This window comes from Dendrobates tinctorius, unplaced genomic scaffold (assembly GCF_039654945.1).
Source record: "Dendrobates tinctorius isolate UK_male_01 unplaced genomic scaffold, ASM3965494v1 ptg000134l, whole genome shotgun sequence".
Taxonomy (NCBI): domain Eukaryota; kingdom Metazoa; phylum Chordata; class Amphibia; order Anura; family Dendrobatidae; genus Dendrobates; species Dendrobates tinctorius.
Window position 1 is genome coordinate 22,108,542 of NW_027361802.1, and position 144,179 is coordinate 22,252,720.

Sequence of the window (144,179 nt, forward strand, 5' to 3'; positions counted from 1 at the left end):
AACAAAAGTCGTCTGCAAAACAATTTTGAACAATTGCTTTTGCTACTGACATGGATGCACAAGTATGTAGTGTCTAGGACGTCATAATGTAGACCATAAACTGTTGTTTCTTAACCCCTTACTGCCAGCTGACAGAATAGTACATCAGCTTGCAGTATCCCCCGTCAAAAAAAAAAAAATACTAGAGTAGGGACTGTCCCACAAGGGTTGCCGTGACGTGGCGGGATGGCTTGTACATTATTTTGATCAAAATGATGTTTACTAAATACCTTTTATTATTATTATTACCTTTATGCATTATTTGCAGTCTATTATTTACTTTTTAGTTCAGGATATTTGTGTTTTTTGCTTTCTGTTTTTTTCTGGTTAATGGTCATGTGTTAATATGCACTTACATTGTGCATACACATTAACTTACTTTTCTCAGTTCAGATTTGTTTTTTATTCATTTCATTGTGCATTCAGTGCATATATGGGTGTGACCGCCCTCTTTCTGAGCTGGGAAAACCATCCTGTCTGGCCTAAGCTTTTACTAGTGGTTCAGCCGCTCGATCCTTGTTCACATTCACGTCACTTGGCAAGTGAAAAGGTTTTAAATACTAGAGTAGGGACTGTCCCACAAGGGTTGCCGTGACGTGGCGGGATGGCTTTTTTTATTTTGATCAAAATGATGTTTTTGCTTTCAGTATCCCCCGTCAGCTGCATTCCCATGCAATCCTATGGGATTTTGCAGTTGTTGTGCCAATGCTGCAGATTTTTCCGCTGCAGAATTGCATAGCGGTAAAATCCACAGCATGTCCATTAATTCTGCGGAATCGCGGCGATTCCACCGCCATAGGATTGCATTGAAACGCTCACTTTACGCATGTGGCTATGCCCACCATGCGTAAAGTGAGCGCTTCATGTGCAGATAGTACTCATGGTCTGGAGGAAAGGAGACTCTCCTCCATGCCCTGGGTACCATATTCTTGTAAAAAATAGAATTAAAATAAAAAATAGGGATATACTTACCCTCTGTCGGCCCCCGGAGACCTCAGTGGTGCACGCGGCGCTGCCAGCAACCTCCTTTCCCAGGGATGCATTGTGAGAACCACCCCAGATAACGTCACGGTCGCATGACTGCTACATCATCAGAGGTCATTCATGCAATGCATCCCTGGGAACGGAAGTTGCTGGGAGTGCCGCTGAGAACCGGGAGGACACTGGGGTAAGTATATCTCTATTTTTTATTTTTGTTATTATTTTTAACATTCTATCTTTTACTATTGATGCTGCATAAGCAGCATCAATAGTAAAAATTTGGTCACACTTGTCAAGCACTATGCTTGACAAGTGTGACCAACCTGTCAATGACTTTTCCAAGCGATGCTTTAAATCGCTTGGAAAAGCGCTAGCATTTGGCAAGCTAAAAATGCATGCAAAACGCTTATGTTTTGCAGGAAAATGCATGCGAATTCCACATGCGTTTTACCCGCGGCGGGAAGTTGCGGAAATGCTGCAGACAATTCCGCAGCATTTCTGCAACGTGGGCACATATCCTTAGTCTGCCATTCTGATTTATTTTTTAATTAAAATAAGCTTTTGTAGGTGGGTGCTACTTTTTGACTAGAGCTCTCAGTATCAAGTTTCTCTGAGATGAGTGTATCTCACAATATCAAATGGTCCATGGCACTGAATGACTGCCAGTCTGTAAACCTTTACCAATCCATGCACACTGAGTGATCGGTAATAGTGCTCACAGGAAAGCATTGCTCTCAGCAGTGCGAGTCCCGTTTACACAGGGTGATGTGCTGCAGAGAACAATGATATTTTGTGCTGCACAAAAAAATTATTTCACCCAATGAACGAGACTTTTGTTTGTTCATCAGGTGCTCGGCAGCTTGTTTACGCAGAAAGATTATAGTATTATTGTACGGTAATCTTTCAGTGTAAATGCAGCTTCATTTATTCTAGTAATATTTACATACCACTTTTCCCCTTAAGGCCGGGGTCACACTGGCGAGGAATACGGCCGAGTGAGAGGCGCTAAAAGCCCGCATTAGACACGGACCAATGATTCTCTATGGGGTCCCTCGCACCAGCCGTATATTTCTCATCTGTATTCTACGGTCCGTGACAATCGCAGCATGCTGCGATTGTCAGCGTATTACGGCCGTAGTACGCCAATGCAAGTCTATGGGGGCGCAAAAAATACGGATTACACACGGACCACACATGTGACTTGCGAGAAATACGCACCCGGTGTCTTTTACCAAAGCCGGCAATTCAGTGCGCTATACAGTAAACTCACACTGACAGGTTTAATAAAGAAAGAAAGAATAGATATAGACACATAGAATACATATATATATAAATATATATATATGCATTCTATGTGTCTATATCTATTCTTTGGTTTCTGTTAGAAACCCTGTCATAGGGCTCCATTATATGTCCATTTTGCAAGGCTGCGAGAAAATCTCGCCATACGGATGCCATACAGATTACATACGGATGCTTACATGCGCAAAATACGCGACCACACCTTGATTACGGATGACATACGGAGCACTATTTAGGGGCCATTCATCCGTATTACGCATGTAAAATACTGACCGTATTTTGCGTTGGTTAGTGTGACCCCGGCCTAAGGCTACTTTCAGACTTCAGATTTTTAAATCCGGCGGGCTGCGGCGAAAAGTTGTCAAACCTGATCCGGTAGAAGCCGCAGCCCGCCGGAACATCTGTTGAGGCCGGAGACGGTGCAGGAGAGGGAGAGGGCGAGAGAGACTTCGGGCATGCGCAGTGGAAAAAAGCGGTCAGGCGCTGTCAAAAAACGTTGCAGGGAACGTTTTTTGCAGACGCCGGACAGGCATTTTTTGCCGTTTCCGGCAAAAGCCGGACACGCCGCATGGCCATCAGGCGCAATGCGGCGATAATGCTAGTCTATGGGGGAAAAGTCGGATCCGGTGGCAACCGCCGCCGGATCCGGCTTTTACATTTTTCGCCGCATCGCGCCTGATGCTTCCAAACTGAAGTCTGAAAGTAGCTTAAGGCTACGTTCACACGTAGCGGAACTCTCGCGGAAATTACCGCGAGAATTCCGAATTCCATTCCGCTGGAAAATCGCATTTTAAATTCCCGTGATTTTCCCAGGGAAAATTTAGCGTTTTGCAAGCGTAATTAGCTTGCAGAATGCTAGCGTTTTCCAAGAGATCTGTAGCATCGCTTGGAGAACTGATTGACAGGTTGGTCACACTCGTCAAACATAGTGTGACCGCTACGTCATCACAGGTCATTGTCGCAAGGCATCACTGGGAACGGGACTTGCCGGGAGCGTGGCTGACAGGCGGGAAGGCTGCAGGGGCCGCCAGAAGGTGAGAATATCCCGATTTTTTGTTTGAATTCTTTTTTTAACAGGGATATGGTACCCAGGGCCTGGAGGCGAGTCTCCTCTCCTCCAACCCTGGGTACCATCCGCACATTTTCCGGTTACTTTGCGCATGGTGGGCTTAGCCACATGTGGAACGTAAGCAGAACAATGCATTCCTATATGTGCGGAATCCCAGCGATTCCGCAAAAAAGAATGAGCATGCTGCATATTTTTCCGCGATGCGCATCAGCACAGCATGTGCGGAATGCCATTGACTACAATGGGTTATGGATTTTTTGTGTTTACACAGCGTTTTCGAGGTGAAAAAACACAGCAAAAACTCTAAATATCCGCAATGTGTGCACACAGCCTGAAGCTATGGACAGATGGAGTATTTTTTTCTCTGGTGCAGACCCTTTCCTAAAATTGTCACAAAAATTGCCTAAAATTTTTTTTTAAAACTCTTGCTAATCACACCAAATCAATAAGTCTGCAGTCTCTCTGTGTGACTGAAGACTTATGAATCCCCCCAGAGCACGCTCCTTACGCTGCGGGGATTCGCCAGTTTCTCAGCTGGGACTGGTGGGTATGTATGCATTATACATACTTTCAGCCAGAGCCCATCCAGTGAGCTTGGCCTTGCTCTATACACTGGTATGGAGCAAGGCCACTCACTCTAGTCACCCACGCTCACTGGATGGCTGCGTCACTAGTCAAGGAGCGGCATTGCTCCATACAAGAGTATGGGAGCGAAACCGTGCCCACTGGACGGGTTCTGGGTTGGAGTATGTATTGAAGAATCTTCGCAGCATACAGTGTGTGTGCTGCGTGCGCTGCAGTCACATAGTGACTACACACTTGTTGATTTGGACCGGACAACCCCTTTAATCCTCTTTACTGTATATATGTAGTTTTTTTGAGTGATTTTTTTTTCAACTTCAGGTTTTGAAAAACTCCTGATGGAAAAAAGCCGGATTACTTACCGGTAATGCTCTTTTAATGAGTCCACGACAGCACCCACTGGAGGTATCGGATCCGCCCATTTGGAACAGGAAACCCTACAGGAAAGATAAAAGGGGCGGTCCGCCTTTCCTCCTCAGTTTTTCGTTTCAGAGTACCAGAAGGACCGCCAAGGATTAGGCAATGTTCTCTTATTTTAACATCTTTCTTATCCATTATTTGGTTAATATACTTTAACTATTGATATCCTTAGGGGGGGAAGTGAACGGGTGCTGTCGTGGACTCATTAAAAGAGCATTACCGGTAAGTAATCCGGCTTTTTACTCTTCGCCACGACAGCACCCACTGGAGAGATTCCAGAGACCATCACCTGGGTGGGACCACCGTGCCAAGGATAGTCCTGCCAAAGCTTAAGTCAGAGGTTGATGAAAGATCAAGTCTGTAGTGGTTATAGAAGGTAGAAGGGGATGACCAAACTGCCGCCTTACATATAGTTTCAATCGGAACATCTCCCTTTTCCGCCCAAGAGGTTGCCATTGCCCTGGTGGAATGCGCCCTGATGTTCCCTGGAGGATCTTCGTTTTTTGCGGAGTAGGCTAAACGAATGGCCTCTCTGATCCCCCGGGAAATGGTGCTCTTCGTGACTCCATACCCCTTCTTACAGCCCTGAAATGAAACAAATAGGGCCCTACTCTGCCTCCAACTGTTGGACCTCTCAATACATTTTAGGACAGTTCTTTTGACGTCCAGAGTATGGAACTTCTGCTCTTCCGGAGTAGAGGGATTTTTATAGAAGGTTGGGAGGAGTATCTCCTGAGATCTATGGTATTTTGTTGCCATTTTTGGCAGGTAGGCAGGGTCTGGTTTTAATACCAATCTGTCTTGGTATTCTTGGAAAAAAGGTGGATCTATTGACAAGGCCTGGATATCACCCACTCTTCTAGCTGAGGTCAGTGATACTAAGAGGGCCATTTTTAGTGCTAAGTATTTGAAGGGTATTGTGTCGATCGGCTCAAAGGGGTCTACCGTTAGGGCGTCTAAGACCAGATTTAGATCCCATGTAGGGACGGAGGGTATGTGGATTGGAGCTATTCGTTCACATGCTGTAATGAAACGAGTTATCCACTTGTTGCCTGCTATATTATGGCCATATAGTGCTCCTAATGCCGATATTTGTACTCTCAGTGTATTTACTGCTAAGCCTAAGTCTTTCCCCTTCTGCAGAAATTCCAAGATTGGGATTATCGGAACTTCTGCTGTATGAGGTACTGTATGGAATTGAAGAAATTTTTTCCATATTCTAGTGTAAATTTGGGTTGTGGACTGTTTTCTACTTTGTAGTAGTGTAGTAATTAAGGACTCCGAGAATCCTCTTGTCCTCAATAACTGCCTCTCAAATTCCACGCCGTCAAGTGCAAGCTGAGCACTTGAGGGTGGAAAAAGGGGCCTTGGGAGAGTAGATTGGCAGTCGGAAGGATCCAAGGATCTGTTATTGACATAATCTGCAGCCACGAAAACCACGGTCTTTTTGGCCAGAACGGTGCTATTAAGATTATTCTTGCTTTGTCGTCTCTGATCTTCCGAATTACTTGAGGTAGGAGGATCAATGGAGGGAACGCATACGCCAGGTTGAAATTCCATGGAGCTAGAAAGGCGTCCAGTATGTCTGGGTGATCTGACGGAGATAGGGAGGCAAATGTTTTTATCTGCCTGTTCTCCTTTGTGGCGAAAAGGTCCACCTCGGGTTGTCCCCATGAGGCTACTATGTCCCTAAAGACCTTCCGATTGAGGCACCACTCTCCTTGTCGTAGAGTGTGTCGACTTAGGAAGTCTGCCTTTTGATTGCTCTCGCCTCTGATATGAAGGGCCGAGAGGGACAAAAAATAGTTTTCTGCTAAGTTTAAAATTCTTGCCGCTGAAGACATCAGAGTCTCTGATCGAGTTCCTCCTTGTCTGTTTACATATGCCACTGTGGTGGTGTTGTCCGACAGGATCCTTACATGCTTCTGTTGGAGCTGCAGAAGGAAGTTGTATAGAGCATAGAACACTGCAGTCAGTTCTTTTAAATTAGATGAGTAATCGCATTCCTCTTTATTCCACCTTCCCTGACGAAACCCATTCTCCATGTGGGCTCCCCAGCCCTGGGGACTGGCATCGGTGGTTACGATACAGGATGGAACTATAACCCATGGAACTCCTGAACATAAATGGTTATCGTCTAACCACCACTCTAGGGAAGTCAAGACTTCTTGTGACAGGGTTATTTTGCTCTGCAAATGACCACTATGTCGCTTATCCTCTTGGAGGATCTGGTGTTGTAGCGTACGGACATGGTACTGGGCCCACCGGACTGCCGGGGTGCAAGAATTTAGTGATCCTAATAGTGACATTGCTTCTCTCAAGGATACACGTGGTTTATCTATAGCTGCTTGTATTTTTTGTTTTGTGAGGGTGATTTTTACCTGAGGTAGTAGACATCTCTGGGTCAAGGAATCTAGTTGAAATCCTAGAAATGCGGATCGAGTCTGGACTTTTGGATATTGATGATCCAGCCAAGGCTCTGAAAAGAGGAGATTGCGTCAGTTACGCATTCAGTACATTGTTTGACTGAATTCCCAATTATTAGGAAGTCGTCTAGATATGGCACAATTAGTGTGTCTTTTTGGCGAAGGTAGGCCATCACTTCTGCCATCACCTTGGTAAATATTCTTGGTGCCGTGGAAAGCCCAAAGGGCATTGCCGCGTATTGGAAATGACGAATCCTTCCCTCGACTTCCACTGCGACTCTTAGGTATTTCTGGAATCTGTTGTGTATAGGGAGATGATAATAAGCATCTTTTAAATCAATCCCTGCCATTACGCAATTTGGGAAAAGAAGCTTTATAGTGGATCTAATTGATTCCATTTTGAAATTATAATTTTTTATAAATGAATTTAGCTTCTTTAAATTAATAATGGTTCTAAACGTACCGTCTGGTTTAGGCACCAAAAACAGGGGAGAGTAAAAGCCTCTACCCTGTTGTTCCTCAGGGAAGTCAACTAAAACTTTTTTAGCTAGTAGGACTCGAATCTCGTCTTCGAGAGCCTTTTGCTGAAGTGAGGAATTAAGGCGAGTTATAACAAAGAACTCATAGGGGATCCGAAGGAATTCAATCTTTATTCCTTCCTTGATTATGTTCAAAATCCATGGGTTTAACGTAATTTGTTCCCACTTGGTAAAAAAAAATTTTAATCTACCCCCAACTGGTGGGTCTAAACTCTTAATTTTTATCTCTCCTATATGTTGGCCCTCTGAAGATGGTACCCTTCTGCTTTTCGTCTTTCGTGGCCCATCTGTTCGTTCTGTCCGATTGCCTTCTTCTCCCGAATGGCCGTCTTTTAAAGGTTTTCCTATAAAACGGAATGGAAGAATCACTGAAGGCCTTTTTCCTTTCTTTTGCCTTGGCGAGAATTTCGTCTAAGGCTTTTCCAAAGAGGAACTCACCCTCGCATGGGGTTGCACTAATTTTGGATTTTGATTGTGCATCCCCTTTCCAGCTCTTTATCCACAGCGCGCGTCTGGCGTTATTCACCAGGGCTGCCGACCTCGCTGCCAGTCTTAGGGTGTCCGCTGAAGCGTCTGCCATAAAGGCAGCTGCACCTCTTATCAGCGGGATGGCTGCACGCAGTTTCTCCCTTGACACTCTTTGCTCAATCTGCTGGTCTAATTGATCTAGCCATACCAGCATTGATCTAGCAGTACATGTGCTGGCTATTGCGGGTTTGAATACCCCGGTGGTGGATTCCCAGGACCTTTTGAGCGAAGATTCAGCCTTTCGGTCTAATGGGTCTGCTAACAATCCTGCGTCCTCGACCGGGATCGAGGTCTGTTTGGAAGTGGAGGATATGACGGCATCCACCTTTGGTACTTTAGTCCACTTTAATAGATCTTCATCAGTGAACGGGTATTTCCGTTTTGAAGCTGATGGGAGAAAACCCCTCTGGTCGTGTTTCTCCCACTCTCTTTTGATGAGGTCCTTAATTGCCGGTATCACCGGAAATGATCTCCTCTTTTTCTCTGCCAATCCCGCAAACATAATGTCCTGCGCGGGTTGGGCTCCCCTTTCTTCTTCACAACCCATAGTATTTCTAACCGCTTTTACAAGGTTATCTATGCTGTCCAGTGGAAAACATGCGCGTCCTTCCATCTCCGAGGATGACGATGAGGACGTGGATGCGGAGCCTGAGTTTAACTCCTGTTCTTCCTCTGACTCTGAAGTAACAATGACCTGTTTCTTATGACTGGACTCTGCGGGAGTGCTGGCGCGGTTGATGGCTTGTATTTCCTCCCTAATTATGGCTCGGATATCTTTGGAAGATATCGTCGACCCCTGCCTGGTCTCTTTCATGCATTGTTTGCAGAGTTTTTTGGGGTAGGAGTCAGGGAGAGGATCTGAACATAATGCGCATTCTTTATGTTTAGTTTTTTCTTTTTTCTTTGACTGAAGTGAGAGGTCAAAGGTAAAGAGAGAGGGGGGGGAGGGAGGAGGTTAGCTTAATAGGTAGAGTATATACTTTGCACACTCACCCAGTGAAGCTTAATACCGGGTCGGATGGCTGAGACGGTCTGGATTGGGTTTCTGCTGCCTCGCTCCTGCGGGCAGTCTCTGTCCTGGCGCTGCGGTCCCTGGTGGAGTTGCCCCCAGCTGAATCCCCTGCTGGGGTTTGCGACTCTGCGGGGGACGACATGGTTCCAACGATGCAGCGCTGCAGCGCTGTTTTATCTTTCTTCTTGTCGTGCCCCCGGAAGTCGCCCTGTCACAGGGTGCATGCGCCGCGTCATCGCCATCCTACCCTGGAAGTTCAACCATTACTTCCGGGGTATAGGAGCGTCGGGTGCCGGCCGGCTTCCGCGCCACCGCTACTCACACGCGCGGCTCGCGCGCTCATGGCCTCACCTCCACGCTATATCCCCACCGATTGGGGGGGAGGGGGATCCCCCGGATGCCGGACCGGCCCGGCCCGCTCCCTGGTAAGACCGGGCGGCCCTCCCCGGACCCGGTCATTACCACTATGCCACCAGACGAGGGGGGAGCCGTCAAACGGAATCTCCCCCGACGCTGCTTCCGGACCGCAGCCCCTGCCGTTCCCGAGGAGACCGCACAGGCGGATGCATGGCCCGGGTAAGATCCTGCAGGATCCTGCTCAATTTGGAACAGGAAACCAAAACTGAGGAGGAAAGGCGGACCGCCCCTTTTATCTTTCCTGTAGGGTTTCCTGTTCCAAATGGGCGGATCCGATACCTCCAGTGGGTGCTGTCGTGGCGAAGAGTAAAAAAAGATAATGCATGTCACTGCTTTGAAGTATACCCTGATGGAATTGCCTCCAAACTTGGCACTGACCAATCAAAAGGCTGCAACAAACACTTTAGGAGGAAAAAAAGGTCTCAAAATGCTTCAAAACCTCTTTAAATCCACTTCAGGAAAAGAAAAACACTTCTAAAAATTCTACTTAGTAAACTCGTTATTTTTGAACATTTCTGCGCCTTGCCTTGGATGTGCAAATCAAGGCTTGTGCCATACACTAGAGCTACAATATGAAGACGATAAAACTGTAAATAAGTCTCCACTAAATTGCACTATACTGTAAAATGATTTCTCAAAGTTTGAAAGTGGCGATGAGTTAAATTTTAGTGATAAAATTTATGACATTGCTAGATGCTAGCCATATTCACGAAGGTTGAGATTCACGAAGGTTGAGCTATTTTATGATCTATTCTATCTGCAATGCCACCTAACCTGCAGCTTTAAAAATAGAGGATAACTTCATTTACAGGGGATTCCTGCTTAGCAAGTTTAGCCTGTGATACATTTAAACATAACTATATTGTGTCTGTTAAGCAATGACCCTTTGTCTTTTGGCTTAATACACAAGGTAAGTGCTTTATGGTGGCTGGAATATATGGGAATTATGTAACATAGTAATCTTAACAGCTTCAGGATGGCCTATTTCGGCCCTTTAGAACAAAACATTTTTTTTTCCTCCAAGAGCCATAACTTGTTTTAGTTTTCCTTCAATGTAACCATATAAAGACCTTGTGTTTGTCAGTGGCACTACAGGGATACATGTAACTTTTATTCACTTTTTATGAAAACTAATAGCAAAAAAACCCCTGCAATTCTGCTATTTTTTTATATTAGAAATTTTATGTAGCGGATTATGCTGCACTAATAAAGTGTTAAATAATACCAATATATAGTTTTATTTATGTTTGATTACTTTTTTGCAATAAATAAGCTGAAATTTTTTTTTAGAAAAATTATTATTTTTCATGCATTGTAGTTCTTGTTAATGATACATACAACTTTTTAAAGTGAACCTGTCACCAGAAAAAACACTATTAACCTTCTGATATGGGGTTATAACAACACAAGGAGAGAGAACTATGATCAATAATCTCCAAAATGGTTTATCAGAAATGTAAACATCTTTATTTAATATAACAAGGATACATGAATATGGAGGGAGGAACAAACAAAATATGCACATACGAGCAAAAGGGCCACATGCTGAAAGGGTGTGCAGTATATTAAGTCTAATCATAAGCATGGTATAACCCTTATTCTATTGCACCATCCCAAATAGCCTAATAAAAGGTAAAAACAAGCATCCTATATATGCGTATATGTAGATGTTCATCGTTCATCAACAAATATTGTACCTGATCAGATGGCTGGGAAAGTATCACAGTGCGCCCTCCCCGACACGCGTTTCGGCTGGCAGAGCCTGTGTCAAGGGGTAGTGAAAAGAAAAAAGGTGCGAGTTTAAAAAGGCGCCTCCCGCCAACGGGAGCCTAGCATCCACTGTGTGTGATGTGTGCGATGCTACGGTGACCAAGACGCCTGACGTCATCCACTATATGTGACGCATGCATCGTCATTGTAACCAGGACGCTCGGCGGTGTCGGCATCACGTATCAAGTGGCATCATGGTCACCGCACACATCGACAACAGAGAAGATACCGAAGGCCGACGTATGAGCAGGGACCGTGGCGCGCATGCGAGCCAGTGTCAGCATATAGGAGGTAAGAGGACTACAGGGATATAATCAGCACAGGAATTCATAATACATATATCAACCCAAGGACAATGGGGTACCCTAGTAAGTGGCAAAATGAATATAAATGATGGCATGTTGGCTGGGAAGGTCCACGGTTATTGGGCCCTTCCCAGCCAAAAAATACTGACCACCAGCTGCCCCGGAAGTGGAGTATCACATGAGATGCGCCAATTCTTACGCTTCGGCGTTGTGCTTCCCATTTGCTCTGGTGCATTGACAATCGGGGTAATAGGTCTTAGGGATGTTGTCAGCCGATACTTATCCATAAACACACGCGACTTCAAGCTCTGATACTAGTAATGGAGAGGTGTCTATTAGTCTACTGGCACATCCATTACTAACCCAGTAAACAAAATAACACACACACACACAAAATATACTTTAAATAAACTCTTCCCAACACTTTCCCCGTTTGCCATGTTGAGCGAATAAACATCACATTATTTTTTTGAAACCGGAGTGCTGCACATCTATCTATCCATCCCAACACCTGTAACCCAAAATGGTACCAATAACACCTACTGCTTGCCCCACAAAAAACAAGCCCAAACACAGCTGCATGGACAGAAAAATAAAAAAGGTTCTCAAAATCTGGTGACACAAAGGTATGGCTGAGGTATGGTTGATGTATAGCTGCGGTATGGCTGCGATATAGCTGAGATATAGCTGCGGTATGGCTGAGATATGGCTGTGGTATGGCTGAGATATAGCTTCGGTATAGCTGAGATATGGCTGAGGTATAGCTGAAATTTGGCTGTGGTATGGCTGAGATATATCTTCGGTATAGCTGAGATATGGCTGTGGTATGGCTGACTTATTGCTGCATTATTGCTGCGGTTTAGCTGAGATAAAGCTTCGGTATGGCTGAGATAAAGCTGCGGTATAGCTGAGGTATGGCTGCAATATACCTGAGATATGACTGAGATATAACTGTGGTATGGCTGAGGTATAGCTGCGGTATGGCTGAGATATAGCTGAGGTATGGCTGCGTTATTGCTGAGATATAGCTGCGGTATGGCTGAGATATAACTGAGGTATGGCTGAGATATACAGTAGCTGCGGTATGGCTGAGATATAGCTGCGGTATGGCTGAGATATAGCTGCGGTATGGCTGAGATATAGTGGCGGTATGGCTGAGATATAGCTGAGGTATGGCTGAGATATACCTGCGGTATGGCTGAGATATAGTGGCGGTATGGCTGAGATATAGCTGCGGTATGGCTGAAATATACCTGAGGTATGGCTGAGATATACCTGAGGTATGGCTGAGATATACCTGAGGTATGGCTGAGATATAGCTGCAATATGGCTGAGATATAGCTGCGGTATGGCTGAGATAAAGCTGAGATATACCTGAGGTATGGCTGAGATATAGCTGTGGAATGGATGAGATATACCTGAGGTATGGCTGAGATATAACTGTGGAATGGATGAGATATACCTGAGGTATGGCTGAGATGTACCTGAGGTATGTCTGATATATACCTGAGGTATGGCTGAGATATAGCTGCGGTATGGCTGAGATATAGCTGCGGTATGGCTGAGATATAGCTGCGGTATGGCTGAGATATACCTGAGGTATGGCTGAGATATACCTGAGGTATGGCTGAGATATAGCTGAGGTATGGCTGAGATATAGCTGAGGTATGGCTGAGATATAGCTGCGGTATGGCTGAGATATAGCTGCGGTATGGCTAAGATATAGCTGCGGTATGGCTGAGATATACCTGAGGTATGGCTGAGATATAGCTGCGGTATGGCTGAATATACCTGAGGTATGGCTGAGATATAGCTGCGGTATGGCTGAGATATAGCGGCGGTATGGCTGAGATATAGCTGCGGTATGGCTGAGATATACCTGAGGTATGGCTGAGATATAGCTGCGGTATGGCTGAGATATACCTGAGGTATGGCTGAGATATACCTGAGGTATGGCTGAGATATACCTGAGGTATGGCTGAGATATAGCTGCGGTATGGCTGAGATATACCTGAGGTATGGCTGAGATATACTTGAGGTATGGCTGAGATATAGCTGCTGTATGGCTGAGATATAGCTGCGGTATGGCTGAGATATACCTGCGGTATGGCTGAGATATAGCTGCGGTATGGCTGAGATATAGCTGCGGTATGGCTGAGATATAGCGGCGGTATGGCTGAGATATAGCTGCGGTATGGCTGAGATATACCTGCGGTATGGCTGAGATATAGCTGCGGTATGGCTGAGATATAGCGGCGGTATGGCTGAGATATAGCGGCGGTATGGCTGAGATATAGCGGCGGTATGGCTGAGATATAGCGGCGGTATGGCTGAGATATAGCGGCGGTATGGCTGAGATATAGCGGCGGTATGGCTGAGATATACCTGCGGTATGGCTGAGATATACCTGCGGTATGGCTGAGATATAGCTGCGGTATGGCTGAGATATAGCTGCGGTATGGCTGAGATATAGCGGCGGTATGGCTGAGATATAGCTGCGGTATGGCTGAGATATACCTGCGGTATGGCTGAGATATAGCGGCGGTATGGCTGAGATATAGCGGCGGTATGGCTGAGATATAGCGGCGGTATGGCTGAGATATAGCGGCGGTATGGCTGAGATATACCGGCGGTATGGCTGAGATATACCGGCGGTATGGCTGAGATATACCGGCGGTATGGCTGAGATATAGTGGCGGTATGGCTGAGATATACCTGCGGTATGGCTGAGATATAGCGGCGGTATGGCTGAGATATAGCTGCGGTATGGCTGAGATATAGCTGCGGTATGGCTGAGATATAGCTGCGGTATGGCTGAGATATACCTGCGGTATGGCTGAGATATACCGGCGGTATGGCTGAGATATAGCGGCGGTATGGCTGAGATATAGCGGCGGTATGGCTGAGATATACCGGCGGTATGGCTGAGATATACCGGCGGTATGGCTGAGATATAGCGGCGGTATGGCTGAGATATAGCGGCGGTATGGCTGAGATATAGCGGCGGTATGGCTGAGATATAGCTGCGGTATGGCTGAGATATAGCTGCGGTATGGCTGAGATATAGCGGTGGTATGGCTGAGATATAGCGGCGGTATGGCTGAGATATAGCGGCGGTATGGCTGAGATATACCTGCGGTATGGCTGAGATATAGTGGCGGTATGGCTGAGATATACCTGTGGTATGGCTGAGATATACCTGCGGTATGGCTGAGATATAGTGGCGGTATGGCTGAGATATACCTGCGGTATGGCTGAGATATAGTGGCGGTATGGCTGAGATATAGTGGCGGTATGGCTGAGATATACCTGCGGTATGGCTGAGATATACCTGCGGTATGGCTGAGATATACCTGAGGTATGGCTGAGATATAGTGGCGGTATGGCTGAGATATAGCGGCGGTATGGCTGAGATATAGTGGCGGTATGGCTGAGATATACCTGCGGTATGGCTGAGATATAGCTTCTGTATGGCTGAGATATAGTGGCGGTATGGCTGAGATATACCTGCGGTATGGCTGAGATATAGCTTCTGTATGGCTGAGATATAGTGGCGGTATGGCTGAGATATACCTGCGGTATGGCTGAGATATAGCTTCTGTATGGCTGAGATATAGTGGCGGTATGGCTGAGATATAGCGGCGGTATGGCTGAGATATAGTGGCGGTATGGCTGAGATATACCTGCGGTATGGCTGAGATATAGCTTCTGTATGGCTGAGATATAGTGGCGGTATGGCTGAGATATACCTGCGGTATGGCTGAGATATAGCTTCTGTATGGCTGAGATAAAGCTGCGGTATAGCTGAGGTATGGCTGCAATATACCTGAGATATGACTGAGATATAACTGTGGTATGGCTGAGGTATAGCTGCGGTATGGCTGAGATATAGCTGAGGTATGGCTGCGTTATTGCTGAGATATAGCTGCGGTATGGCTGAGATATAACTGAGGTATGGCTGAGATATACAGTAGCTGCGGTATGGCTGAGATATAGCTGCGGTATGGCTGAGATATAGCTGCGGTATGGCTGAGATATAGCGGCGGTATGGCTGAGATATAGTGGCGGTATGGCTGAGATATAGCTGAGGTATGGCTGAGATATACCTGCGGTATGGCTGAGATATAGTGGCGGTATGGCTGAGATATAGCTGCGGTATGGCTGAAATATACCTGAGGTATGGCTGAGATATACCTGAGGTATGGCTGAGATATACCTGAGGTATGGCTGAGATATAGCTGCAATATGGCTGAGATATAGCTGCGGTATGGCTGAGATAAAGCTGAGATATACCTGAGGTATGGCTGAGATATAGCTGTGGAATGGATGAGATATACCTGAGGTATGGCTGAGATATAACTGTGGAATGGATGAGATATACCTGAGGTATGGCTGAGATGTACCTGAGGTATGTCTGATATATACCTGAGGTATGGCTGAGATATAGCTGCGGTATGGCTGAGATATAGCTGCGGTATGGCTGAGATATAGCTGCGGTATGGCTGAGATATACCTGAGGTATGGCTGAGATATACCTGAGGTATGGCTGAGATATAGCTGAGGTATGGCTGAGATATAGCTGAGGTATGGCTGAGATATAGCTGCGGTATGGCTGAGATATAGCTGCGGTATGGCTAAGATATAGCTGCGGTATGGCTGAGATATACCTGAGGTATGGCTGAGATATAGCTGCGGTATGGCTGAATATACCTGAGGTATGGCTGAGATATAGCTGCGGTATGGCTGAGATATAGCGGCGGTATGGCTGAGATATAGCTGCGGTATGGCTGAGATATACCTGAGGTATGGCTGAGATATAGCTGCGGTATGGCTGAGATATACCTGAGGTATGGCTGAGATATACCTGAGGTATGGCTGAGATATAGCTGCGGTATGGCTGAGATATAGCTGCGGTATGGCTGAGATATACCTGAGGTATGGCTGAGATATACTTGAGGTATGGCTGAGATATAGCTGCTGTATGGCTGAGATATAGCTGCGGTATGGCTGAGATATACCTGCGGTATGGCTGAGATATAGCTGCGGTATGGCTGAGATATAGCTGCGGTATGGCTGAGATATAGCGGCGGTATGGCTGAGATATAGCTGCGGTATGGCTGAGATATACCTGCGGTATGGCTGAGATATAGCTGCGGTATGGCTGAGATATAGCGGCGGTATGGCTGAGATATAGCGGCGGTATGGCTGAGATATAGCGGCGGTATGGCTGAGATATACCTGCGGTATGGCTGAGATATAGCTGCGGTATGGCTGAGATATAGCTGCGGTATGGCTGAGATATAGCTGCGGTATGGCTGAGATATAGCGGCGGTATGGCTGAGATATAGCTGCGGTATGGCTGAGATATACCTGCGGTATGGCTGAGATATAGCTGCGGTATGGCTGAGATATACCTGCGGTATGGCTGAGATATAGCGGCGGTATGGCTGAGATATAGCGGCGGTATGGCTGAGATATACCGGCGGTATGGCTGAGATATACCGGCGGTATGGCTGAGATATACCGGCGGTATGGCTGAGATATAGTGGCGGTATGGCTGAGATATACCTGCGGTATGGCTGAGATATAGCGGCGGTATGGCTGAGATATAGCTGCGGTATGGCTGAGATATAGCTGCGGTATGGCTGAGATATAGCTGCGGTATGGCTGAGATATAGTGGCGGTATGGCTGAGATATAGCGGCGGTATGGCTGAGATATAGCGGCGGTATGGCTGAGATATAGCGGCGGTATGGCTGAGATATACCGGCGGTATGGCTGAGATATAGCGGCGGTATGGCTGAGATATAGCGGCGGTATGGCTGAGATATAGCGGTGGTATGGCTGAGATATAGCGGTGGTATGGCTGAGATATAGCGGCGGTATGGCTGAGATATAGCGGCGGTATGGCTGAGATATACCTGCGGTATGGCTGAGATATAGTGGCGGTATGGCTGAGATATACCTGTGGTATGGCTGAGATATACCTGCGGTATGGCTGAGATATAGTGGCGGTATGGCTGAGATATACCTGCGGTATGGCTGAGATATAGTGGCGGTATGGCTGAGATATAGTGGCGGTATGGCTGAGATATACCTGCGGTATGGCTGAGATATACCTGCGGTATGGCTCAGATATACCTGAGGTATGGCTGAGATATAGTGGCGGTATGGCTGAGATATAGCGGCGGTATGGCTGAGATATAGTGGCGGTATGGCTGAGATATACCTGCGGTATGGCTGAGATATAGCTTCTGTATGGCTGAGATATAGTGGCGGTATGGCTGAGATATACCTGCGGTATGGCTGAGATATAGCTTCTGTATGGCTGAGATATAGTGGCGGTATGGCTGAGATATACCTGCGGTATGGCTGAGATATAGCTTCTGTATGGCTGAGATATAGTGGCGGTATGGCTGAGATATAGCGGCGGTATGGCTGAGATATAGTGGCGGTATGGCTGAGATATACCTGCGGTATGGCTGAGATATAGCTTCTGTATGGCTGAGATATAGTGGCGGTATGGCTGAGATATACCTGCGGTATGGCTGAGATATAGCTTCTGTATGGCTGAGATATAGTGGCGGTATGGCTGAGATATAGCGGCGGTATGGCTGAGATATACCTGAGGTATGGCTGAGATATACCTGCGGTATGGCTGAGATATACCTGCGGTATGGCTGAGATATAGTGGCGGTATGGCTGAGATATAGCGGCGGTATGGCTGAGATATACCTGCGGTATGGCTGAGATATACCTGAGGTATGGCTGAGATATAGCGGCGGTATGGCTGAGATATAGTGGCGGTATGGCTGAGATATACCTGCGGTATGGCTGAGATATAGCTTCTGTACGGCTGAGATATAGTGGCGGTATGGCTGAGATATACCTGCGGTATGGCTGAGATATAGCTTCTGTACGGCTGAGATATAGTGGCGGTATGGCTGAGATATACCTGCGGTATGGCTGAGATATAGCTTCTGTATGGCTGAGATATAGTGGCGGTATGGCTGAGATATAGCGGCGGTATGGCTGAGATATAGTGGCGGTATGGCTGAGATATACCTGCGGTATGGCTGAGATATAGCTTCTGTACGGCTGAGATATAGTGGCGGTATGGCTGAGATATACCTGCGGTATGGCTGAGATATAGCTTCTGTACGGCTGAGATATAGTGGCGGTATGGCTGAGATATACCTGCGGTATGGCTGAGATATAGCTTCTGTATGGCTGAGATATACCTGCGGTATGGCTGAGATATACCTGCGGTATGGCTGAGATATACCTGCGGTATGGCTGAGATATAGCGGCGGTATGGCTGAGATATAGTGGCGGTATGGCTGAGATATACCTGCGGTATGGCTGAGATATAGCTTCTGTACGGCTGAGATATAGCTTCTGTATGGCTGAGATATACCTGCGGTATGGCTGAGATATACCTGCGGTATGGCTGAGATATAGCGGCGGTATGGCTGAGATATAGTGGCGGTATGGCTGAGATATACCTGCGGTATGGCTGAGATATAGCTTCTGTACGGCTGAAATATAGTGGCGGTATGGCTGAGATATACCTGCGGTATGGCTGAGATATAGCTTCTGTACGGCTGAGATATAGTGGCGGTATGGCTGAGATATACCTGCGGTATGGCTGAGATATAGCTTCTGTATGGCTGAGATATAGTGGCGGTATGGCTGAGATATACCTGAGGACCAAAGCTGCCATCTCACTATTACTGCGCAACGAACACAGTTAGAAAAATGGACTCCAGGACCAATATTAGCTAAATTAAACAATAGCAATGCCAACTTCAACTTATCCCACACAAAAAGAAGGCCTCATACTGATGAAACACTACTAAGGTTACATTAAGACGGAAGAAAAAGCTGAGGTGTAAACTTTCTGCAGAGAAAGGGTTAAAGATACAACGGCACCACTGGAGTTTCCAGCAGAAATTTTCACAGGTGAACGGACCATGAAGTGCAGCATGACTACTGCTGGGGCTGACACATACAATGGCGCTGTACGAACCTCACCGGGAAATGGAGGCTCTACAGCCTGTGGAAGCCACTTGTCTGCGGGGCCAGGAATGGCCGCGTGGTGGCGCTGCTTAGCCGTATCCTTACAACTCTACCAGGCACACTTCCTAAGGTGACGCCACCAAAGCAACGGCACGGCTTAAGGTGGACAGTCCTAGTGCCAAGTGGGGCTCAAGGTGAGGCGCTGCCAGGAGGTGGCGCTTGGGGGAGGTGCCAGCGCTGAGTGGAGGCAGGAAGAAGAGGCGGGAGAGAGAGGAGAGTGATGAGGAGAGAGGAGCTGTCCTCTTCACCAGTGGTCTGTGGAGACTTCAGCGGGAGGAGGCCACACAGACCGGAGCCACATGGAGGCGCCCGCAGGTGAGGTGGACGGAGCCGGGCAGCGGGGGTCGTGCGGTGGCCATGGAGCACGGCACCGCCATGTCTGAGGTAAATGTCGCCACTTCTGCTGCCCTGTCTGTGTTGAGCGTACAGATGGAAAGTGTGGCCACTCCCACCATGGATGAGCAGGGTGGGCTCCTGGCTAAGTGGTGGTCCTACATGGTGGGCAGCGGTGTGTAATGTCCTGGAAAAAAGAACTCCAGAATCACAGGCTTCTTTACGGATGTTGTAGTATGTTCTTACGTGTTCATGTAGTGTTATGTACTTACCTGCTTAGTATATGTTGTATAGTGCTTACCCTGCTTAGTATATGTTGTATAGTGCTTACCCTGCTTAGTATATGTTGTATAGTGCTTACCCTGCTTAGTATATGTTGTATAGTGCTTACCCTGCTTAGTATATGTTGTATAGTGCTTACCCTGCTTAGTATATGTTGTATAGTGCTTACCCTGCTTAGTATATGTTGTATAGTGCTTACCCTGCTTAGTATATGTTGTATAGTGCTTACCCTGCTTAGTATATGTTGTATAGTGCTTACCCTGCTTAGTATATGTTGTATAGTGCTTACCAGGTTATGTCGTGATTACACGGCGTCTCCTACATAGTCTGTGATAGTTTGGTATCTTGTGTATTCTGATAATTAGCATATATCCTATAGTACTGGCTATAGATTATGTAGTGCTTCTATATAGTTATACGGGGGGGGACTGCAGACTTATAGGGTTCTGAAACTCTGAATTTCCAGCGTGGCAGTGGGGGCTCATAGTTCAGGGGTCATATATCTTACCACGGACCCCACAATGTCAAAAAGGACAACCCGTGTGGCTTCGTCAGGGGAAGTCACGTGTTGCGGCGATACGCGTGGGGTAACGGTCCTGGGCTGGGCACCCACTTGTCTGCTTTTTTATTACAGCTTTCAACCTCCCATGGTGTCTTGGATATTGTCTGGTTTAGCATACTTGAGTATTGCATTGGTGATTTTGCTGTGTGGCTTATCATGGCTTGTATGCTTAAACCAGTTAGCATGGATGGCTATATGGATTGAATGACTTCATTCAGTGATTTTGTAGTATTAGGGCCCTATGGTCCCCATGAGCCTAGTTGTAGGGAGGTTTGCTGATATGTCTATAGTTGAGTCAGACTGGGTATGGGCAATTATACTATGCTATATATGTTTGCATATGTTATATTTAATTGCGATGTACTCGTGGGATGCCTGTCATGTTTTAATGTATAACTCTTTTTGCATCAATAAACATTTTTCACATTTCCATATTCTATTGTTAGTTCAGTGTGCGCTTCTTGCAGTGGTGCTTTTCCTTCCTTTTTGACAGTCTCTTTTCCACTGTTGCGGCACCTGACCTGTATATTATGTTTGATATTGGCACGGTTAGTGCGCCCAACCTTGTTTATTGGACCCCACAATGTGCCGCAGCTTCTATATAATCGATGTGACTTGTCTTAGGGCTCCTGCCACCACGGTGGTGTCTTTCCATGACTTCCAGTCACATCAGTGGAGACAGGTGACCGTTGCATCGCGGCCCTTCACGTTTTGGTTTGAAATTGGTGCAGTTTGCTTATGATCATGTAGTAGGCCAAAAGTAATGGTGCTTTCAATAAGTTTTGACGTGTCACAGTTACGTGAAAGACATTTTGATGGGGGCCCGGGTGCTGAGAAGATTCTGTATTGTATACACTATTTTTCTATTTGCCCCGAAACTTCAGCGATCAGTGGGGGTCTTACCACTTTGTGGTCGAGCATTCTGACGTGTCGCTATAACATGTGCCTGATAACGCTATGGTCATTCATAAGGTAGCCCTGACAGCTACCACAAATCCGTTTTCCAACACACACAAGCAAATCCTGATGGATCTTTATCACTGACACAGTTGGGGATATTTACTATAAGGCCGGGGTCACAATAGCGATTAAAACGGTCGAATACAATGCGATAAAAAATCGCATTGCATTCAAACCCATGTTATTCTATGGGGCAGCTCACATCATGCGATGATTTTTTTTTTTTTTTTTTTTTTTTTATCATCGCATCCGATCCTCGGACCGAAACAATCGCAGCATGCTGCGATTGTCACCGATTTTCGGATCGGATTCCCCAATGCAAGTCTATGGATGCGATAAAAAAACGCATGGAAAACGCACCACACGTGTGACTTGCGATTAAATCGCACAACTTCTCCAGGTCTACAGGATAGGGCATCAGGCATTGGCATTGGCTGTCAATTTGATGCTTAGATGCGATTAAAATTGGTTCCTTGCCGGAAAATGGGATGACAGACGGCTATCTGGCCAAGAATTCTTTGTGCGATTTCATGCCGTTAAAATGGGACCGATTTTTATTTATTTTTTTTTTTTTTTTAATGGTTGTGTGTGACTCCAGCCTAACTGGCGTCTCGTACGCTGAAGCTTGCACTGCTGTACCAAATTTGTACAAACCTCCGGCTCTCAAATGTTTAATAAATCCTTGTAGACCCCTATTCCCACCACCATGTAGAATGAGTATACAGGTTTTGGTATGTAAAAGCACATTGTATGGGTGAATTTAACATATAAAGTAGATATATGGCCATTTTCTATGGAGAATTGGTGTAACTGGTGGTTTGATCTATTTCATCTGTCCGAATACTGCTCTGCCCTGCTTAGCACAATCCTGATTACAGGTTGGTTTTAAGTATACTACATGCATTATCATGTTGCTTCTGTTACACAGATTTACAATGATACCTGGGGTGAAGAAATCAGTCTTGTGTAATCAGTGTTAGAAGTTTTCAGTTAATGAGATGCCCGAATCACGGGACTGTAAGAAGAGTCTTAGCTTCCTACTCTAAGCCAGAGAAACCAAGATGAGACCTGCCCACAGGCCACCCCAAAGCACAAACATGTTCCTCATCATAGACTATTTGTTCTCTGGGGTGGGACTGTACGCAGAGTCTATCCTCCTGCTCTATTCTGGACAACCAAGACCAGACCTGCCCACAGGCCGCCCTGAAGCACAAACATGTCTTTATCATAGAGACAGACTGTGCTTCAGGGAAACCTGTGGGTAGGTTTTTACGTGGTTTCTCTGGCTTAGAGCAGAAAGATAAAGACTCTGGCTACAGTCCCGCCCCGGAGCACGGCCATCTCATTAACTGAAAACAATTAACACTGATTACACAAGAACCACAAGACGGATTTCTTCGCACCGAGTATCATTTTAATCGTTGTAACAGCTGCAGGCTGACAATATCTGTAGATTACTTAGCAAAATCTTGCTGACAGGTTCGCTTTAAAAATTTGTACCTTAAGACCCCTATACACTTTAAACTTCTGTTCTAGAGGTTCGGCAAACAGTCTAATATATATGAGGGAACCAGACAACCAATGATTGGGGGAGATGTTGAGTGTACAAGTCTAATTCCAGACTTCATTGTTCTTCCACAGACGTTTTGCCAATATTCCAGAAGCTTTCTCGTAGAGAACTCGGGATCGCTTGGCCAAACGAATGCTTCTGTATATGGGAAATATGGCTGTTGGCCAAAGCATCTTTTCGTCCCCATCTAATATCTATGGCCAGCTTTAGGTTCTCAGCACAGTAAAAAAAATTTTAACACATTCAGTTGTGGATTTAATTTATCCCTTTAATGACCGCCAATATGTCTTTTTACTGACCTGAGATATAAGAGAATATCATCCCCATACAGGTGACAATCCAACAGCTGTCAACCGTACACTATAGCTGACAACTTGCTGTATCAGCCACTGTCAGTGTTGTCACCGTCCATATCTGTTTAACCCCTTAGTTGCTGCTGTCTAAAGTGACATCAAATAAATGGTTAATAGATTGTGGGGGCTTCCACTTTAAAGGGAATTTGTCACCCTTTTTTTTTTTGGCCTTTCAGCTGCCGGCATAGACATCGGGGGCTTATCTACAGCATTCTGTAATGCTGTAGATAAGCCTCCGATGTAACCTGAAAGAGAAGAAAAACACGTTATATTATACTCACTGAGGTGGGCGGTCCGGTCCGATGGGTGTCGCCATCCCGTCCGGCGCCTCCCTTCTTTATACGTTGCCGTCCTCTTCTCCCGTCCTGTAATGGCTCCGGCGCAAGCGCACTACTCTGCCCTGTTGAGGGGGGGGGAGTGCTGTTTTTAAAATGGTATCATGTTTGGGGTTTTCCAATATACAGCACCCCCCAAAGTCACCAAAAACTTCCTAAAAGGCTAACAAAATAAATAGGCATTTTAAAAATGGTGCTGATGTAAGGCAGACATGTGGGAAGTGTTGTTTATGAGGCTGTGTGCCCACGTAAGCATTTTTGAAGCGTTTGTCTTTGTCAAAACGCTTCACAAACGCTTAAAATAAGCATCCCATTCATTTTAATGCATTTTTCTCTTTTTGTGCCAATTGATACGTTTTTTTTTTCCGGAAAGGAAATGCTTAGCGGTTAAAAACGCAGCATGCTCACTAATTTTGCGGAAAAGTCCGCGTTTTTAGCTTTTTCCTATGAGTCCAGAAGACGTGCGGTTTTTAAGTAAAAACTGCGCGGAAAACGCGCGTTTTATTTCCGTGCATTTTCTGGGGAGGTGTCTGGAAATTTTTTGCATAGGTGGGCAAATAGCCTGAATGTTTTTCTATTGTCTGACTATCTGGAGTAAAGGGATAATCATTGGAAGTTTGAAAATTGCAATTTTTTTTCTACATTTTTGTCAAATTTCTGATATTTTTTTATAAATAAGCACAAAACAAATCAACCTAAATTTGCCATTATCATAAATTATAATGTGCCATGGAAAAAAATTCTCAATCATTGGGGTTTGTTGAAGAGTTCCAGAGTTATCACCACATAAAGCAACATTGGTCAGAATCTTAAAAAATTGGCCCCATCAATAAGGGGTTAAATTTCAAGACCTATTGAGTAAAATTCACTCTGACTAACCCCTAAGGCTGTGTGCACACGCTGCGGATTCATCCGCGCGGATTTTGTACAATCCGCAGGTGAAACCGCAGGTCAAAAGACCTGCAGTTTTACCTGCGGATTGCTCTGCGGTTTTGCCCTGCGGTTTTTCATCTCCTCAATGGAGGAGATGGCAAACCGCAGGAGAATCCGCAGAAAGAATTGACATGTCAATTCTTTCTGCGGATTGAAAACCGCAGATAATCCGCGCGGAAAATTCCGCACCGTCTGCACTGCGGTTTTTGATTCCCATAGGGAATCATTGTACTGTACACCGCAGCAGAAACTGCTGCGGGTCCGCAGCGGCCAAAACCGCTGCGGAACCGCAGCAAAATCCGCAGCGTGTGCACACAGCCTTAGTGTATGTTTCCACGATCCGGTACAGAAGTGCTTTGGAATCCAAACTGCTTCTCTTTCCTGATCGTAGGCATGTACCCCTAAAGTTCCTACAATTTTTGGTGAGTTTTTAACACTGCACATTTTTGCATAGTGTTTTTACTGCTGTAATTTTAGACCCCCACATGTGCCTGTTACATTGCAAAATTGCTGCGGAATCACATCTTGTAATGCAAAATTATGAATTTTGCTTTAGATTGATGACAAAATGTATGGTGAAAATAGCTCTGCAGTGTCTGGATTCCCCTTATCCCAGATACCACATGGTGTGTTACTTTTAGGGTATGTGCACACGCTGCGGAATGCTCTGCGGATTTGGCCGCGCGGATTTTGTAAAATCCGCTGGTAAATCTGCAGGTCAAAAGGCCTGTGGTTTATCATCTCCACAATGGAGGAGATGGCATACCGCAGCGGAATCCACAGAAAGAATTGACATGTCAATTCTTTCTGCGGTTTTGAATTTGAAACCGCAGCAAATATGCATGGAAAAATCCACACCGTCTGCACAGCGTTTTTTTTTGTTTTTTCTATAGGTTAGAATGCTACTGTACACCGCAGCAAAAACTGCTGCGGATCCCGCAGCGGCCAAATCTGCTGCGGATCCGCAGCGTGTGCACACACCCTTAATGTTACTTGTCAGCCAAGCTACATGCTGTTTTTCCTTTTTCCCCTTTAAAAAACCTGGCATTGCAGGATGCATCTCGGGCATCATAATCCATCTTTTATAACTTATAAGGCCAAAATTACACACAGTTTTTAACGTATCATAGGTTGAGATTGTCTGGAATTTAAGGGGATTGAATAATACAAGGATGGACTTATACTTTTCTTTCCTGCTAGATGAAATTCTGTATTTGACTTAAAAAGCTTCATGATAAACTGCATGTGGGCTTCCAGCCCTATAATCTGTTCTCAGGGGGCATTGTCCGAGTGTTCTCCTCCCACCACAAAAAAATAGATATAGACACATAGAATATATATATATATATATATATATATGCATTCTATGTGTCTATATCTATTCTTTGGTTTCTGTTTAGAAACCCTGTCATAGGGCTCCATTATATGTCCATTTTGCAAGCCTGCGAGAAAATCTCACCATACGGATGCTTACATGCGCAAAATACGCGACCACACCTTGCTTACGGATGACATGCGGAGCACTATTTAGGGGTCTGTCATCCGTATTACGCATGTAAAATACTGACCGTATTTTGCGCATGTTAGTTTTGACTCCAGCCTAATACCATCTTTGCCGACACTTGTATTCACCACATGGCACACATTAAATGTTATGTAGTCTGGAAGAGTTGCCTGCCCTAAGGTCTCATTCAGACATCTGTGATTTTTCTAGTGAATTAAAGCCAGGATCTTTGTTCATCTGTGCTTTGGATCGGAGTTTGGTCAGTGTTAGCTTTTTCCATCAGTGTTTCATCAGTGATTTTCACCGATTAATAAAAAAAAATTGTATATAAATTGCAAATCTTCTCCTATTCATTGCAGTGATAATCACAGAATTAATGCGTCTGTCACCTATGTGCTCTCCGTGTTTTTTACTGGACCCATAGACTTGTATGGATGATATGGATTTATGATTCGTATCAAAAACAGAAGTCACCAAGATTTTTTTTGTGGGTCAGTCTTTCTACACAAAACATAGCACCTGTGAACAGATGCATAGACTATAATGGGTACACATTCTTTGCATGAAAAACGCAGAACACATGTTTGAGGCCTAAAGGCTTCTATCTTCTCCTTGGAGGCCTTGGCTTTTCCTTCCAATTGAGGATCTGACCTGCTCCTATTGCAGTGGCAGATTCCTCACTTGGCAAAATCATGACTCCTTTTCATTTGGCAATTAAGGGGTTAATGAAGTTTCTAAAGTACAGTTGGGTTACATTCACACAGAGTTTTGGAGGCTGAAAATTTCAGTCAAGTTTTCACGTGAAATCCACTTTAATGTTGCAGTTTTCCTGAACATTGTTCAAGTGGCTTTTAACTTGACAGTTTAAAAGCTTAATCGTCGTTTTAACTTTTATTTCCTAAATGAATAGTACACATAAAAATAAGCAAACTTGGGACCTGCTTCATTCTCTTGACTGATCATTCAAAATTCTCATTTCACAGGTAAAATCTATTTTCAGTGAAGACAGACTTTTCCTATTGCTTAGATAGTTGGTGCTCAAAGTTCTGTGGAGAACGATAACTGTCGTTTCAGGAGAACTTGTGACTAGGGTTGTTTGAAAAGCTTCAGATAAGTGCCTAACCGAATAAGAGCACTTCCGATAATCAGCTGTTTGTCACCGCAGCTGCATGTGTCGCGGCTATGTGACTGTGCTTGTTTGTTTTTTGTTTGGCTATCCATACATGTGTTGTGACTGTCACACAGCTCCGACACATGCAGCTGCGGCGCTGAACAGCTGATTATTGGGAGTGATCCAGTTTACCGAATAGCTGCATCTGGTAAGCACTATAGCTATTCGGATAATCTCTTATCCAAAGAATGTCCGCCTCTAGCTTTTCCTCCTCCTCCCCCTCATAGAAGTTTATAAGCACCAACTTTTTTTCTTATCTCAGTAATGTGAAAGTCTGTCTTCACTGAATTGAGAGTACTGTAATTATCAGTCAAGGAGGAGAAACAAACAGATTTCTCTGATAAATATATATTACAAAGTTGCTTATTTTAATGTGTTATTGATTTATAAAATCTAAATTAGAATGACTGTTACTATTTAAATCGGGGGATGATTCCTCAAAATATGTCACTCCTTTTTTCAGGGCTGTGGAGTCGGTGCTCATTTTGGTGGAGTCGGTATAAAATACTCCGACTCCTAAAATATATAATAAATTGGGTACAGTAATTCAATGCAGGATGTGCTGAATATTTTTTCATAGGAATTTGGGAAAGTTATGAAATGTCCTATAAATGGCTTATATATTGCTGATCTAAGGCTACATTCACACAGCGTTTTTCCTGTGTTTTTTGAGGATGTTTCTCAGCTGCAAAAGCCGATGAACTTTTTAAAAAAACTGCATCACCTGAAAGGTTTTTGAGCTCATAGCTAATGTCTTCAATAGCAAAAGCAGATTAGAAATCTGCTCTATCTATCCATTTATCCATCTGTCTATCCATATCGTATCTGTACCAAAAAGAATGAAAACCGGGTAGTACACAGACTAAGGCCGGTTTCACATTAGCGCTTTTTCAGCGCGCGCACGGCCGGGGGTAGCTCCGCCCCTGAGCCAGCTCTCTGCCCGGCGTGCCCGCCCCTTGCTTGTAGCGCCGCCTACTAGCGGACAGCGGCGCCTGCGATCGGCGCACCCTATCTTTAGCATAGGGTGCGCAGATCGTGCGCAGGCCGTGCGCTAGTTGCGCTTTGACCTGTGCTGCGCACTTTTGACGGTGCGCCGTGCGCGCCAAAATCAAACTTTTCGGATTTTGGCGCGCACGGCGCACCGTCAAAAGTGCGCAGCGCAGGTCAAAGCGCAACTAGCGCACGGCCTGCGCACGATCTGCGCACCCTATGCTAAAGATAGGGTGCGCCGATCGCAGGCGCCGCTGTCCGCTAGTAGGCGGCGCTACAAGCAAGGGGCGGGCACGCCGGGCAGAGAGCCGGCTCGGGGGCGGAGCTACCCCCGGCCGTGCGCGCGCTGAAAATGCGCTAATGTGAAACCGGCCTAACACTCTCTTTTTTTTTTTTTTTTTTTTTTTTTTCACCAGTCAGGTACACCTCATAGCTGCCCAAAAGGACGCCCAGGACAGGTATTGCTCGTCTTCAGTAACACATCAACATCTATTGATAGTTAGAATAAATAGACTGCATTCATCACCACCACATCTTCTTAAGGTGCAGGCTTTATTTTCAAGTGTAGGGGTGTGCAGTATGAGGTTCTGCGGAACAGTATGAGGTTCTACCCCCTCCCCCCCAGGTTTGATCTTGGCTACACCCATGGTGTGAATGTAGCCTGAGGATCTAGGCTTTATCTTAGCTGAGATAAGTCATAGTGTTTTTTATATATTTACAGTACAGACCATATTTACAGTACAGACCAAAAGTTTGGACACACCTCATTCAAAGAGTTTTCTTTATTTTCATTACTATAAAAATTGTAGATTCACTCTGAAGTCATCAAAACTATGAATTAACACATGTGGAATTATATAATTAACAAAAGTGTGAAACAACTGAAAATACTGTGTCTTATATTCTAGGTTCTTCAAAGTAGCCACCTTTTGCTTGATAACTGCTTTGCACACTCTTGGCACACTCTTGATGAGCTTCAAGAGGTAGTCACCTCTTGAAATGGTTTTCACTGCACAGGTGTGCCCTGTCAGGTTTAATAAGTGGGATTTCTTGCCTTATAAATGGGGTTGGGACCATCAGTTGTGTTGTGCAGAAGTCTGGTGGATACACAGCTGATAGTCCTACTGAATAGACTGTTAGAATTTGTATTATGGCAAGAAAAAAGCAGCTAAGTAAAGAAAAATGAGTGGCCATCATTACTTTAAGAAATAAAGGTCAGTCAGTCTGAAAAATTGGGAAAACTTTGAAAGTGTCCCCAAGTGCAGTGGCAAAAACCATCAAGCGCTACAAAGAAACTGGCTCACATGAGGACCGGCCCAGGAAAGGAAGACCAAGAGTCACCTCTGCTGCGGGATAAGTTCATCAGAGTCACCAGCCTCAGAAATCGCAGGTTAACAGCTCAGATTAGAGACCAGGTCAATGCACAGAGTTCTAGCAGCAGACACATCTCTACAACAACTGTTAAGAGGAGACTTTGTGCAGCAGGCCTTCATGGTATAATAGCTGCTAGGAAACCACTGCTAAGGACAGGCAGCAAGCAGAAGAGACTTATTTGGGCTAAAGAACACAAGGAATGGACATTAGACCAGTGGAAATCTGTGCCTTGGTCTGATGAGTCCAAATTTGAGATCTTTGGTTCCAACCACCGTGTGTTTGTGCGACGCAGAAAAGGTGAACGGATGGACTCTACATGCCTGGTTCCCACCGTGAAGCATGGAGGAGGAGGTGTGGGGGTGCTTTGCTGGTGACACTGTTGGAGATTTATTCAAAATTGAAGGCATACTGAACCAGCATGGCTACCACAGCATCTTGCCGCGGCATGCTATTCCATCCGGTTTGCGTGTAGTTGGACCATCATTTTATTTTTCAACAGGACAATGACCCCAAACACACCTCCAGGCTGTGTAAGGGCTATTTGACCAAGAAGGCGAGTGATGGGATGCTACGCCAGATGACCTGGCCTCCACAGTCACCAGACCTGAACCCTATCGAGATGGTTTGGGGTGAGCTGAACCGCAGAGTGAAGGCAAAAGGGCCAACAAGTGCTAAGCATCTCTGGGAACTCCTTCAAGACTGTTGGAAGACCATTTCTGGTGATTACCTCTTGAAGCTCACCAAGAGTGTGCAAAGAAGTAATCAAAGCAAAAGGTGGCTTCTTTGAAGAACCTACAATATAAGACATATTTTCAGTTGTTTCACACTTATTTGTTAATTATATAATTCCACATGTGCTAATTCATAGTTTTGATGTCTTCAGAATGATTCTACAATTTTTATAGTCATGAAATAAAAGAAAACTCTTTGAATGAGAAGGTGTGTCCAAACTTTTGGTCTGTACTGTATATATGTAATCGATATTACATAGTGTATTACATATTTACAATTCATTAGTTTTTTGTGTTCTAAAGTTGTATTCCAATCTATAATAATAAATGCTCTAAGCAGCTTCAGGTTGTAACAACTTCCGTCCAGTTGTAACCGGTGACGTCACCGCACACCTCTTTCCATGTTAACCCTCAACACACACACACACTCCTCTCACCTTTCACCATCTCCACTCACGTCCACTCACTTTCACTCCACATACGACCCTTTCTCTCACTCTGTCTCTCATACTCACGCCGTCATCGCCGCTGATCCACGATCCCCAACATCTTCCGCCGGCGTCATCCTGGATCCAGACGTCCTCCACGCCGGCGACATGTTCTTGCGGCGACGCCATTTTGGATCGGCGAAATCCCGCGATACTGAAGATGGCGTCGCCGCAAGAACATGTCGCCGGCGTGGAGGACGTCGGGATCCAAAATGGCGTCGGCGAAATCTCACGAGATTTCTCCGCCATTTTGGATCCCGACGGCATCCACGCCGGCGACATGTTCCTGCGGCGACGCTATTTTGGATCGGCGAAATCCCGCGATACTCAAGATGGCGTCGCCGCAAGAACATGTCGCTGGCGTGGAGGACGTCGGGATCCAAAATGGCGTCGGCGAAATCTCACGAGATTTCTCCGCCATTTTGGATCCCGACGGCATCCACGCCGGCGACATGTTCCTGCGGCGACGCTATTTTGGATCGGCGAAATCCCGCGATACTCAAGATGGCGTCGCCGCAAGAACATGTCGCTGGCGTGGACAACGTCTGGATCCAGGATGGCGCCGGCGGAAGAAGATGTCGGGGATCGTGGAGCAGCGGCGATGACGACGTGAGTATGAGAGAAGGGGTCGTATGTGGAGTGAAAGAGTGAGTGGAGATGGTTAAAGGTGAGGAGTGTGTGTGTTGAGGGTTAACATGGCAAGAGGTGTGATGCTATCGCATCCTCCCGATGCGATAGCATCGGGCCATAATCTAGTAAATATATATTGTTCTATCTAAATATCTTGATTATTGGATCATAAAAATTATTAAATGTCTGATGTTCACATTGTACTACAATAAATTTTTCACTTAAATATAAGCAATATGTGTGGGAGTCGGAGTCAGTGTAAGGGAAATTGAGGAGTCGGAGTCGCAGGTTTTGGCTTACCGACTCCACAGCCCTGCCTTTTTTTTTTTTTCCACAAGGTTTTCAAAAGCTCTTCAGAAATTATTCTCTAAATGATGAACCTATGAACAGCCAAGTAGACTTTCTATTCTATTTTGATTTTCAAAGAAATCTGAAGCATTTTTTTTTTATGTGCACTAAGCATACTTGACTTATATTTGACTTGACTTTCTCATATTTTATCTCAGTGCTCAGTGAAGCAAGAGTATGTATGCACCACCACCTCTCTGCTGTGGGACTCAAGTCCTCTTATTACTTTTTTTTTTTTTCTTATTGCTTTTACAAGATTAGAGATATTTGTTTTAAAAATACCCTTTAACCCCTTTCTGCCATCAGACGGAATAGTACGTCCGATGACAGCACCCACGCTTTGATGTGGACTCCAGCGGTGAGCCCGCATCAAAGCCGGGACATGTCAGCTGTTTTGAACAGCTGACATGTGCCCGCAATAGGCGCAGGTGGAATCGCGATCCACCCACACCTATTAACCAGTTAAATGCCGCTGTCAAACGGTCAGCGGCATTTAACAAGAACTCCCAGCCATCCGGCCAGAAATGCGCTCACCGCTGACCCCCATCAGCGGGTTCAGGGGTCATCAGTTCGTAGGAATAACAACCAGAGTTCTCTTGGCGACCTCTATGATTGATGCCGGATTACTATGAGCGCCACCCTATGGTCAGCGCTCATACGAATGCTGTAATTCTGCTAAAATCTACGTAGCAGAGATCAAGTTGTGGCAGCTTCTAGTCTCCCATGGAGGCTATTGAAGCATGCCAAAACTTAAAGAAAAATAGTTTTAAAAATATTAAAAAAAAATCACCCCCTTTCGCCCCATTAAAAAAAAAAACAATAAAAAAAATCAAACATGCACATATTCGGTATTGCCTCGTTCAGAATCTCCCGATCTATCAACAAAAAAAAAAAAAGGTTTAACCTGATTGCTAAGCGGCGTTGCGAGGAAAAAAAAATCGAACTGCCAGAATTAAGTTGTTTTTTTTTTTTTTTTTTTTGTTGCCGCAACATTGCATTAAAATGCAATAATGGGCGACTAAAAGAATGTATCTGCACAAATGTTGTATCATTAGAAACGTCAGCTCTGCGTGCAAAAAATAAGCCCTCACCCAACCAGAGATCACGAAATTTGGAGACGCTACGGGTCTCGGAAAATGGCGCAATTTTTTTTTTTTTTTTTTTTTTTTTTTTTTTTTTTTTTTTTTTTAACCCCTTTCTGCCATCCGATGTACTATCCCGTCCATGTGCCCTGGGCCCCTATGCCCATGGACGGGATAGTACGTCGGCGCGATCAGCGGCGCCCACGTGAGCGCAGCTTATCGCGGCCGGGTGTCAGCTGATTATCACAGCTGACACCCGGCACAATGTGTCAGGGGCGGTCACGGACCGCCCCCGACACGTTAACCCCTTGCACACCGCGATCAAACATGATCGCGGTGTACCGGGGGTTAAAGGGAAGCATCGGCAGGGAGGGGGCTCCCTCCGTGCTTCCCTGAGCCCCCCACGGCAGCGCAATGTGCAGCGCTGCTGCGGGGGGCTCCTTTCCTCCAGGCCCCCGAATCCAAGATGGCGACGGGGGCCTGAGGAAGCTGGCTCAGGAGAGGAAGCGCAGGCATGAGGAAGCCTTCTGCAGTGCCTGTGTCAGATCGCTGATCTGTCACAGTGATCTGTGATGTGACAGATCAGCGATCTGTCACAGGACAGTGATGTCCCACCTGGGACTATTTAATAAAGTAAAAAAAAAAATAAAGTGTTAAAATAATTTAAAAAAAAAATCGCCACATTAGAAGAAAAAAAAAAATATTCCCCCAATAAATCCATTTTTTGGAAATAATAAAAAAAAAATAAAAGTACACATATTAGGTATCGCCGCGTCCGTAATGACCCGCCCTATAAAACTGTCCCATTAGTTAACCCCTTTAGCGAACCCCTTAAAAAATAAAAATCGAAGCAAAAAATAATGATTTATTATACCGCCAAACAAAAAGTGTAATAACGCGCGATCAAAAAGACGCATATAAATATCCATGGTACCGCTGAAAACGTCATCTTGTCCCGCAAAAAACGAGCCGCCACACAGCATCATCAGCGAAAAAATAAAGTTATAGCTCGCAGAATAAAGCGATGCAAAAATAATTATTTTTTATATAAAATAGTTTTCATTGCATAAAACCGACAAAAACATAAACGACCTAAATGAGGTATCGCTGTATCCGTACTGACCCGAAGAATAAAACCGCTTTATCAATTTTACCGCACGCGGAACGGTGTAAACGCACACCCCCAAAAGAAATTCATGAAACGCTGGTTTTTGTTCATTCTGCGTCCCAAAAATAGGAATAAAAAGCGATCAAAAAATGTCACGTGCCTGAAAATGGTACCAATAAAAACGTCAACTCGTCCCGCAAAAAATAAGACCTCACATGACTCGGTGGGTCAAAATACGGAAAAATTATAGCTCTCAATATGTGGTGATGCAAAAACTATTTTTACAATAAAAAGTGTCTTTTAGCATGCGACAGCCGCCAAACATAAAAACCGCCATAAATAGTAAATCAAACCCCCCGTTATCACCCCCTTAGTTAGGGAAAAATAATAAAATTAAAAAAAAAAGTATTTATCTCCATTTTCCATTAGGGCTAGGGTTAGGGCTCAGATTAGGGTTAGGGGTGTGTTGGGGTTAGGGTTGGAGTTATAATTGGGAGGTTTCCACTGTTTGGGCACATCAGGGGCTCTCCAAATGCAACATGGCGTCTGATCTCAATTCCAGCCAATTCTGAGTTGAAAAAGTCAAATGGTGCTCCTTCCCTTCCAAGCTCTGCCATGCGCCCAAACAGTGTTTTACCCCCACATGTAGGGTATCAGCCTACTCAGGACAAATTGCAAAACAATTTTTGGGGTCCAATTTCTCCTGTTACCCTTAGGAAAATAAAAAATTGGGGGCAAAAATATCATTTTTGTGGGAAAAAATTATTTTTTTATTTTCATGCCCTGGCATTATAAACTTCTGTGAAGCCCTTGGGGGTTCAAAGTGCTCATCTCACATCTAGATAAGTTCCTTAGTGGGTCTAGTTTTCAAAATGGGGTCACTTGTGGGGAGTTTCAATAGTTTAGGTACATTAGGGGCTCTCCAAAGGCAACATGACACCCGCAGACCATTCCATCAAAGTCTGCATTCCAAAACGTCACTACTTCCCTTCCGATCCCCGACGTGTGCCCATACAGTAGTTTTCTCCCACATATGGGGTATCAGCATACTCAGGACAAATTGGACAACAACTTTTGGGGTCCAATTTCTCCTGGTACCCTTGGGGAAAATAAAAAAATGGTGACTAAAAGATCATGTTTGTGGAAAAAATACGAATTTTTTATTTTCACGCCCGGGCATTATAAAATTCTGTGAAGCACTGGGGGGGTCAAAGTGCTCACCACACATCTAGATAAGTTCCTTAGGGGGTCTAGTTTCCAAAATGGTGTCATTTGTGGGGGGTTTCCACTGTTTTGGTACATCAGGGGTTTTCCAAACGCGACATGGTGTCCGATCTCAATTCCAGCCAAAAACGTCAAATGGCGCTGCTTCCCTTCCGAGCTCTGCCATGCGCCCAAACAGTGGTTTACCCCCACATGTGGGGTATCAGCGTACTCAGGACAAATTGCACAATAACTTTTAGGGTCCTGTTACCCTTGGAAAAATAAGAATTGGGGGTGAAAAGATCATTTTTGTGGAAAAAATATGATTTTTTAATTGTATGGCTTTATGTTATAAACTTCTGTGAAGCCCATGGGGGTTCAAAGTTCTCACCACATATCTAGATAAGTTCCTTGGGGGGTCTAGTTTCCAAAATGGGGTCACTTGTAGGGGGTTTCCACTGTTTAGGTACATCAGGGACTCTCCAAACGTGACATGGCGTCCAATCTGAATTCCAGCCAATTTTGCATTGAAAAAGTCAAACGGCGCTCCTTCCATTCTGAGCTCTGCCATGCACCGAAACAGTGGTTCTCCCCCACATATCAGGTATCTGCGTACTCAGGACAAATTGCACAATAACTTTTGCAGTCCAATTTCTCCTGTTACCCTTGGTAAAATAAAAAAAATTTAACCTGAAGTATTTTTTTTATGAAAAAAAGTTAATGTTCATTTTTTTTTTAAATATTCAAAAAAGTTCCTGTGACGCACCTAAAGGGTTAATAAACTTCTTGAATGTGGTTTTGAGCACTTTAAGGGGTGCAGTTTTTAGAATGGTGTCACTTTTGGGTATTTTCTATCCTATAAACCCCTCAAAGTGGCTTCAAATGTGATGTGGTCCTAAAAATAAAATGGTGTTGTAAAAATGAGAAACGCTGGTCAACTTTTAACCCTTATAACTTCCTAACAAAAAAAAATTTTGGTTCCAAAATTGTTCTGATGTAAAGTAAACATGTGGGAAATGTTAGTTATCAAGTTTTTTGTGTGCCGTATCTCTGTGATTTAAGGGCATAAAAATTCAAAGTTGGAAAATTGCGAAATTTTCGCCAAATTTCCGTTTTTCTCACAAATAAACGCAAGTTATTTGAATGAAATTTTACCACTAACATGAAGTACAATATGTCACGAGAAAACAATGTCAGAATCACCGGGATCCATGGAAGCGTTCCAGAGTTATGACCTCATAAAGGTACAGTGGTCAGAATTGTAAAAATTGGCCCGGTTCAAGAACGTGCAAACTACCCTTGGGGGTGAAGGGGTTAAACTTCGGAATTTTTTTTTTCCACCACTTAGGTAAAAAAAAAAACCGAGACATTGTTGGTGTCTATGAACTCGTAATGACCTAGATAATCATAATGGCATGTCAGTTTTAGCATTAGTGAACCTAGCAAAAAAGCCAAACAAAAAACGAGAGTGGGCTTGCACTTTTTGCATTTTCACCGCACTTGGAATTTTTTTTTCCCATTTTTGAGTACATGATATGCTAAAACCAATGATGTCGTTTAAAAGTACAACTCATCCCGCAAAACATAAGCCCTCACATGGCCATATTGATGGAAAAATAAAAGTTATGGCTCTGGGAAGAAGGGGAACAAAAACACACAACCGAAAAAAGCTCAGTCATTAACGGGTTAAAGCCTCATGTACAGCTCCATGGCGAAAGCCCTGGCTCTGCACTACATGTGAATACACCCTAAAGATACTTTATCTTGGCAGTATGGACGGCCTGGGAGTGAAGTTTAGTCCTGGCATTTATTATTACGATGTACAATACAAAATAATATTGTGGTACCGTGTTAGCCAGAAAAATCAATGTAAATATTTATGTCCCAAAAAAGTAATCAAGGAGTGATACCTTTTATAGGCTAACCAGAGAAGTTATATTTGCCAGCTTTCAGGGCTCAAAAGGCTATATTACAAGTGAATTACTGAGAAGAGATGGCAACATTTAAGTTGGAATTACACAAGGCCATAAGGTGATGCTTGCTAGAGATAGGCCAAGGAAATCAAATTAAGGTTTTTGTTACGTTCAGACGTATAACCAAACTTTGCTCTCCCTCTGACCCACTAGATTTGCCTTATTACAGATTCTCTAAATTTAACAAATCGTTTCAGATGTCAGAATCCAGGTGGAGTAGCGCTTTATACACTCAAATAACACATCCTAGATCTGAATGAAATATTCTCATTGAATACGTTGTTCTGTACAAAGTTGAATGTGCTGACAACAAAACCACACAAATCATCAATGGAAATCAAATTTATTAACCAATGGAGGCCTGGATTTGGAGTCACTCACAAAATTAAAGTGGAATGTAATGTCCCTTTAAAACAAGTCAAAATGAGGCTCAGTATTGTGTGTGGCCTCCACGTGCCTGTATGACCTCCCTACTGTACAACGCCTGGGCATGCTCCTGATGAGGTGGCGGATTGTCTCCTGAGGGAGACCTGGACTAAAGCCCCCGTTACACACTGCGATATCGCTAGCAATATCGCTGTAAAGTCACTGATTTTGTGACGTTGCGGCGATATTTCTAGCGATATCGCTGCATGTGATACTTAACTCCGACCGGCTCCCCCGCTGCTCATCGTTGGTCACGCGAGAAGGTCCTGGGCCGTTTCTCGTCGGCCACTTCCTGCTGCGTTTCCTGTGGCGCCGACGAGCGAGGCGTGGCCGCAGGCGGGAGGGCGTCAGGATCGCCGCGTCTGACAGGTAAGTAGCGACCCCCGACCCCAGCGATGTCGCTGGTGAGATCTGCCTGTGTGGCAGCTCACTAGCGACCAATTAGCGATGCACCAGCGATCCATATCGTTGTCGGGATCGCTGGTGCATCGCTATGTGTAACGGTACCCTTAAGCATCCGCCAACTCCTGGACAGTCTGTGGTGCAATGTGACGTTGGTGGATGGAGCGAGACATGATGTCCCAGATGTGCTCAGTCTGATTCAGGTCTGGGGAACGGGTGGGCCAGTCCATGGCTTCAATGCCTTCATTTTGCAGGATTTGCTGACACACTACAGCCACATGAGGTCTGGCATTGTCTTGCATTAGGAGGAACCCAGGGCCAACCACACCAGCATATGGTCTCACAAGAGGTCTGTGGTTCTCATCTCGGTACCTAATGGCAGTCAAGCTACCTCTGGCATGCACATGGAGGGCTGTGCATCCCTCCAAAGAAATGCCACCTCACACCATTACTGACCCACTGCCAAACCGTTCATGCTGAAGGATGTTGCAGGCAGCAGATCGCTCTCCACGACGTCTCCAGACTGTCACATCTGCTCAATGTGAACTTGCTTTCATCTGTGAAGAGCACAGGGCACCAGTGGCGAATTTGCCAATCTTGATGTTCTGTGGCAAATGCCAAGCATCCTGCACGATGTTGGGCTGTGGACGTCGGGCACTCAGACCATCCTCATGGAGTCGGTTTCTAACCGTTTGTACAGACACATGCACATTTGTGGTCTGCTGGTTGTCATTTTGCAGGGCTCTGGCAGTGCTCCTCCTGTTCCTCCTTGCACAAAGGTGGAGGTAGCGTTCCTGCTGCTGGGTTTTTGCCCTCCTACGGCCCATTTCACATCTCCTGGTGTACTGGCCTATCACCTGGTAGCGCCTCCAGCCTCTGGTCACTACGCTGACAGACACACCAAACCTTGCCACAGCTCACTTTGATGTGCCAACCTGGATGAGCTGCACTACCTGAGCCACTTGTGTGGGTTGTAGAGTCCGTCTCATGCTACCACGAGTGTGAAAGCACAACCAACATTCAAAAGTGACCAAAACATCAGCCAGAAAGCATATGTACTGAGATACGGTCCCCACCTGCAGATCCACTCCTTTATTGAGTGTCTTGATAATTGCCAATTTCCATCTGTTGTCTATTCCATTTGCACAACAGCATGTGAAATTGATTGTCAATCAGTGTTGCTTCCTAAGTGGACAGTTTGATTTCACAAAAGATTGATTTACTTGGAGTTATATTCTGTTGTTTAAGTGTTCCCTTTATTTTTTTTGAGCAGTTTACAAAGGCAATTGCTGGAAGTGGTAAGGTGTTTGCATGCTTAAAGTAGAGCAGAAAATTAGGTGACCTTTCACAATAGATATCATTTGGCATATGGCCAAGAGGTGACTGCATACTTTAATGTCATCACTGGTTACAAAGCTTACCTGACACTGACTGGAATCGACCATTTAATTCTAATTTAGACCTTCTGTCCTGTAATGGGGAAGTATGAAATTCAAAAAAACATTTGTTTTTTTGTGGTGTTTGGCAGTTTTCAATACACGGCACGCTATAGAAGTGTATTGTATTTCACAAGTCTCCTCTACTTCATACATGCCAATTGTCCCTGTGCAGCAGCACATAGAGGTACAGGATCATTCTATTGTGCAGAGTGCCTTATATTCATTTGAATGCCATTAGAAGGACTGTTTTTACTGCTCTGTTTCTTTAGCGGTCTTCTTTTTCCTGTAACTTGGATTGTGTAGCAGCATGACTGCTTTTCATCTCCGTGTTACCATTATGTTTGCTTTCATTTCCTCTATCTTTCCCCACATCCTCTTTGCTAATAAAGGAAATTCTGTCATCTGACAATTCTGTGCACTGTCTTTATGACTGAAATGACCGCAGATGACTTGCCTGTGAAATGCTTCTTCAGTGATGAAGCTGAAGTTGGTTTCTTATTTGGCAATTTTTTTTTTTTTTTTTTAACATGTTTATAAAAAAAAAAAAATCACAATAAAATACAATGAGGAGCCCTGATGTTACTATGCATAAAAACAGCTATGCAAGTTCTAAGACTAGCCTCACATTTGTGTATGGAGGAGCTGTGGACTTCCTCCCTGAAGCTCCGCCCACGGCCTCACCTTCTCCGGTCAGCCCCACCTACGTCCCCATACTTCTGCATGCGGCCTGCGTATCCTATCTTTAACATTGGGTACGCAGATCGTGCGGATGTATGCAGATGCCGCCGCATGCGTTGTTTTGACGATGCAGCAACCCGCGTCAAACGCATTATATTGGAATTTTATGCGGGCGCAGCATCGTCAAAATGATGCATCTGCATACATCCGCACGACCTGTGTACCCAATGTTAAAGATAGGGTACGCAGGCCACATGCAGAAGTAGGCGGAGCTGACTGGTGGAGGTGCGGCCATGGGCGGAGCTTCACAGAGGAAGTCCGCAGCTCCTCCATACGCAAATGTGAACCTAGCCTAAAACTGGCACAAAAATGGGCATCAAATTGGGCAATGAAAGGCATTATTGAAAGGATTAAATGACTTTGGGCCAGTGATCTCACACCACCAGTGCACAGAGAGTGTTGCTCTGCATCAAATTCATGTCCCTCCTACATGACCCAAATGTGTTCTGGGCATCAGAATGGGTAAATAACTACTTTTCACAGATTTGACTAAGTAGCTGGTGTTTTTCAGGGGTTAAATGACTTTGAGCCAGTGATCTCACACCACAAAAGTGTCTTTCAACCCCTGAAAAACACCAGGGGTAATTTGGCCAATTTGATGCCCAGATCCCTTTTGGGCCAGGCTAAAGTGAGCAGGATTTGATGTGGAGCACTCTGATCTATGTGTCTGCAGTGTGAGATCAGTGGCCCAAAGGGAGTTGACTCCCTTCAGTGTCCATTTTTGTGCCAGTTTTTTAACTTGTAGCTGTTTTTATGCATGGTCACATCAGGGCACCTCGCTGCATTTCTTTTATTATTGTGATTATTTTTTTATTTTTTTGTTAAACCTGTGTGAAAAATACCCTGCTGAATAAGAAGCCAACTTCAGCATCATTCTGCAGTGAGGAATAGCTTAAGGCTAAGTGCACACGCTGCAGATTTTTATCTGTGGAACCGCAGGTAAAATGACCTGCAGTTTTGCCCTGCGGTTTATCACCTCTACAATGGAGGAGATGGTAAACCGCAGCGGAATCCACAGAAAAGAAGTGACATGTCATTTCTTTCTGCGGATTCAAAACCGCAGCTTTTCTGCAGTTAAAAATCCACAGCATGTGCACAGCAAATTGTAAATCCCATAGGATAACATGCTACTGTACACTGTCTGCAGAACTGCTGCGGCCAAAACCGCAGCGGATCCGCAGCAAAAACCGCAGCGTGTACACATGGCCTTACCCCTTTAACCCCCCCCCCCAAGGGTGGTTTGCATGTTAATGACCAGGCCAATTTTTGCAATTGACCACTGTCCCTTTATGAGGCAATAACTCTGGAACGCTTCCATGGATCCCGGTGATTCTGACAGTTTTTTCGTGACATATTGTACTTTATGATTGTGGTAAAATTTCTTTGATATGACTTCCGTTTTTTTTTTCCACAAATAAACGGAAGTTTGGGGAAAATTTTCAAAATTTTGCAATTTTCCAACTTTGAATTTTCATGCCCTTAAATCACAGAGATATGTCACATAAAATATTTAAGTAACATTTCCCACATGTTTACTGTACATCAGCACAATTTTAGAACTAAATTTTTTTTGTTGCTGTAAGGGTTAAAAGTTACAGCGATTTCTTACTTTTTTTACAACTCTTTTTTTAGTTTTTTTTTATGTTTGTCTGCTGTCACACTTTAAAAGATGCTTTTTATTGCAAAAAAAATAGTTTTTGCATCACCACATTTTGAGAGCTATAATTTTTCCATATTTTGACCGAGTCATGTGAGGTCTTGTTTTTTTCGGAACGAGCTGACGTTTTTATTGGTACCATTTTCGGGCACATGACATTTATTGATCACTTTCTATTCCAATTTTTGGGAAACTGAGCAAAAACCAGCAATTCATGAATTTCTTTTGGTGGAGGCGTTTACACCGTTCCGCGTTTGGTAAAATTGATAAAAGTTTCATTCTTCGGTTCAGTATGAGTACAGTGATACCTCATTATGTTTTGGTGCTTTTATATAATTTTTTTCTATAAAATAGTTTTTATGTTTTTGCATCTCTTTATTCTGAGAGCTATAACTTTTTTATTTTTTTCTTATGACGCTGTATGGCGACTCGTTTTTTTGCGGGACAAGATGACGTTTTCAGCGGTACCATATTTATATCCGTCTCTTAGATCGCGTGTTATTATACTTTTTGTTCGTCTGGATGATGATAAAGCATTGTTTTTTGCCTTTTTTTTTTTTTTTTTTATGGTGTTCACTAAAGGGTTAACTAGTGCGACAGTTTTATGGGTCGGGGCGTTAGACGCGGCGATACCAAATATGTGCACTTTCATTGCTTAGATTTTTTTTTTTTTTTTTTGCATTCAAATATTTATTTAATGATAGTATAAATATTGACTTTTTAAAATATTTTTACAATTTAATTTTTTTTGTACTTCATTCTAGCTTTGATCCACTATGGGACACTCATTTTTTGCAGGCTGATCGCTTCTATAGCATGAAGATGAAGCAGCGTCTGCATGCTATAGAAGCGGTCAGCGCTGCAATCGGTGTACACTGACCTGAGAGACTTCCTGACATGCACTGCGCATGACAGGAAGTTTCTCAGCTCTGGTAACCTGGAGTCTCCGATCCAAAGACAGAGGGACTGTCAACCTCCTGGAATGCTTCGATCGTGTTTGATTGCAGTATTCCGGGGTTAAAGTGCTGGGCGCTATCTGTGACCGTGCCTGGCACTTAGTGCTTGGGTGTCAGCTGTGAGAATCAGCTGACACCCGGCCGCGATTGGCCGCACACCACCCGTTTGCACGGCCCATCACTGAGACATATAATTCCGTCCATGGTCAAAGTGGCCCAGGGCACATGGACGGTATAGTAAGTCTCATGGCAGAAAGGAGTTAAAGGGAACGTCAGCAGGATTGTGCACAGTAACCTATAGACGGTGTCAGTTAGGCGCTGTTATACTGATTAAAATACTTTGGTTGATGAAATCCATCTTGTGGTTGTTCTTTAATCTTTTCAGTTTTGTGTTGAAGGGAATCTGTCACCTATTTTTAGCCCTATAAGCTGCAGCCACCGCCATCATGGGCTTATCTACAGCATTCTGTAATGCTGTAGATAAGCCCCCGATGTAACCTGAAAGATGAGGGAAAACGAGTTAGATTATACTTACCGGGCGGTGTGGTCGGGTGCGGTAGGTGTCGTGGTCCGGAGCCTCCCATCTTCATGCGATGACTTCCTTCTTCTTACTTCTGCCGCGGCTCCTGCGCAGACTTACTTTATCTGCCCTGTTGAGGGCAGAGCAGAGTACTGCAGTGCGCCGGGAAAGGTCAGAGAGGTCCGGCGCCTGCACACTGCAGTATTTTACGCTGCCCTCAACAGGGCAGATAAAGGACGCCTGCGCCGGAGCCGCGGCAGAAGTAAGGAGGACGGCATCGCTAGAAGATGGGAGACGCCGGACCACGACACCCATCGGACTGGACCCCTGGGTGAGTGTAATCTAACTTGTTTTTCTTATCTTTCAGGTTACGTCGGGGGCTTATCTACAGCATTACATTATGCTGTAGATAAGCCCCTGATGGCGGTGGCCGCAGCTTATAGGGCTAAAAATAGGTGACAGAGATCCCTTTCAAGAGATTCTCGTGCTCTGATTAACTATTCATAATGCAGACTGCTGCCCCCTAGTTTGCATAATGAATATCTGTGTATACGTAATAAAAACTTATGCAGACAGGTGCCAGCCAGGGCACCTGCTCTGCAGCAAAATCGCATGTTTTTTGTGCCAATAATACATATTATTCAGGTTATTCAGCTAGAGGGGGAAAAAAAATCTGTTTTGAAAATGTCGCCCTGTGCAGTAGCTGCTCTGTGTCTAGCTGTGATCCAATAGCTGCTCCTGCACGTGCGCTGATGGCGCCATCTTACTGGAGAAGAAAAAAAAATTCCTCCTCCAAGATGGCGCTGTCTCTCCGAGCTTTAGCAGTGGGCACGGGAGTAAGCTGCAGCAGCTGGCTCCTGGCTACTGTCACCCGCTGCTCCTCCACCTCCCCATCACAGCCAGAGTAGGTACATCTGGACTATAAGAGCACTCCCCATTTTTGTAGGAAAAAAGTGCACCTCTTATAGTCCGAAAAACACAGTCCATAAAATTTACAGATTTATGGGTACAATATCTTTATTTATTTTTTTTACTTAGTCACTCTATGGGACTTTCACTTTCATGTGCCTGATCGCTGTTATAAACCATTGCAATAGTTTATAACTGTCTTTGCTGCACTGACACAATCCCCTTAGACCATGCTCCGCACATGGTCTAAGTGTCTTGCTACTGTTTGGTGACCCGCATGTCATCAAGGTGTAGTAGGGTAGGCTGGACTGGGGGGGGGTGGTAATCCACAAGTAAGGCAGCTCAAGTCTTTTTGTCTTCCTCTGTCGCAGGCTTGCTACTGAAGTTGAAGTATTGGTGGCGGCTATCCTGCCGACAATTCCAAATGTAGTAGGGTAGGACGGACACAAAGACGATAAAGACAGACATGGAGGCAGATTTTAGGTACAACAGGTCCAAGTTTATTGGGCGTCTTCCTGACAACCTCAGCAATACACCGCAGCACTTCCACAGGTCTCCGTATTCAGGCCAGGGTACCTGCACTTCTCTTCTGTCTTAGTGACGTTTCTTTACGGCTCAACTACTGGGGCTGCCCTAGGTCTTTCCACCGCCAGCACTTCACCGGTCAGAGATGGTCGTCAATTTGGTACCCCCCGGGGCCTCGTCTGTTCTGTTCTGCTGTTCTTCGTGTCGGGGCTACCCCCTGACTTCCCTTCTCCTCAGTCCCCCTAGTTAAGCTCTCCACACAGCACACACTCCGTCACAGACTCCTCTCCTCTTGAGCTCCTCCCGGGACTGGAACTTTCTGGAACCCTCCTGTCCTATTTATAACTTTCCCATACACTAGCCATAAGCTGCTGTCAAGTCCTGAACTCTCACTCTCCCCTGCCATCTTGTGGTCAACCCAAGATACTGCACTCAATCTACACTTTTCCCAGCTGTTTCCCTAGTGTAATTACAAACATACACCTACAGTACACAAATCATCCCTTTTTGCTGACAAGGCCGTCCGTCAGGTCACCTTCCCCACACTGGCAACGATTGGGCCCCCACAATGACGTCGCGAGGGCACAGATCGGAGGGGAGGCGGTGCTCCCTCCTTTTCCCTACCTTCTAAATTCTGTGATCAGAGATGGTTGGCCAGCTATGATAATTGATCACCTGGCGGCAATCGCGTGCGCACAGCTTCTGTGTGCGCAAAATTGCCAGGACATACCCAGTATGGCCAAGGTTGGGAAGTCATTCCAAACCAGGACGTACTGGGAGCATCCTAGGTCGGCAGGGGGGTTATTTACACATTCCCACCTGCTTGTTTTCCATCTATCTAAACCAGTGGTTCCCAAACTCCAGTCCTCGCGGACACCAACAGGTCATGTTTTCAGGATTTCCCTAGTATTTCACAGGTGATGGAAGTGTCATCAAGGCATCAGAAATTCTCTCACATGTGTAACACTATGGAAATCTTGAAAACATGACCTGTTGGGGTCCACGAGGACTGTAGTTTGGGAACCACTGATCTAAACCCTTCTCTGGCCCTGTGAAACCAGAGCTGTCAGAGGGGGGTGGAGATTGAGGGAAAGCAAGCAGGTGAGAAGGCATATATAAATGTTTGGCCCTGCCGTGAAGCACTGAGTGACGGGACATAGTTTGTACAAGCATCCTTTGCTAACAGAGTCCCTTTAATAGCCGCTGTGGACTGAGCCACAAGGTAGACTAGTTGGACTTCTCTTTGCCAGTGACTGACAGGTCACTGGCATTCATTGACCTGACATTCTAGGTCAGCAGGTAGGGAGAAGCCACCAGGTACCTGCTTGTCTGACTAGTCTTCCATGCAGCTTGGTCCCCCGGCAGCTATTAAACTTTAGTTCCCTCTAAAACGCTGCAGAGCTTCACAATTATACATAGTCATGGCCAAAAGTTTTGAGAATGGCACAAATTATATTTTCACATGATCTGTTGGCCTCTGTTTTTTATGTGTGTTTGTCAGATGTTTTTATCACATACAGAAATATAATTGCAATCATATTATGAGTAGCAAAAGGTTATATTGACAGTTAGAATGAGTTAATGCAGCAAGTCAATATTTGCAGTGTTGACCCTTCTTCTTCAGGACCTCAGCAATTCTCCCTGGCATGCTCTCAATCAAGTTCTGGATAAAATCCTGACTGATAGCAGTCCATTCTTGCAAAATCAATGCTTTTATTTTGTCTGAATTTGAAGGTTTTTGTTTGTCCACCCGTCTCTTGATGATTGACCACAAGTTCTCAATGGGATTAAGATCTGGGGAGTTTCCAGGCCATGGTCCCAAAATCTCTGTTTTGTTCCCTGAGCCATTTAGTTATCACCTTTGCTTTATGGCAAGGTGCTCCATCATGTTGAAAAAGGCATTGTTGATCGCCAAACTGCTCTTGGACGGTTGGGAGAAGTTGCTCTTGGAGGACATTCTGGTACCATTCTTTATTCATGGCTGTGTTTTTAGGCAAGACTGAGAGAGAGCCCATTCCCTTAGCTGAGAAGCAACCCCACACATGAATGGTTTCAGGATGCTTGACAGTTGGCATGAGACAAGACTGGTGGTAGCGCTCACCTGGTCTTCTCCGAATAAGCCGTTTTCCAGATGTCCCAAACAATCGAAAAGGGGATTCATCAGAGACCCCAGTCCTCAGCAGTCCACTCCCTGTACCTCTTGCAGAATATCAAGTCTGTCCATGATGTCTTTCCTGGAGAGAAGTGGCTTCTTTGCTGCCCTCCTTGAGACCAGGCCTTGCTCCAAGAGTCTCTGCCTCAGTGTGTGCAGATGCACTCACACCTGCCTGCTGCCATTCCTGAGCAAGCTCTGCACTGCTGGTAGCCCGATCCCGCAGCTGAAACACATTTAAGAGACGGTACTGGCGCTTGCTGGTCTTTCTTGGGCGCCCTGGAGCCTTTTTGGCAACAAGGGAACCTCTCTCCTTGAAGTTCTTGATGATGCGATAGATTGTTGACTGAGGTGCAATCTTTCTAGCTGCGATACTCTTCCCTGTTAGGCCATTTTTGTGCAGTGCAATGATGACTGCACGTGTTTCTTTAGAGAGAGCCATGGTTAACAGAAGAGAAACAATAATGCCACGCACCAGCCTCCTTTTAAAGTGTCCAGTGGTGTCATTCTTACTTAATCATGACAGATTGATCTCCAGCCCTGTCCTCATCAACACCCACACCTGTGTTAATGGAGCAATCACTGAAACGATGTTAGCTGGTCCTTTTAAGGCAGGGCTGCAATGATGTTGAAATGTGTTTTGGGGGATAAAGTTCATTTTCTAGGCAAATATTGATTTCGCAAGTAATTGCTGTTAAGCTGATCACTCTTTATAACATTCTGGAGTATATGTAAATTGCCATTAGAAAAAATGAAGCAGTAGACTTTGTAAAAATTAATATTTGTGTCATTCTCAAAACTTTTGGCCATGACTGTAGCTGAAATCAACCATGGTCTGATGCCTGTTTTCCTATCCACGTGCAGTATGTTGGATTCACCTTAATTAAAAAAAAAAACCTTTCAGATTCAGCATTTGTGTTGATCTGTGAGGTGGATCGCTATTACATTTGAGGTTTTTCAATATCCTGAAAGTAACACACAGGAAACATGTTTCTTTACAATATGACAAATCATTTTAGTCATGGTTGGCTATGGTAAGGACAGCACTCCTTTACTGGTGAGACACTAGTTATTGTTGGATGATCTTATTTCTTTTAGTGGGGCATTCTGTCCCCTAATCATCTTTTTATACGAAGGAAAGGAAGTACCTTGTCACTGAGCTGAATGCATACATGGGGTGCTACTGGTTGTCAAACAGCAATGTTAGATGTTCTATTGTGTATGTAGCGAGTGCTTGGACACATGCCATTTACTTGAAATGTACATGCATTGCTGTGATACAAGGGCTTCTAGTGTTTACTTCCTGCTTTTTGTGCTTCCAATTGAGTAGTTTGTTGCCACATAAAGAGAGTGCTTTTGGGTACTGTGTGGGTGGGGTGGAAATGCAATGTACATGCACCTGTAATATCTATTTCTTTTTGTAGAGGTTGTCCCACAATTGTCAAGGGAAAGAAGCCCCTTCTAGTTTATTAAATTGTGTCGTATAGGCTGGCCCTCCACAATATTAATCACTCTGCTGCATGTGTGCAAAAGCCTAAGTGCACTCAGTAGATATGTCTCCAGTCACCATAGGGACCCATTGGATTAAAAAAATATATATATTTTTTTCCCATTTGTTTTCAATGTGGGGCGCATTGTACTGAGTGGAGGACTATGTGGGGATCTCAACGTGTCCCTCTTAGTACCTCCGCCATCGCGTGGGCCCTGCTGTTCCGTCTCCCAGCCACCTGCTTCCTGATCATGCAGAAAAATGGTGGTCCGTCTTCCAGCTGGCACCTGACAATAGCAGGGAATTTTCATATTGATTCCAGGCTTTTGGTCACTGTGATAGACCCTAACACAGTGATCAAAAGCTGAACAATTAGTAAATCACCCCCCCACCCTCGTGTCATCCCTTTTAGATTATTTTATTTTATAATCTTTGTCTTTCACTCTTTGCAGCTAGGATTGGGTATAGGGATTTTTCAAAAGTAAAAAAAAGCAAAAAACTATATTACTAGTGTTGAGTGCAAGTGCTCACTACTTGAGTTTGCATTGGGTGCTCCGGTATGCACAGAGTATTGCGGATTCTTGAGGCCCCGCATGTTTTGCTGCTGTTAGACGCCCCCCCCCCCCCCCCCCCCCCATAAATGTGGGGAATGCTTGCCATACACGGCAGTCTCGCATGTTTTTTGTCTAACAGCCAGAAAATATGCTGGGCAGGGACACGATCATGTCACTCGAGCACCCACTATATTCGGTACAAACTGGGAGTAGCGAGACGAACTAATGTTATCAAATTCTGTGTAGTTAGTACCTTTTGGGTTCAACATGCTCACTATACCACTGGAGATACAATCCTTGAGGTGTGTAGTTTCCAAAATGGGGTCAATCACTTGGGTGATTTCTGCTGTTTAGGCACCTTACTGGCCCTGCAAATGTGACATGTAGACTGAAAGCTTTTTCGGCCAATTTGTGTTCCAAAGTTCAAACATTGCTCTTTCCTTTCCGATCTCTAACGTGCACCCAAACTGATATTTTTGACTACATGTGGGGTGTCGCTGTGCTCGAAAGATAGTGGATAACTGTGGGGTCCACTTTTTTGTTACTTTTTGCTAAAGTGAAACAATTGGGGCAAGATTTTAGAGAGAGAATTCTTAAATGTATTTTCTCTAATAACCTCCATGACTGCACACAGGAGGAGGATGTCCTCTTATCCTAATAAGGACAGTTAATACGAAAGAGGTTAAATAGCCCCTCCTACCTCTCTTCCCCAGTGTTTTTCCTGTCCCTATAGGGACAAAAAGGTCATCCTGGGGCTCTTCTTCGGCGGCAGAGACCAGAACAATACCTTAAGCCGGGCAGCTGGAGATCGGTCGGCTTGTCCCTCCCTCTCCTGGATGCTGCTCCTGTCTCCCTTGGACTCAGGACTGTGTCGCTCCCCGGTCCGCGCCTTCTGGTAAGGTCCAGGGAGTTCTCGGGTGGGAGGCCTCTCCGTGCCCATCTCCTTCCCCCTACTCCAGCTGTCGGACCGCTGCACTACGGAGAGACCTGCATCCGGCTTCACGGGTGTTATTCTTTGCGGTCCTCGCAGCCGGAAGTGAGATCAGACGCCGGCATGCCGCTATCGTCACTTCCGGTTTTGCGTTCCAGTGTGGAATGCAGCAGGAAAATTGAAACTCGATCCTGTTTGGTCCCACCGAGCTTTCCACCAACCAAGAGGATGAACAAGTAAGGTAGGACAAACGGTAGCAATGGAGCCTGAACCTTTATGCTCTGCATCTGTGGAGCCCAGAGCTATGTCAATCCATTTGAGTATGCAGGCATTGGGTCTTCTCCTGGGTGCAGTTAAGTTAACAGAGACCAATTTTACCTTCTCTCTTTAAGGGGGACAAGGATCCTGCACGCAGGAGCAAATCCAAGACCTCTAGCCGCAAATGTGCATTGTGTGCCAAAAGACTTTCCTCCTCACATAGCAATCCCCTATGTCAGGAGTGTATTAAAAAATTTCTGAAAGAGGAAGGTCCGTCTTTAAGAGAGGACATTCAGAGCATCGTACGTCAGGAGATTCGGGCTTCCCTGGCCGCCTCCCAGACAACATCAGCTCCTAGTGCCCCTCCAACAAAGAAGAGGAAAATTCAGCAACTAGAGAATTCGGACTCCCAGGAGTCTATGCCAGAAGAGTTCCAGGAGGTAAGTTCGGATCCGGAAGCACAAGAAAGGAGACTACTTCTCCATGGTGAACATGGAAGAGCTTAATCATGGCGGTAAGGAGAACCATGGAGGTAGAGGAAGAAAAGCCAGCACTGCCAGTTCAGGAGGAGATGTTCGGAGGACTCTGATCCAAGAACAGGTTATTCTTCCCAATACACAAGAATAACCATGAACTTGTGCTGGAAGAGTGGTAGACTCCAGAGAAGAGGTTAACCACTTCTGCAGAACTAAGATTCCCTGTTGATGATGAAACTGAGTGCTGATCGGCGGTACCTAAGGTGGACGTTCAAGTTGCCCGGGTGGCAAAGAAAACAACACTGCCATTTGAAGACTCTTCTCAGCTAAAGGATCCCCTGGAGCGCAAAATGGAGGGACTCCTAAGAAAATCCAGGGAGATGTCAGCGACCTTAATAAACACCAATGCAGTATCTACTTCGGCCGCTAGGTCAATGTCTCGCTGGTTGGGGCAGCTTGAGGAACACTTGGCATAAGGAACCCCCCAGAGAAGATATCCTCACCTCGCTTCCCCTCCTTCAGAATGCTACGGCCTTTTTAGCAGACGCCTTGGCAGAATCATTCAGAGTGGCAGCTAAATCGGCGGCCTTATCTAACTCAACAAGACGAGCTTTGTGGCTGAGATCTTGGAACAGAGATCTAGCATTGAAAATAAAACTGTTCCATACCCTTTAAAGGGAAATGTATGTTCGGGCTAGCTTTGGACGAACTGTTTGGAAAAAGTTTTGGATAAAAAGAAGTGTCTACCAGAGCCAAAGAATACTAAGCGGGAGACCAGGAAGAGATCCTTTCGAGCCCTCCGAAGCATCCTTACCAATATCGAAGTAAAGGGAAGACAGAAAGATGAATCTACCCCAAAGGAGGTCAGGGCAGAAATCTTTTTCTCTCCCGTGACCAACGTCAGAGTAAACCATGACGATCAAAGAGAAGTAGGGGTTTCGCCTTAATTCCTTCCAGAATGGCAAAAAATATCTACCAACCCATGGATCTTAAAATCCGTCAGGGAGTGAGGATAGAGTTTGTCTCCTACCCTCCTCAGAGAAGATGTGTCACGCAACTCTCTTCACAGACACTTCAAGCCTCCCTGTTTATCAGGCCTAAAGAAACTACTTGCTTCAAGAGCAATTTTCCAGTTCCAGAGGGAGACGAAAACCGGGTCACTACTCCAGACTCTTCCTGACTAACCAGATGGAACCCACTGAATCATAATAAATCTGAAACCCCTGAATCAGTACGTCTCCTACAGGAGATTCAAAATGGAGTCGGTCAGATCAGCCGTTCGCCTAGTAGGGGACGAGTTTGCAATAGTGACAATCGATCTATGGGATGCATATTATCATGTTCCAATTCATCCCCAGCATCGAAAATTCCTCAATTTGCAATAACCAAGGGAAGACGGGTACTTAATTATCAGTTCAATGTGCTTCCATTTGGTCTATCATCAGCACCCCGAATTTTCACAAAGATCATGTCGGAAGCCATGGCCCATATCAGAAGTCGGCAGATTTGTATCATCCTCCCATATCTCGACAACTTTCTGCTAGTGGCACCGTATGTACAGGTATTACAGGGACACATACAGATGACTTTGCAGACTGACTTCACTAGGATTGTTGATAAATTTTCAGAAATCAGATATCATTCTATCCACAAGGAAAGCCTTCATAGGAGTCCTCCTGGACTCCTGGGCCCAGACATGCTTCTTGCCCAGGGACAAACAGAATGAACTGAGAACAAGGATAAACATCCTAAAAAGCAGATGATCAGTATCCCTAAGGTTCGGTATGTCAGTCCTCGGCTCCATGACGTTGTGTATCCAATCGGTAGTCTGGGCTCAGGCACACACCAGAAAGCTGCAGTGTTTTATACTAGAAAAATGGGATGGTCTCCCCAGTTCCTTAGACAGAAAAATATTAATACCAACTCAGGTTTGAGCCTCTCTATCCTGATGGAACAATCTGGAAAAATTGAACAAGTAAGTTCCATGGGTCCAGACCCCAGTAGTCACCATGGAGGTAGATGCCAGCAGAAGAGGTTGGGGGGCAGTGGTCTCTTAGACGTCCTTCAAGGCCTCTGGCCAGTCAGAATAAGCAAGCAATCTTCAAACTTCATAGAACTGAAGCGACTGCCTCATTAGTCCAAGGTACCCACGTAAGAGTCTACGGTTGCACACCTCCGTTATCGGGGAAGTTCAAAATACAGAGAGAGCCTCTCAGCAAGAATATTCTCTTGGGCCGAAGAAAATATTTGTTCACTGTCAGCCCTTCACATAAGAGCAGTAGACAACAAGTGGGCCAACTTTCTCAGCAGGAAAGAAGTCCACCCGGGGGAATGGAGTCTGAACCCAGATATTGACCAAGAAATGGGGTTACCCGGAGTTTGACCTATTTGCAAACCATTGAAATACAAAGGTGACCTGTTACTACAAACTAGATCCAGCTGACAAGTGCCTAGGCATAGACACCTTAGCCCACCAAGCAATTCAAGTTGGCTTATGCCTTCCCTCCCATTCCCCTCTTACCAAGGACTCCTCAAAAGATAAGACACGTATGAACCAAGGTGATTCTAGTGGCCCCCCTCTGGCCAAGGAGGAGCTGGTACGGCACCATATGCAGCTTAAGTATAGATGGACCTCTGCCCCTTCCACCAATCAGGGACCTGCTACACCAGGGACTAGCCTTTCACCTGGACATAGAGAACTTGCATCTGGCAGCCTGGCTTGTGAGTTCTCAATCCTAATGTCCAAAGGTCTATCAGAAAGAGTCATAAACACACTTCAGAAAGTAGGAAGCCGGTGACCAACGCGATATACCAGAAGACCTGGAAGACGTTTGTGTCATGGTATGCACCAGAACAGCCAGATCCCAGACAGGCCAATATCAGTCAGATCCTAGATTTCCTACAAGATGGATTAGAAAAGGGGCTCAGACCTACTACCCTTAAAGTACAAATTGATCCCTTAAGTTCATACTTTGACCAGACCCTAGCAGAACACCGATGGATAAAGAGGTTCATAACAGCGGCCACACAACTCCGGAGAGCAATCACTCAGGTTCCTTCCTGGGACCTTTTTAACGTTGTTTTGAAAGGGTTGATACTACCACTCTTTGAGCCCCTGTCCACACCAAGGATTGATAAACTATCCTGGAAGATGGCATTCCTAGTGGCGATTACAACAGCCAGACGAGTGGGGGAGTTACAGGCTCTTTCAATGGAAGAACCTTACTTGAGGATACTGGAATACCAGCGAATATTCCGTCTGGATCCCTCGTTTTTGCCAAAAGGAATGTCAGATTTCCACAGAAACAAGGACATAATACCTTTTGCCAGAATCCAAAAAACAAGAAAGAGGAAGAATTCAACTCTCGACGTAAGGAGGACGGTCTTACATTATCTTCACACAACCAGAGAATGGAGAAGCGATGATAACCTATTCATCCAACCTCATGGTCGGAACAGAGGGAAGAAGGTATCCAAGGCTACAGTAGCAAACTGGATCAAGAGACCAATTTAATGAAGCGTATCAAATTCAGAATCTCACAGCTCATTCCACCAGAGCAGTGGCAGTTTCTTGGGCAGAAAAAGCCAGCGCATCCCTCAAGCAGATATGCAGAGCCGCTACCTGGTCTTCTGTCCATACCTTTTTATCAGGCATTATAGACTTGACTTAAAGGGGTTGTCCGGGCTTTACACATAATCTCAGTACATATCTGGGCTGCAGAATTATGACAATAAGTAATTTTACTTTCTGTCACTAGTTTGCACGGTTTTCTAGATATTCTGAACAGAACGTCCAAGATGTTGGGGGGGGGGGGGGTGTTATGGCATTGAAATGAGAACTAGTAGTATCCTCCTACTCTACTCCAAACATGCCCTCTATAGCAACAACCCCACCCTCCATAGCTACAGGCCCTCCCCGTCCACATGAAGCAGCCCTCCTCACACAGTAAGAATTCTTCCCCTCCAGCAGCCTCAGTGCAGAGAGCTGCTCCTCCCCCAGACACACACTGAGCAGTTATCTATGGAAAGTGAAACTACTGGGAAGTGAAAATCGTCCTGTATTCTGGGACACTCCATGATTACAATACATAACTCATTATCAGTAATTCCTTCCCTCACTGTCCCAGGCTGCTGGCAGCAGTGAGAACATACTGTGTGATGGGGGTCTGCAGCTTCTAATCTGCACAGGGGATGGCAGTCACTGATGTAATCTGTTGTGTGGCAAAGCCTCTGCTGTGTGAATGAGACAGCCCTGTCACTGATGTCTTCACACAGCAGCAGATTTGGTGCAGTGTATGTGCGAAGCTCCACCAAACTCCCAGCAAGCTCCAGTGACCAGCACCACCCACTGCCCACTCATTGGCTGGCAGTAAACAGCAACCAGCACTCATCTTTATCATTATTCCAGCATTGGAAAGAACACAGCAGTGATCCTGTATTTGTGAAAGCAGCACCATACATACATACATACATACATACATACATACATACATACATACATACATACATACATACATACATACCACTTCACACTGTTACAGCTGCTGATTGGACCGGCTGCTCCCATCAGTATTTGTGTCATTAGAGACACAGTGCTCACACATACACTGCACCAAATCTGCTGCTGTGTGAAGACATCAGTGACACAGAGCTGTCTCATTCACACAGCAGAGGCTTTGTCACACAACAGATTACATCAGTGACTGCCATCCCCTGTGCAGATTAGAAGCTGCAGACCCCAATCAGTCTATTCTCACTGCTGCCAGCAGCCTGGGACAGTGAGGGAAGGAATTACTGATAATGAGTTATGTATTGTAATCATGGAGTATCCCAGAATACAGGACAATTTTCACTCCTCACTAGTTTCTTTCCATAGATAACTGTTCAGTGTGTGTCTGGGGGAGGAGCAGCTCTCTGCTCTCTGCACTGAGGATGCTGGAGGGGAAGAATTCTTACTGTGAGAGGAGGGCTGCTTCATGTGGACGGGGAGGGCCTGTAGCTATGGAGGGTGGGGTTGTTGCTATAGAGGGCATGTTTGGAGTAGAGTAGAAGGTTACAACTAGTTCTCATTTCAATGCCATAACACCCCCCCCCCCCCCCTTGTTCTGTTCAGAATATCTAGAAAACCGTGCAAACTAGTGACAAAGTAAATTACTTATTGTCATATTTCTGCAGCCCAGATATGTACTGCGATTATGTGAAAAGCCCGGACAACACCTTTAACTTCTGTCAGAGACTCGGCGTTTGTGAGAAAAGTTTTCCAAGCAATTGTCCCTCCCTAAAGCATTTAGTCTTTGGTATTCCTCCTGTGTGCTGTTGTGGGGGTTATTGGAGAAAATTAAACTAGACTTACCGGTAATTCAGTTTCTTATAACCTACCACGACAGCACGGTTATTTCCCACCCTTCTATAAATTGGAACTACTTATAATATGATTAAGCATTCATTCTGTTGTGGTCCTTTATAATAACACTAGGGAATAGAGGTAGGAGGGGCTATTTAACCTCTTTTGAATTTCTTGTCCCTATTAGGATAAGAGGACATCCTCCTCCTGTGTGCTGTCATGGTAGGTTATTAGAAACCGAATTACCGGTAAGACTTACTCTATTTTTTTTTTTTCTTCATTTCACTTTGCATTAATTCCTGTGCAGTACGTCAAGGGATAAGAAAAAAATTCCTTACAACAGTTTTTCAGTATTTGAGGGGTGTGTTTTTTTAAAAAGGTATAATTTTGAGGCAGTCTCTGATAAACAGGCCCCTCAAGGTCCATTGAAATCTGATTAGATCTCTGAAGAAACAAGGTTTGTAAATTTGAAAAAATGAGATATTTCTGCTAAACTTTTAATCCCTCTAGTCTAACATCCTAACAAAATATAAGAACGTATGAAAAATGATGCAGATGTAAAGTAGACATATGGGAAATGTAATTTATTATTAATGAGGCTCTCATAGACTTGCATTGAGATCTTGTGACTGTTAACTCTGACTTTTGGTCAGTCAGAAGTTGTGGTCACAATATGGAGGCACAGTACCAAAGCGGCAACGGGAAGAACTAAAAATTGGGGCTGTTAAGGTTAACACTAGGCTAAGGAAACGTAGATTAGTTGCACCACTCAAGGGCTGAAATTAAAAAAAAAAAAAAAAAAAATTGGAATAGTACTTTAAGCAATTGTTTTAGTAAACGCCTACACATGCAGAAATCTGTTTTGTGTAATTGTGAATTCATGATTTTAGACAAGATAGTGTCGTTTTCCTGTAGTAAATTTTTCATCATTCTGTCTAAAGCTATAGTAGTACACTTATAGAAATACCAGGTTACATACAGTATGACCTCCTTATACTTCTGAAGTTGTCTGACTTTCTGCAGAGGTTTTGCTCAATTGCATGTTGTATTGTACAGTGCTTCTTCTATTTTGTGTCCTAATACGTGCGATAGAAGTAGGTGCAGTCATCTTCAAATTACATATTTTTTCCATCTTCCTCTTTCATTGAGTAACTCACACCTGGAGTGTGAACAGCTTGACAACAGGAGCACTTAATTCACAGCTAAAAAATTATTTTCATGCTGTGTAGTCTGGCATTGAAATAGTACGGCTTTTTACATTTCTATTCCACTTATTTTCCTAGAGCAAATTGGGATAATTAAATTGATTTGCTGCTCCACCTACAAAATACAATTACAGTAAACTGGTTTTTAAAAAGTCAGCGCTCCTGGCAATGGATTATAATTATCCATTCCATCCTTTCAGCTATCATAAAAGCAGCTTTAGTGGCATAGTATCTGTGTAACTAACAAAAGTTAGCTGAAAGAAAAAAGAGAAAACTTGCACCAGTCTTTTGAATCCAGAAGACCTTCCCATCATCTCATATTGGTGTCCTCTTCCTTTCACAGCACTATGGGGTACCTGAAAGGGGTAGTCCAAACGCAGAACATTTTTCTCCTAACTCCCTATCTATTTAGTCCTATAATGCTAAGCTATTTTCTAATTCACTCGCATTAAAAATTCCCTACAGTTCCCTAGCTACACTTTGTAACCGCTTGTATTTCTTTCCTATTTCATTTTTGATGACTATTCGTCTGAGTATCACCAGTGTATGCTGGGATACTTAGTGTCATCAGGGGTGCAGAGTTTGGGATCACTGTCACAGCTTCTGCCCCCTCTCTGAATTGAAGTGTCATCTGTGACGCTTCTTTCATGGCTGTCCTATCCCTGCTGTGTCTATCTTGTGCAGTGACTCCCCCAGTGCACTGTCCAGTTTTTTAAATTCTGACCAATGTCACTTTGTGGTGATAACTCTCGAATGCTTGAACAAACCCAAGTAATTTTGAGATTTTTTTCGTGGCACATTATAATTTATGATAATGGTAAATTTAGGTTGATATGTTTTGTATTTATAATAAATATCAGAAACTTGACAAATATATAAAAAAAAAATAAATTGCAATTTTTCAAACTTTGAATGATTATGCCTTTAACCCCTTAATGACCAGGGGTATTTTTGGTTTTGCATTTTCATTTTTACCTCCCCTTCTTTCCAGAGCCATAACTTTATTTCTCCGTCAATATGGCCATATGAGGGCTTGTTTTTTGCGGGACGAGTTGTACTTTTGTACGACATCATTGGTTACTACAAAACGGGAAAAAAAATTCCAAGTGCGGTGGAATTTACAAAAAAACTGCAATCCCACACTTGTTTTTTTGCTTGGCTTTTTTGCTAGATTCACTAAATGCTAAAACTGACCTGCCATTATGATTCTCCAAGTCATTACAAGTTCATAGACACCAAACTTGTCTAGGTTCTTTTTTATCTAAGTGGTGAAAAAAAATTCCAAAGTTTTTTTTTAAAAGAAAACAAATTGCGCCATTTTCCGAGACCCATAGCATCTCCATTTTTCGTGATCTGGGGTTGGGTGAGGGCTTATTTTTTGCGCACCAAGCTGACATTTTTAATGATACCAGTTTTTTGCAAATACCTTCTTTTTATCGCCCGTTATTGCATTTTAATGCACTGTCACGGTGACCAAAACAATCTTAATTCTGGCGTTTTGACTTTTTCTTTTTTCTCGTTACGCCGTTTAGCGATCGGGTTAATCCTTTATTTTTTTTATTTATTTTTTATTGATTGGGCGATTCTGAATGCGGCGATACCAAATGTGTATGTGTGATTTGTTTTATTTTGAATGGTGCGAAAGGGGGGTGATTTTAAACTTTTATATATTTTTTTTTTTTTCATATTTTTTAAAACTTTTTTTTTTTTTTTTAAATTTTGGCATTCTTCAATAGCCTCCATGGGAGGCTAGAAGCATCCCATACTTGATTGGCTCTGCTACATATAGGCGATGAACAAATCGCCTATATGTAGCAGGAATAATGCATTTCTTTGAGTGCTGACCACCGGGTGGCGCTCATAGCAATCAGGCAGCAACCACCTTAGAGGTCTCCAGGAGACCTCTGGTTGTAATGCCAACGCATCGCTGACCCTCGATCAAGTGGCGGGGGTCAGTGATGCGCGCATTTCCAGCCCGGCGGCTGGGAGAGCCGGTTAAATGTTGTCAGCGCTTGATAGTGGCGTTTAGTTTTTAGGCGCAGGTGGATCACTATTCCACCTGTGCCTATTACGGGCACATGTCAGCTGTTCAAAACAGCTGACATGTCCCGGCTTTGATGCGGACTCACCGCCGGAGCCCTCATCAAAGGGGTTATTCCAGATAGTCACACCACACAAAAACATTAATAGATAACATTTCCCACATGTCTGCCTTACATCAGCACCGTTTTTAAAGGGAATCTGTCACCCCATTTTTCGAGTATCAGCTGCCGGCACCGCCATCAGGGGCTTATCTACAGCATTCTGTAATGCTATAGATAAGCCCCTAATGTAACCTGAAAGATAAGAAAAATGAGTTGTATTATACTCACTGGGGGGGGGGGGGTCCGGTCTTGGTCCGATGGGTGTTGCGGTCCGGTGTCTCCCATCTTCTAACGGTGACGTCCTCTTTGCTGCCTGTCGTGGCTCCTGCGCAGGTGCACTGCTCTGCCCTGTTGAGGGCAGAGCAGAAAACTGCAGTGCGCAGGCGTTGGACCTCTCCTGGTGCCTGCGCATTGCAGGACTCTGCTCTGCCCTCAATAGGGCAGAGCAGTGCGCCTGCGCAGGAGCCACAACAGAAAGGAAAGAAGGACGTCACCATTAGAAGATGGGAGGAGCAGGACCGGACCGCGATGTCCATCCGACCAAAACTGGACCCGGACCGCCCCTGGGTGAGTATAATATAACTCATTTTTCTTCTCTTTCAGGTTACATCGGGGGCTTATCTACAGCATTACAGAATGCTGTAGATAAGCCCCTGATGGCGGTGCCGGTAGCTGATACTCGAAAAATGGGGGGGGGGTGGTCGCTGATGCATGTCACACACAGCGAGATCGCTGTGGCGTCACAAAATCAGCAATCTCACTAGCGATCTCGCTGTGTGTGACGGGGCCTTAAGGGTGTGTGCACACGCTGTGGATTCTACTGCGGATCCGCAGCGGTTTTGGCCCTGCGGAACTGCAGCAGTTTCTGCTGCGGTGTACAGTAGCATTATAACCTACATTTTCAATCCGCAGAAAGAAATGACATGTCAATTCTTTCTGTGGATTCCGCTGCGGTTTGCCATCTGCTCTATTGTAGAAATGATAAACCGCAGGGCAAAACCGCAGGGTAATCCGCAGATAGACCGCAAGTCTTCTGACCTTCGGATTTTACTAAATCCACGTGGACAAATCCGCAGAGCATTCCGCAGCGTGTGCACACACCCTTAAGGCACTATTTGGCCATGAACTGCTATGGCAAACATCAGGACCACACAATCATGATCTCGGTGTGTCAATTAGATTAAAGCTGAAGCCTCCACAATCTCCTTTTATTTGATGAAGACAAATTTGACAGCAGCAACTAAGGCTATGTGCATGTGCAGATTATGCTGCGGCTCCGCAGCGGATTTGGCCCTGCGGATCCGCAGCAGAACTGCAGGTCATGTACAGTACCATTCCAGCCTATGGAAAATTGAAACTGCTGTGCAGACGGTGCGGATTTTTCCACGCAGTTTTTGCTGCGGTTTCAAATCCGCAGAAAGAATTGACATGTCTTTCTTTTCTGCGGATTCCGCTGTGGTTTGCCATCTCCTGCATTGTGGAGATGATAAACCGCAGGGCAAAACCGCAGGCTAACCCGCAGGTCTTTTGACCTGCGGATTTACCTGCGGATTTTGCAGAATCCACGCAGAAAAATCCACGGGTGAATCCGCACCGTGTGCACATAGCCTAAGGGGTTAAACAGATATGGACGGTGCCAACACTGATTGTTTGTGATACTGCAAGTTGTCAGCTATAGTGTACAGTTGACAGCTGCTGGATTGTCACCTGTATGGGGATGCTATTCTCTTATATCTCAGGTCAGTAAAAAGACATATTGGCTGTCATTAAGGAGTTAATAGTAATAAGCGGCAACAGAGCCAAGTCACTATATCCAGGTAACAAGTTAGGTAATTGGTCTCTGCAGGCTATGGTAACACCCCCTGAGTCAGGCCCAATAACCATAGACCATCCCAGCCTGATGATAGAAGCCACAGCTGTCTGCTTTAACTGAGCTGATTTTAAAATATAGGAGGTACCCCACACTGTTTTTTGAAATTATTTATTTCATGACTACGAAAAGTAGAAAACTTCCTGCTATTCAGACACAGGGTGCTGACTACAACTGCGATCAGCGAGACCAGATGAGGATAATCAGTTGTATTCAGCACCTGGTGCCTGTGAATAGTGGTAACTATTCTGCTTTTCCCAGCCACCGTCACACATATGTCATCCATGTGCACGTGTGCTGCAAACATTTCCTCCATACTGCCAGGAAAAAAGGACATGTCTGCTGGTGTTTCACATGGCAGACATGACATGTGCGCACCACCATAGAAAACAATGTGTGTCCGTAATTGCGGTACCTTAAAAAAAACAAACAAAAAAAACTGACATATGAAGGGGGGCCAAACACATACGTTCTGTCCGTGTTACACACTCATCTGAATGAACCCAAAGTGTCCCAATCAGTTTGTGGGGCAAACTCCTCCTAAAAATTAGCTTAGTGTGCAGTATTCTTGTATTACACTTATGATAATTTATAATTGCATATTACATTTAGATTCTTTTCTTGTTTATGCTTTATCTGTAACCCAGATGATGCAAAATTCTGTGACTCTGTGTCAATAAATGTCCTGGAGAAGTCCTTTAGCAAAACTGAAGAAATAGACTTGCACTCCTGTTGGTATAAATACAATGTATGGGTGCACATTCACACTGTGGCCATTAGCAGACAAAACTTAGGATATACTATTTGATCAAAATGGTGTCAACTAAATACCCTTTTTATATACATGTACTATTTTTTTCCTTCAGGGCATTTGCTCATTGTTTTAGTACAGTCCTTTTCAGTTGGAAAAAAAAAACCGCTAAGGGTATAATGATCAGCATGTTGTAGGGACTGGGCTGTTTGCTACTGGTCTAATAAAATCATAATTTTCTCTGCTGCATATCTAGCAGATCTCTAATGCTGAGCTCCGTATAACCCTTTTCACACCACTTATTGGCAGCTTTCTGCCTATGCACACAGTGTATACAGAAAACTGCCAATCGGTAAATATCAAGGAGTATGACTTGAAACATTCAATCTGTGAATATGACAACTACATGACAGCAACTACATGATCTCCTGCTGATTAAAATCACTTTTATCAAAACTACAGCAAGCAGCCCAGTAACTGATACATTAGTAGAATCAGGGTCATTGTATCTATATTGTGGTCCTCTGACTAGGTGGCAAAATCCTAATTGCAAGTTCTCTTTTAAAGGGATCAAGACAAATGCAGTTATTTTTGTTCTATCTGCAGCCATAGCCATAATCAAGATTTAAATAGTTTTTTTTATATGTGGTAACCTAAATTGAAGTATGATTGCAGAGAGATTAAGCTTTATTCTTCCTGCAACCACTTGGTTCTACTGATTGGGGCACCAATGCAGTGAACAGTCTATGGGCTGAAATCGCTCTCCTTCCTGCGCTGTGCACATTTTGTAGAGCAGTAGGATTGATTACAGCTCGCTCCCTGAACTGAGCACAGTCTGATCGCAGGCCACAGCACCACACCAATTACAGGAAGTGAGTGGTTGCAGGGAAAATATCATTTAATTTTTTCTCCCTGCAGCCAAACATTTTAATTAGGCTTATACGAATGTTTAAAACAGTATCTACATTTACCACTAGAGCTACAGTGGTTTGACTTGTTCCCTTTAGATTATCAGGTAAGGGCCCCATCACACATAGCGACTCACCAGCGATCCCGACAACGATATCACCTTGTCAGGACCGCTGGTGTGTCGCTACATGATCGCTGGTGAGCTGTCAAACAGGCAGCTTCACCAGCGATCTGGACCAGCGACACACGGGTAACAAGCAACGCACGTCGCTTAGTTACCCGCAGTGTATCTTAGTTACCAGCACGCTGATGCAGGGAACTGGTAAACAAGATATGCATCGGGTTTCTAAGGGGTGCGCGTCACTTAGAAACCCGATGTGTACCTTGGTTACCAGCTCCCTGCATCAGCGCGCTGGTAACTAAGGTACACATCGGGTTTCTAGGCACCGAGCGCCCCTTAGAAACCCGATGTGTACCTTGGTTACCAGCTTCTGATCGCTTGTCTCCAGCCTGTCACATGCAGCAATGCGTGCTGGCCAGCGGGAGACCAGCGACCCCAAAATGTCCAGACGTTTCAACAACGATCAGCGATAACCGGCAGGGGGGCCGGTCGCTGATGGCTGTCACACACAGCGATCTTGCTGGTGAGATCGCTGTTGCGTCACAAAACTTGTGACTCAGCAGCGATCTTGCTAGCGAGATCGCTGTGTGTGACTGGGGCTTAAGTGAGATCAACAAATTGTTGTGCTTGTCTGCGCATAAAACACACAACAAAGCATATTGCAATAGGCTACAATGCGGTATGTGGTCCATTGTGCACACAGATTGTGTAAATGCTCCCTTCCCCGCACCTATACATAGCTTTTGAAGCAGGTCTAATAAGCGTTTCCTGGATAGCAATTCCCTTGGCTTTTAATTATTTTTCATTTCTTTTACATCAGCATGTTAAATGCTACTTTGCTGTATGTGATTTGCATTTTAGACCTATGTCTCCCCACTGCTGTCATGGAACTGTCTTGGGCTTATCTAATGAGAACCTGCTATGGAAACTGAAAATAAGTCTGTTACTAGGCTGATTCTCATCACGAAACAATCACTCACCTCAGGGAGACCAGTCAAAGAAAACACTGCGGCAGCCAGCAAAGGCGCTCAATTAGTGAAATCCTAGGTGCAATGCTCCTTGGGAAATACAAATTTGCAAATAAAGTCCGTGAAGCCTCATTTTAAGAGTCTCAAACACGGGACTAGCCAGATCATCTTCCAGGGAAGGACCCAGCCAAGGAGTGGCTCCTTTCGGAAGCCACCATTACCACCATATTAAGTGGCCCTTTAAGTCAATATCCAGCTCTTTGAGTTGTCATATCTGTAAACTCATAAAGAGCTGGATATTGACTTAAAGGTCCACTTAATATAGTGGTAATGGTGGTTTCTGAAAGGAGCCACCCCTTGGCTTGGGTCCTTCCCTGGAGGAAGATCTGGATTGTCCCGTGTTTGAGACTCTTAAATGAGGCTCCACGGACTTTATTTGCATACTAGGCTGATTCTGAGAGACTGTTTAGTAATACTGTTAATCCTGTATTGATATAATGTACAGATACATTTTCAGTGGATTTTTTCAAGCTACCAGTTTTGGGAAATGTTCCCTTGAAAACTGCTACATTTCAATAACAAAATCATTGCAGCTGGTCAGAAATAAAATGGTAATGCATCTGCTAGGGCTTCCTGTGGAGAGGAACACCTTCACCTTTGTTTTCTGCACTGAAAAAAATATGTGAGACCCTGAGAAAAAACATACTGCCATTAATATCAATAATAGTCTGGATAACCGCCATGTGATGTGGTACAGGAATGATGAAATTTGCCCAACCTACTAGTTTTGAAGTAAGGTTTTTGCATTTCATTTAAGAGCCCATCCTTCTATTGTAAGAAATGAATGGGTGTGCAGAAATGCCTGAGCTAGTTTTTCAGAGAACTGCTTAGCTCTCATAATGACGTTTTATTAGGCAAGAGTAAATTGAAGAAGGATTCGCATGTACATTATTATGAGACAATGAAAATTGCAGTCTCTATTAGTATTGAAATAGAGACCCTAATAAAGCAACCTCTGCTGTTTGTAATAATCAAGTTTGAGTCTAAAGCACTTCAGTTTCCAAGAAGAAAAATATGTGTGTGTGTGTGTGTATGTATGTATGTGTGTATATATATATATATATATATATATATATATATATATATATATATATATATATATATTATGTGTTTGTGTCAAGCCATACTCACTCCGCATAGCCACACACTCCACACGCAAAGCCCCATGTGTGTATATATTCCCCAACGAATGCAGTTCAAACCACTAACACTGACCTACAAAGCCATCCACAACCTGTCCCCTCCCTATATTTCTGAACTAATCTCCCAATATCTTCCCTCACGTAATCTTCTATCCTCCCAAGACCACCTACTTCTCCACACTTATTCGTTATTCACACGACCGCCTCCAAGATTTCTTCCAAATATCGCCCATCCTCTGGAACTCCATGCCTCAACACGTCCGGTTATCTTCCACCCTCGAATCCTTCAAACGGAACCTGAAAACCCATCTTTTCAGGACAGCCTGCAATAACCATTCTGCCGCCTCCCCACCGCCTCATCACCACCAGAGGTGCTGCACCCCCGACCTTCTGTCTCTTCCCCACTATCCCGTAGAATGTAAGTCCGCAAGGACAGGGTCCTCTCTCCTCTGCACCAGTCTGTCATTATAAATTTGTTTAAAGCCCCGTCGCACATAGCGACGCACCAGCGATCCCGACAACGATATGACCTTGTCAGGATCACTGGTGTGTCGCTACATGATCGCTGGTGAGCTGCCAAACAGGCAGCTTCTCCAGCGATCAGCACCAGCGACACGTGAGTAACAAGCGGCGCATGTCGCTTAGTTACCCACTGTGTACCTTAGTTACCAGTGCGCTGGTGCAGGGAGCTGGTAACCAAGGTACACATTGGGTTTCTAAGCGGCTCGCGGCACTTAGAAACCTGATGTGTTCCTTGGTTACCAGCTCCCTGCACCAGCGCGCTGGTAACTAAGGTACATATCGTGTTTCTAAACGCTGCGCGCCGCTTAGGGACCCGATGTGTACCTTAGTTCCAAGTGGCTGATCGCTGGTCTCCCGCTTGTCACACGCAGCGATGCGTGCTGGCCAGCGGGAGACCAGCGATCAAAAAAATGTCCTGGCCATTCCAGGACGATCAGCGATACCCGGCAGGGGGGCCAGTCGCTGGTAAGTGTCACACCGCGATCTCAATGGTGAGATCGCTCTTGCGTCACAAAACCCCCTTCTCATGTACAGCACCATGGAATTAATGGTGAGAGATATATATATATATATATATATATATATATATATATATATATATATATATATATATATATATATACATGCGCACACGTTGTGGATTTGCCTGTGGAATTTTCTGCACGGATTCTTCCTCTCTTGGCAGAAAACGCAGTTGAAAATCCGTGCGGATTTTCATGTCTTTATAAGCTAAATAAAGATATATTAGTAATCACGGTGGCTCAGTGGTTAGCACTGCGGCCTTGCAGCGCTGGGGTCTTGGGTTCAAATCTAATCAAGGGCAACATCTGCAAGGAGTGTACATTCTCCTTGTGTTTGCGTGGGTTTCCTCCAGGTACTCTGGTTTCCTCCCACATTCCAAAGACCTACTGATAGGGAAATTTGTTTGTGAGCCCCGTCTGGGAGAGTGCCAATAATGTCTGTAAAGTACTTTGCAATTTATGGTGCTATATAAATGAGTAAATTATATAAATAAACAAAATTGTGATGTCATTTCCTAGTCCAACCTCTTCTTTTACATACACTGGGTGCAGAATTATTAGGCAAATGAGTATTTTGATCACATCATCCTTTTTATACATGTTGTCCTACTCCAAGCTGTATAGGCTTGAAACCCAACTACCAATTATGTAAATCAGGTGATTTGCATCTCTGTAATGAGGAGGGGTGTGGTGTAATGACATCAACACCCTATATAAGGTGTGTTTAATTATTAGGCAGCTTCCTTTCCTTTGGCAAAATGGGTCCGAAGAAAGATTTGACGGACTCTGAAAAGTCCAAAATTGTGAGATGTCTTGCAGAGGGATGCAGCAGTCTTGAAATTGCCAAACTTTTGAAGCGTGATCACTGAACAATCAAGCGTTTCATGGCAAATAGCCAACAGGGTCGCAAGAAGCGTGTTGATAAAAAAGGCGCAAAATAACTGCCTATAAATTGAGGAAAATCTAGCGTGAAGCTGCCAAGATGCCATTTGCCACCAGTTTTGCCATATTTCAGAGCTGCAAAATTACTGGAGTATCAAAAAGCTCAGGGACGTGGCCAAGCTAAGGAAGGCTGAAAAACGACCACCTTTCAACAAGAAACATAAGATAAAATGTCAAGACTGGGCCAAGAAATATCTTAAGACTGATTTTTCTAAGGTTTTATGGACTGATGAAAGGAGAGCGACTCTTGATTGGCCAGATGGATGGGCCCAAGGCTGGATCATTAAAGGGCAGAGAGCTCCACTCCGACTCAGATGCCAGCAAGGTGGAGGTGGGGTACTGGTATGGGCTGGTATCATCAAAGATGAACTTGTGGGACCTTTTCGGGTTGAGGATGGAGTGAAGCTCAACTCCCAGACCTACTGGCAGTTTCTGGAAGACACCTTCTTCAAGCAGTGGTACAGGAAGAAGTCGGTATCGCTCAAGAAAATCATGATTTTAATGCAGGACAATGCTCCATCACATGCTTCCAAATACTCCACAGCGTGGTTGGCCAGTAAAGGTCTAAAAGAAGAAAAAATAATGACATGGCCCCCTTGTTCACCTGATCTGAACCCCATAGAGAACCTGTGGTCCCTTATAAAATGTGAGAGCTACAGGGAGTGAAAACATTACACCTCTCCGAACAGTGTCTGGGAGGCTGTGGTGGCTGCGGCATGCAATGTTGATCGTAAACAGATCAAGCAACTGACAGAATCTATGGATGGAAGGCTTTTGAGTGTCATCGTAAAGAAAGGTGGCTATATTGGTCACGGATTTTTTTTTTTTTGTTTTTGAATGTCAGAAATGTTTATTTCTAAATTTTGTGCTGCTCTATTGGTTTACCTGGTGAAAATAAACAAGTGAGATGGGTATATATTTGGTTTTTATTACGTTGCCTAATAATTATGCACTCTAATAGTTACCTGCACAAACAGATATCCTCCTAAGATAGCCAAATCTAAAAAAAAAAAACCCACTCCATCTTCCAAAAATATTAAGCTTTGATATCTGAGTCTTTTGGTTTGATTGAGAACATAGTTGTTCAATAATAAAAAGAATCCTCTCAAATACAACTTGCCTAATAATTCTGCACATGGTGTACTCCATTGAAGACCATAATATCATCACATACCATGTTCAAACATAATGTTTACACACAAAACAAATAGAAGTGACAAAAATATATATGTACGTACGTACATATGATAAATATTACCATGCCCGATGTTTAGTAATGAACATAATCTAATAGTACATAGAGTTAAATAAAGACAAAACACACACACAAAATCTGCGTTAGGCCAGGGTCACACTTGCAAGAAACTCGCACAAGTCTCGCTCCTCAGTACCCGACACTGCCGGCGGCACACGGACAGAAGTGTTCAGCTGCATAATAATACATTCAGCCGCACACTCCGGTCCCGAGTGCCGGGTATTAAGGTGCGAGACTCTTGCGAGTTTCTCGCAAGTGTGACCCCGGTCTTAAATGCAATATCTGTTTAAAAAAAAAAAAAAAAATGGAAAAAAAAATTGTGTGGTCTCCTACGCAATTTTCAAAACCAGAACAGGGAAAGCCAGTGACTGGGGGCAGATGTTTATAGCCTGGGAAGGGGGTAATTCCCATGGATCTTCCCAGGCTATTAATATCAGCTCACAGGTACAGTATATATTTAGCCTTTACTGGCTATTAAAATAGGGGAGCCCAAAAACAAATGACTTGGGGTCCCCCTATAATTGATAAACTGAAAAGTCTATGCATACAGCTGCGAGGTGATATTAATAGCCTAGGAAGGGGACATGGATATTACCCCTCATCCGGCTACAAGCACCAGCTCTCAGCTGCTCCAGAAATGGCGCATCTCTAAGATGCGCCAATTCTGGCACTTTGCCTCTCTCTTCCCACTTGCCCTGTAGTGGTGGCAAATGGGGTAATTGTGGGGTTGATGTCACCTTTGTATTGTGAGGTGACATCAAGCCCACGGCATAGTAATGGAGAGGTGTCAATAAGACACCTATCCATTACTGATCCTATAGTTGTCACGTGTTAAATAAAGACACAGCCAGAATAAAGTATTTTAATGAAATAAAACACAACAGTTTGCCATATTTATTATACACCTAATTCCTGCGACGCCCTCGTTCTCCTGCAAAAAAAAATAAATTAAACCAACACAAATACTCCGTGTTCCATTTAATAACAAGTGTCCCTCGACACCTCCCCACAGACAGACGCACACACATTCTCCGCCCACATAGTGTCCGCCCACACACTTTTCCTCCTGCCTTTCTTCAGCTTTTTCACATGCACATCTGCAGCAAATTTACAACTGCGGTTTTGGTGCAGATTTGACAGACTCAATGGAAGTCAATGGGTGCAGAAACGCTGCAGATCCGCAAAAAGAATTGACATGCTGCGGAAAAGAAAACGTTGTGAATCCGCAGCATGTGCACACCAATTCTGGATTTCCATAGATTAACAGTGGTTGTGCACTACATTTCGGATTTGGTGCAATTCCGTGCGTCCAAAACTGCTGCGGATCCGCAACGTGCTCGCGTTTCCTTACAGCGCCAACCTGATAATGTTGGCCCTGATGGGATGATGTGGGATATTAGGGGTAGTAGTCCGGTGGCTCTGGTTGACGGGATGATGTGGGATATTAGGGGGTAGTAGTCCGGTGGCTCTGGCTGACGGGATGATGTGGGATATTAGGGGGTAGTAGTCCGGTGGCTTTGGCTGATGGGATGATGTGGGATATTAGGGGTAGTAGTCCAGTGGCTCTGGCTGACGGGATGATGTGGGATATTAGAGTGAGTGTAGCTGTGGGGAGTGGGTGGGCTCTACACTCAGCTTGATAGATATAATCATTATAGTTTGTTATAACTAACCACAGTTAGTTACTATGCCCGGGCAATGTCGGGCTCTTCAGCTAGTGTTTTATATTTGTAAAACTTAAGGCCCCGTCACACTAAGCGAGATCGCTAGCGAGATCACTGCTGAGTCACTAGAACTGTGACGTTATAGCGATCTTACCAGCGAGATCGCTGTGTGTGACAGTGATCAGCGACCAGCCCCCCTGCCGGGTATCGCTGATCGTGCCCGAAATGTCTGGACATTTCTTTGGTCGCTCATGTCCCGCTGAGTCGCTTGTATCGTCACGTTTGACACCTAGCCTAACGACCTCGTTAGCGACTCAGAAGCAAGACAAGGTGGGGATTAGCGTTCCCGACATCGTTACAAAGGTCGCTATGACACGCTAGATCGTTGCTCCATTGTTGGGTAGATTGGACTGTCTGACATCTCAATAGCGACCACATAGCGATGCGGCAACGATCCCTGTCGTGTCGTATCGCTGTCGGGATCGTTATAGCGTCGCTAGGTGTGACGGTACCTTTAGGTTCCTGGGGTCTGTCATTGCTTGCTTTATACACAGTCATGTATTAATCAGATTTTCCCAATTATAGGGCTAGAATACTTAGAAAGAAATGAAAAAAAATGATATATTCTGGATAGTCTGTCATATTTTCTCAAAGTTCCAGAAGTCGATATAAAAATATAGTCGTATACCTGCAGTTTTCTTTGGGACAGTTCTGAAAGCTTTTCTAGAACGGCTGCTTTCATGTATACCACCAATTACAAGCAACTTGTACTATGTTATTGCATTTACTCAAATGTTTATTTGAAAGTTTGTGCATCCTTTTATGCAGAAACCCTTGGTGCATGACTTTAGTTTATAGGATTTGCCTTCTGTGTCTGAATTTTCATTACACTTTGAAGACCTCAGTGTGTCTACCGGTTGAGCAGCAGAGGGTTGTTGTAGATTGTATTTTTAACCTGGTAGAAAGTTACTAGCAACTAAAATTACACTTTAAGAATAATTGAATAATTAAAAACCTGCCTAATTTCTACAACTTTGAGGCCATGTGCACACGCTGCGGTTTTTGCTGCGGTTCTGCTGCAGTTTTGACCGCAGCAGAACTGCAGCAGTTCTGCAGACAGTGTACAGTAGCATGTTATCCTATGGGATTAACATTCTGCTGTGCACATGCTGCGGATTTTTACCTGTGGAAAAGCTGCGTTTTTTTTTCCGCAGCATGTCAATTGTTTCTGCGGATTCTGCTGCGGTTTGCCACCTATTCCATTGTCCAGGTGGCAAACCGCAGGCCAATCCGCAGGAAAAACCGCAGGTCATTTTACCTGCGGTTTTACCTGCGGTTCCGCAGATATGAATCCGCAGACGAATCTGCAGTGTGTGCACATAGTCTCAGGCTATAGTTCGCCTTCATCGAGCTAGCTTTCAGCTGTTTCTGATGGTATCTGCACTTTCCTGTCCTTCCTTTACTCTTTTGTGTTTAGAGATAGGAGCAGCAAGGAGCCAGATGTATTTGACAGATTTGGGAAGATGTGCACCAGCAGTGTCTTGTGGGGGTGGGGGGAGTGGGAAGTACTTTAGAAGTTTGTACGATCTGAAGCTCCAGATTGACCTGACAAATGTTGAGGTGCCAGCCTCGAGTTTAAAAAGTCCCTTGTGCACCCTGAAGCTAATAATTTCTGAGCACACCTAACATTACTCACCTGTTCCAATTCCCACAGTGCTAGAAATCTGGCCTTTTCTGCCCCAATTTGTCTACAGAACAGCACAGGCAACCTCTAGCTCGGGTTCCACATGTGGCTCGCGGTCCCATTAATTTTGGATCATGACTGTCTGCCAGCTTGGTGCATTAGCTCCAGGTCTAGCAAACTGGTGAAGAGCTCATCTCAAAATGGTGCATTTTAAGTAGCCCAGCACAGAACAACATAGATGGATGCACATAAAGTGCTTCTCGCTAAATTAGAATATCAGTATTGCAGTGCAAAAGGAGCCCCAACCAAGTATTGAGTGCATTTACTGAACATACATTTCAGTAGAGAAAACACAAAAATTGAGCTTGGTTTGAGTTGGTACACATGCAGCATATAAATGCATGTTCACATGGCCAAAAAGCATACAAAAACCATATAAATACTAAGAACTCTGTATGATTTAAATGCACTTTTGCTTTTTACTTATTTAATTATAGCAGGGTTTTTTTTTCATTTTGTCTTTTGTAGGTTTTTGTATGCTTTTTGGCCATGTGAACATGCATTTATATGCTGCATGTGTACCAACTCAAACCAAGCTCAATTTTTGTGTTTTTTCTTTGCATTTTTGCATTCTGTGCAAGCTGGGGTGTGGCCTCCCTCTCCTGAGCTGGAAATTGTATTTAAAGGCTTCCCCTGACTGGTGTCCTAGTGGTTGGGACCTGGTGCGTGTCTGCCCTTATTCACACAGACGTCAACTTTGACACATGATCAGGTTATTAATACTAGACAGTGTAGGACCGCCCCGACCGCAGAGTCACCTTGTCGATGGTGGGACGGCTTTTATGCTATGTTTGATCAAATACAGTATTACTAAGAACTCTGTATGATTTAAATGCACTTTTGCTTTTTACTTAATTAATTATAGCAGGGTTTTTTTCATTTTGCCTTTTGTAGGTTTTTGTATACATTTCAGTAGGCCAACATTTCGGATTTTCGTCTAGGAGAAAACACTGTGTGCACAACTGTAGTGGTGCCGAGGTAGGTTCCCAAACCATATATAATAAAATGAAAACCTGACACTCAACTTAGTTCTTTGTGGAACAATTTATTGTAGTACCAGTACTACAATAAGTTGTTCCACAAAGCACTAAGTCGAGTGCAAGGTTTTCATTTTATTAACATTTTGGATTTTAACACCTTAACCCCGGGCCGTTTTCAGTTTTTGAGTTTTCGTTTTTTGTTCCCTTTCTTCCCAGAGCCACAACTTTGTGAGGACTTGTTTTTGCTGGACAAGTTGTACATTTGAACAACACGATTGGTTTTAACATATTGTGTACTGGAAAATGGGGAAAAAATTCCAAGTGCGGTAACATTGCAAAAAAAAGTGCAATTCCACACTTGGTTTAAAAAAAAAAAAAAAAAAAAAATGTTCACTAAATAAGACTGACCTGCTTTTTTGATTCTCCGGGTCATTACGAGTTCATAGACACCATACATGTCTAGGTTCTTTTTTTTTTTTTTTTTTTTAAGTAGTGAAAAAAATCCAAACTTTGTTATAAAAAAAAAAAAAACCAAAAAACTCCATTTTCCAAGACTTGTAGCGTCTCCATTTTTCGTGATTTGGGGCCGGGTGAGGGCTTATTTTTTTTGTTCACCGAACTGACATTTTTTATACCATTTTGGTGTATATACGATTTTTTGATTGTCCGTTATTGCATTTTATTGCAATGTAGCGGCGACCAAAAATACATAAGTCTGGGCTATTTTTTAATTTCTATCGGAGACTAGAAGCTGCAGTTGTCTGATCGGCTCTGCTACATACAGGCGATGATCAGATCGCCTGTCTGTAGCAGAAATGCTCACTTGCTCTGTGGTCGTCACTCATAACAATCTGGCTATGACAACCATAAAGTTCTGCTGGAGACCTCTGGTTATCATGCCAACCATCGATCACGTGTCTGGGTCACCGAAGGGCAGGATTTCTGGCACGCATGCCGGAAGCGTGAGTTACATGCCGCTGTCAGATTGACAGCAGCATTTAATGGATTAACAGCCGCGTGTGAATCACAATTCAAAACAGCTGACGTGTCCCAGGAAAGATGTGGGCTCCACGCCGGAGCCCACGTCAAAGGGAAGGATTCCGGCATGGGTGTACTATTGTGCCCAATGTCGGAAAGGGATTAAAATCATTTTTCAAGCTGGTGTTAAAAAGTCTTCTAATTTACTGAGATAATGACTTTTGCGTTTTCATTGGCTGTAAGACATAATCCTCAACATTAACAAAAATAAACACTGGAAATAGATCACTCTGTTTGTAATGACTCTATATAATGAGTTTCACTTTTTGTATTGAAGAACTGAAATTAACTTTCCATTACGTCCATCCGGACAGCACCATGGAGCGGGACAGGATCACAGAGGTTAAAAGGCCCCTCCCACCTCCACCCTCCAGTGTTTTTCCTGTCCCAGCAAGGGACGGTTGTATGAGAGGTTGCTCCTAGAGTGAAGATAGCCTGTGGATGTTTATGGCTTTCCATTCCCCCTGGCATGCGGTCCGTGGCTGATTCCTCTCTGGGTAGAGGTCCCTCAGCCATCAATTGCGGTACCAGATGGTCTCGGGGGATCTCAGCTCTCTCTTCCCCCCTGTCAAGCGGACCGTGGCTGACACCTCTTGGAGAAGTTCCTCAGCCAGCCTCTGGTAACGTCAACATAAGGTCTGCGTGCGTTCCACGGCAAAACGTGGAAGTGCAGAACGAGACAGGCAACAGGCTAGTTTCCTGGATCTCGTGGGGCACAGGAGAGGAAATCACTGGCAGTAATACAACATTCCTGACCGGATGCCGCTTCCCTCCATGGTAGGCTCTGGACGTTACCAGCTCCCCCTGTCTTTCTAGCAGGTGTGGAGCCAGCACAGGTGAGTGCACATTGGAATGTTGTGTTGATGGCCTAGGCCTCTGGGCTGATACTAGTGTCATGCCTTTGTGCGAAAAGCCAGGCCTAGAGCCTCGTGCTGAGATGGGGTTTCTCATATAAGCAGCTAGGCCTTGGACCTCTAGGCTATAGTAAGGCCTTATGTCCAAGCTACATCTCATAATGTGACCTCTGTTAGTTGCAGGCCATGTCTGCCCAGAGCCTTATGGCTGAACACATGGTGGAATGCAGCACATGGTCTCCAGGAAGACTGCCCTCCAGCTGCGGCTCATTAATTGTCTCCTTCAGGTGGAGCAGGTCTGACAATTGAGATGTACTATTCAGAGCAGAGGTTTATCTGGATCTCTGATTGCTCTCTTGGAAGTATCTGGGCCTGGTCTCTCGTTTGGCACCTTCAAGCATGGCCGTAGTCTATACATCATATTACATCATAGTGCCTCCGGGCAGCTTATTGCATCTTGGTGCCTCTGTGCATCATGTCGCCGCCGGGCATCATGTCGCATCATTGTGCTTCAGATTGCATCATTGTGCATCATACTGCATCATATGGCTTCATGGTACCTCTGGGCATCATACTGCATCATATGACTTCATAGTGCCTGTGGGCATCGTATTGCATCATATGGCTTCATGGTGCCTTTGGGCATCGATTTGCATCATATGGCCTCATGCTGCCTTTGGGCATCGTATTGCATCATATGGCTTCATGGTGCCTTTGGGCATCGTATTGCATCATATGGCATCATGGTGCCTTTGGGCATCGTATTGCATCATATGGCTTCATGGTGTCTCTGTGCATCATATAGCTTCATAGTGCCTCTAGGCATCATATTGCTCCATAGTGCCCCATAGTGTCTTTGCGCATCATATTGTGTCATAGAACTTCTGTACAATGTAGTGCTTCTGTGCATCATATGGCGTCATGTGGCTTTGCTACCTCTGGGCCTCAAGGTGTCATTTGTGTGTCATAGTACCTCTGTGCTTCATAGTACCTCGGGCGTTGTGGCTTTGTGCCTCTGGCTTAGACCTTCTGACTTGTGCCTTGTTGCAGGCCACACCTTGTATGGTCGGCCTACCACTTCACATTTTGTCTCAGACCCCAACTCCGGTCCTCGTGTTTCGGGACCCAGTTACAGCTTCTCTTGCTTCATTCTTTGCAACTGGGCTTAGCCAGACAGTTATGTGTGAATTGGCCTAGTAACTTAGCCTTTCTTCTGTTTGGAACAGAACTCTCAAGTGAGTTACTGCATTGAGTACTAAATAGTTTCATAGTTAGCTTTTAAAGGGAGACATACGTCTTTGGGTTCATTCTTTAAGTGGACATACTATTCTGGGTGCGGGAAATCCCACGAGGTGGAAGAAAAGAATTCTTCCCAACTCCACATAGAGCAGTCGGACTAGTTTCCTTGATCGACACCCGGTAGACAGATTCTTGTCCCATAAATCCGTTGTATTATGTTTACTAGGGACAACATCACTGCTTTTTGTACCTTGGGGCGAATCAGCAGCTCTGCGTCATGTGGCAGAGGATCCCATACCCATTGCTCTTACAGCAGTCAGGGCTCCTAAGGTAAAGAAGCTGTATCCAGGACTCTTACAGTCGAGAACCCATAGTCCTCCTGTCTCGCAGTAGACAGTACCCTCTGTGATGGGAGGGAACCTACTTCCCTCTAGTTAGTGTGGCTCCTCCCTCTATGGCGGTCAGGGGTATAATTATCTCTAAGAAGATTGCCTTTTAGGATATAATGGATAAATAAGCTGACACATTTACATGGTCCAGGCTAATGACTTGTATCGAGGCAGTTTCAAATAATATATTTTGTCAAAGGGTTCTTACCAACTAACCCCCCCCCCCCCCCACACACACACACACACCATTAAAGGTACTGTCACACACGGTGATCTCGCTAGCGAGATCGCTGATTTTGTGACACATCAGCGATCTCGTCACAAAGGCACTATTCACATCTTTTCATCTAGTACATGTTAAGCATATACAACCCCAATTCCAACAAAGTTGGGATGCCATGCAAGTTGTGAATAAACTATGACTAAGGCCTCTTTCACACATCCGGTTTGTGCCGTCAGGTATGTGTGTATAATTTAGATAGAGAGAGAGATATATATCAAGCCCCGCAGTATGATGTTATAAAGGTTGCCATGACGACTGTCATAATAGATTGCAATGGTGACTGTCATAATAGGTTGCCATGGCGAAGATGTCATAATGGGTATATGGGCACGGGACTATGGGATGGAGGATGTATGATGGGGATATGGGCACGGGACTATGGGATGGAGGATGTGTGATGGGTATATGGACATTGGGCTATGGGATTGCGGATGTGTGATGGGTATATGGGCACGGGACTATGGGATAGAGGATAATCATTATAATTTGTTATAACTAACCACAGTTAGTTACTATGCCGGGCAACGCTGGGGTCTTCATCTAGTTATATTATATTATCCATAATCCCATGGTAGTCTGGATTTAGAATGATACTCAAAATCAAAGTGGAAAATCAATTTACAGACTGATAGAACTTCAGTGGTAATGCCTCAAGAAAAGGAAATGATGATCAGTAGTGGGTATGGCTTCCATGTTGCCTGTATGCGCTCCCTACAACGCCTGGGCATGCTCCTGATGATGCGGCAGATGTTCTTTTGAGGGATCTTCTCCCAGGCAGTATGCGGTGCAACGTGGCGTTGGTTGATGGAACGAGACATGCATGATGTCCCAGATGTGCTCCATTGGATTCCGGTCTGGGGAACATGCAGACCAGTCCATAGCATCATTGCCTTAATCATGCAGGACCTGCTGACATACTTCAGCCACATGAGGCCTAGCATTGTCATGCATCAGAAGGAACCCAGGGCTCACTGCACCTGAATATGGTCCCACAATGGGTCTGAGGAGATCTCATCCTGGTACCTTATGGCAGTCAGTGTACCTCTGACTAGCACATGGAGGACTGTGCTGCCCTCCAAAGAAATGCCTTCTAACACCATTATTGACTCCCTGCCAAACCAGTCATGCTGGAGGATGTTACAGGCAGCAGAATGTTCTCCATGGCATCTCCAGTCTCACGTTTGTCACATGTGCTCAGTGTGAACCTGCTCTCATCTGTGTAGAATACAAGGCGCCAATGTCGAATCTGCCAATCTTGAGGTTCTCTTGCTCTGCACGGTGTTGGGATGTTATCACAACACTCACTTCTGGACTTCGGGCCCTCATACCACCCTCATGCAGTCTGTTTCTGTCTGTTTGAGCAGACACATATGTTAGTGGCCTGCTGGAGGATTTTGCAGGGCTCTGGCACTGCTCCTCCTGTTCCTCCGTACACAAAGGAGGAGGTAGCGGTCCTACTGCTGGGTTGTTGCCCTCCTGCAGCCCCCTTCATGTCTCATGGTGTATTGGCCTGTCTTCTGGTATCTGTTACATGCTCTGGACACTGTGCTGACAGACACAGCTACCATTCTTGCCACTGTGTGCATTGATGTGCCGTCGTGGATGAAATGCACTACCTGAGCAACTTCTGTGGGATGTAGACACCTCCTTTTGCTACAGTACAGTACCTCTAGGGATGAGCGCAATGACAAAATGCAAAAGTGACCCAAACAGCCCAAAAAATGAAAACAGAGAAATGGTCTGTGGTCACCTGCTGCAGAACTATTCCTTTTATCAGGGTTGGCTTGCTAATTGCCTATCATTTCCTTACTGTGGAGCCTTGTCAGGTGGATCAATGAATTTCATTTTTCATATACAGCTTGATGTCATCCATCTAGAGCAGTGGTTCCCAAACTCCAGTCCTCATGGACCCCAACAGGTCATGTTTTCAGAATTTCCTTAGTATTTCACAGGTGATGGAAGTATCGTCAAGGCATCAGGAATTCTCTCATGTGTAACACTATGGAAATCCTGGAAACATTACCTGTTGGGGTCCGTGAGGACTGGAGTTTGGGAACCACTGATCTAGAGGATGTGGCTAAAGGTACTTCCACGCTTAAACTTTTTAAAGGATGTTCCCCGTTTTTGTTTTTTGCTTTTTTTTCCTCCCTCGAACGCTGCCTTCTCCAGCGGAAACCAACTCCAGCCCAAAACTCTACATTACCTAGGGAAGCTCCAAAGACCAATTTGTCTATTTATAAAGTGTTATGTCACTGAAAGGTCTTTTTTGTTGACATAGTTGCTTAAGTGCTCTAGTTGTTACTTTAGTTTTCCATGGCAAACATGAAAAGCAATTGGTACTTTGCTTTGACGGTTGTGGCACAAAAAAGGAGATTTAGGGGGCTCACACAGATATTTATATGTACTATGTTGTTGAAGTGCACACAGTTTTGGGGGAAAAATGTCTCACTGAAAGAGTTTGTCCTATTAAAACTAAGTCTGCAGTCATTCTGTGTGACTGCAGACATACTTTATGAACCTTCGCCCCAAAACACATGTGCTGTGGGGATTTTCCGGTTTCAGACCTGGGACCAGAGGGTATGAGTTATATAAACTCCCAGCCAGTGGGCATGACCTCGGCTCAATACAAGTGTATGGAGTGAGGCCACGCCCACTGGTATGTATAAGGCTGTGTGCACACGCTGCGGAATCTGCTGCGGATTGATCCGTGCAGATTTTCAAAATCTACATTTAAATCCGCAGGTCAAAAGACCTGCTGTTTATCTGCGGATTATCCTGCGGTTTTACCGTCTCCACAATGGAGGAGTTGGCAAACCGCTGCGGAATTCGCAGAAAGAATTGACATGTTCACATTTTTTTGGAGGCTATATGTGTTACTGTGCCAAACAGGTGCCTTCGTCAGGTCTGATAAAGGCACCTGTTTGAAGCTGAAACATTTATAGCCTTGAGGCTGTGTGCACACGTTGCGGATTTTTAGCTTTTTTGCCGCATAAACGCAAAAAATCTTCAACCCATTGTAGTCAATGGCATTCCGCACATGCTGTGCTAATGCGTATGTTTCCACGGCGGATCGTGGAAAAATATGCAGCATGCTCAGTCTTTTTGCGGAATCGCGGGGATACCGCACTCATAGAGATGCATTGTTCCGCTTACTTTCCGCATGTGGCTAAGCAAACCATGTGCAAAGTAAGCTGAAAATGTGCGGATGGTACACCAGGGTCTGGAGGAGAGGAGACTCTCCTCCAGGTCCTGGGTACCATGTCCCTGTTAAAAAAAAAAAAAAAAATATGATATTCTCACCTTCTGGCGTCCCCTGCAGCGTTCCCAGGCCTCAGAGATTCTCCTGCCAGCTCCCGTTCCCAGTGATGCCTTGCGACAATGACCTGTGATGACGTAGCAGTCTAGCGAGATGCTACGTCATGTGGGGTCATTGTCGCAAGGCATCACTGGGAACGGGAACTTGCCTGGGAACGCTGAGGGGGGACGCCGGAAGGTGAGAATATCACGATTTTTTTTTCTTCTTTAACATATCTGTTACTATTGATGCCACATAGGCAGCCTTAATAGTAAAAAATTGCTCACACTTGTCAAACACTGTTTGACTAGTGTGACCAACCTGTCAATCAGTTTTCCAAGCGATGCTACAGATTGCTTGGAAAACGCTAGCATTCTGCAAGCTAATTACGCTTGCAAAACACTAGTTTTTCGTGGTAATTCTGCATGCGGATTTCCCGCGAATTTCCCGCAGCAGGGAGTTGCAGAATTGCTGCGGAAATTCTGCGCATGTGCACATAGCCTGATAAAGTGACCATACCTCTTTTTATGAGTTGTCATCTTTTCCAGTAGAACCAAGTCATTCTTTGTTTTTCTTCTACACCGTACACCACTTATTGTGGTTGCCATGGTGCAAAACTGACACAAGGAGGAGCAGCAGCTAGTCCATGTTTTGGACAAAGTTGTCCCTGTTTATAAGCAGATCTTGCTATGGTTAGCAGTTTTGCGGCCCTAACTGTTACTTTTTTTAATGAAAACCTCTGCACTATGATGTGACTTTTTTCATTTTTGCTTTTAGATTCACTTTAAATTGGGGTTCTAATGTGAACTTTTGTACATCTGATGAGCAGCAGTAGTGTCTAGAGTTGTACACAGTGACAGTGACAGCTTAGAATTTTGCAGACCTATGAAAGAGAGGGAGAGGGTGCTGTATCCCACTACATATTTGTAAATCACTGCCCCCCGAGGAAGCCAAATAGGCGAAACGTGCGTCGGGGCACGTTCCTGGAACCGGGATACTCGGCACTAAGCACTGAATGACACTCTAATCTGCACTGTCACTTTATGTACTAAGGGTTACCGCTCTGATATATAGATCTTCCTCTGGGATACTTACTCTGTCAGCCACACTTATTACCTCTTCATAGTCTCTTTACCCTGTATTGGTCCTTCATCTCTGACCTGCATCGGATCTTAACTGATACATTACCTGAACATATCTGCAGGGTGAGGTTCTGATTTTGAATAATAGTATATTTAGGTTTTGTGGTTTGCTTTACTTATTACTTTTTCTCCCTTAGAGGTTTTTCTGAGGTGCACATTATTATGTCTTAGCTTTGAGTGGTTCTGGGGCATTTTTGTTTGTCTCCTAATATGTAATGATGAATAAAAATAACATTTTTAGAATTATTTCTTTGTGATATGGTTTATGTAGGGCTGGATGCTCTTTAAATGTGCAAATTCTGATATTTGGAAATATGCAGTACCTATAACCAAAGGCTGAGGCTAAGGGCTCCATCACACATAGTGACGCACCAGCGATCCCGACAATGATATTACCTTGCCAGGATCGCTAGTGTGTCGCTACATGATCGCTGGTGAGCTGCCAAACAGGCAGCTGCACCAGCGACACGTGGGTAACAAGCACGCACGTCGCTTAGTTACACGCAGTGTATGTTAGTTACCAGCGTGCTGGTGCAGGGAGCTGGTAACCAAGGTACACATCGGGTTTCTAAGCGGCACGCGGCACTTTGAAACCCGATGTGTACCTTGGTTACCAGCTCCCTGCACCAGCACGCTGGTAACTAAGGTACACATCGGGTTTCTAAGCGCCGCTTAGAAACCCGATGTTTACCTTAGTTACCAGCGGCAGCTCGCTGGTCTCCCGCCAGTCACACGCAGCGATGCGTGCTGGCCAGCGGGAGACCAGCGATCAAAAAAATGTCCTGGCCATTCCAGGACGATCAGCGATAACCGGCTGGGGGGCCGGTCACTGGTAAGGGTACCGTTACACCTAGCGATGCACCAGCGATCCCGACTAGCGATATGACGCAGTCAGGATCGCTGGTGCATCGCTAGGTGGTCGCTAGTGAGCTGCCACACAGGCAGATCTCACCAGCGACATCGCAGGTGACGGGGATCGCTACTTACCTGTCAGACGCGGCGATCCTGTGTCCTCCCGCCCAGCTCCACGCGTCGCTCGTCACAGCAGGAAGCTGTCGACGAGAAATGATCCAGCAGCTTCTCGCGCGATCAGCGATTACCAGCGGGGGAGCCGGTCGGAGGTAAGTATCACATGCAGCGATATCGCTGCAACGTCACAAAATCGGTGACTTTACAGCGATATTGCTAGCGATATCGCAGTGTGTAACGGGGGCTTAAGAGTCTCACACAGCGATCTCGCTGGTGAGATCGCTGTTGCGTCACAAAACTTGTGACTCAGCAGCGAGATCGCTATGTGTAACGGGGGCTTAAGACAGCATTAATCTGAATGCAAAGATCTTGAATCCAGCATGAATTACCGGAGGGAAAATAAACAAATTATGAAAATTGGGTCTTGTGAAAATAAGACGTTTAAGATTTTAGCAGAGAATTTACCGATTTATTGTGATTAAGTGTCCCTAGGAACACTTGTTTGCCAATAATCATGTACTATGAAAAAACCTCTTAATCTCCCATTGAAAAAAATCACAATGTATTTTTTGGTTAAAATTATTTTTATGCTTGCTTAACCCCTTAGTGACGGGGCCAATTTTTTAAATTCTGACCAGTGTCACTATGTGGTGATAACTCTGGAATGCTTCACCAAATCCCATTGATTTTGAGATTTTTTTTTCGTGGCACACTATAATTTTATGATAATGTTAAATTTAGGTTGATATGTTTTGTGTTTATATAAAATATCAGAAACTTGACAAAAATGTAAAAAAAAATTGCAATTTTCAAACTTTGAATGATTATCCCTTTTAATCCAGAGTCATACCACCCAAAAACATTTAATAAATAACATTTCCCACATGTCTGCTTTACTTCAGCACCATTTTTAAAACCCTAGTTTATTTTGTTAGTCTTTTAGGAGGTATAAAAATGTAGCAGTAATTTTTCATTCTTTCAAGAAAATTTACAAAATTTATTTTTTTGAGGGACCTTTCCAGGTTTGAAGTGACTTTGGGGGTGCTATATATTGGAAAACCCCAAAATGATACCATTTTAAAAACTGTATCCCCTGACATATTGAAAACTTCTGTCTGATAGTTTATTAACCCATCAGGTGATTTTCAGGAATTAATGCAAATTGGTATAGAAGGAATGAAAAAGTGTTTGTTTACCACCTAAATGTTGCTGACTTCTGAACTGACCGCTATAGCCGTGAGACTCTAAGGCCGCTAGACATGAACTGCTATGGCAAACATCAGGACCACACAATCATGATCTCGGTGTGTCAATTAGATTAAAGCGGAAGCCCCCACAATGTATTAACCATTTTATTTGATGTAGTCACATTTGACAGCAGCAACTAAGGGGTTAAACAGATATGGACGGTGACAACACTGATAGTTTGTGATACAGCAAGTTGTCAGCTATAGTGTACAGTTGACAGCTGCTGAATTGTCACCTGTGTGGGGATGATGTTCTCTTATATCTTAGGTCAGTAAAAAGACGTCATTAAGGGGTTAAAGATCTTTGTCTTAACAGTATATAGTTCTGTGAAAACATGTGCTCCCAAGAAGAATGACCGTTTATGCACACAGAACTATTATGGATCTTTCTGTGTGCATTGAAAGTGCAGTCAGCCTGCCTAAAAATGATCAGTGGTTATTTTATAGCTGCAAGTTGGCAAGTGTAAGCACATACTTTTAACCCACCAGCCTCTAATATTTGTAGTAGAGATCAATTTTTATCAAAGGTGTTTATAGGGTGGGATTGCGTACTGGCCTCCTGATGTCATGAAAGCCTTTCCCAAAGCTTGCAATTGTACTCAGCCTTTGGCTTTAAATATACAGCTTCTGCACTGAGCCAGAGTAGTAGTAATTTCCTCTTATAAATTAATCTATAAATTAATCATCATTGTGATACATTGTAGGATGTGTGCCTTCAGGATTTAAAAAAAAAAAACAAAAACAATTTTTTTCCTGTATCTTGAGGAATCAGAATTTCAGATATCCTATTAAGAGTAAGGCTATGTGCCCACGTTGCGTTTTTTTAAGCGTTTTTGATGCGTTTTTCAGGGTCAAACCGCATCAGAAACGCTTAAAAGAAGCATCCCATTCATTTTAATGCATTTTGGCCTTTTTGTGCCAATAGATGCGTTTTTTTACCGCTAAGGAAACGCTTAGCGGTAAAAAATGCAGCATGTTCATTAATTTCCACTTAGATCTGCGTTTTTGGCTATTTCCTATAGTCCAAAAGACGCGCGGAAAAAAACGCGCGTTTTTTGCGCAAAAAAAATCGCGGAAAAACGCGCGTTTTCTGGGAAGGAGACCCTTTTCCTGAGCGTTTAAAAACGCTACTGTAGGCACATAGCCTAAATGTTCCTTTAAAAATGCATTATATCTGGATAAGTATTGGGTTACTAGGTAACCTTATACTTTGCAAAAAGTACATACCGGTATTCAGTGAAGAAAAAAAAAAGCTTTTCCTTGCTGACATAAAGTACTGCTTTCATACCTGGAGCTGCTGGCTAGCTGCTTGTTTTCAGAACTGAATAATGCTTGACTTTTATGCAGCTGAACATATCACACATATTCATCTTTCTAGTAAACTTGCTGATCAAATCATAAAGAAATGTTTCAATTTACAACTTGCATTGTAATATTCTTTGGAAGGAGATCTTCAGGATTTATGGGTATATGATGTGATTATACAAAGGCCTTGTGCACCATACCTTTAGTTTAATGATGTCATTGCCGGTATATTTTCTTTTGATCTCAATTTACTATAGACATGTTTGTGTTTGGATTTTTGGGATTTTTGACCACTAGCATCTTTAATGACTGGTGGAACAAACTCTCTCAATCATGAAAATAAGAACTGGAGAATTGTTAAAAATATATACATACATACATACATACATACATACATACATACATACATACATACATACATACATACATACATACATACATACATACATACACACACAGTGCCTACAAGTAGTATTCAACCCCCTGCAGGTTTGATAAGATGCAAATAAGTTAGAGCCTTCAAACTTCACACAAGAGCAGGATTTATTAACAGATGCATAAATCTTACAAACCAAAAAGTTATGTTGCTCAGTTAAATTTTAATAAATTTTAGACATACAAGTGTGGGTCAATTATTATTCAACCCCTAGGTTTAATATTTCGTGGAATAACCCTTGTTTGCAATTACAGCTAATAATCGTCTTTTATAAGACCTGATCAGGTCGGCACAGGTCTCTGGAGTTATCTTGGCCCACTCCTCCATGCAGATCTTCTCCAAGTTATCTAGGTTCTTTGGGTGTCTCATGTGGACTTTAATCTTGAGCTCCTTCCACAAGTTTTCAATTGGGTTAAGGTCAGGAGACTGACTAGGCCACTCCAACACCTTGATTTTTTGCCTCTTGAACCCGGCCTTGGTTTTCTTGGCTGTGTGCTTTGGGTCGTTGTCTTGTTGGAAGATGAAATGACGACCCATCTTAAGATCCTTGATGGAGGAGCGGAGGTTCTTGGCCAAAATCTCCAGGTAGGCCGTGCTATCCATCTTCCCATGGATGCGGACCAGATGGCCAGGCCCCTTGGCTGAGAAACAGCCCCACAGCATGAAGCTGCCACCACCATGCTTGACTGTAGGGATGGTATTCTTGGGGTCGTATGCAGTGCCATCCAGTCTCCAAACGTCACGTGTGTGGTTGGCACCAAAGATCTCGATCAACCAGTCAGTCTCAGAGTCCTCCAAGTGATCATGAGCAAACTGTAGACGAGCCTTGACATGACGCTTTGAAAGTAAAGGTACCTTACGGGATCGTCTGGAACGGAGACCATTGCGGTGGAGTACGTTACTTATGGTATTGACTGAAACCAATGTCCCCACTGCCATGAGATCTTCCCGGAGCTCCTTCCTTGTTGTCCTTGGGTTAGCCTTGACTCTTCGGACAAGCCTGGCCTCGGCACGGGAGGAAACTTTCAAAGGCTGTCCAGGCCGTGGAAGGCTAACAGTAGTTCCATAAGCCTTCCACTTCCGGATGATGCTCCCAACAGTGGAGACAGGTAGGCCCAACTCCTTGGAAAGGGTTTTGTACCCCTTGCCAGCCTTGTGACCCTCCACGATCTTGTCTCTGATGGCCTTGGAATGCTCCTTTTGTCTTTCCCATGTTGACCATGTATGAGTGCTGTTCACAAGTTTGGGGAGGGTCTTAAATAGTCAGAAAAGGCTGGAAAAAGAGATAATTAATCCAAACATGTGAAGCTCATTGTTCTTTGTGCCTGAAATACTTCTTAATACTTTAGGGGAACCAAACAGAATTCTGGTGGTTTGAGGGGTTGAATAATAAATGACCCTCTGAATAAACTTTTCACAATTTAAAAAAAAATTAAACAAAGAAATAACATTCTTTTTTGCTGCAGTGCATTTCACACTTCCATACTGATCTACAGTCCAAATGTCACAATGCCAAGTTAATTCCGAATGTATAAACCTGCTAAATCTGCAGGGGGTTGAATACTACTTGTAGGCACTGTGTGTATAATATATCTATATATATCTCTCTCAAACAACACCCACTCCACAGGTCCCTGCCCACTCCGCCTAGCCACAGGGAAAGAGATCCTGGTCCAGGGACACCCGACAGCAGTTGCGATAACGCTAAAGTGTCACCGATTTTGTGATGCAGCAGCGATATCGCTACATGTGATACGCACCTCCGACCGGCTCCCCCGCTGGCTATCGCTGATCGCGCGAGATCGGCCTGGTTCATTTCTCGTCGTCTGCTTCCTGCTGGCGCCAACGAGCGAGCCATGGACGCAGGTGGAAGACAGTCACCCTCGCCACGTCTGACAGGTGAGTCCGACCGCTGCTGCGTCGCTGGTGAAATCTGCCTGTTTGGCAGCTCACTAGCGACCATTTAGCGATGCACCAGCGATCCTGACCGGGGTCATATCGTGGTCGGGATCACTGGTGCATCGCTAAATGTAACGGGGCCTTTACATTCATTGCACACACAGCTCTGCTGCAGGTACCCTCTGATCCCATGTATACGGGGTTACTATACTTCCCCCAGGGATGTGATATCACACCCTGCTCTGTGACCTGGACACTTCTACTCCAGCACAGCCCTGTGTCTGACTCCTCCTCCCAAGCACGTGACTGGTCACATGGTCGTGACATCACCACAGGTCCTTTGATCTGCAGCGTTTTTTCCGCGTGGATTTGAACTAAATCCTCAATGGGTAGCTCAAGCAATGTTAATCAATGGGAATCCAAAATTGTTGTGCACATGCTGTGGAAAATTCCGCATGGATTCTCAGCGTTTTATTTTTCACAGCATGTCAATTCTTTTTGTAGATCTGCAGCGTTTCAGCACCCATTGACATACATTTAGTCAGTCAAGTTCACAGCTAAACCGCAGGTGTAAAAAGGTCTGCAGATTAGCTGCGGATTTGCGTGCCAAAAACACTGCAGAAAGGAATGAGGAACAGTGTGTGGGCGGAGAATGTGTGTGGGCGTGTGTGGCCAGTCATCGTCTGATGGGACTACTACTCCCATCTGGCTATGTCTTCTGTCATATATAACAGTGACCGCAAGAGCCGATGATGGGACAGTAATAGTCCCATCATCCAGCGACTGTGTTCAATTGAAAAGCCAAAAATTCATAGCCCCTCTGCCTTTGGATCGCAGCATTACACGGGGTTCCGATCATTGCCATGATGAGCGGATGTCGTCATGACAACAACCTGCTCACCAGAGCTAGTAAACTTGCTGATCATGCGCAGTGCATGATCAGAAAGTCTTCCTGTGTCAATACAGAGCTGACAGCTTCTTTGGTATGCAGATAAAAAATAAAAGTACACATATTTGGTATCGCCGTGTCCGCAACTACCCGACCTAAAAACTGTCCCACAAGTTAACCCCTTTAGTGAACATCATAAAAAAGGCAAAAAACAATGCTTTCATACCGCCGAACAAAAGTGGAATAACACGCGATCAAAAAGACTGATACAAATAAACATGGTACCGCTGAAAACGTCATCTTGTCCCGCAAAAAAACGAGCCCCAATACAGCTCCATCAGTGGAAAAATCATAAAGTTCGAGCTCTCAAAATAAAGAGATGCAAAAATAAAAAATTTTTCTATAAAATAACTATATATCAGCGCCAAAACATAAAAAATAATACAGCTTTGGCAAAAATTTAAATGACCTCTGCACAGGTTTATAAAAATCAGGTTCTCTACATGTCTGACAGCCATTCTAATCCAGTGTCAGTTGAATTCCAACCAGAGTACACCTCATTCTACTTAATGTGCTTCTGATTAGGTGATCACCTGAACCAAATCTTATTTAACAAAGGAAAGTATAAAAAAAATCCTGCTGTGGTGTTCACAATCCTCTTCCAATAGGACAATCTGGATGGCAAAACAAGTGCTAGTAATATCCCAAAAGTAATAGAAATGAAAAAATAACTTTTAACCATGCCAAAGATGTTGAAAAGTCTTGAGTGAGGAAAAGAAGGGCTCAAATCTGGCTTTACTTGCAGAGGAATACAGTGAGCATCATGTTGCCTCCATCCTTAAAATTTCTAAGATGGTAGTCCATTACAACAAGGTCAAGCAGCAGACATTGGGGCCCACGAAGCTACAGACTGGCAGAGGGCTAAAACGACTCTCCACTGAGCGGGATGACCGCCATCTTATTCGAATGTCACTTAGCAACCCCAAGATAGCATCAACAGACCTAAAAAAGGAATGGCAAATGGCAGCTGGGGTGAAGTGCATGGTAAAACAGTTGGTAACGGGCTCCTAGAGGCAGGGCTCAAGTCATGTAAAGCTAGAAAAAAGCCTTTCATCAATGAGAAGCAATGGAAAGCCAGGCTGAAGTTTGCTAAACACCATAAGGATTGGATCATAGAGGACTGGAGTAGGTAATATTCTCTGAGTCTAATCTTCAGCTTTGCCCAACACTTGGTCGTCTAATGGTTAGAGACCTGGAGAGGTGTACAGGCCACAGTGTCTTGCACCCACTGTGAAATTTGGTGGAGGATTGAGAATGCTTCAGCAAGACTGGAATTGGGCAGCTTAATCTTTGCAAAGGACATATGAATCAAGCCGCATACAAGGTTATCCTGGAAAAACAGTGGTTTCCTTCTGCTCAGGCAATGATCCCCAACTCTGAGGACTGTTTTTTTCCAGCAGGACAATGTGCCATGCCACACAGCTAGGTCAATCAATGTGTGGAAGAAGGACCACCACATCAAATCACTGTCATGTCCAGCCCAGTCTCCAGACCTGAACCCCATTCAAAACCTCTGGAATGTAATCCAGAGGAAAATGGATAGTCACAAGTAGAGTTGAGCGACTTTGGTCGGATTGGGTTTCATGAAACAAAATTTGTTTCAGATGAAACTGGTCCGACTAGGGCGAAACCCGACCCCAATGCAAGTCAATGGGGAATAACAGTCGGCATTGAGTGGATGACATTCATCCACTCAATGCCGATTTTTATTCCCCATTGACTTGCATTGGGGTCGGGTTTCGGATGAAACTCCGACTTTTTTTGCCCTAGTCGGACCAGTTTCATCTGAAACAAATTTTGTTTCATGAAACCCGATCCGACCAAAGACGCTCAACTCTAGTCACAAGCCATCAAACAAAGAAGAACTGCTTAAATTTTTGTACCAGGAGTGGCATAAGGTCACCCAAAAGCAGTGTGAAAGACTGGTGAAAAGCATGCCAAAACGCATGAAAGCGGTGATTAAAAATCATGGTTATTCCACAAAATATTGATTTCTGAACTCTTCCTGTGTTAAAACATTAGTATTGCTGTTTCTAATTATGCTGAATCTAATGATTATGAACTTGTTTTCTTAGCATTTTTTGAGGTCTGCAAGCACTGCATTGTCTTGTTATTTTGAACATTTCTCGTTTTCTGAAAATAAATACAAAATTTAGTGCTTGGAAATTCGAAGACATGTCAGTAGTTTATAGAATAAAAGAGCTATTTACATTTTACTTAAATACACCTATAAAGAGAGAAATCAGACGAAAAGAAAATTTTGCAGTGTTTTCTTAATTTTCGCTACATCTGTAAATGAGGTATCGCTGTAATCAGCCCCAATGAATAAAAGTGCCTTATCAATTTTACCACACACAGAACGGTATAAATGCCCCCCCCCCCCCAAAAAAAAAAAAAAAAAAAAAAATTAACGAATTGCTGGTTTTTGCTCACTGTCTCCCAGAAATCGGAATAGAAAGCGATCAAAATATGTCATGTGCCCGAAAATTGTACCAATAAAAACCAGGGCTGTGGAGTCGGAGTCGGTGCTCATTTTGGTGGAGTTGGAGTCGGTATAAAATGGACCGACTCCGACTCCTAAAATATATAATAAATTGGGTACAGTAATTCAATGCAGGATGTGCTGAATATTTTTTCATAGGAGTTTGTGAAAGTTATGAAATGTCCTATAAATGGCTGTTCTATTCCTGATCTAAGGCTACATTCACACACAGCGTTTTTCCTGTGTTTTTTGAGGATACGTTTTTCAGCTGCAAAAGCTGATCATCTTTTTAAAAAACCGCATCACCTGAAAGGTTTTTGAGCTCATAGATAATGTTTTCAATAGCAAAAGCAGATTAGAAATCTGCTCTATCTATCCATTTATCCATATCTGTCTATCCATATCGTATCTGTACCAAAAAGAATGAAAACCGGTTAGTACACCAATATATATTCTGTTCTATCTAAATATCTTGATTATTGGATCATAAAAATGATTAACTGTCTGAGGTTCACATTGTACTACAATAAATTTTTCACTTAAATATAAGCAATATGTGTGGGAGTCGGAGTGGTGGAGTCGGAGTTGGAGTCGGTGTAAGGGAAATTGAGGAGTCGGAGTCGCAGGTTTGGCTTACCGACTCCACAGCCCTGATAAAAACGTCAGCTCGTCCCGCAAAAAGCAAGACTCTCCCATGACTCTGTGGGCCAAAATATGGAAAAATTTTGCGGTGATGCAAAATCTATTTTTTGCAATAAAAAGCGTCTTTTTAGCATGTGACAGCTACCAAACATAAAAACCCGCTATAAGGCCTCTTTCACACATCCTGATGTTTCCAGTCCTGGAGATGTCCGTGTCCATGTTTGTAATGCGTGTGGCATGCGTGTGCTGCATCCATACCATACGGACGGGCGCCAGGGAAGAATCGTTGCAGTAAGTGCTTTTCCCCCGGCTCTGGGTGCTGTACACAGCTCTCATCAGTCTACCCTGCTCTGCCGGCGAGCAGGGTAGAGTGATGAGTTACATTTAAGTGATAAGAGACAGCAGATGGCAGCTGATGGGACTATTACTCCTATCAGCCTACCCCTGCTGTTGCTAATAACAGTGATAGCAGGAGCGGCTGATGGGGGTATTCATCAGCCACCGCCTGCTCTATAAATAAATAAGTAAATGAAAAAAATGGCGTGGGTTCCCCTGTATTTTCTATAACCAGCCAGGCAAAGCTCACAACTAAGGGCTGCAATCCTAGCTGACTTTTTATTTTCACAGCCGGGCGTTATAAACTTCAGTGAAACACTTGGTGGTTCAGAGTGTTCACCATACATCTAGGTAAGTTCCTTGGGGGGTCTAGTTTCCAAAATAGTGTCGTTTGTGGGGCACATCAGGGGCTCCCCAAATGCGACACGGCGTCCGATGTCAATTCCAGCCAATTTTGCGTTGAAAAAGTCAAACGGCGCACCTTCCCAGCTGAGCTCTTCCATGCGCCCAAACAGTGGTTTACCTGCACATATGGGGTATCGTCGTAATCGGGAAAAATTGCACAATTGTGAAGAACCTGAAGGGTTAATAAACTTCTTGAATGTTGTTTTGAGCACCTTCAGGGGTGCAGTTTTTAGAATGGTGTCACTTTTGGGTATTTTCTATCATATAGACCCCTCAAAGTGACTTCAAATGTCTTTTGACCTGCAGATTTACCTGCGGATTTTTTCAAAATCCGCGCTGCCAAATCCGCACCCCATTCCGCAGCGTATGCACGTACCCTTATAAAGCCCTAACAACATTGTTTCAAAAATTGTGCTGATGTAAAGTAGACATGTGGGAAATTTAATTTAATTTGTGCAATAGGATTCTGATTTCAGGGCGAAAACATTTTAAGTTTGGAAATTGCTAAATTTTCAAAATTTTTGTCAAACTTCCACTCTTTTCATAAATAAACACAAGTGTTATAAGTGTTTACCATTAATATGGAGTACAGTATATCATGAGAAAATGAGAAAACAGTTCTCAGAATCAGTGGGATATGTTGATGCATTTCAGAGCTATAACCTCTTAAAGTGACCTTGGTCAGAATTGTAAAAATTGGCCTAGTCATGAAGTAAAAAATTGGCTCTGTCACTAAGGTGGTTAATATTCAAATTATTTATATATATATAAATAATATATATATATCCATTTTTTGTTTACGCTTCTGTGTAAAAAACAAAGCTTGTTTCTTTCTGGTTGCTTAGGAGCAACATCCCTTTATTTTTATCTTGCATACCTAAGTGAAACCACTTGTAAAAGTCCTTATATCTGCCATCCACATGACTCAGAGTACATTTTTTTTTTTTAATACCACCATGTAGAATAGTATAGTAATCTTCTACACAAATATCTACAGCTAATTTAAAAAAAAGTACTATTTTATATACATTAGGTATGTGTTTGGAGCTTTGGCATACATCAAATGTACACTGCATATGTATGACTACATCTTTAATAGTAAAGTAAAGGTTCTATTGCATTTATAATTGCTAATTTTGTCTTTGTAATCAAACTTCTTTAATTTTTATCTTTTAGGCTGTATTTGAGTCTTCTTGCCAAGAGTCACATAACCGCAACTGACCTCTGATGAAATTGGTTCTCTGGAAGACACCTTTCACTTGACAGGAAGTGAGATTTTTTTTTTCTTGCGTTCCTAATTGCTCAAGACTTTCTGAAATGCTAAGAAGAAAATTACGCCACTGTAAAGTCAAACGACTAGGCTTGTTGCTCTTTATCGCACTAACTGCAGCCACCCTCACAGTGGTGAGGAACCACAGCAAAACTCTATATTTTACTAGCAAAAACTTAGAAATTGTAGGGGAAAATCCCACTAGTAATGTGAACTGTGCAAAGATCCTAAAAGGTGATATCGAAGCAATACAAAGTGCCAAATTAGAGCTCATCACTGTCAAAAGGAGACAGCAGCAACGTCTACATGAAAATGACTACATCAACATGACCAAAGACTGCGACTCTTTTACCAAACATCGCAAATATATTTTATATCCAGTTAGCAATGAAGAGCGTGATTTCCCCTTGGCCTATTCTATAGTCATTCACCATAAAATTGACATGTTTGAAAGACTATTGCGTACAATATACATGCCTCAAAATTATTATTGCATCCATGTTGACAAGAAATCTTCCGACTCATTCATGGCTGCAGTGAAAGGTATTGCTGCCTGTTTTGAAAACGTCTTTGTTGCCTCCCAACTGGAGAATGTAGTGTATGCATCATGGAGTCGTGTTCAGGCTGACCTCAACTGCATGAAAGACCTTCTCCATGCTGATGCTCAGTGGAAATACTTAATAAATCTCTGTGGCATGGATTTTCCAATAAAAACAAACAGAGAAATGGTACAGATGTTAAAAGCCTTGAAAGGTGAAAACAGTCTAGAAACAGAGAAGATGCCCTCACACAAAGAAGTCCGGTGGAGGATGCACTATGAGATAAATGAGAATGGCATTCAGAAAACTAGTGTTAACAAGGACCCTCCGCCATTTGAAATCCCAATATTTTCTGGCAGTGCATATTTTGTTGTTAGTCGAGCTTTTGTTAGCCATGTCTTGGAAAATGACAAAATCAGAACGTTTCTAAAGTGGTCTGAGGACACTTATAGCCCAGATGAGTTTTTATGGGCCACTTTGCACAGACTTCCTGAAATGCCAGGATCTGTTCCTGCCAATGGTAAATACGATGTTTCAGACATGAATTCTGTTGCAAGGTTTGTGAAATGGCAGTACCTGGAAGGAGATGTTGCTAAAGGAGCACCATATCCACTATGTGCCGGAACACATGTGCGATCAGTTTGTGTGTTTGGTGCTGGTGATTTGCCTTTTATGGTAGGGAAGCATCACTTATTTGCTAATAAGTTTGATGTGGATGTAGACTCTATTGCCATTCAGTGCCTAGAAGAACATCTGAGGTACAAGACGCTATATCCAGAAGTACATGAGTGATCTCTATACAGCCAAGGTGCAAAAATGCTCTGACTACACGTATCATGCCACTTTCTGACACTGCATAGTATTTCTACGGCTGATGTGGCAAATCTGTTTTGAACACTGCAAGACAGGAGTATCTTTTCAAGAATTTAGAGAAATTGGATAGTACAAAGTTACATGTGAGACTGCAGCTGATGAGCTGCAGATAGCTCTACTTTAACTCCGTGGGAGTTGTCGTGCAATATATTCTTGGCTGCTTCTTGTCAACATAAGTGCCTTCTTTGTAATTCAACAATGTACCACTGTGCACCTGGTATGGATTGCTGCAAGGTGACTTTCATGCCATACATATTTTATTAGCCTCTCCAACCATTTCCTGTTACGTTTTATTGTTTTGTTAATAATGCTAAAATCCTCTAAAGTAAAGCATAGTCTTCCATTCTTTTGAGCACATCTAAAAGCAGATTGCCACTGGCGATACATGAGGCAGATGGAATTAAAAGTGACTGTGTTGGCCTTATCATATGAATGTCTCTGCCAAGGTACCCATCCAAATCCTGTTTTTCAACTATTCTTTTGCAAACCCCAAAGTAGTGCTTAGTATAGATCAACTGCCTGTGTTAACCTAGCATTCAAAGTAATATGAATCATCTCCATGCGGGATAGAGAGCTATATCTTAAGTTAATTTAACATGTATGTGAAAAATGGATCTGGCTCTGATTGGTAAACCCCGCCTAATGCTCGGACTCTTGACGTTGGCCAGTAGCCATTATATGAGGCAGTTATCTCAAGACAGGAGACTCTGGGTCTGGCAAAGTCTTCCGATCCGACCACTGTTTGTTTGGGCTTCATGGATATATGACACTGACCTTAGGAACATGTCACTTTTCAGTAGTGGTCCCCAGTCATCAGTAAGGATTAACCCCTTTGTAAGTGACCAGAAGTCATTAATTCCACACAACATTCTTAAAAATATTCAGATGGGAGCAAATGAGTGACAAGCAGTCATTCTTCTAATGTGGTGTGTGATAGGTTAACCTATTTTAATAAAATCACAATTGTTCATTTTCTGTTTGGATAAGTGAAAAACATGAAATGAGATTTTTTTGTAAGACTAGCTATTTAATATGTAAATTACCATTTGTTTAACTTATTTTGATTATTATTAATTTTAATAAGCGGTCAATCCAGCAAAGGCTCATGTTGATGTGCCAGTCTGTTATAGCCTTTATTTTTCTACTTGATAAAACCTGACATTTTTTATTTTTCTGGAGTGCCTCAAATGTATTATTGTAAAGACTGTACACAGTCTATAGAGATTTAGATAATAAAGCAATGACTTGCTGTGTAAATTTAAGTTGTGTCCATGTTTTATTTCTTAACAGTACAGCTTTTACCGATACTAGTAATCTACAACATTGACGGCACATGGACTGATTACCATGCCTGCCTCCTGGCAACAAACAGCTAAACAGGCTAGTGCTGGGTAGTAAAACATGGGGAAGCAGAGGCCAGTTAAGTGCTCTGTCACACCCAGGGTACTTAATGCCTTATTGCATATTACATGCTAATTTCTCTGGTGTTAAGCAACATAGAAGATGTAAATGTTTATGGATTAACATTTCAAAGTAGTGATGAGCACAAGTAAGTTACTTAAGTTTGCCTAGGGTGCTCGGGTATCCACAAAGTATCGCTGGTGCTTGAGTGACATGTTCAAGTCCCAGCGTCCACATGTTTTGCAGCTGTTAGCTACAAAATGTGGGGATTGCCTGACATACACGGGCAATCCCCTCATGTTTTGTGGCTAAGAGCTGCAAAATATGTGGACGTGGGTTTCAAACATGTCATTTGAGCACCTGTGATACTTGGTGCATACCTGAGCACCCTAGGCAAACTCGAGTAAACAGCACTTATGCTCATCGCTACTTCTAAGACCTACGTGTCCTTATGTGTTTTGAGGGGCTGGTGGGTTGACCTTACTGACAGATTCCCTTTAAAGGCAATATATGTTTCAAACTGCTTCAGTGTGAAGATTATGGTTTCTGTGATTCTATCATAAAAACATAACAATATAAATCCTGTATCAGGATGGAGACAATGTAAAGGATGCAGTATTTTGGCGTCCGTTCCACATATATGCTGAGAACTCTGGCCCAATGTCCTATTTCTGCTGTTTAGAATCTGAGTGTCTGCTGGCCAAATCCTCTTTCATCACTCTTTCTAAAACAATGTGGACAAAATTGAAGTTTTCATCTTCTCTCCATCCAACTCAATCCTCTACTAAACATATGAGACACAGGAAAGCATACTGTGATGGATAAGTACTCTGCTTGAGTGTACCCCTTGATTCAGCAGTGTCCTTCAAGCCACACATCCAAGCCCTTACCACCTTCAACTGAAAAACATTTCCAGAATCCTCCCCATTCTCGACCCGAAATCAGAAAATGTGCTCTCATCAACTTTTGCCTTGACTATTCTAATATCCTCCTCTGTGGCCTGCTGTAAACTATTCTTAACTCTACTACCTGATTATCCACTTTTCTCCTCACTACAACGCTGGCTTCTATTGCACAGTGAATCCAGTTTAAACTACCAACAACTACTTACGGGGCTGTCCACAATCTGTCTCCTCTTACATTTCCAAACTAATCTCCCAATACCTCCCCACCCATGATCACAAGACCATTCTTTTCTCTGCTCTCATATGTTCCTCCCAAAACTCCCAAGTTTTCTCCTGAGCATCTCCATCCCCTCCATCTTCTGGAATCCACTAACACAATTGAAATCTTCAGATGCAATCTGAAATGCATTTCTTTAGAAAAGCCTACAGTCTGAAAATAAACTTATTGCTTTGATATTACCATCGGATCTCATGGTTGGTTCGCTCGTGAGGGCAGGACCCTCTCTACCAATTATGTCACAGTTTTTTGTTTATTGTATGTGTATATTACATATGTGTGTAAACAATTTATATGCACAGCACCCTGGAATTTATGGTGCTCTAAAATAGTGGAATGTAAATAAAATGAAGTTTAAAAATATTGTTTATGTCCTAAATTTTTAGAGTTTGACATAAGGCTCTGGGCTGGAAAAAAAAACGTATTATGAAAGGAAAAAAATGTTCAATGGTTAGGGCAAGGTGATTACCCAAAAGTAGATACTCTGTATGTATTTTTAGGTGTTTCTCTTATGTAAATAAACAAGGTAGCAATTTGTTAATTTGGACTTTTATGAATGTGGTAATGCCAAATGCATTTTTTTTATTTTCTGTTTTCAAAGTAGTAAAATGTTTGTTTTTATACAGATTGTATGTTTGTGTTTTACAAAATCAAATCCCACTTAAGGACCTTGAACAAGCTAGTACAATTCAATAAATTAGTTCTGTGTTTGTTGCAGTGTATTGTACTATTAGCATTTGCCTACTTTTTTGTTTTTAAAGGGTAATGGAAGATAAATGGAATCCCCCTTTTATTATTATAGTGCTTTTTTCAAAGCACTATCTTGTAATCCGAACGCTTCTAACTCATTATTCTTATTATAGTGCTTCCTTCAAAGCACTATCATGTATTCTGAACGCTGCTAACTTATTTTTCTTCTGCTTCTTATCATAGTGCTTTGAAAAAAGCACTATATTGTAGTCCGAACGCTGCTAACTTATTCTTCTTATTATAGTGGCCCCACCCACCAAATCAGACCCTGAGGCCAAAGTGGCCCCTGAGAGGCACCCACAGTTAAAACGGATCCTGAGTTGAAAGTCTAGCAGAGGCAGCAGGCAAGTCTCTCTTAAAGGGGCAGCCCGGACACCATTTCAAAGCACTATCTGTACTTCCTTCAGGAAATACACAACTAGTTGTTATTCAGTTGATTTCCGCAATTAATGCGGCCCGAACCCGCTACACGCACAGACTCCGTTGAGGTGTCGTGTCGAAGCCAACGTCCATGAGTGGTGTGCTAAGTATTTTTCGTGTCGATCGGATTTGTAGTTTTTGCGCAATTTGCGTTTGAAAATTTTTTTTTCCGTCATTGGAATGCACTGTCTCAATGCATTTCAATGGGAAAATGTTGCCATAGAGAAAACATGCCCTAAGGCGATTCAAATAGCAGTTAAGCTCATTGATATGCGCAGGCAGACCCAGTTACTATGCCAACGCCTACGAACTTCACTTGACCCAAGCAGGACACAGTTTCTGCCAGATAATTTCAGCTCTTAAAGTTAAACCCACAGCACGAATGCAAATCTAGCTTCATCACATGACACATGCTCCTGAGAGAGAATGTGCGCCAAAGTGGATTTAGAAGCCCAGTGAGCCAAACTGGCTCTTAAAGGGCCGACACGCCAAAGTGATTCTAAAAGGGCCGGCGCACCGAAATGAGTCTTAAAGGGCTGGCGCGCCAAATCGGAGGCTGATTGACCCCGGCCTCCAAATCGGACCCTGAGGGGCCCCGCCCACCAAATCGGACCCTGAGGGGCCCCACAGGCCAAAGTGACCCCTGAGAGGCACCCACAGTTAAATCGGATCCTGAGTTGAAAGTCTTGCAGGGGCAACAGGCAAGTTTCTCTTGAAGGGGCATCCCGGGCACCATTTCAAAGCACTATCTGTACTTCCTTCAGGAAATACACATCTAGTTATAGTGGTTTGAAAAAAAAAACACTATATTGTAATCCGAGCGCTGCTAACTTATTATAGTGGTTTGAAAAAAAACACTATTGTAATCCGAACGCTGCTAACTTCTTCTTATTAAGTTGATTTCCGCAAATACGGCCCGAACCGCTACACGCACAGACTCCGTTGAGGTGTCGTTTCGAAGCCAGCGTCCATGAGAGGTGTGCTAAGTATTTTTCGTGTCGATCGGATTTGTAGTTTTTGCGCAATTTGCGTTTGAAATTTTTTTTTCCCCGTCATTGGAATGCACTGTCTCCAATGCTTTTCAATGGGAAATGGCAAAACGTGCCCTGAGGCGATTGAAATGGCAGTTAAGCTCATTGATATGCGCAGGCACACCCAGTTACTATGCCACCGCCTATGAACGTCACATGACGCCCCGAGGACAGAGCTTCTGCCACATAATATCAGCTCTTAAAGCGAAACCCACAGCACTAATGCAAATCTAGCTTCATCACATGACACATGCCCCTGAGAGAGAATGTCTGCCAAAGTTGATTTAGAAGAAGCCCAGTGAGCCAAACTAGCTCTTAAAGGGCCGACGCCCCAAAGTGATTGTTAAAGGGCCGGCGCACCGAAATGAGTCTTAAAGGGCCGACACGCCAAATCAAAGGCTGAGCCGCCCCGGCCTCCAAATCGGAGGCTGATGAGCCCCGGCCTCCAAATCGGAGGCTGATGAGCCCCGGCCTCCAAATCGGAGGCTGATGAGCCCCGGCCTCCAAATCGGAGGCTGATGAGCCCCGGCCTCCAAATCGGAGGCTGATGAGCCCCGGCCTCCAAATCGGAGGCTGAGGGATCCCTGCCAACAATTCAAGCCCTGAGGAGCCCAGGCCAAGGAATCAGATCCTGTGGGGCCCCACCCACCAAATCAGACCCTGAGGCCAAAGTGGCCCCTGAGAGGCACTCACAGTTAAAACGGATCCTGAGTTGAAAGTCTTGCCGGGGAAGCAGGCAAGTCTCTGTTAAAGGGGCAGCCCGGGCACCATTTCAAACCACTATCTGTACTTCCTTCAGGAAATACACATCTAGTTATAGTGGTTTGAAAAAACCACTATATTGTAATCCGAACCCTGCTAACTTATTATAGTGGTTTGAAAAAACCACTATATTGTAATCCGAACGCTGCTAACTTATTCTTCTACTTATTATAGTGGTTTGAAAAAACCACTATATTGTAATCCGAATGCTGCTAACTTATTCTTCTTATTATTAAGTTGATTTCCGCAATTAATGCGGCCCGAACCGCTTCACGCACAGACTCCGTTGAGGTGTCGTTTCGAAGCCAGCGTCCATGAGAGGTGTGCTAAGTATTTTTCGTGTCGATCGGATTTGTAGTTTTTGCGCAATTTGCGTTTGAAAATTTTTTTTCCCGTCATTGGAATGCACTGTCTCCAATGCATTTCAATAGGAAATGGCAAAACGTGCCCTGAGGCGATTGAAATGACAGTTGAGCTCATTGATATGCGCAGGCAGACCCAGTTACTATGCCAACGCCTACGAACTTCACTTGAACCCCAGCACAGTGCTTCTGCCACATAATATCAGCTCTTAAAGCGAAACTCACAGAACAAATGCAAATCTAGCTTTATTACATGACACATGCCCCTGAGAGAGAATGTGTGCGCCAAAGTGGATTTAAAAGAAGCCCAGTGAGCCAAACTAGCTCTTAAAGGGCCAACGCGCCAAAGTGATTGTTAAAGGGCCAGCGCACCCAAATGAGTCTTAAAGGGCCGACACCAAATCGGAGGCTGAGCCACCCCGGCCTCCAAATCGGAGGCTGAGCCGCCCCGGCCTCCAAATCGTAGGCTGAGCCGCCCCGGCCTCCTAATCGGAGGCTGAGCCGCCCCGGCCTCCAAATCGGAGGCTGAGCCGCCCCGGCCTCCAAATCGGAGGCTGAGCCGCCCCGGCCTCCAAATCGGAGGCTGAGCCGCCCCGGCCTCCAAATCGGAGGCTGAGCCGCCCCGGCCTCCAAATCGGAGGCTGAGCCGCCCCGGCCTCCAAATCGGAGGCTGAGCCGCCCCGGCCTCCAAATCGGAGGCTGAGCCGCCCCGGCCTCCAAATCGGAGGCTGAGCCGCCCCGGCCTCCAAATCGGAGGCTGAGCCGCCCCGGCCTCCAAATCGGAGGCTGAGCCGCCCCGGCCTCCAAATCGGAGGCTGAGCCGCCCCACCCACAAAATCGGACCCTGAGGGGCCCCACCCACAAAATCGGACCATGAGGCCAAAGTGGCCCCTGAGAGGCACCCACAGTTAAATCGTATCCTGAGTTGAAAGTCTTGCAGGGGCAGCAGGCAAGTCTCTCTTAAAGGGGCAGCCCGGGCACCATTTCAAACCACTATCTGTACTTCCTTCAGGAAATACACATCTAGTTATAGTGGTTTGAAAAAAACCACTATATTGTAATCCGAACGCTGCTAACTTATTCTTCTTATTATTATTAAGTTGATTTCCGCAATTAATGCGGCCCGAACCGCTACACGCACAGACTCCGTTGAGGTGTCGTTTCGAAGCCAGCGTCGACGAGAGGTGTGCTAAGTATTTTTCGTGTCGATCGGATTTGTAGTTTTTGCGCAATTTGCGTTTGAAAATTTTTTTTCCCGTCATTGGAATGCACTGTCTCCAATGCTTTTCAATAGGAAATGGCAAAACGTGCCCTGAGGCGATTGAAATGACAGTTGAGCTCATTGATATGCGCAGGCAGACCCAGTTACTATGCCAACGCCTACGAACGTCACATGACATCTCCAGAACAGAGATTCTGCCACATAATATCAGCTCTTAAAGTGAAACCCACAGCACAAATGCAAATCTAGCTTCATCACATGACACATGCCCCTGAGAGAGAATGTGTGCGCCAAAGTGGATTTAAAAGAAGCCCAGTGAGCCAAACTAGCTCTTAAAGGGCCAACGCGCCAAAGTGATTGTTAAAGGGCCAGCGCACCCAAATGAGTCTTAAAGGGCCGACACACCAAATCGGAGGCTGAGCCACCCCGGCCTCCAAATCGGAGGCTGAGCGACCCCGGCCTCCAAATCGGAGGCTGAGCCATCCCGGCCTCCAAATCGGAGGCTGAGCCACCCCGGCCTCCAAATCGGAGGCTGAGCCACCCCGGCCTCCAAATCGGAGGCTGAGCCACCCCGGCCTCCAAATCGGAGGCTGAGCCACCCCGGCCTCCAAATCGGAGGCTGAGCCACCCCGGCCTCCAAATCGGAGGCTGAGCCACCCCGGCCTCCAAATCGGAGGCTGAGCCACCCCGGCCTCCAAATCGGAGGCTGAGCCACCCCGGCCTCCAAATCGGAGGCTGAGCCACCCCGGCCTCCAAATCGGAGGCTGAGCCACCCCGGCCTCCAAATCGGAGGCTGAGCCACCCCGGCCTCCAAATCGGAGGCTGAGCCACCCCGGCCTCCAAATCGGAGGCTCATCCACCCCGGCCTCCAAATCGGAGGCTCATCGACCCCGGCCTCCAAATCGGAGGCTCATCGACCCCGGCCTCCAAATCGGACCCTGTGGGGCCCCGCCCACCAAATCGGACCCTGTGGGGCCCCGCCCACCAAATCGGACCCTGTGGGGCCCCGCCCACCAAGTCGGACCCTGTGGGGCCCCGCCCACCAAGTCGGACCCTGTGGGGCCCCGCCCACCAAATTGGACCCAGAGTGGTCCCGCCCACCAAATTGGACCCTGAGGGGTTCCGCCCACCAAATTGGACCCTGAGGGGTTCCGCCCACCAAATCGGACCGAGGGGCCCCTGCCACAAAATCGGATCCTGAGGGGCCCCGCCCTCAAAATCGGACCCTGAGGGGCCCCAATCACCAAATCGGACCCTGAGGGGCCCCGGACACAAAATCGGACCCTGAGGGGCCCCACCCACCAAATCGGACCCTGAGGGGCCCCACCCACAAAATCGGACACTGAGGCCAAAGTGGCCCCTGAGAGGCACCCACAGTTAAAACGGATCCTTAGTTGAAAGTCTTGCAGGGGCAGCAGGCAAGTCTCTCTTAAAGGGGCATCCCGGGCACCATTTCAAACCACTATCTGTACTTCCTTCAGGAAATACATATCTAGTATTAATGTTGTAATCCGAACACTGCTAACTTATTCTTATTTTTCAGTTGATTTCCGAACCGCTACACGCACAGACTCCGTTGAGGTGCGTTTCAAAGCCAGCGTCCACGAGAGGTGTGCTAAGTATTTTTCGTGTCGATCGGATTTGTAGTTTTTGCGCAATTTGCGTTTGAAAATTTTTTTTCCTGTCATTGGAATGCACTGTCTCAATGCATTTGAATGGGAAACTTAAAACGTGCCCTGAGGCGATTGAAATGGCAGTAAAGCTCATTGATATACGCAGGTACACCCAGTTACTATACCAATGCCTACGAATGTCACATGACGCCCCCAGGACAGAGCTTCTGCCACATAATATCAGCTCTTAAAGCGAAACCCACAGCACAAATGCAAATCTAGCTTCATCACATGACGCATGCCTCTGAGAGAGAATGTGCGCCAAAGTGCGCCCCCGCCCACCAAATCGGACCCTGAGCGGCCCCGCCCACCAAATCGGATTCTGAAAGGCCCCAACCACAAAATCGGACCCTGAGGGGCTCCACCCACAAAATCGGACCCTGAGGTGCCCCAACCACAAAATCGAACCCAGAGTGGCCCAGCCCACCAAATCGGACCCTGAGGGGCCCCACCCACAAAATCGTTCCCTGAGGGGCCCCACCCACAAAATCCAACCAAGAGGGGCCCCGGCCACAAAATCGTTCCCTGAGGCGCCCCAGCTACAAAATCGGACCCTGAGGGTCCCCAACCACAAAATCGGACCCTGAGGGGCCCCGGACACAAAATCGGACCCTGTGGGGCCCCGGCCAGAAAATCGGACCCTGAGAGGCCCAACCCACAAAAACGGACCCTGAGGGGCCCCACTCACAATATCGGACCCTGAGGGGCCCCACTCACAATATCGGACCCTGAGGGGACCCACCCACAAAATTGGACCCTGAGGGGCCACACCCACAAAATCGGACCCTGAGGGGCCACACCCACAAAATAGGAGCCTGAGGGATCCCGGCCAACAATTCAAGCCCTGAGGAGCCCAGGCCAAGGAATCAGATCCTGAGGAGCCCCACCCACCAAATCAGACCCTGAGGCCAAAGTGGCCCCTGAGAGGCACTCACAGTTAAAACGGATCAGGAGTTGAAAGTCTAGCAGGGGCAGCAGCCAAGTCTCTCTTAAAGGGGCAGCCCGGGCACCATTTCAAACCACTATCTACTTCCTTCAGGAAATACACATCTAGTATTATTATTACACGCACACAATCCGTTGAGGTGTTGTTTTGAAGCCAGAGTCCACGAGTTGTGTGCTAAGTATTTTTCGTGTCGATCGGATTTGTAGTTTTTGCTCAATTTGCGTTTGAAATTTTTTTTTCCCGTCATTGGAATGCACTGTCTCAATGCATTTGAATGGGAAATGGCAAAACGTGCCCTGAGGCGATTGAAATGGCAGTTAAGCTCATTGATATGCGCAGGAACACCCAGTTACTATGCCAACGCCTAGGAACGTCACATGACGCCCCCAGGACAGAGCTTCTGCCACATAATATCAGCTCTTAAAGCGAAACCCACAGCACAAATGCAAATCTAGCTTCATCACATGACGCATGCCCCTGAGAGAATGTGCGCCAAAGTGTGGCCCCGCCCACCAAATCGGACCCTGAGGGGCCCCGCCCACCAAATCGGACCCTGAGGGGCCCCGCCCACCAAATCGGACCCTGAGGGTCCCCGCCCACCAAATCAGACCCTGAGGGGCCCCGCCCACCAAATCGGACCCTGAGGGGCCCCGCCCACCAAATCGGACCCTGAGTGGCCCCGCCCACCAAATAGGACCCTGAGGGACCCCGCCCAGCAAATCGGACCCTGAGGGTCCCCACAAACCAAATCGGACCCTGATGGGCCCTGCCCACCAATTCGGACCCTGAGGGGCCCCGCTCACCAAATCGGACCCTGAGCGGCTCCACCCACCAAATCGGATTCTGAAAGGCCCCAACCACAAAATCGGACCCTGAGGTGCCCAGCTCACCAAATCGGACCCTGAGGGGCCCTGCTCACCAAATTGAACTCTGAGAGGCCCCGCTCACCAAATCGAACCCTGAGGGGTCCCGCTCACCAAATCGGAGCCTGAGGGGCCCCGCCCACCAAATCGGATTCTGAAAGGCCTCAACCACAAAATCGGACCCTGAGGGGCCCCGGACACAAAATCGGACCCTGAGGGGCCCCGGACACAAAATCGGACCCTAAGGGGCTCCACCCACAAAATCGGACCCTGGGGGGCCCCGCCCACCAAATCTGATCCTATGGGGCGATGCTGACCAAATCGGACCCCGAGGGGCCCCGCTCACCAAATCGGACCCTAAGGGGCCCAGCCCACCAAATGGGACCGTTAGGGGCCCCGCCCACCAAATCGCACCCCGAGTGTCCCCGCCCACCAAATCGGACCCTGAGGGGCCCCAGCCACCAAATCGGACCCTGAGGGGCTAAACCCACAAAATCGGACCCTGTGGGGCCCCGGCCACAAAATCGGACCCTGAGGGGCCCCATACACCAAATCGGACCCTGAGGGGCCCCACCCACAAAATCGAACCCTGAGGGGCCCTACCTACCAAATTGGACCCTGAGGGGCCCCGGCCACAAAATCGGACCATGAGGGTCCCCAATCACAAAATCGGACCCTTAGGGGCCCTGGTCACAAAGTCAGACCCTGAAAGGCTCCAACCACCAAATCGGACCCTGAGGGGCCCCGGCAACAAAATCGGACCCTGAGGGTCCCCACCCACCAAATCAGACCCTGAGGGGCCCCGGCCACCAAATCGGACCCTGAGGGGCCCCGCCCACCAAATCGGACCCTGAGGGTCCCCGCCCACCAAATCAGACCCTGAGGGGCCCCGCCCACCAAATCGGACCCTGAGGGGCCCCGCCCACCAAATCGGACCCTGAGTGGCCCCGCCCACCAAATAGGACCCTGAGGGACCCCGCCCAGCAAATCGGACCCTGAGGGTCCCCACAAACCAAATCGGACCCTGATGGGCCCTGCCCACCAATTCGGACCCTGAGGGGCCCCGCTCACCAAATCGGACCCTGAGCGGCTCCACCCACCAAATCGGATTCTGAAAGGCCCCAACCACAAAATCGGACCCTGAGGTGCCCAGCTCACCAAATCGGACCCTGAGGGGCCCTGCTCACCAAATTGAACTCTGAGAGGCCCCGCTCACCAAATCGAACCCTGAGGGGTCCCGCTCACCAAATCGGAGCCTGAGGGGCCCCGCCCACCAAATCGGATTCTGAAAGGCCTCAACCACAAAATCGGACCCTGAGGGGCCCCGGACACAAAATCGGACCCTGAGGGGCCCCGGACACAAAATCGGACCCTAAGGGGCTCCACCCACAAAATCGGACCCTGGGGGGCCCCGCCCACCAAATCTGATCCTATGGGGCGATGCTGACCAAATCGGACCCCGAGGGGCCCCGCTCACCAAATCGGACCCTAAGGGGCCCAGCCCACCAAATGGGACCGCTAGGGGCCCCGCCCACCAAATCGCACCCCGAGTGTCCCCGCCCACCAAATCGGACCCTGAGGGGCCCCAGCCACCAAATCGGACCCTGAGGGGCTAAACCCACAAAATCGGACCCTGTGGGGCCCCGGCCACAAAATCGGACCCTGAGGGGCCCCATACACCAAATCGGACCCTGAGGGGCCCCACCCACAAAATCGAACCCTGAGGGGCCCTACCTACCAAATTGGACCCTGAGGGGCCCCGGCCACAAAATCGGACCATGAGGGTCCCCAATCACAAAATCGGACCCTTAGGGGCCCTGGTCACAAAGTCAGACCCTGAAAGGCTCCAACCACCAAATCGGACCCTGAGGGGCCCCGGCAACAAAATCGGACCCTGAGGGTCCCCACCCACCAAATCAGACCCTGAGGGGCCCCGGCCACCAAATCGGACCCTGAGGGGCCCCACCCACCAAATCGGACCCTGAGGGGCCCTGGCCACTAAATCGGACCCTGAGGGGCCCCACCCACAAAATCGGACCCTGAGGCCAAAGTGGCGCCTGAGATGCACTCAGTTAAAACGGATCCTGAGTTGAAAGTCTTGCAGGGGCAGCAGGCAAGTCTCTCTTAAAGGGGCAACCCGGGCACCATTTGAAACCACTATCTGTACTTCCTTCAGGAAATACACATCTAGTTATAGTGGTTTGAAAAAACCACTATATTGTAATCCGAACGCTGCTAACTTATTCTTCTTCTTATTATTATTATTATTAAGTTGATTTCCGCAATTAATGCAGCCCGAACCGCTACACGCACAGACTCCGTTGAGGTGTCGTTTCGAAGCCAGCGTCCATGAGAGGTGTGCTAAGTATTTTTCGTGTCGATCGGATTTGTAGTTTTTGCGCAATTTGCGTTTGAAAATTTTTTTTCCCATCATTGGAATGCACTGTCTCCAATGCTTTTCAATGGGAAGCTTAAAACGTGCCCTGAGGCGATTGAAATGGCAGTTGAGCTCATTGATATGCGCAGGCAGACCCAGTTACTATGCCAACGCCTACGAACGTCACATGACATCTCCAGAACAGAGCTTTTGCCACATAATATCAGCTCTTAAAGCTAAACCCACTGCACAAATGCAAATCTAGCTTCATCACGACGCATGCCCCTGAGAGAGAATGTGTGCGCCAAAGTGGATTTAGAAGCCCAGTGAGCCACCCTGGCTCTTAAAGGGCCGACGCGCCAAATTGATTCTTAAAGAGCCGGCGCACCAAAATGAGTCTTAAAGGGCCGGCGCGCCAAATCGAAAGCTGAGTGACCCAAGGCTCCAAATCGGAGGCTGATAGACCCTGGCCTACAAAAAGGAGGCTGAGCAACCCTGGCATCCAAATCGGACCCAAAGTGGCCCCGCCCACGAAGTCGGACCCAGAGTGGCCTCGCCCACTAAATCAGACCCAGAGTGGCCCCGCCCACCAAATTGGACCCTGAGGAGCCCCACCCACAAAATCGGACCCTGAAGGCCCCACCCACAAAATCGGACCCTGAAGGCCCCACCCACAAAATCGGACCCTGAAGGCCCCACCCACAAAATCGGACCCTGAGGGGCCCCACCCACAAAATCGGACCCTGACTGGCCCCGGCCACAAAATCGGACCCTGACGGGACCCGGCCACAAAATCGGACCCTGAGGGACCCCACCTACAAAATTGAACCCCGAGGGGCCCCAACCACAAAATCGGACCCTAAGGGGCCCCAACCACAAAATCGGACCCAGAGTGGACCTGCCCACCAAAATGGACCCAGGGGGCTCCACCCACAAAATCAGACCCTAAGGGGCCCCACCCACAAAATCGGACCCTGAGTAGACCCGGCCACAAAATCGGACCCTGAGGGGCCCCAACCACAAAATCGGACCCTGAGGGGACCCGGCCACAAAATCGGACCCTGAGGGGCCCCGGCCACAAAATCGGACCCTGAGGGGCCCCGGCCACAAAATCGGACCCTGAGGGGCCCCGGCCACAAAATCGGACCCTGAGGGGCCCCGGCATCGGACCCTGACGGGTGCCGGCCACAAAATCGGACCCTGAGGGGCCCCAACCACAAAATCGGACCCTGAGGGGCCCCAACCACAAAATCGGACCCTGAGGGGCCCCAACCACAAAATCGGACCCTGAGGGGCCCCAACCACAAAATCGGACCCTGAGGGGCCCCGGCCACAAAATCGGACCCTGAGAGACCCCGGCCACAAAATCGAACCCAGAGGGGCCCCACCCACAAAATTGGACCCTGAGCGCCCCCAACCACAAAATCGGCCCTGAGGGGCCCCAATCCCAAAATCTGACCCTGAGGGGCCCCGGCCACAAAATCGGACCCTCAGGGGCCCCGCCCTCAAAATCGGACCCTGAGGGGCCCCTCCCTCAAAATCGGACCCTGAGATGCCCCGCCCACCAAATCAGACCCTGAGGGGCCCCGCCAACCAAATCGGACTCTAAGGGGCCCCACCCACAAAATCAGACCCTGAGGGCCCCCAACCACAAAATAGGACCCTAAGGGGCCCCACCCTCAAAATCGGACCCTGAGTAGACCCGGCCACAAAATCAGACCCTGAGGGGCACCAACCACAAAATCGGACCCTGAGGGGCCCAGGCCACAAAATCGAACCCTGAGGGGCCCCACCCTCAAAATCGGATCCTGAGGGGCCCAACCAACAAAATCGGACCCTGAGGGGCCCCAGCCACAAAATCGGACACTGAGGGGCCCCACCCACAAAATCAGACCCTGAGGGGATCCGGCCACAAAATCAAACCCTGAGGGGCCCCACCCACAAAATCGGACCCTGAGGGGCCCCGGCCACAAAATCGGACCCTGAGGGGCCCCGGCCACAAAATCGGACCCTGCGGGGCCCCGGCCACAAAATCGGACCCTGAGGGGCCCCGCCTACAAAATCGGACCCTGAGGGGATCCGGCCACAAAATTAGACCCTGAGGGGCCCCACCCACAAAATCGGACCCTGAGGGGCCCCACCCACAAAATCGGACCCTGAGGGGCCACACCCACAAAATCGGACCCTGAGGGGCCACACCCACAAAATCGGAGCCTGAGGGATCCCCGCCAAGGAATCAGATCCTGAGGCGCCCCACCCACCAAATCAGACCCTGAGGCCAAAGTGGCCCCTGAGAGGCACTCACAGTTAAAATGGATCCTGGGTTGAAAGTCTTGCAGAGGCAGCAGGCAAGTCTCTCTTAAAGGGGCAGCCCAGGCACCATTTCAAACCACTATCTGTACTTCCTTCAGGAAATACACATCTAGTTATAGTGGTTTGAAAAAACCACTATATTGTAATCCGAACGCTGCTAACTTATTATAGTGGTTTGAAAAAACCACTATATTGTAATCCGAACGCTGCTAACTTATTCTTCTTCTTCTTCTTATTATTATTATTAAGTTGATTTCCGCAATTAATACAGCCCGAACCGCTACACGCACAGACTCCGTTGAGGTGTCGTTTCGAAGCCAGCGCCCATGAGAGGTGTGCTAAGTATTTTTTGTGTCGATCAGAATTGTAGTTTTTGCGCAATTTGCGTTCGAAATTTTTTTTTCCCGTCATTGGAATGCACTGTCTCCAATGCATTTGAATGGGGAAATGGCAAAACGTGCCCTGAGGCGATTGAAATGGCATTTGAGCTCATTGATATGCGCAGGCAGAACCAGTTACTATGCCAACGCCTACGAACGTCACATGACATCTCCAGAACAGAGCTTCTGCCACATAATATCAGCTCTTAAAGCGAAACCCACAGCACAAATGCAAATCTAGCTTCAACACATGACGCATGCCCCTGAGAGAGAATGTGCGCCAAAGTGTATTTAGAAGCCCAGTGAGCCAAACTGGCTCTTAAAGGGCCGAAGTGCAAAAGTGACTGTTAAAGGGCCGGCGCACCGAAATGAGTCTTAAAGGGCCAACACGCCAAATCGAAAGCTGAGTGACCACAGGCTCCAAATGGGAGGCTGATCGACCCCCCGGCCTCCAAATCGGAGGCTGAGCCACCCCGGCCTCCAAATCGGAGGGTGATTGACCCCGGCCTTCAAATCGGAGGCTGAGCCACCCTGGCCTCCAAATCGGAGGCTGAGCCACCCCAGCCTCCAAATCGGAGGCTGAGCCACTCCGGCCTTCAAATCGGAGGCTGAGCGACCCCGGCCTCCAAATGGGAGGCTGAGCCACCCTGGCCTCCAAATGGGAGGCTGAGCCACCCCGGCCTCCAAATCGGAGGCTGAGCCACCCCGGCCTCCAAATCGGAGGCTGATCGACGCCGGCCTCCAAATCGGAGGCTGATCGACCCCGGCCTCCAAATCGGAGGCTGATCGACCCCGGCCTCCAAATCGGAGGCTGAGCCACCCCGGCCTCCAAATCGGAGGCTGAGCCACCCCGGCCTCCAAATCGGAGGCTGAGCCACCCCGGCCTTCAAATCGGATGCTGAGCGACCCCGGCCTCCAAATCGGAGGCTGATCCACCCCGGCCTCCAAATCGGAGGCTGATCCACCCCGGCCTCCAAATCGGAGGCTGAGCCACCCCGGCCTCCAAATGGGAGGCTGAGCCACCCCGGCCTTCAAATCGGAGGCTGAGCCACCCCGGCCTCCTAATGGGAGGCTGATCGACCCCGGCCTCCAAATGGGAGGCTGATCGACCCCGGCCTCCAAATGGGAGGCTGATCGACCCCGGCCTCCAAATGGGAGGCTGAGCCACCCCGGCCTCCAAATGGGAGGCTGAGCCACCCCGACCTCCAAATCGGAGGCTGAGCCACCCCGACCTCCAAATCGGAGGCTGAGCCACCCCGGCCTCCAAATCGGAGGCTGAGCCACCCCGGCCTCCAAATCGGAGGCTGAGCCACCCCGGCCTCCAAATCGGAGGCTGAGCCACCCCGGCCTCCAAATCGGAGGCTCTTTGACCTCGGCCTCCAAATCGGAAGCTCATCGACCCCGGCCTCCAAATCTTACCCAGAGTGGCCCCGCCCACCAAATCTTACCGAGTGGCCCCGCCCACCAAATCGGACCCAGAGAGGCCCCGCCCACCAAACCGGACCCTGACGGGCCCCGCCCACCAAATCGGACCCTGTGGGGCCCCGCCCACTAAATCGGACCCAGAGTGGTCCCGCCAACCAAATCGGACCCAGAGTGGCCCCGCCGACCAAATCGGACCCAGAGGGTTTCCGCCCACAAAATCAGACCCTAAGGGGCCCAACCCACCAAATCTGACCCTGAGGGGCCCCAACCACAAAATCGGACCCTGAGGGGCCCCAGCCACAAAATCGCAATTTGCGTTCGAAAATTTTTTTTCCCGTCATTGGAATGCACTGTCTCCAATGCATTTGAATGGGGAAATGGCAAAACGTGCCCTGAGGCGATTGAAATGGCAGTTGAGCTCATTGATATGCGCAGGCAGAACCAGTTACTATGCCAACGCCTACGAACGTCACATGACATCTCCAGAACAGAGCTTCTGCCACATAATATCAGCTCTTAAAGCGAAACCCACAGCACAAATGCAAATCTAGCTTCAACACATGACGCATGCCCCTGAGAGAGAATGTGCGCCAAAGTGTATTTAGAAGCCCAGTGAGCCAAACTGGCTCTTAAAGGGCCGAAGTGCAAAAGTGACTGTTAAAGGGCCGGCGCACCGAAATGAGTCTTAAAGGGCCAACACGCCAAATCGAAAGCTGAGTGACCACAGGCTCCAAATGGGAGGCTGATCGACCCCCCGGCCTCCAAATCGGAGGCTGAGCCACCCCGGCCTCCAAATCGGAGGGTGATTGACCCCGGCCTTCAAATCGGAGGCTGAGCCACCCCGGCCTCCAAATCGGAGGCTGAGCCACCCCGGCCTCCAAATCGGAGGCTGAGCCACCCCGGCCTCCAAATCGGAGGCTGAGCCACCCCGGCCTCCAAATCGGAGGCTGAGCCACCCCGGCCTCCAAATCGGAGGCTGAGCCACCCCGGCCTCCAAATCGGAGGCTCTTTGACCTCGGCCTCCAAATCGGAAGCTCATCGACCCCGGCCTCCAAATCTTACCCAGAGTGGCCCCGCCCACCAAATCTTACCGAGTGGCCCCGCCCACCAAATCGGACCCAGAGAGGCCCCGCCCACCAAACCGGACCCTGAGGGGCCCCGCCCACCAAATCGGACCCTGTGGGGCCCCGCCCACTAAATCGGACCCAGAGAGGTCCCGCCAACCAAATTGGACCCAGAGTGGCCCCGCCGACCAAATCGGACCCAGAGGGTCTCCGCCCACAAAATCAGACCCTAAGGGGCCCAACCCACAAAATCGGACCCTGAGGGGCCCCAACCACAAAATCGGACCCTGAGGGGCCCCAGCAACAAAATCGGACCCTGAGGGGCCCCGGCCACAAAATCGGACCATGAGGGGCCCTGGCCACAAAATCGGACCCTGGGGGGCCCAACCCACATAATCGGACCCTGAGGGGCCACGGCCAGAAAATCGGACCCTGAGGGGATCCGGCCACAAAATCAGACCCTGAGGGGCCCCGGCCACAAAATCGGACCCTGAGGGGCCCCACTCACAAAATCGGAACCTGAGGTGCCCCACCCACAAAATCGGACTCTAAGGGGCCACACCCACAAAATCGGAGCCTGAGAGATCCCCGCCAACTATTCAAGCCCTGAGGAGCCCAGGCCAAGGAATCGGATCCTGAGGGGCCCCACCCACCAAATCAGACCCTGAGGCCAAAGTGGCCTCTGAGAGGCACTCACAGTTAAAACGGATCCTGAGTTGAAAGTCTTGCAGGGGCAGCAGGCAAGTCTCTCTTAAAGGGGCAGCCCGGGCACCATTTCAAACCACTATCTGTACTTCCTTCAGGAAATACACATCTAGTTCTTCTTATTATTATTAAGTTGATTTCCGCAATTAATGCGGCCCGAACCGCTTCACGCACAGACTCCGTTGAGGTGTCGTTTCGAAGCAAGCGTCCATGAGAGGTGTGCTAAGTATTTTTCGTGTCGATCGGATTTGTAGTTTTTGCGCAATTTGCGTTTGAAAATTTTTTTTCCCGTCATTGGAATGCACTGTCTCCAATGCATTTCAATAGGAAATGGCAAAACGTTGACAGTTGAGCTCATTGATATGCGCAGGCAGACCCAGTTACTATGCCAATGCCTACGAACTTCACTTGAACCCCAGCACAGAGCCTCTGCCACATAATATCAGCTCTTAAAGCGAAACTCACAGAACAAATGCAAATCTAGCTTTATCACATGACACATGCCCCTGAGAGAGAATGTGTGCGCCAAAGTGGATTTAAAAGAAGCCCAGTGAGCCAAACTAGCTCTTAAAGGGCCAACGCGCCAAAGTGATTGTTAAAGGGCCAGCGCACCCAAATGAGTCTTAAAGGGCCGACACACCAAATCGGAGGCTGATCGACCCCGGCCTCCAAATCGGAGGCTGAGCCACCCCGGCCTCCAAATCGGAGGCTGATCGACCCCGGCCTCCAAATCGGAGGCTGATCGACCCCGGCCTCCAAATCGGAGGCTGAGCCACCCCGGCCTCCAAATCGGAGGCTGAGCCACCCCGGCCTCCAAATCGGAGGCTGAGCCACCCCGGCCTCCAAATCGGAGGCTGAGCCACCCCGGCCTCCAAATCGGAGGCTGAGCCACCCCGGCCTCCAAATCGGAAGTTCATCGACCCTGGCTTCCAAATCAGAGGCTCTTTGACCTCGGCCTCCAAATCGGAAGCTCAACGACCCCGGCCTCCAAATTGGAGGCTGAGCGACCCCAGCCTCCAAATCTTACCCAGAGTGGTCCCGCCCACCAAATTGGACCCAGAGTGGTCCCGCCCACCAAATCGGACCCAGAGGGGCTCCGCCCACAAAATCAGACCCAGAGGGGCCCCTGCCACAAAATCAGACCCTGAGGGGCCCCTGCCACAAAATCAGACCCTGAGGGGCCGCGGCCACAAAATCGGACCCTGATGGACCCCAGTCACAAAATTGGACCCTGATAGGCCCCGGCCACAAAATCGGATCCTGAGGGGCCCCAACCACAAAATCGGACCCTGAGGGGACCCAACCACAAAATCGGACCCTGAGAGGCCCCGCCCACCAAATTGGACCCAGAGTGGTCCCGCCCACGAAATTGGACCCAGAGGAGCCCCACCCACAAAATCGGACCCAGAGGGGCCCCTGCCACAAAATCGGACCCTGAGGGGCCGCGGCCACAAAATCGGACCCTGAGGGGACCCAACCACAAAATCGGACCCTGAGGGGACCCAACCACAAAATCGGACCCTGAGGGGCCCCACCCACAAAATCAGGCCCTGAGGGGCCCCACCCACAAAATCAGACCATGAGGCCAAAGTGGCCCCTGAGAGGCACCCACAGTTAAATCGTATCCTGAGTTGAAAGTCTTGCAGGGGCAGCAGGCAAGTCTCTCTTAAAGGGGCAGCCCGGGCACCATTTCAAACCACTATCTGTACTTCCTTCAGGAAATACACATCTAGTATTATTATTGCTATTCAGTTGATTTCCGCAATTAATGCGGCCCGAACCGCTATACGCACAGACTCCGTTGAGGCCTCGTTTCGAAGCCAGCGTCCATGAGAGGTGTGCTAAGTATTTTTCATGTAGATCGGATTTGGAGTTTTTGCGCAATTTGCGTTTGAAAAAACATTTTCTTCAAAGCATTCCAATGGGAAAATGTTGCCATAGGAAAAACATGGGACAGTCGCGAGGTGGCAGTTAAGCTCATTGATATGCGCAGGCTCACCAAGTTACTATGCCAACGCCTACGAACTTCACATGACCTCTCTAGCACAGCATTTCTGGCAGATAATTTCAGCTCTTAAAGCGAAACCAACAGCATAAATGCAAATCTAGCTTCATCACATGACATGCCACTGAGAGAGAATGTGCGCCAAAGTGGATTTAGAAGCCCAGTGAGCCACCCTGTCTCTAAAACGGCCGACGCGCAAAAGTGATTCTTAAAGGGCCAGAGTGACCCCAGGCTCCAAATCGGAGGCTTAGCCACCCCGGCCTCCAAATTGGAGGCTGATCAACCCGGGCCTCCAAATCGGAGGCTGATCCACCCCGGCCTCCAAATCGGAGGCTGATCGACCCCGGCCTCCAAATCGGAGCCTGATCCACCCCGGCCTCCAAATCGGAGGCTGATCCACCCCGGCCTCCAAATCGGAGGCTGATCCACCCCGGCCTCCAAATCGGAGGCTGAGCCACCCCGGCCTCCAAATCGGAGGCTGAGCCACCCCGGCCTCCAAATCGGAGGCTGAGCCACCCCGGCCTCCAAATCGGAGGCTGAGCCACCCCGGCCTCCAAATCGGAGGCTGAGCCACCCCGGCCTCCAAATCGGAGGCTGAGCCACCCCGGCCTCCAAATCGGAGGCTGAGCCACCCCGGCCTCCAAATCGGAGGCTGAGCCACCCCGGCCTCCAAATCGGAGGCTGATCCACCCCGGCCTCCAAATCGGAGGCTGAGCCACCCCGGCCTCCAAATCGGAGGCTGAGCCACCCCGGCCTCCAAATCGGAGGCTGAGCCACCCCGGCCTCCAAATCGGAGGCTGAGCCACCCCGGCATCCAAATAGGAGGCTGAGCCACCCCGGCCTCCAAATCGGAGGCTGAGCCACCCCGGCCTCCAAATAGGAGGCTGAGCCACCCCGGCCTCCAAATAGGAGGCTGAGCCACCCTGGCCTCCAAATCGGAGGCTGATCGACCCCGGCCTCCAAATCGGAGGCTGAGCCACCCCGGCCTCCAAATCGGAGGCTGAGCCACCCCGGCCTCCAAATCGGAGGCTGAGCCACCCCGGCCTCCAAATCGGAGGCTGAGCCACCCCGGCCTCCAAATCGGAGGCTGAGCCACCCCGGCCTCCAAATCGGAGGCTGAGCCACCCCGGCCTCCAAATCGGAGGCTGAGCCACCCCGGCCTCCAAATCGGAGGCTGAGCCACCCCGGCCTCCAAATCGGAAGTTCATCGACCCTGGCTTCCAAATCAGAGGCTCTTTGACCTCGGCCTCCAAATCGGAAGCTCAACGACCCCGGCCTCCAAATTGGAGGCTGAGCGACCCCAGCCTCCAAATCTTACCCAGAGTGGTCCCGCCCACCAAATTGGACCCAGAGTGGTCCCGCCCACCAAATTGGACCCAGAGGGGCTCCGCCCACAAAATCAGACCCAGAGGGGCCCCTGCCACAAAATCAGACCCTGAGGGGCCCCTGCCACAAAATCAGACCCTGAGGGGCCGCGGCCACAAAATCGGACCCTGATGGGCCCCAGTCACAAAATTGGACCCTGATAGGCCCCGGCCACAAAATCGGATCCTGAGGGGCCCCAACCACAAAATCGGACCCTGAGGGGACCCAACCACAAAATCGGACCCTGAGAGGCCCCGCCCACCAAATTGGACCCAGAGTGGTCCCGCCCACGAAATTGGACCCAGAGGAGCCCCACCCACAAAATCGGACCCAGAGGGGCCCCTGCCACAAAATCGGACCCTGAGGGGCCGCGGCCACAAAATCGGACCCTGAGGGGACCCAACCACAAAATCGGACCCTGAGGGGACCCAACCACAAAATCGGACCCTGAGGGGCCCCACCCACAAAATCAGGCCCTGAGGGGCCCCACCCACAAAATCAGACCATGAGGCCAAAGTGGCCCCTGAGAGGCACCCACAGTTAAATCGTATCCTGAGTTGAAAGTCTTGCAGGGGCAGCAGGCAAGTCTCTCTTAAAGGGGCAGCCCGGGCACCATTTCAAACCACTATCTGTACTTCCTTCAGGAAATACACATCTAGTATTATTATTACTATTCAGTTGATTTCCGCAATTAATGCGGCCCGAACCGCTATACGCACAGACTCCGTTGAGGCCTCGTTTCGAAGCCAGCGTCCATGAGAGGTGTGCTAAGTATTTTTCATGTAGATCGGATTTGGAGTTTTTGCGCAATTTGCGTTTGAAAAAACATTTTCTTCAAAGCATTCCAATGGGAAAATGTTGCCATAGGAAAAACATGGGACAGTCGCGAGGTGGCAGTTAAGCTCATTGATATGCGCAGGCTCACCAAGTTACTATGCCAACGCCTATGAACTTCACATGACCTCTCTAGCACAGCATTTCTGGCAGATAATTTCAGCTCTTAAAGCGAAACCAACAGCATAAATGCAAATCTAGCTTCATCACATGACATGCCACTGAGAGAGAATGTGCGCCAAAGTGGATTTAGAAGCCCAGTGAGCCACCCTGTCTCTAAAACGGCCGACGCGCAAAAGTGATTCTTAAAGGGCCAGAGTGACCCCAGGCTCCAAATCGGAGGCTTAGCCACCCCGGCCTCCAAATTGGAGGCTGATCAACCCGGGCCTCCAAATCGGACCCAGCCTGGCCCCGCTCAAGAAATCGGACCCAGAGGGGCTCCGCTCACCAAATCAGACCCAGAGTGGCCCCGCCCAGAAAATCGGACCCAGAGTAGCCCCGCCCACCAAATCAGCCCCGAGTGGCCCCGCCCACCGAGTGGCCCCGCCCACTACATCGGCCCCCGAGTGGCCCCACCCACCATATCGGGCCCCGAGTGGCCCCACCCACCAAATCGGCCCCCCGAGTGGCCCCGCCCACCAAATCGACTCCCGAGTGGCCCCGCCCACCAAATCGACCCCGGAGTAGCCCCGCCCACCAAATTGACCCCCGAATAGCCCCGCCCACCAAATCTGCCCCCGAGTGGCCCCGCCCACCAAATCGGCCCCCGAGTGGCCCCGCCCACCAAATCGGCCCCCGAGTGGTCCCGCCCACCAAATTGGACCCAGAGGGGCTCTGCCCACAAAATCAGACCCTAAGGGGCCCCAACAAAATCAGACCCTGAGGGGCCTCGGCCACAAAATCAGACCCTGAGGGGCCCCAACAAAATCAGACCCTGAGGGGCCTCGGCCACAAAATCGGACCCTGATGGGCCCCAGTCACAAAATCGGACCCTGAGGGGCACCGGCCACAAAATCGGACACTGAGGGGCCCCAACCACAAAATCGGACCCTGAGGGGTCCCAACCACAAAATCGGACCCTGAGGGGCCCCGGCCACAAAATCAGACCCTGAGGGGCTCAACCCACAAAATCGGACCCTGAGGGGCCCCGGCCAGAAAATCGGACCCTGAGGGGCCCCGCCCACCAAATCAGACCCAGAGTGGCCCCACCCACAAAATCGGAACCTGTGGGGCCCCAATCACAAAATCAGACCCTGAGGGGCCCTGGCCACAAAATCGGACCCTAAGGGGCCCCGGCCACAAAATCGGACCCTGAGGGGCTCCAACCACAAAATTGGACCCTGAGAGACCCCGGCCACAAAATTGAACCCAGAGGGGCGCCGGCCACAAAATCAGACCCTGAGGGGCCCCAACCACAAAATCAGACCCTCAAGGGCCCCGGCCACAAAATCGGACCCTGAGGGCCCCCAACCACAAAACCGGACCCTGAGGGGCCCCAACCACAAAATCGGACCCTGAGGGGCCCCAACCACAAAATCGGACCCTGAGGGGCCCCGGCCACAAAATCGGACCCTGAGAGACCCCGGCCACAAAATTGAACCCAGAGGGGCCCCAGTCACAAAATCGGACCCTGAGGGGCCCCGCCCACCAAATCGGACCCTGAGGGGCCCCACCCACTAAATCAGACTAAGAGTGGCCCCGCCCACCAAATCGGACCCTGAGGAGCTCCACCCACCAAATCTGACCCTGAGGGGCCCCACCCACCAAATCGGACCCTGAGTGGTTCCGGCCACAAAATCGGACCCTGAGGGGCCCCGACCACAAAATTGGACCCTGAGGGGCCCCGGCCACAAAATCGGACCCTGAGGGGCCCCGCCCACCACATCGGATCCTAAGAGGCCCCACCCACCAAATCAGACCCTGAGGGGCTACGGCCACAAAATCAGACCCTAAGGGGCCCCGGCCACAAAATCGGACGCTGAGGGGCCCCACCCACCAAATCGGACCCTGAGGGGCCCTGACCACAAAATTGGACCCTGAGGGGCCCACCCACAAAATCAGACTCTGAGGGGTTCCGGCCACAAAATCGGATCCTGAGGGGCCCCGGCCACAAAATCGGACCCTGAGGGGCCCCACCCACCAAATTGGACCCTGAGGGGACCCGGCCACAAAATCGAACCCTGAGGGGCCCCACCCACCAAATCGGACCCTGAGGGGCGCCACCCACCAAATCGGACCCTGAGGGTCCCCGGCCACAAAATCGGACCCTGAGGGGCCCCACCCACAAAATCGGGCCTTGAGGGGCCCCACCCACAAAATCGGACCCTGGGGCCAAAGTGGCCCCTGAGAGGCACCCCACAGTTAAAACGGATCCTGAGTTGAAAGTCTTGCAGGGGCATCAGGCAAGTCTCTTAAAGGGGCAGCCTGGGCACCATTTCAAACCACTATCTGTACTTCCTTCAGGAAATACACATCTATTATTATTATTATTATTCAGTTGATTTTCCGCAATTAATGTGGCCCGAACCGCTACACGGACAGACTCCGTTGAGGTGTTGTTTCGAAGCTAGCGTCCACGAGAGGTGTGCTAAGTATTTTTCGTGTCAATCGGATTTGTAGTTTTTGCGCAATTTGCATTTGTAAAAACATTTTCCTCAATGCATTTCAATGGGAAAATGTTGCCACAGGGAAAACATGCCCTGAGGCGGTTCAAATAGCAGTTAAGCTCATTGATATGCGCAGGCACACCCAGTTACTATGCCAACGCCTATGAACTTCACATAACTCCCCCGAGGACAGAGTTTCTGGCAGATAATTTCTGCTCTTAAAGCGAAACCCACAGCACTAATGCAAATCTAGCTTCATCACATGACGCATGCCCCTGAGAGAGAATGTGCGCCAAAGTGGATTTAGAAGCCCAGTGAGCCAAACTGGTTCTTAAAGGGCTGATGCGCCAAAGTGATTCTTTTAAAGGGCTGGCGCACCAAAATGAGTCTTAAAGGGCCGGCGCACCAAATCGAAAGCTGAGTGACTCCAGGCTCCAAATCGGAGGCTGAGCCACCCTGGCCTCCAAATCGGACCCAGAGTGGCCCCACCCACCAAATCGGACCCAGAGTGGCCCCACCCACCAAATCGGACCCAGAGTGGCCCCGCCCACCAAATCGGACCCAGAGTGGCCCCATCCACCAAATTGGACCATGAAGGGCCACGCCCACCAAATCGGACCGTGAGGGGCCCCGCTCACCAAATCTGACCCTGAGGGGCCCCACCCACCAAATTGGACCCCAAGGGACCCCGCCCACCAAATCGGACCCTAAGGGCCCCACCAACCAAATAAGACCATGAGGGGCCCCACACACCGAATCAGACTCTGAGGGGCCCCTCTCACCAAATCGAACTCTGAGGGGCCCCGCCCACCAAATCAGACCCAGAGGGGCCCCGCCCACCAAATCGGACCCTGAGGGGCCCCGCCCAACAAATAAGACCCTGAGGGGCCCCGCCCACCAAATTGGACCCTGCGGGGCCCCACCCACAAAATTGGACTCTGAGGGGCCCCGGCCACAAAATTGGAACCTGAGGGGCCCCGTCCACAAAATTGGACCCTGAGGTGCCCCGGCCACAAAATCGGACCCTGAGAGACCCTGGCCACAAAATCGAACCCAGAGGGGCCCCACCCACAAAATTGGACCCTGAGGGGCCCCGCCCACCAAATCAGATGCTGAGGGGCCCCACAGGCCAAAGTGGACCCTGAGAGGCACCCATAGTTAAAACGGATCCTGAGTTGAAAGTCTTGCAGGGGTAGCAGGCAAGTCTCTCTTAAAACGGGCAGCCCGGGTACCATTTCAAACCACTATATGTACTTCCTTCAGGAAATACACATCTAGTTATAGTGGTTTGAAAAAACCACTATATTGTAATCCGAACGCTGCTAACTTATTCTTCTTCTTATTATTATTATTATTAAGTTGATTTCCGCAATTAATGCGGCCCGAACCGCTACACGCACAGACTCCGTTGAGGTGTCGTTTCGAAGCCAGCGTCCATGAGAGGTGTGCTAAGTATTTTTCGTGTCGATCGGATTTGTAGTTTTTGCGCAATTTGCGTTTGAAAATTTTTTTTCCCGTCATTGGAATGCACTGTCTCCAATGCTTTTCAATAGGAAATGGCAAAACGTGCCCTGAGGCGATAGAAATGACAGTTGAGCTCATTGATATGCGCAGGCAGACCCAGTTACTATGCCAATGCCTACGAACTTCACTTGAACCCCAGCACAGAGCCTCTGCCACATAATATCAGCTCTTAAAGCAAACCCACAGCACAAATGCAAATCTAGCTTCATCACATGACACATGCCCCTGAGAGAGAATGTGTGTGCCAAAGTGGATTTAAAAGAAGCCCAGTCAGCCAAACTAGCTCTTAAAGGGCCAACGCGCCAAAGTGATTGTTAAAGGGCCAGTGCACCCAAATGAGTCTTAAAGGGCCGACACACCAATTCGGAGACTGAGCCACCCCGGCCTCCAAATCGGAGGCTGAGCCACCCCGGCCTCCAAATCGGACAATGAGCCATCCCGGCCTCCAAATCGGAGGCTGATCCACCCCGGCCTCCAAATCGGAGCCTGATCCACCCCGGCCTCCAAATCGGAGCCTGATCCACCCCGGCCTCCAAATCGGAGCCTGATCCACCCCGGCCTCCAAATCGGAGGCTGATCGACCCAAGCCTCCAAATCGGAGGCTGATCGACCCAGGCCTCCAAATCGGAGGCTGAGCCACCCCGGCCTCCAAATCGGAGGCTGAGCCACCCCGGCCTCCAAATCGAAGGCTGATCGACCCCGGCCTCCAAATCGGAGGCTGAGCCACCCCGGCCTCCAAATCGGAGGCTGATCCACCCCGGCCTCCAAATCGGAGGCTGAGCCACCTCGGCCTCCAAATTGGAGGCTGAGCGACCCCAGTCTTCAAATCTTACCCAGAGTGGCCCCACCCACCAAATCAGACCCAGAGAGGCCCTGCCCACCAAATCGGACCCTGAGGGGCCCCGCCCACCAAATCGGACCCTGAGAGGCCCCGCCCACCAAATCGGACCCAGAGTGGTACAGCCCACCAAATTGGACCCAGAGTGGTCCCGCCCACCAAATTGGACCCAGAGGGGCTCCGCCCACAAAATCAGACCCAGAGGGGCCCCTGCCACAAAATCAGACCCTGAGGGGCCGCGGCCACAAAATCGGACCCTGATGGGCCCCAGTCACAAAATTGGACCCTGATAGGCCCCGGCCATAAAATCGGACCCTGAGGGGCCCCAACCACAAAATCAGACCCTGAGGGTACCCAACCACAAAATCGGACCCTGAGAGGCCCCACCCACCAAATTGGACCCAGAGTGGTCCCGCACACCAAATTGGACCCAGAGGGGACCCACCCACAAAATCGGACCCAGAGGGGCCCCTGCCACAAAATCGGACGCTGAGGGGCCGCGGCCACAAAATCAGACCCTGAGGGGCCGCGGCCACAAAATCGGACCCTGAGGGGCCCCAACCACAAAATCGGACCCTGAGGGGACCCAACCACAAAATCGGACCCTGAGGAGCCGTTGACACAAAATCGGACCCTGAGGGGCCCCGGCCACAAAATCGGACCCTGAGGGGCCCAACCCACAAAATCGGACCCTGAGGGGCCCTGCCCACCAAATTGGACCCTGAGGGGCCCCGCCCACCAAATCGGACCCTGAGAGGCCCCACCCACAAAATCGTTTCCTGACGGGCCCCGGCCACAAAATCAGACCCTGAGGGGTTCCGGCCACAAAAATCGGATCCTGAGTGGCCCCGGCCACAAAATCGAACCCTGAGGGCCCCCAACCACAAAATCGGACCTTGAGGGGCCCCACCCACCAAATCAGACCCTGAGGGGACCCGGCCACCAAATCGGACCCTGAGTTGACCCGGCCACAAAATCGGACCCTGAGGGGCCCCACCCACAAAATCGGACCCTGAGGGGCCCCACCCACAAAATCAGACCCTGAGGCCAAAGTGGCCCCTGAGAGGCACCCACAGTTAAATCGTATCCTGAGTTGAAAGTCTTGCAGGGGCAGCAGGCAAGTCTCTCTTAAAGGGGCAGCCCGGGCACCATTTCAAACCACTATCTGTACTTCCTTCAGGAAATACACATCTAGTATTAATGTTGTAATCCGAACGCTGCTAACTTATTCTTATTATTCAGTTGATTTCCGCAATTAATGTGGCCCGAAACGCTACACGCACAGACTCCGATGAGGTGTCGTTTCGAAGCCAGCGTCCACGAGTGGTGTGCTAAGTATTTTTCGTGTCGATCGCATTTGTAGTTTTTGCGCAATTTGTGTTTGAAATTTTTTTTCCACATCATTGGAATGCACTGTCTCAATGCATTTCAATAGGAAAGTTTTGCCATAGGAAGACATGGGGCAGCTTCATCACATGATGAGAGAGAATGTGCGCCAAAGTGGATTTAGAAGCCCAGTGCGCCATACTGGCTCTTAAAGGGCCGACACGCCAAAGTGATTCTTAAAGGGCCGGCGCACCAAAACAAGTCTTAAAGGGCCGGCACGCCAAATCGAAAGCTGAGTGACCCCAGGCTCCATATCGGAGGCTGATTGAACCCGGCATCAAAATCGGAGGCTGAGCCACCACGGCCTCCAAATCGGAGGCTGAGCCACCCCGGCCCCCAAATTGGAGGCTGAGCCACCCCGGCTTCCAAATCAGAGGCTGAGCCACCCCGGCCTCCAAATCGAAGGCTGAGCCACCCCGGCCTCCAAATCGAAGGCTGAGCCACCCCGGCCTCCAAATCGGAGGCTGAGCCACCCAGAGTGGCCCCGCTCACCAAAACGGACCCAGAGTGGCACAGCCCACCAAATCGGACCCTGAGGGCCCCGCCCACCAAATCAGACTCAGTGTCCACGCCCACCAAATTGGAGACTGAAGGGCCCCGCCCACCAAATCGGACCCAGAGTGGCCCCGTCCACCAAATCGGACCCTGAGGAAAACCGCTTAACAAATCGGACTGTGAAGGGCCCCGCCCACCAACTCGGACCCAGAGTGGCCCCGCCCACCAAATCGGACCCTGAGGGGCCCCGACCATCAAATCGGACCCTGAGGGGCCCCGCCCACCAAACCGGACCCAGAGGGGCCCTGCCCACCAAATCGGACCCAGAGGGGCCCCGCCCAACAAATCAGACCGAGAGTGGCCCCGCCCACCAAATTGGACCATGAGGGGCCCCGGCCACAAAATCGGACCCTGAGGGGCCCCGGCCACAAAATTGGACCCTGAGGGGCCCCACCCACAAAATCACCCACAAAATCGGACTCTGAAGGGCCCCACCCACAAAATCGGACCCTGAGGGACCCCTGCCACAAAAACGGACCCTGAGGGGCCACGCCCACCAAATCGGACCCTGAGGGGACCTGCCCACCAAATTGGACCCAGAGGGGCTCCGCCCACCCACCAAATCGGACCCTGATGGGCCCCGCTCACCAAATCAGACCCAGAGTTGCCCAACCCACCTATTCGAACCCTGAGGGGCCCCGCCCACCAAATCAGACTCTGAGGGGCCCCGCCCACAAAATCGGACCCTGAGGGGCCCCACCCACAAAATCGGACCCTGAGGGGCCCCTGCCACAAAATCGGACCCTGAGGGGCCACGCCCAGTAATTTGCAACCTGAGGGGACCCGCCCACCAAATCGGACCCTGAGGGGCCCCGCCCACCAAATCGGACCCAGAGGGGCCCCGCCAAAAAAAATCGGTACCAGAGGGGCTTTGCCCTCCAAATCGGACCCTGAGGGGCCCCACTCACCAAATCAGACTGAGGGGTCCGGCCCACCAAATCGGACCCTGAGGGGTCCCGCTCACCAAATCGGAGCCTGAGGGGCCCCGCTCACCAAATCGGACCCTGAGGGGCGTCGCCCACCAAATCGGACCCTGAGGGGTCCCGCCCACCAAATCAAACCCTGAAGGGCCCCGCCCACCAAATCGGACCCAGAGGGGCCCCACCCACCAAATCGGACCCTGAAGGGCCCCGGCCACCAATTCAAGCCCAGGCCACCGAATTGGATCCTGAGGGGCCCCAAAGGCCAAAGTGGCCCCTGAAGGGCCCCACTCACCAAATCAGACCCTGAGGGGACCTGCTCACCAAATCGGACTCTGAAAGGCCCTGCCCACCAAATCGGACCCTGAGGGCCCGCCCACCAAATTGGACCCTGAGGGGCTCCGCCCACAAAATTGGACCCAGAGTGGCGGCGCCCACCAAATCGTACGCTGAGGGGCCCCACTTACCAAAGCGGACTCAGGGGCCCTGACCACCAAATCGGATCCTGAAGGGCCCCCCCACCAAATTAGACCCAGAGTAGCCCCGCCCATCAAATCGGACCCTGAGGGGCCCCACCCATCAAATCGGACCCTGAGGGGCCCCACCCACCAAATCGGACCCTGAGGGGCCCCGTTCACCAAATCAGACTCTGAGGGGTCCCGCCCACCAAATCGGACCCTGAGGGGCCCCGCCCACCAAATCGGACCCTGAGGGGCCCCGGCCAGAAAATCGGACCCAGAGGGGCCCCACCCACAAAATCGGACCCTGAGGGGCCCCGGCCACAAAATCGGACCCTGAGGCCAAAGTGGCCCCTGAGAGGCACCCACAGTTAAAACGGATCCTGAGTTGAAAGTCTTGCAGAGTCAGCGGGCAAGTCTCTCTTAAAGGGGCAGCCCGGGCACCATTTCAAACCACTATCTGTACTTCCTTCAGGAAATACACATCTAGTATTACAATTATAATGCGCCAATCACAAGTTATTCAGTTGATTTCCGCAATTAATGCGGCCCAAAACGCTACACGCACAGACTCCGTTAAGGCGTTGTTTCGAAGCTAGCGTCCACGAGTGATGTGCTAAGTATTTTTCGTGTCGATCGGATTTGTAGTTTTTGCGCAATTTGCGTCTCAATGCATTTGAATGGTAAACTTAAAACGTGCCCTGAAGCGATTGAAATGGCAGTAAAGCTCATTGATATGCGCAGGCACACCCAGTTACTATGCCAACGCCTACGAACGTCACATGACGCCCCAAGGACAGCTTCTGCCACATAATATCAGCTCTTAAAGCGAAACCCACAGCACAAATGCAAATCTAGCTTCATCACATGACGCATGCCCCTGAGAGAGAATGTGCGCCAAAGTGCGTCCCCGCCCACCAAATCGGACCCTAAGGGGCCCCGCCCACCAAATCGGACCCTGAGGGGCCACGCCCACCAAATCGGATTCTGAAAGGCCCCACCCACCAAATCGGACCCTGAGGGGCCCCGCCCACCAAATCGGATTCTGAAAGGCCCCACCCACCAAATCGGACCCTGAGGGGTCCCACCCACCAAATCAGACCGAGAGGCTTCCCCCACCAAATCGGACCCTAAGGGGCACCGCCCAACAAATCGGACCCTGAGGGGCTCCGCCCACCAAATCGAACCCTGAGGGGTCCCTCCCACCAAATTGGACCCTGAGGGGCCCCGCTCACCAAATCGGACCCAGAGTGGCCCTACCCACCCAATTGGACTCTGAGGGGCCCTGCCCACCAAATCTGACCCTGAGGGGCTCTGGCCACAAGATCGAACCCTGAGGAGCCCCACCCACAAAATCTGACCCTGAGGGGCCCCACCCACAAAATCGGACCCTGAGGGATCCCGGCCACCAATTCAAGCCCTGAGGAACCCAGGCCACCGAATAGGATCCTGAGGGGCCCCACCCAACTAATCAGACCCTGAGGCCAAAGTGGCCCCTGAGAGGCACCCACAGTTAAAACGGATCCATAGTTGAAAGTCTTGCAGGGGCAGCAGGCAAGTCTATCTTAAAGGGGCAGCCCGGGCACCATTTCAAACCACTATCTGTACTTCCTTCAGGAAATGCACATCTAGTGTTAATGTTGTAATCCGAACGCTGCTAACTTTTTCTTTTTATTCAGTTGATTTCCGCAATTAATGCGGCCCGAACCGCTACACGCACAGACTCCGTTGAGGTGTTGTTTCGAAGCCAGCGTCCACGAGAGGTGTGCTAAGTATTTTTCGTGTCGATCGGATTTGTAGTTTTTGCGCAATTTGCGTTAGAAAATTTTTTTTCCCGCCATTGGAATGCATGTCTCAATGCTTTTCAATGGGCAACTTAAAAACGTGCCCTGAGGCAATTCAAATGGCAGTAAAGCTCATTGATATGCGCAGGCACACCCATTTACTATGCCAACGCCTACGAACGTCACATGATGCCCCCAGGACAGAGCCTCTGGCACATAATATCAGCTCTTAAAGCGAAACCCACAGCACAAATGCAAATCTAGCCTCATCACATGAAGCATGCCCCTGAGAGAGAATGTGCGCCAAAGTGGATTTAGAAGCCCAGTGAGCCAAACTGTCTCTAAAACGGCCGACGCGCCAAAGTGATTCTTAAAGGGCCAGCGCGCCAAATCGAAAACTGAGTGACCCCAGGCTCCAAATCGGAGGCTTAGCCACCCCAGCCTCCAAATTGGAGGCTGATCGACCCTGGCCTTCAAATCGGACCCAGCGTGGCTCCGCTCACCAAATCAGACCCAGAGTAGCCCCGCCCACCAAATCTGCCCCCGAGTGTCCCCGCCCACCAAATCGGCCCCCAAGTGGCCCCGCCCACCAAATTGGCCCCGCCCACCAAATTGGCCCCACCCACCAAATCGGGCCCCGAGTGGCCCCACCCACCAAATCGGCCCCCGAGTGGCCCCGCCCACCAAATTGGCCCCCCGAGTGGCCCCACCCACCAAATCGACCCCCGAGTGGCCCCGCCCACCAAATCGGCCCCCGAGTGGCCCCACCCACCAAATTGGACCCAGAGTGGTCCCGCCCACCAAAATGGACCCAGAGTGGTCACGCCCACCAAATTGGACCCAGAGGGGCTCCGCAAACAAAATCAGACCCTAAGGGGCCCCACCCACAAAATCTGACCCTGAGGGGCCCCAACAAAATCAGACCCTGAGGGGCCCCAACAAAATCAGACCCTGAGGGGCCTCAGCCACAAAATCGGACCCTGATGGGCCCCAGTCACAAAATCGGACCCTGAGGGGCCCCGGCCACAAAATCGGACCCTGAGGGGCCCCAACCACAAAATCGGATCCTGAGGGGTCCCAACCACAAAATCGGACCCTGAGGGGCCTCACCCACAAAATCAGACCCTGAGGGGCCCCGGCCAGAAAATCAGACCCTAAGGGGCCCCGCCTACCAAATCAGACCCAGAGTGGCCCCACCCACAAAATCGGAACCTGAGGGGCCCCAACCACAAAATCGGACCCTGAGGAGCCCCGGCCACAAAATCGGGCCCTGAAGGGCCCCACCCACAAAATTGGACCCTGAGGGGCCTCGGCCACAAAATCGGACCCTGAGGGGCACCACCCACAAAATCGGACCCTGAGGGGATCCAGCCACAAAATCAGACCCTGAGGCCAAAGTGGCCCCTGAGAGGCACATACAGTTAAAACGGATCCTGAGTTGAAAGTCTTGCAGGGGAAGCAGGCAAGTCTCTCTTAAAGGGGCAGCCCGGGCACCATTTCAAACCACTATCTGTACTTCCTTCAGGAAATACACATCTAGTGTTAATTTTGTTATCTTTATTCAGTTGATTTCCGAAATTAATGCGGCCCGAACCGCTACACACACAGACTCCGTTGAGGCGTCGTTTCGAAGCCACCGTCCACGAGAGGTGTGCTAAGTATTTTTTGTGTCTATCGGATTTATAGCTTTTGAGCAATTTGCATTTGAAACATTTTTTTCTCGTCATTGGAATGCATTGTCTCAATGCATTTCAATAGGAAAATTTTGCCATATTAAGACATGGGGCAGCTTCATCACATGACGCATGCCCCTGAGAGAGAATGTGCACCAAAGTGGATTTAGAAGCCCAGTGAGCCAAACTGGCTCTTAAAGGACCGACGCGCCAAAGTGATTCTTAAAGGGCCGGCGCTCCAAATCGAAAGCTGAGTGGCCCCATGCTCCACATCGGAGGCTGATTGAACCCGGCATCAAAATCGGAGGCTGAGCCACCCTGGCCTCCAAATCGGAGGCTGAGCCACCCTGGCCTCCAAATCGGAGGCTGAGCCACCCCGGCCCCCAAATCAGAGGCTGAGCCACCCTGGCCTCCAAATCAGAGGCTGAGCCACCCTGGCCTCCAAATCGGAGGCTGAGCCACCCCGGCCCCCAAATCGGAGGCTGAGCCACCCCGGCCCCCAAATCGGAGGCTGATCGACCCCAGCCCCCAAATCAGAGGCTGATCGACCCCTGCCTCCAAATCGGAGGCTGATCGACCTCGGCCTCCAACTCGGAGGCTGAGCCACCCCGGCCTCCAACTCGGAGGCTGAGCCACCCCGGCCTCCAAATCGGAGGCTGAGCCACCCCGGCCTCCAAATCGGAGGCTGAGCCACCCCGGCCTCCAAATCGGAGGCTGAGCCACCCCGGCCTCCAAATCGGAGGCTGAGCCACCCCAGGCTCCAAATCGGAGGCTGAGCGACCCCGGCCTCCAGAACGGAGGCTGAGCGACCCCGGCCTCCAGAACGGAGGCTGATCGACCCCGGCCTCCAAATCGGAGGCTGATCGACCCCGGCCTCCAAATCGGAGGCTGATCGACCCCGGCCTCCAAATCGGAGGCTGATCGACCCCGGCCTCCAAATCGGAGGCTGATCGACCCCGGCTTCCAAATCGGAAGAGAGCTTCTGCCACATAATATCAGCTCTTAAAGCAAAACCCACAGCACAAATGCAAATCTAGCTTCATCACATGACGCATGCCCCTGAGAGAGAATGTGTGCGCCATAGTGGATTTAGAAGCCCAGTGAGCCACCCTGGCTCTTAAAGGGCCAACGCGCCAAAGTGATTCTTAAAGAGCCGGCGCACCAAAATGAGTCTTAAAGGGCCGGCGTGCCAAATCGAAAGCTGAGTGACCCAAGGCTCCAAATCGGAGGCTGATAGACCTTGGCCTACAAAAAGGAGGCTGAGTAACCCTGGCATCCAAATTGGACACAGAGTGGCCCTGCCCACCAAATCGGACCCAGAGTGGCCCCACCCACAAAATCAGATCCTAAGGGGCCCCACCCACAAAATCGGACCCTGAGGGGCCCCGGCCACAAAATCGGACCCCGAGGGGCCCCACCCACAAAATCGGACCCTGAGGGGATCCAGCCACAAAATCAGACCCTGAAGGGCCCCGGCCACAACATCGGACCCTGAGGGGCCCCACTCACAAAATCGGACCCTGAGGGGCCCCACCCACAAAATCGGACCCTGAGGGACCCCGGCCACAAAATCGGACCCTGACGGGCCCCGGCCACCAAATCGGACCCTGAGGGGCCCCGGCCACAAAATCGGACCCTGAGGGGCCCCACCTTCAAAATTGAACCCTGAGGGGCCCCACCCACAAAATCGGATCCTGAGGGGCCCCACCAACAAAATCGGATCATGAGGGGCCCCAATCACAAAATCGGACCCTGAGGGGCCCCACCCACAAAACTGGACCCTCAGAGGCCCCGGCCACAAAATCGGACCCTGAGGGACCCCGGCCACAAAATCAGATCCTGAGGGGCCCCAACCACAAAATCGGATCCTGAGAGGCTCCGGCCACAAAATCGGACCCTGAGGGGCCCCAACCACAAAATCGGACCCCGAGAAGCACCGGCCACAAAATCGGACCCTGAGGGGCCCCGGCCACAAAATCGGACTCTGAGGGGCCCAACCCACAAAATCAGACTGTGTCCCCGCCCACCAAATTGAACTCTGAGGGGCCCCACCCACCAAATCGGACCCAGAGTGGTCCGCCCACCAAATCAGACCTAGAGTGGCCCCGCTCACCAAATCGAACCCCGAGGGGCCCCGCTCACCAAATCGTACCCTGAGGGGCCCCGCCCACCAAATCGGACCCCGAGGGGCCCCGCCCACCAAATCGGACCCCGAGGGATCCCGCCCACCAAATCGGACCCCGAGGGTCCCCGCCAACCAAATTGGACCCTGAGGGGCCCCGCTCACCAAATCGGACCCTGAGGGGCCCCAGCCACAAAATTAGACCCTGAGGGGCCCCAGCCACAAAATTGGACTCTGAGGGGCCCCACCCACAAAATCAGACCCTGAGGGGCCCCACCCACAAATCCAGACCCTGAGGGGACCCGGCCACAAAATCGGACCCTGAGGGGCCCCGCCCACAAAATCAGACCGAGGGGCCCCGCCCACTAAATCGGATTCTGAAAGGCCCCAACCACAAAATCGGACCCTGAGGGGCCCCGCTGACCAAATTGAACTCTGAGGGGCCCCGCCCACCAAATCGGACCCAGAGTGGCCCGCCTACCAAATCAGACCTAAAGGGGCCCCGCTCACCAAATCGGACCCCGAGGGGCCCCACCCACCAAATCGGACCCCGAGGGTCCCCGCCCACCAAATCGGACCCCGAGGGGCCCCACCCACCAAATCGGACCCCGAGGGGCCCCGCCCACCAAATTGGACCCTGAGGGGCCCCACCAACCAAATCGGACTCTGATAGTTCCCGCCCACCAAATCAGACCCTGAGGGGCCCCGCTCACCAAATTGGACCCTGAGGGGCCCCGCTCACCAAATCGGACCCTGAGGGGCCCCACCCACCAAATCGGACCCTGAGGGGCCCCGGCCACAAAATCGGACCCTGAGGGGCCCCACCCTCAAAATCGGACCCTGAGGGGCCCCGGCCACAAGATTGGACCCTGTGGAGCCCCAACCACCAAATCAGACCCTGAGGGGCCCCGGCCACAAAATCGGACCCTTAGGGGCCCCACCCACCAAATCAGCCCCTGAGGGGACCCGGCCACCAAATCGGACCCTGAGGGGCCCCACCCACCAAATCGGACCCTGAAGTGCCCCACCCACAAAATCGGGCCCTGAGGGCCCCACCCACAAAATCGGACCCTGAGGACAAAGTGGCCCCTGAGAGGCACCCACAGTTAAAACGGATCCTGAGTTGAAAGTCTTGCAGGTGCAGCAGGCAAGTCTCTCTTAAAGGGGCAGCTTGGGCAGCATTTCAAACCACTATCTGTACTTCCTTCAGGAAATACACATCTAGTATTAATGTTGTAATCCGACCGCTGCTAACTTATTCTTATTATTCAGTTGATTTCCGCAATTAATGCGTCCCGAACCGCTACATGCACAGACTCCGTTGAGGTGTCGTTTCGAAGCCAGCATCCATGAGAGGTGTGCTAAGTAATTTTCGTATCGATTGGATTTGTAGTTTTTGTGCAATTTGCATTAGAAATTTTTTTTTCCCGTCATTTGAATGTATTGTCTCAATGCTTTTCAATGGGGAAATTTTGCCTTAGAGAAAACATGCCCTGAGGCGATTCAAATGGCAGTTTAGATCATTGATATGCGCAGGCAGACCCAGTTACTATGCCAGCGCCAAAGAACTTCACATGACCCCAGCAGGACACAGTTTCTGGCGATAATATCAGCTCTTAAAGCGAAACCCACAGCACAAATGCAAATCTAGCTTCATCACATGACGCGTGCCCCTGAGAGAGAATGTACGCCATAGTGAATTTAGAAGCCCAGTGCGCCAAACTAGCTCTTAAACAGCCGACGCGCCTAAGTGAATCTTAAAGGGCCGGCGCACCAAAATGAGCCTTAAAGGGCTGGCGTGCCAAATCGAATGCTGAGTGACCCCTGGCTCCAAATCGGAGGCTGATCGACCCTGGCCTACAAATCGGAGGCTGAGCCACCCAGGCCAACAAATTGGCCCCGGAGTGGCCCCGCCCTCCAAATCAGACCCAGAGAGGCCCCGCCCACCAAATTGGACCCTGAGGGGCCCCGCTCACCAAATCAGACCCGTAGTGGCCCCGCCCTCCAAATCGGACCCAGAGTGGCCCGCCCACCAAATTGAACCCTGAGGGGCCCCCCCACCAAATCAGACTCAGAGTGGTCCCGCCTACCAAATTGTACCCTGAAGGGCCCCGCCCACCAAATTGGACCCAGAGTGGCCCCGCCCACCAAATCAGACCCTGAGGGGTCCCACCCACCAAATCTGACCCTAAGGGGCCCCACCCACCTAATCAGACCCAGAGTGGCCCCGCCCACCAAATCAGGCCATGAGGGGCACCGCCCACCAAATCAGACCCTCATGGGCCCCACCTGCCAAATCATACCCTGAAGAGCCCCACCCACCAAATCGGATCCTGAGGGGACCCGCCCACCAAATCGGACCCTGAGAGGCCCCGTCTACCAAATCGGAACCAGAGGAGCTCCGCCCACGAAATTGGACCCTGAGAGGCCCCACTCACCAAATCGGACCCTGTGGGGCCCCGCTCACCAAATTGGACCCAGAGTGGCCCCTCCCACCAAATCAGACCCTGTGGGGCCCCGCCCAGCAAATCGGACCCTGTGGTGCCCCACCCACCAAATCGAACTCTGAGGGGCCCCGCCCACCAAATCGGACCCAGAGGGGTCCCGCCTGCCAAATCAGACCCTGAGGGGCCGTGCCCACCAAACCGGACCCTGAGGGGCCTCGCCCACCAAATCAGCCCACCAATTCAAGCCCTGAGGAGCCCAGTCCACTGAATCGGATCCTGAGGGGCCCCACAGGCCAAAGTGGCCCCTGAGAGGCACCCACAGGTAAAACGGATACTGAGTTGAAAGTCGTGCAGGGGCAGCAGGCAAGTCTCTCTTAAAGTCGCAGCCCGGGCACCATTTCAAACCACTATCTGTACTTCCTTCAGGAAATACACATCTAGTATTATTATTACTATTCAGTTGATTTCCGCAATTAATGCGGCCCGAACCGCTACACGCACAGACTCCGTTGGGCGTCTTTTCAAAGCCAGCGTCCACTAGTGGTGTGCTAAGTATTTTTCGTGTCGATCAGATTTGTAGTTTTTGCGCAATTTGTGTTTGAAAAATCATTTTCCTGTCATTGGAATGCATTGTCTCAATGCATTTTAATGGGAAAATGTTGCCATAGGGAAAACATGGGGCAGTCGTGAGGTGGCAGTTAAGCTCATTGATATGCGCAGGCACACCCAGTTACTATGCCAACGCCTACGAACTTTACATGACCCCAGCAGGACACAGTTTCTGCCAGGTATCAGCTCTTAAAGCGAAACCCAAAGCACAAATGCAAATCTAGGTTCATCACATGACGCATGCCCCTGAAAGATAATGTGCGCCAAAGTGGATTTAGAAGCCCAGTGCACCAAACTGGCTCTTAAAAGGCCGACGCGCCTAACTGATTCTTAAAGGGCCGGCGCGCCAAATCGAAAGCTGAGTGACCCCAGGCTCCAAATCGGAGGCTGAGCCACCCTGGTCTCCAAATCGGACCCAGAGTGGCCCCGCTCGCCGAATCGGACCCAGAGTGGCCCCGCTCGCCGAATCGGACCCAGAGTGGCCCCGCTCGCCGAATCGGACCCAGAGTGGCCCCGCTCGCCGAATCGGACCCAGAGTGGCCCCGCTCGCCGAATCGGACCCAGAGTAGTCCCGTCCAACAAAACGGCCCCAACTACAAAATCTGACCCTGAGGGGCCCCGGACACAAAATCTGACCCTGAGGGGGCCCCAACCACCAAATCTGACCCTGAGGGGCCCCGCTGACCAAATTGATCTCTGAGGGGCCCTGCCCACCAAATCAGACCCTGAGGGGCCCCTCAGGCCAACATGACCCCTGAGAGGCACCCACAGTTAAAATGGATCCTGAGTTGAAAGTCTTGTAGGGGCAGCAGGCAAGTCTCTCTTAAAGGGGCAGCCCAGGCACCATTTCAAAGCACTATCTGTACTTCCTTCAGGAAATACACATCTAGTTATTATTATTAAGTTGATTTCCGCAATTAATGCGGCCCGAACCGCTACACGCACAGACTCCGTTGAGGTGTCGTTTCGAAGCCAGCGTCCATGAGAGGTGTGCTAAGTATTTTTCGTGTCGATCAGATTTGTAGTTTTTGCGCAATTTGCGTTTGAAAATTTTTTTTCCCGTCATTGGAATGCACTGTCTCCAATGCTTTTCAATAGGAAATGGCAAAACGTGCCCTGAGGCGATTGAAATGACAGTTGAGCTCATTGATATGCGCAGGCAGACCCAGTTACTATGCCAACGCCTACGAACTTCACTTGAACCCCAGCACAGAGCCTCTGCCACATAATATCAGCTCTTAAAGTGAAACCCACAGCACAAATGCAAATCTAGCTTCATCACATGACACATGCCCCTGAGAGAGAATGTGTGCGCCAAAGTGGATTTAAAAGAAGCCCAGTCAGCCAAACTAGCTCTTAAAGGGCCAACGCGCCAAAGTGATTGTTAAAGGGCCAGCGCACCCAAATGAGTCTTAAAGGGCCGACACACCAAATCGGAGACTGAGCCACCCCGGCCTCCAAATCGGACAATGAGCCACCCCGGCCTCCAAATCGGAGGCTGATCCACCCCGGCCTCCAAATCAGAGCCTGATCCACCCCGGCCTCCAAATCGGAGGCTGATCGACCCAGGCCTCCAAATCAGAGGCTGATCGACCCAGGCCTCCAAATCAGAGGCTGAGCCACCCCGGCCTCCAAATCGGAGGCTGAGCCACCCCGGCCTCCAAATCGGAGGCTGAGCCACCCCGGCCTCCAAATCGGAGGCTGAGCCACCTTGGCCTCCAAATCGGAGGCTGATCGACCCCGGCCTCCAAATCGGAGGCTGATCGACCCCGGCCTCCAAATCGGAGGCTGAGCCACCCCGGCCTCCAAATCGGAGGCTGATCCACCCCGGACTCCAAATCGGAGGCTGATCCACCCCGGCCTTCAAATCGGAGGCTGATCCACCCCGGCCTCCAAATAGGAGGCTGAGCCACCCCGGCCTCCAAATCGGAGGCTGATCGACCCCGGCCTCCAAATCGGAGGCTGATCGACCCCGGCCTCCAAATAGGAGGCTGATCGACCCCGGCCTCCAAATCGGAGGCTGAGCCACCCCGGCCTCCAAATAGGAGGCTGAGCCACCCCGGCCTCCAAATCGGAGGCTGATCGACCCCGGCCTCCAAATCGGAGGCTGATCGACCCCGGCCTCCAAATCGGAGGCTGAGCGACCCCGGCCTCCAAATCGGAGGCTGATCCACCCCGGCCTCCAAATCGGAGGCTGAGCCACCCCGGCCTCCAAATCGGAGGCTGAGCCACCCCGGCCTCCAAATCGGAGGCTGAGTCACCCCGGCCTCCAAATAGGAGGCTGATCCACCCCGGCCTCCAAATCGGAGGCTGATCCACCCCGGCCTCCAAATCGGAGGCTGATCGACCCCGGCCTCCAAATCGGAGGCTGATCCACCCCGGCCTCCAAATCGGAGGCTGAGCCACCCCGGCTCAGTTCATCAACCCCGGCCTCCAAATCAGAGGCTCTTTGACCTCGGCCTCCAAATCGGAGGCTGAGCCACCCCGGCCTCCAAATAGGAGGCTGAGCCACCCCGGCCTCCAAATCGGAGGCTGATCGACCCCGGCCTCCAAATCGGAGGCTGAGCCACCCCGGCCTCCAAATCGGAGGCTGAGCCACCCCGGCCTCCAAATCGGAGGCTCATCGACCCCGGCCTCCAAATCGGAAGTTCATCGACCCCGGCCTCCAAATCAGAGGCTCTTTGACCTCGGCCTCCAAATCAGAGGCTCTTTGACCTCGGCCTCCAAATCGGAAGCTCAACGACCCCGGCCTCCAAATTGGAGGCTGAGCGACCCCAGCCTCCAAATCTTACCCAGAGTGGCCCCGCCCACCAAATCGGACCCTGTGGGGCCCCGCCCACCAAATCGAACCCTGAGAGGCCCCGCCCACCAAATCAGGACCCAGAGTGGTCCCGCCCACCAAATCGGACCCAGAGTGGTCCCGCCCACCAAATCGGACCCAGAGTGGTCCCGCCCACAAAATTGGACCCAGAGGGGCTCCGCCCACAAAATCAGACCCAGAGGGGCCCCTGCCACAAAATCAGACCCTGAGGGGCCGCGGCCACAAAATCGGACCCTGATGGGCCCCAGTCACAAAATTGGACCCTGATAGACCCCGGCCACAAAATCGGACCCTGAGGGGCCCCAACCACAAAATCGGACCCTGAGGGGACCCAACCACAAAATTGGACCCAGAGTGGTCCCGCCCACCAAATTGGACCCAGAGTGGTCCCGCCCACCAAATCGGACCCAGAGGGGCCCCGGCCACAAAATCGGACCCTGAGGGGCCCCGGCCACAAAATCGGACCCTGAGGGGCCCCGGCCACAAAATCAGACCCTGAGGGGCCCCGGCCACAAAATCGGACCCTGAGGGGCCCCACCCACAAAATCGGACCCTGAGGGGAGCCAGCCACAAAATCGGACCCTGAGGGGCCCCACCCACAAAATCGGACCCTGAGGGCCCCACCCACAAAATCGGACCCTGAGGGGCCCCGGCTACAAAATCGGACCCTGAGCGGCCCAACCACAAAATCGGACCCTGAGGGGCCCCGGCCACAAAATCGGACCCTGAGGGGCCCCGGCCACAAAATCGGACAATGAGGGGCCCCGGCCACGAAATGGGACCCTGAGGGGCGCCGGCCACAAAATCGGACCCTGAGGGGCCCCAACCACAAAACCGGACCCTGAGGGGCCCCAACCACAAAATCGGACCCTGAGGGGCCCCGGCCACAAAATCGGACCCTGAGAGACCCCGGCCACAAAATCGGACCCTGAGGGGCCCCGCCCTCAAAATCGGATCCTGAGGAGCCCAACCAACAAAATCGGACCCTGAGGGGCCCCAGCCACAAAATCGGACCCTGAGGGGCCCCACCCACAAAATCGGACCCTGAGGGGCCCCGGCCACAAAATCGGAACCTGAAGGGCCCCGGCCACAAAATCGGAACCTGAAGGGCCGCAGCCACAAAATCGGACCCTGAGCGGCCCAACCACAAAATCGGACCCTGAGGGGCCCCGGCCACAAAATCGGACCCTGAGGGCCCCCAACCACAAAACCGGACCCTGAGGGGCCCCAACCACAAAATCGGACCCCGAGTAGACCCGGCCACAAAATCAGACCCTGAGGGGCCCCAACCACAAAATCGGACCCTGAGGGGCCCTGGCCACAAAATCGGACCCTCAGGGGCCCGCCCACAAAATCGGACCCTGAGGGGCCCCGCCAACCAAATCGGACTCTAAGGGGCCCCACCCACAAAATCGGGCCCTGAGGGCCCCCAACCACAAAATCGGACCCTGAGGGGCCCCAACCACAAAATCGGACCCTGAGGGGCCCCGGCCACAAAATCGGACCCTGAGAGACCCCGGCCACAAAATCGGACCCTGAGGGGCCCCGGCCACAAAATCGGACCCTGAGGGGTCCCGGCCACAAAATCGGACCCTGAGGGGCCCCACCCACAAAATCGGACCCTGAGGGGCCCCGGCCATAAAATCAGACCCTGAGGGGCCCCACCCACAAAATCGGACCCTGAGGGCCCCCAATCACAAAATCAGACCCTGAGGGGCCCCAACCACAAAATCGGACCCTGAGGGGCCCCGGCCACAAAATCGGACCCTGAGAGACCCCGGCCACAAAATCGAACCCAAAGGGGCCTCACCCACAAAATTGGACCCTGGGGGCCCCGCCCACCAAATCGGACTCTGAGGGGCCCTACCCACAAAATCGGACCCTGAGGGGCCCCGCCCTCAAAATCAGACCCTGAGTAGACCCGGCCACAAAATCAGACCCTGAGGGGCCCCAACCACAAAATCGGACCCTGAGGGGCCCCGGCCACAAAATCGGACCCTGAGGGGCCCCACCCTCAAAATCGGATCCTGAGGGGCCCAACCAACAAAATTGGACCCTGAGGGGCCCCAGCCACAAAATCGGACCCTGAGGGGCCCCGGCCACAAAATCGGACCCTGAGGGGCCCCGGCCACAAAATCGGAACCTGAGGGGCCCCGGCCACAAAATTGGATCATGAGGGGCCCCACCAACAAAATCGGACCCTGAGGGGCCCCAGCCACAACATCGGACCCTGAGGGGCCCCGGCCACAAAATCGGACCCTGAGGGGGACGCACCCACAAAAATCGGACCCTGAGGGATCCCAGCCAGCAATTCAAGCCCTGAGGAGCCCAGGCCACTGAATCGGATCCTGAGGGGCCCACCCTCCAAATCATGCCCTGAGGCCAAAGTGGCCCCTGAAAGGCACTCACAGTTAAAACGAATCCTGAGTTGAAAGTCTTGCAGGGGCAGCAGGCAAGTCATTCTTAAAGGGGCAGCCCGGGTACCTTTTCAAACCACTATCTGTACTTCCTTCAGGAAATACACATCTAGTTATTATTATTATTAAGTTGATTTCCGCAATTAATACAGCCCGAACCGCTACACGCACAGACGCCGTTGAGGTGTTGTTTCGAAGCCAGCGTCCATGAGAGGTGTGCTAAGTATTTTTCGTGTCGATCGGATTTGTAGTTTTTGCGCAATTTGCGTTTGAAATTTTTTTTTCCCGTCATTGGAATGCACTGTCTCCAATGCTTTTCAATGGGTAATGGCAAAACATGCCCTGAGGCGATTGAAATGGCAGTTGAGCTCATTGATATGCGCAGGCAGACCCAGTTACTATGCCAACGCCTACGAACGTCACATGACATCCCAAGGACAGAGATTCTGCCACATAATATCAGCTCTTAAAGTGAAACCCACAGCACAAATGCAAATCTAGCTTCATCACATGACACATGCCCCTGAGATAGAATGTGCGACAAAGTGGATTTAGAAGCCCAGTGAGCCACCCTGGCTCTTAAAGGGCCGACGTGCCACAGTGATTCTTAAAGGGCCAGCGCACCGAAATGAGTCTTAAAGGGCCGGCGCGCCAAATCGAAAGCTGAGTGACCCCGGCCTCCAAATCAGAGGCTGAGCCACCCCGGCCTCCAAATCGGAGGCTGAACCACCCCGGCATCCAAATCGGAGGTTGAGCCACCCTGGCCTCCAAATCGGACCCAGTGTGGCCCCGCTCAAAAAATCAGACTCCGAGTGGCCCCGCCCACCAAATCGGACCCTGAAGGGCCCCGTCCACCAAATCGGACCCTGAGAAGCCCCGCCCACCAAATCGGACCCAGAGTGAACCCGCCCACCAAATCAGACTCTGAGTGGCACCGCCCACCAAATCGGACCCTGAAGGGCCCCGTCCACCAAATCGGACCCTGAGGAGCCCCGCCCACCAAATCAGACTCCGAGTGGCCCCGCCCACCAAATCGGACCCTGAAGGGACCCGTCCACCAAATCGGACCCTGAGGAGCCCCGCCCACCAAATCAGACTCCGAGTGGCCCCGCCCACCAAATCGGACCCTGAAGGGCCCCGCCCACCAAATCGGATCCTGAGGGGCCCCGCCCACCAAATCGGACCCTGAAGGGCCCCGTCCACCAAATCGGACCCTGAGGAGCCCCGCCCACCAAATCAGACCCTGAGAAGCCCCGCCCACCAAATCGGACCCAGAGTGACCCCGCCCACCAAATCGAACCCTGAAGGGCCCCGCCCATCAAATCGGACCCAGAGTGGCCCCGCCCACCAAATCGGACCCAGAGGGGCCCCGCCCATCAAATCGGACCCTGAGGGGCCCCGCCCACCAAATCGGAAGCTGAGGAGCCCCGCCCACCAAATCGGACCCAGATTGACCCTGCCCACCAAATCGGACCCCGAGGAGCCCCGCCCACCAAATCGGACCCAGATTGACCCCGCCCACCAAATCGGACCCTGAAGGGCCCCGCCCACCAAATCGGACCCAGAGGTGCCCCGCCCACCAAATCGGACCCAGAGGAGCCCCGCCCACCAAATCAGACTCCGAGTGGCCCCGCCCACCAAATCGGACCCTGAAGGGCCCCGTCCACCAAATCGGACCCTGAGGAGCCCCGCCCACCAAATCAGACTCCGAGTGGCCCCGCCCACCAAATCAGACCCTGAAGGGCCCCGTCCACCAAATCGTACCCTGAGGAGCACAGCCCACCAAATCGGATCCTGAGGAGCCCCACCCATCAAATCGGACCCTGAGGGGCCCCGCCCACCAAATCGGAACCTGAGGAGCCCCACCCACCAAATCGGACCCAGATTGACCCTGCCCACCAAATCGGACCCCGAGGAGCCCCGCCCACCAAATCGGACCCAGATTGACCCCGCCCACCAAATCGGACCCTGAAGGGCCCCGCCCACCAAATCGGACCCAGATGTGCCCCGCCCACCAAATCGGACCCAGAGGGGCCCCGCCCACCAAATCAGACCCAGGGGGGCCCCGCCCACCAAATCGGACCATGAGGGGCCCCGCCCACCAAATCGGACCATGAGGGGTACCGCCCACTAAATCGGACCCAGAGTGGCCCCGCCCACCAAAATGGACCCAGGGGGCTCCACCCACAAAATCAGACCCTAAGGGGCCCCACCCACAAAATTGGACCCTGAGTGGGCCCGGCCACAAAATCAGACCCTGAGGGGCCCCAACCACAAAATCGGACCCTGAAAGACCCCGGCCACAAAATCGAACCTAGAGGGGCCCCAGTCACAAAATACGACCCTCAGGGGCCCCAACCACAAAATCAGACCCTGAGGTGCCCCGGTCACAAAATCGGACCCTGAGGGGCCCCACCCACAAAATCAGACCCTGAGAGGCCCCACCCACAAAACCAGACCCTGAGGGACCCCAGCCGCAAAATAAGACCCTGAGGGGCCCCACCCACAAAATCGGACCTTGAGAAACCCCGGCCACAAAATCGAACCCAGAGGGGCCCCAGTCACAAAATCAGACCCTAAGGGGCCCAGGTCACGAAATCGGACCCTGAGGGGCCCCACCCACAAAATCAGACCCTGAGGGGCCCCGCCCACCAAATTAGACCCTGAGGGGCCCCACCCTCAAAATCAGACCCTGAGGGGCCCCAGCCACAAAATCAGACCCTTTGGGGCCCCAGCCACAAAATCAGACTCTGAGGGGCCCCGGCCACAAAATCGGACCCTGAGGGACTGCGGCCACAAATCCAGACCCTGAGGGGACCCGGCCACAAAACCAGACCCTGAGAGACCCCGGCCACAAAATCGGACCCTGAGGGGCCCCAACCACAAAATCAGACCCTGAGGGGCCCCAGTCACAAAATCGGACCCTGAGGGGCCCCACCCACAAAATCAGACCCTGAGGGACCCCATCCACAAAATCAGAACCTGAGGGGCCCCAACCACAAAATCAGAACCTGAGGGGCCCCACCCACAAAATCAGACCATGAGGGACCCCACCCACAAAATCGGACCCTGAGGGGCCCCGCCCACCAAATTAGACCCTGAGGGGCCCCACCCTCAAAATCGGTCGCTGAGGGGCCCCACCCACAAAATCGGACCCTGAGAGACCCCGGCCACACAATCGAACCCAGAGGGGCCTCAGTCACAAAATCAGACCCTAAGGGGCCCCGGCCACAAAATCGGACCCTGAGGGGCCCACCCACAAAATCAGACCCTGAGGGACCCCAGCCACAAAATCGGACCCTGAGGGGACCCAGCCACAAAATCGGACCCTGAGGGGCCCCACCCACAAAATCAGACCCTGAGGAGCCCCACCCACAAAATCGGACCCTGAGGGGCCCCACCCACCAAATTAGACCCTGAGGGGCCCCACCCTCAAAATCAGACTCTGAGGGGCCACAGCCACAAAATCAGACCATGAGGGGCCCCAGCCACAAAATCGGACCCTGATGGGCCCCACCCACAAATCCAGACCCTGAGGGGCCCCACCCACAAAATCGGACCCTGATGGGCCCCACCCACAAATCCAGACCCTGAGGGGCCCCAACCACAAAATCAGACCCTGAGGGGCACCGGTCACAAAATCGGACCCTGAGGGGCCCCACCCACAAAATCAGACCCTGAGGGACCCCGGTCACAAAATCGGACCCTGAGGGGCCCCACCCACAAAATCAGACCCTGAGGGACCCCAGCCACAAAATCGGACCCTGAGGGGCCCCACCCACAAAATCGGACCCTGAGGGGCCCCACCCACAAAATCGGACCCTGAGGGGCCCCGGCCACAAAATCGGTCCCTGAGGGGCCCCACCCACAAAATCGGACCCTGAGGGGCCCCGGCCACAAAATAGGACCCTGAGGGGCCCCACCCACAAAATCGGACCCTAAGGGGCCCCGGCCAGAAAATCGGACCCTGAGGGGCCCCACCGGCAAAATCGGACCCTAAGGGGCCCCACCCGCAAAATCGGACCCTGAGGGGCCCCACCCGCAAAATCGGACCCTGAGGGGCCCCACCCGCAAAATCGGACCCTGAGGGGCCCCGGCCCCAAAAATCGGACCCTGAGGGGCCCCAACCACAAATTCGGACCCTGAGAGGCACCGGTTACAAAATCGGACCCTGAGGGGCCCCGGACACAAAATCGGACCCTGAGGGGCCCCGGACACAAAATCGGACCCTGAGGGGCCCCGGCCACAAAGTTGGACCCTGAGGGGCCCCACCCACCAAATCGGACACAGAGTGGCCCGCCCACCAAATCAGACCTAGTGTGGCCCCGCTCACCAAATCGGACCCCGAGGGGCCCCACCCACCAAATCGTACCCC

The 144,179-nt window shown here is 48.5% G+C and overlaps 1 protein-coding gene across 4 annotated transcripts; it reads left to right on the forward strand.

Moving 5' to 3' along the window:
- Positions 1-19,600: 19,600 nt before the first annotated feature.
- Positions 19,601-95,826, forward strand: GCNT1 (glucosaminyl (N-acetyl) transferase 1). Of its 4 annotated transcripts, XM_073543790.1 has the most exons (3): positions 19,601-19,852; positions 72,887-72,970; positions 93,059-95,826. In XM_073543790.1, exon 3 carries the CDS (start codon positions 93,200-93,202, stop codon positions 94,481-94,483), a length of 1,284 nt encoding a protein of 427 aa, XP_073399891.1. In that variant the 5' UTR covers positions 19,601-19,852; positions 72,887-72,970; positions 93,059-93,199; the 3' UTR covers positions 94,484-95,826. The 4 variants fall into 4 exon arrangements, with proteins under 4 accessions (XP_073399891.1, XP_073399889.1, XP_073399893.1 ...); XM_073543788.1 differs by lacking the exon at positions 72,887-72,970; XM_073543792.1 differs by lacking the exon at positions 72,887-72,970 and having other exon boundaries at positions 19,607-19,783.
- Positions 95,827-144,179: the final 48,353 nt, after the last annotated feature.

Excerpts from the sequence above, each read along its gene's own strand:
- GCNT1 (XM_073543790.1), top strand. The coding sequence starts at position 93,200 with ATGCTAAGAAGAAAATTACGCCACTGTAAAGTCAAACGACTAGGCTTG.